Raw genomic sequence first — 134,625 nt, forward strand, 5'->3', positions numbered from 1 at the left:
CAGGAGGATGCCGGCGGCGCCGCCTGTTCGCGGGGAGTTACCTGGCGTCACCACGGCTTCCAGCGGGTGGTCACAGCGCTCGGCAGCCCCGGGGCGAGGCGCCCAGCCCTGGGCCGGCACAAGCCCGCGGGCACTCGCCATCCATCGCCCCGTGGCGCGGGGAGGTGCCCGCAGGCAGGAGCCCAGCTGCTGGAAATGTGGAACACATGCTGTGGCAGCCGCAGGGGATCCCTCACGGGCACCCTGCACCTGTAGAAAATTCACCTTCACCGGTGTAAAGCTTCAGAGATGCTTTTGTGTTGCTGGTATTTCAGAGATGAGCAGAACGAAAATACAGGATTTGTGAAGATAGGGATATGCTCTTTCTGGGGGCGATGAAAAGGATGGGATTTAGCACAGCCTGGAAGTCTGGAGGCTTGGGCTGTTCTTTGACAGGATGCAAAGGTGTGTGTTCTCTATGGAGGATGATGCATGGGTAGGATCAGCAGCAGCACTTTTGTTAGACCAGAGATACCTGCTGCAATGTGTTTACTCCCTGCCTCTCCAGGTTAGTTCCTGTCCCAACATTCTTGTGGAATATGTCAATGCTGTTGCCTTCCGGCTTACCTAATCCCCCCTCCAGTGTCTCAGGTCATCCCAGTGTACTTCATAGCTCCATTAATATTTCTTGTTTGGGTTTTGCTTATCTATTTAAATAGAATCTCATGCTTCTGAATATCACATAGGACACATTAAAGTACTTTATTCTTCTGAAAGCACAGAGCATCTCCTGTGCTGCAGGCTGGCAGTTTTCAGATGGAAGCACTACAAGTCACTAGCTACAGTTTTTTATTTAATACAATGGGCAGGTCTCAGCAAGGATGCAAAAAGTATACAAATGGGAATATTCATTCCAAGTTCTTGCCTATGCAGATCATCCACAAGCCATAAAATATATGGAGATTAACCCTACGCTGCATCAGATTATGCATTTTGAGTGGATCGGGATTCAGCTGCTATTGTGAAAAGAATATCACCTTTATTCAAGAATACAAACTTTTGTTGGTGCAGGAAGGGAGAGCGAGATCATCAAGAGAAGAGAAGACACATTCCAGGCTGCTGAACAGCTGCATGCAAAGCTGACATACCAATTTAGGTGACCAACAGATAATGAGTTTCTTTTGATGGTTCAGCTCAACAGAGGCAGAATGGAAGTATGACAGTTTGTATCAACTTACCACCCAAGTATTTTGAGATCTTGCAGAAAAACACATTTCTAGGACTGTCTTTTACTCTACAGCTGTCTGTGCCAGTAGGCTGTGACCACACTTTTTTTGACATAAAAAGCTCCTTATGCTGGTACTAAACTCTGAGCATCTGTACTGAACTCTTAACAAATATTTTGGGGAAAAACCCCAAGAAAAGCATTTTCAGCAAAACTACTGGCACAGGAACAAAAAACAAAACAAAACAAAAAAACCCCAAACTGTTATATATTAATTTAGCTAATTCTACTAAATGCAACTTAAGGCTGAAGCTGTACTGAAGTTTTCCCATAGATTCCCAGGCAGCCTGCATTAGTTTCAGGAATGGATGGGAATTGCTCGTAAAAGGAGTTACATAAGATGGCTCTTTGCAATACCAGGGATCTGAGTTCAGTGACTCAGGGGATCCTTCTGGATCTGAAGTATCTCTGTGAAGACTGTAAGGTTGCTGGCAATAGCCAAACACACAGTGACACTTCATTATTTTATCAGTGGCCTGCAGTGAGTGGTTCCATATTTCCCTGCCTGAGCCAGCAGCCTCCTCCTCTCAGTATGAACCCATGCTTCTGTCAACCTTCCTTTCCAGCTCCGTTCCTGTTTCTGCTATCTTCATCTTCTGGGCAAATCCCATGGAAGAAACAGAGAAGGATCTTGTTTCTGTACTGGCTTCTCTTTCCCACTTCCTCATCTTTATTACCAGAACAGGAAATGTTAACTTTATTTTACATATATTAACACCCCTGAGGAAGCTATATGTATAGGTGAAGGACAGGATATGGAGTAAGCTGACAGATGACTTCTGGAATCAACTCTGTGTCTGTGCTTGGGGAACATGATGCTGACAGATGCAGGAACCGGGAGTGGAACATCAAAAGGCTGCCTAGGTAAACAAGTGCACCAATTCCTTCAAAAGCCTTTAATTGACACAAGCACCACGAGAAAGTGGCTAGGGCAGACACATATGCAGGTATCTGGGAGAAAACTATAAGAGCAGAGGTATGCAAATGATGGATTGCACATGCACAGGGCAGGGGGCACCTTCCTTTTAGTTGGAAAGAAAAGTAACATGAATTGCAGCTGGTATGCTGTAACTGTAGACATTTCTGAAGCCAAGTTTTGTTGAAGATGAGCACAGTCGGCCTTAGATGATCTTCTCTTATTAAGGTCTGTGAAAGGAATTTTGCTCAGCCGAAGCTCTTTTCTTGTTTATAAAGTAGTGCAGTGACAGTGTTGCCAGAAGAGACCACTGGTTCACACTGGTCACTGGTCAGTCTGCAGGGAGAAAGGGAATTCACTCTCCTGGGTAGTATCAGCATATGTTGTTGAGAAGAACCACTGCTCCCAGGACTGCTGACCAGAATGCTCAGCCTGGGACACACTTGATGACTTGAGTTTGAGAAAAGGGCAAGCAGTCATCGATTTCCGAGCTTACACCAGATTTAGCTGGCTTTTGTTGTGTGTGGCTGGTACTAGTTACCAGAGGATTTGTACTGTGTGTTGGAAGAAGAGCCAGCCCTAAAAGCTATTATAGACAACAGACACAGAAAAGATCCATTCCAGACTGCATCTCAGCTGCCGAACAACTGGATGTGAAGCTGTCATATCCTTTTAGATGATCGACTGATAATGAGCTTCTTTTGATCTGCCTGGAGCACAGAGAATTACCTTCAGTGCCTGCCTCTGACTTGCAGGGGGAGGCTTGAAGAGTTTAAGTTTCCAATTCACCAGGAGTTCAGGGGAAAACTGTTTCCATTATTAGAACATAATTTTAGCAAGAAATTAGAACTTTGCTGTTAAGCATGCCAATATCTTTCTTAGTTCTTGAGCTATTTGCTGTTAAGCACGCCCATTTCTTTCTTAGTTCTTGAGATATTTCTTAGTTTATAAAATTTTATTGTCAAGTAGACAATGACAACGGGGCACCATCTGCAATGGTAAAGCATATGCACAGGTCAAGGAGCTCCCCAAAACTCAGGCTAGGGAAAGACAAAGGCTCTGCTGCAGTCAGCAGCAGAGAATTACTTTTGATTTGGATCTAACATGCTGTTTTTGTACTGACTGGGAGGTGGGGATAAGGACATGCACAACAAAGTTATTGGAAAAAATATGTGGTCACTGGAACCACCTCGGAGTTACCTGCCTCAGGAAACACAAAAATAAACAGGCAACCACAGTTAGGAGAACAGACAGCAGTTTTTTTTCCCCAGCAGTGAGATGAAAAGAGCAATGGGCAGCTCATGAGCTTGGAAGAATTTTTTGGAAGGTGAAACAAAGGCCTAAGTCCATTTGCTGGGTAGACAACAAAAATTTTGCTGTTGATTTTGAGACAGAAAGAATAAAGCCATATAGACTGCTTTTTTTAAAAAAAAAAACAACTTCAAAAATTCTCTTTATTAGCTCTGACCTAGGTTTGGAGAGTTTAACTGAGAGTTCTGGTGTTTTGGGATGTAGGTATGTTCATACGTAAGGAAGGCAGAGGGGCTGCATTTGCCTCCCACGTTCATATGGTGAGTTCTTAAATGATTGCAGAGAGGCAAAACTGAGTCATGCAGTCTTCACTACCTGAAAGCACAGAGTCTGACTGGGGCCACATATCCAGGGCAGAGTAAGATTGACAAAAGTAGATGTTCTTACTCTTGCATCTTTCTACCCCTTCCCAAAGAAAGGAACCCCTTTCCTCCACTGAAATTGGTGGGCCCATGCTGAGATAGAAGAATTTCATGAGAAAGATGGACTGAAGTCAGAATTCGATTCAAACACATTCAAGTTCCTAGCAGCATTTAGGTCCAAAACATGGGTCCATTTCTGGGCTTCTGAGCCTTAGACACAGAAACTGGAATCCAGATCCTCATCGTGCCTTGCACACGTTAAGCCTCCCAGCACTGGTCCAGATAATAGTAACGAGTCACCATCTGGCTGGATTTTACGGTTTGATGAAGTGCTCAGTTTTAAGGCAAGCACGTGTCTGGCACCTGGGGACTGTGGAGCCCTGATCCCAGTTCTGGCACAGTTTTTCTGTGGCCCTGGGCAAGTCACGTCCTCTTCAGAGGAGGGGATTCATCAAGTGCCCCATGGCCCTGCTGAAATGGCAAAGGGCTGTAAAACAATCCTCAGCTCCAATGGGAGGAGAGGCCGGCTGGAGGCACTCCCTGCCACAGCTCCAGAGGTGCTTGTGCTGAGACACGGCTGAGGAGGGCTCCTGTGGGAGGGCTGCAGGCCAGTGACCTTGTTTCAAGGCCTATGCTTCCACTCACTAGGGCCATCCTCATCCTCAACAGCCTTGGGGCAAAGTACAGTAGTATTTTTAGCCCTTCTAGTTTTGTTTTGCAGCTGTGTGACACTAGTTACTGTCAGGCCTTACAGGTGGTCTGAGCAGGGCTTGCAAATTCATTGTCAGGTGCACAGCACTTTTCATTAGTTAGCCATTTGTTACCACAAACCAGCGAAATATTCTTCAGTCTTTATAGGATTTTAATTATTATGTACTCCCATTTTGCTATAAACCACAGATATTTTCTTTATTTACCATTAGAAAACATGAGAAGAGACATAGTAATTTCTCATCATCATGAGTCTATGTTTTTCATTGGTTTTCCTCCCTGTTTAGGCAAGAAATAAGGAGTCCAAAGAATTAAAAAGCTCACTTTGCTGGACATTGAAGCTTCTTTGTAAGAAAAACTCTTAACGAGATATGGGCATTACAAACAAAACCAATTGTGCATAGTGGGGAGCCCTTCCTTTACTTTCATCTTAAAATTATTACATCTCAGTATGCCTTTATTTCAAAATATATCCTCTTTGAATGGTTTGAAAATTGGCCAGTCTGGTTTCATTTTCCTTTACAGTTTGTTTTTCTTATTTCAATGTTTGGATACATTTACCTTAAGAAAAAATAAACATTAAATACCTGTAAGAGTTACATAAATGATCTGAAGTGTAGCTGTTTCTCCCAACTCTGAACTAGTGCCCTGTGTTGCTCTCAGCTCCAGAACTGGCCAGAAGCCCTGTGCTTTGCTCTCTACCCCACAGCATTCTGCAGCTCAGCCCTAGCTTCATTTTGTTTCTCACAACCAAACAGTAGGGCTGGACATGTACAGTATTCATTAGGATACATAGCATCTAACCCTTTATCTTCAAAGCAAGTGATAACTTATACTACATGGAGCTAGGTATCTTTTCCAACAGCAGCACACAGCTCTAGCTCACATCAGAAAATGCATTGCATCTGGTATGGGCCTGATGCTGGGACTGATGCTCAAGACCTGGACACTATATACAGGGAATAAAGAAGTTGCAATGGAATGGAAACCTTGTGGTACTTTTCTAGCCACAGCTCTTAGAGCTAAAGCCTTCAGATTGTGTCAGGTGCTGTTCAGAATACGGTATCTAATCCAGTAGTTAGACAGTGATGGCAGGGTTGATCTGGGCAATACCAGCTCCAGCAATGCAGCTATGAGCTGACATAAGACTTACTTTCTGAAGGCATCCACAGTATAAAAAAGGGGGGGAGGGGAGGGTGTCTGGGAAGATAATTCAAACCGCTGCAAGGATGAGGCTCACCAGATGAAAGTAATGTGACAGCTCTGGGGTTCTGTATTTTACCTCATCAGTCCATGCATTATAATTTTTTCCTGACTATAATAGGATTCCTTCCATGAATTGCCACTTTGACCAACCATATTTCAGGAATCCATAGCCATTTGTTCTGTTTCTGCTGCTGGTTTTGCAATGCTTATTCCATTGCCAAGAGATTACTTGTAGGTGTCAATTATGATGGAACATAGAGAGATGCCTCCTAGAGAGACATAAGAAGTAAACATCAGTTTCAACCCAGATCTGCACTCAAATAAGCCTCCAGTGTAGGCACAGGCTTAGGTCAGGCAGCAGTGATGTATAAACACAGCTGATGTAGGTATCACCAGAGTAGCTGACAGTGGGTTACCCTTACTTACTGCCTGACATGTCCAGTTTCTATACTTTACTGGATCTATCAATCATTCTTATGGCTGGTCCTTTCTTTCTTCCTAAACCCCAGATATTACAGGATATCCTTCATCCCCAGGCTTCCATCAGCTTGAGGTGAATGAGCTGCAAGGCTCCTCCTCAGGGCTGCACACAGACCTTTTCTCTCAATGAGGTTACTCACGAGCACATTTTTTGTTCCTCCTCCATCTCTGCTGTAACTGCTTCAATTTCCACATATGCAATGTACACATTGCTTAGTCTTTCATGTCCTGCAGCTCTGACCACCCAACCTAGGGAGAGGACTAGGGAGCAAGGACCCTTATCCTCAGCGTGTTTCTGTGGCGCCCCCCAGCAGCCGCAGCCTTAGAGGCTCACTCCCTCTGCTGGTGCTCCCGAGCCGCAGCTGGGCATCTCAGGCACCAAAGCACAAGTTGCTCATTCAGTTGAGGCTTTTGGTTAACCTCTTCCTCCAGTGTGGAGGATGTCACTCTCTCATTCTCTTAAAACTCTTTTGTAAATAACCCTGAGCTGTTTGGATGCTGGAAGAGGTGCTTCAAGTGCTTTTCCAATCCAGTTTGTGCTGTGTTGACATCTGTGTTGTCACCAGTCCAATTGCAAGAAAAATGGGGGTGGGAGGGAGAGAAGGAAAGTAGATTGTATTTCTTCAGGCTTGGTGTTTAAGCCCCAACACAAAAGTTCAAGTTTAGGCATTTAGTTGAAGGCTAAAAAGAAATCTGCTCAGGCTAATACTCATCTAAGCTCAGAGCTAAGAGAACAGAAGCAACATTATTGCATGAGCAGTGTCAGGATCAGCAGGATCGTAAAGATCAGCACACAAAGTTCAGACACATGAGGAGCCAAAGAGCATCTCAGGACTTCTACAACATAGGCAGTGTTCCGTATCCTCGCTGACCCAGAGTGCTGCTTTTCACTGAAGGAAATCTGCATGTTGATGTCCTTTGCTTAAAAAGTTAACTGAGTAAGGGCTCATCAGTTTAGAGTACTAAATGATTCTTAGTTCATCCACTGCTTTAGTTCTAGGCTTAGACCTCATGAAAACAATCCAGCTGTTCCCCTTCTAAATCCTTTCAGGTCACTCAAACCTGCTTCAATGTCAGAGAAGGATTTGTTGTTCTTCCTAGGTTTGGTTTTGTTTTGTTCTTAAAATGTTTTAGCTATGTTCATATTTTTAAAAAAGTTCTAGAGTCCTATGACAGCACACTAGGTAATGATCATTACCTGGTGTTTGCAGCCTGTCTTTTCAGGACTTTGAGCCAGTGTATTATCAGATCTGCTACCATCAGTAGGAATGGAATGGGTATCTGTGTGCTGTATCATGCACTTGCTACATATGCAGTTACCTCCTCCCCTGAACTTCACGGAAGCGTACATTTAGTTGGCAACATACTACCAGTACAAGCACACCACTGCTGGCACACAAATGCACCTGCATGCTGAAATCTCACTCAAAATGTCTGATCTCAAGCCCTTGAGAAAGTAGTTCCATTTCTCTAACACTGACACTATTTTAGAAAATTTTAACACTTTAATGAACATACTTTAGGAACAGAAAATGGTTTAGACATTTTAACACCTTACCATCCTTACACAACTGTTAACATATTCAGCCAGTATTATTTAAAACATTTATTACAATGGTTTGGAAAACATTTTTAACCTCTATGAATAAGATGTGTATTTAGCTCTGCTTATGACTAGCCCAGCAAAGACCTTTTCAAACACAAGCATGGGATTTTTTGAAGTGATCCAAGTGCTTTGCTGGACCATGGCCTTATTCCTCAATTCCCACATGTCCTGTTCATGACTAATCAAGGCTTCTGAACTGCTCCTGGTGTATTTCACTGACAGACTCATCCATGTCAGCCTAAACACAAGGAGGATATGTAAGAAAGATTTCCTACTGTCTTGCACCTCCCTTCATTCAGATTTTAGAGTTTATTCCTGTTCACCAAAAAAACTCCCAGTGAGATATGCTGGATTTTCATATAATTCCTTAAGGTACTTTTTTGGGGTATTTTTCATCTTGTTCATTCATTGTACTTAGCAAGTTTTAGCCTAGGTATGATGTTCATGGATTGCAGCTCTTGGAATAAGAGTTTACAGGCATAAGGTATGCGCAGTGAAGACACATGACATGAAGATTTGCAGTAGTGGCACCTAGGGAAACAAACAAAAAGTTAAGAGTTGGTCAGTAACTTCTGCTGAAAAAACCCAATTTATAGCCACTAGCCACTGTTGTTTTATCCATCTACATTTAAACACTCACCACAGTCCTAGAAACACCAAATGCTTGAGACACATTTTAGTGCTTAAGTCATAGCTTTAAAGTCCTTAAATAATCAATAGGAGCTTAATGTTAAACCTGCACTTTTCTAGGGGGGCAATCACTCAGTGCTCCGGACCTAACAGGACTGACTTCTGCTTCTTTAGCACTCGCATAAATGTCAACAAATTCAGCACTGCACAGTGAGAGAAAGGAGGTGAACAAAGCCAAGTGCTTCTGAAAAAATGGTTAACGGTCCAATTTCCATGCTACATGTATGTCACAAAAAGAAGAGTCAGGAAGAAAGAAGGTTTCTAATATGCAATTTCACCCTATAATGTCTCAAATCATTACATTTTCCAGAAAAGAGGCCCTTCTCATCTTAGATCTTCAAACTTTAGTCAGGACAGAAACTCAGTAAAATTGCTTTAACACAATATCTTGGTGCTCTTTGCTCTAATGATCTTAAAATTCAGAGAGAAAGGGTTTTTAAGCCAAATAGATATAACCGTGACTATATAAGGAATAAATAGGCTAGTCAGCCATCTTTACAGTATTTGGACTCAAATTCAGTGGTGGTAGAAAATATTTCTTATAAAAACCCATTTCCAACCTCCCTATTTCTTCATTCTCCTATATATTAAATTTTCTGGTTTTGGACAGTTGAGAAAGCCACTCCTTTGGGAACAAAGAGTGACTAAGCACTTCCTAATGGTCTAACAAAGCTCCTTTTTTTTGTTCCTGTGTTTCAAATTTGTATTTCTGTCATAAAGTCATAACAGTCTGAAGATCCAATTAAGGAGGAATTAGCAAAACTCCTGCAAGCTTCCATGGTACAGAATAAGGCTCACAGTCAATGCAGGTTTATAACTACTCCCCTAGTCCCTATTTATAGGGACAGGTACATTCTATGGTGGGAGGAAGTGACCTCAGTGGGAGCCGTTCTCCAGCAATGGCAAGCAAGCAATTGCTTTCTATAGGAGAGACAGAATTCCTTGCAGGCCCTGGAAGCCTGATGAGACACAACTTCTCTGCTATAAGCACACGTCTGGCATCTGATTACACCTCCTAGGGACTGAGGAGCAGAGATTACTCACTGCACCCAGGCTCAAAATGACACCATTCTGGGCCTGCTTTGTACTTGATGGGGACCACCCAGAAAGGTGCAGTAAGCACAAAACTCCGTCAAACAGAGATCACAGAAACAAGTACATTAAGACCATTTAGTATTAGAATTGACACTAAACTGGTCAGAAAAAGGCAACTGTACCATTCAAGGCTGATCTGGACCAGAAATAAAATTTTTCTTCATGTATAGTTTAAAATACAAATACTTGAGAGATCAGAATAAATTATCACCAAAAAAGGACCAAATCTTGCTCATGGCATTCAGTGCAGTTCTGCTCCTAAACACCTTTCCAACAGCTCAGCTGGAAAATCTGCATAAACCCATGTAAATCATAGTAAGTTTCAACCACATTTTTAACAGGGACAAATTCTATCACTGCCACAAGAGTCCCCCACCCCTGTGAAAATACCAGTTCAGGCCCCAACACTGATCTGCTGTTACTGTCTTGCAGAAAAACATACCCAGGGGCTAGTCCTTATCTGAGAGGAAGGGCTCATCTCCCATAAGACAAGTGCCCTTAATGCCAGCTATACAAACAATGTTTCTAAAAGGTTTCTTGCAGCAATGTCTTATTAATGCCTGAGTCACTGAAAAGGCCCATTTGGAAGTTTCTCTTAATGACTTCGTCTCTACTGTGACGCTCATTATAGGGCCACTTACCTCAGATATTGGTAGACACAGTATAAAATTCAGCAGAAGCTCTCTTATTGATTACTCTCACACATCAGACAGCTTTTCACAGAATCAGATTGCAAGAATGTCTGGCTCTGTCTGAGACAGTAGCTTCTTTCACAATTATTTAAGGAGTTAGTTAACTTTGCTATGAACTTCAAAAACTTAATTGTATTAGCAACACCTTAAAAATAAAGTTCAAATGCCTGATTTTCTTCAAGGTACTTTCACTTTCTGTGGACTCTGAAAATCTTCAAGGACTGCTCTGAAAGTCAAGGTCTTATTGAAAAAATAATTGAGCTACATTTGCATGTGAGATTTTTTAAGGACAATGCTTTACACAGTTAGAAGTGGTTGTTTTTTTGATTTATGGCATGTTCTTCCTTTCACATTACTTCGTACAATTGTTATTTGCACTGCAGTAGTTTTGAGAGAGCTGGGTCAGAAAAAAGCCTCCCCTCTTACGCACACTGAACACACCCTCAAGAAAAATAGGACTTTCAAAAAGGGTTATGGCACAAGAGCCAGCAGGACCATGCCTAGCTGAAAATCACCGATTTCAGAATGCCCAGAGAAGGGCTCATCTCTCCTCTGGAATTCATGGGTTTACCCACCTCTGTCTGAACATCTGCTTCCCCAGGAGCAGAGCTGCTGCTGCTGTGAGCAGACAAAGGTGGTGCTTGGTTTCTGGCCAGAAGCCACATGCTTCAGAAAAAAGGTCTGACCAAGGGCAGAAACAGTAGCTGTCACCTTTACACATCTACAAACTGAGGATACACCTTACTTTCCTACTTCATTACATCATAGAAAAATCACACTTGAGACAGTGAAGTGAATAAAGTCCAATTTCCTGTCCCTCCCATTAAATTAATGCTGATATCCAAGATGTCTTAAGTTTCCAACTATGGCTTTTTGAGGTTTAGAAATGAATCTTTCTCCTCCTCCTTTTAATTCTCTATCTTTTCCCAACATAAATATTAGAGTACCTTTTATCTTGAATGTGCACCATGTATTTTTTCTTCCCTTAGTCATGGGATTTCAGGTCACCTGTTTTTGCAAAGCTTGCAAGAACATTGTATCTCAAACTCCTATTGGTCTCGCAAGTCTGTTTTCTGCTTGCCTAAAACCAAACCAGGTCAAAGCAAAACATCTCCCTCAGAGACCTCTAAGACTATAAAGAGAAGTTTGTTTATCTTCCAATAAGAGTGGGTATTTTCAGCATGCTACGGGACAATTTTAAATCTAACATCTCAAAATTGCTGGAGAGAAGAGACAGTTAAGCAAAACCCAGCTACAGGTGGTGAGTTACACATAGTTTTTCATTTAGTTTTATGCTTCCCCTACATTAAAAACCAGTTTGTTTTCAGGAGACCAGCTCAGTATTGTGTTAGTACTGGCCTCAGAGTAAACCAGCCAGTCTAGAGAGAAGTCTCCTAGAGACAAGGCATTCAGGCAGAAGCCAACTGGATTTCCAAACAGGCTTTCCACAAGGCAGCTGGTTGTCTCTCAAGCTCCAACATGGGATCAGTGCACTTGCCTGATGCTTTGAGAAGGAACTCCTTGTTTCACAAGATTACAAAGCAAAAGGCATTTAGGAGGGGAACAGCCAAAGAAACCCAAATGCATGGGATTATGAACACTGTAGCTAGAGAACAAGAAAGCAGTAGATACTGCTTTCTTCTCCTATTCTTCTGTGCCCACTCTCACTCTTCAGCCTTGTGAGGTTCAACATGGCATTGTAGCAGGAAGATGTGTGAGTGGCCCAGCCAGTATCCTCATTTCTGCTGGCAGAACCATCCAGTACATGGACACTGCTGTTCTCCCCATTTCAAAATACAGATCATATATGGGATTGGGTGCTTAGCAGTCCCTTGCAAGCGTGGGACAGAAGGTCAGCACTGGAATGGAAGGTCAGCAGACAGACTGAAGGGAACAGCCAAGCTGTGGAAGACAACACCTGTGCCCCCACAACAGGAGAGATCCCTGGCCCACTGACCACACACTCAATTCAGCCAATTTTGAACTTTTTGATTAAAGTGCATGAGATTTTTAATTGGTGCCTGTGAGCTCTTGAAAACTGAGAAGCACTGCAACCAAGAGCAAGGTTCTGTTACACAGAGGCACCTGACAACTTACCATCCAGAGTAGCCTAGCAAGCCACACTGGCCACAAACATCCACTTCGAAGGCATCACTTGAAATCATCAGCCTCTCCAACAAAAGCATGCTGGCTCCATAACCTATCAAACAATCCCGTTCCATCTCTCCAAGACGTAAACCACCGTCACGGGATCGACCTTCAGTGGGTTGCCTTTGAAATAAATATTTGAGAAATGCAGTAAGTACCCCAAAACATGCATTCTATGACTCCAGGCTATCTTCAAACTGTAGGAACAACACAGGGTTGACGGACATTACAAACCAGAGCTGCTGATCCCACAAATGTGTTGCTCCTGTACCTGCAATATGATGCAGTTCTGTAAATGGCAACTGCAGCACCAGGCCACAGCTCTTTACCTCTCAGAATGCAGCTGAATAAGTGAAAACAAAAAGATGTCTAAGAGTATCCAAGACAATCTGGACACAGATTTGGCATTTTTCTTGATGAGACATTATTGTTTGTAGCTAACAAAATGAAATGATATTCAGCAGTTAATGAATCAATCATCAACCTAATGCTTCAGCTGAACTACAGCTAAGACTAATTTCTAAAATAAAGGTGGTTCTGATCTGTGAGGGAACACCCAAATAAGTCAGCAAATGAGTAGTATATATATTGCTAACTCATTACTGAAATGCTATTTTTTTAAAGTAACATTTATCCAGTTTATTTTTTTCATGTATGATGGTTAATAGACCGATTTTTGTGTTCTATAGGTTGTTTTACACAAGTCAAACTTTTATTTATTGTCTGAGGAGACTTCCTGTCCTTATGGTGCTAGAGGAAAATTTTAATAAAGCAATCAAGTATACATTAAAGATTTTGAAGTAAAAAAATAAGGTACTATATATAATCTAACATTAAGACTGCGTAAGACAATCTTTTTGTTGGACACAATCAAAATTTTTAACCTCTTGTTTGTCATTCTGCAAGTTCATAGTATCAGTTCTACTCTCATATACCAGTACCATGATGTAGTACGTAGGATGCAAATATCAGAGCAAACTATGAAACAAAAACAATCCTGAATTCCTACAGCACTAATATACTGCATGCATTTTAATGAATATTTCTATCTTAGTATATTCCCTGAAACATGACAGCAAAGAGAAGGAATTTAAAAGAAGTTACTGAGCTTCACTGCTCCCTGAAACCTCATGTTTATGTGCTGTTTCTGACACTTGTAGCAGTGTAATCCACCTAAAATATTCAATGACAGATCTGGCCCATTACTTTTGGAGTTTATTTTGTTTCTATTATTTCTAACAACTGAATTTTTTAAGCTTACTAAAGACAATAAAAATATGATTTTGCCAACTTGCTGCAAATCACAGGAAAGAATTTATAAAAGCCTTCAACATCTAATAATCTTTTGTAACACGTAAAAACTAAGCCTAATTACCAGATCAAAACACCTTGTAAAGATACAAGTTGTATTTGTTTTTAGGGGCAAGTAGTTTCTCTTACTCTGACCGCAGTGGAACCTTAAAACGAATCTGCTTGTAATTCAAATTGTCTTTTTCATTCATATAACCTTCTGTTTTTCCCACTGTTGGGAGAATGGATAGAAGTTGTTTACATCCTGATTAAACTCCCCAGGGCCCCCTCCCCAGATGATAGCACCATCACTGTTCAGATGCTGTTTTAAAGGCTAACCCTGTGGTGAATGCAGCTTCTCTTGTGAAGTGCCAAGAGGCAGATTTTAAAAGCAGTTTGGACCTCCAAGGAATCACATATTTGCTATGGTGCTAGAAGGGCCCAAGCTGTTTTTATGAACTGACTTCTATAATATTATTTAATACACTAGTCTGCTTTCAGAGGTTTCACCTGGTGCTGCTGTTCAGGATAAAATAGTTTTACAAATGTAAGCCAAAATAAAGTCTCACACCAATTATGGCAAGATAAAACCTCTGGAAGTAGTATGGGGCCTCAACACCATGCCTAGATATGCCATAGGTCTTCCAACAGATCCAGGAGGAACATTTTCAAGGCAGATGAAATTCCATTAAAAAAATTAAAAAAGCTCCCCAAATAAAAAAAGTCCAACCTGAACCTTTAGCTGTCAAATTTCACTCCTACTGGCTCTGACCTCATTGAAAGAAAAGAAAACAAAATTCCACCTACCTAAAAAGTAGTCTTCTCTAAAGTACCAAAAATTTCAATATTGAGAGTGAATATTAAACTTTGAAATAAGTCTATCTTCTGCTTCCTAAGATTATCAGATTATTTTTCTAGTTCACACAAGTTATAAAATTCTTCATATAAAAAGTTGTTTAAAATGTTAAAACAGTACTTATAAAGCATCTGTGCTTCCCCTTTCCCACTATGCACATGTACACTGCAGCTGTTGCCCTGGGCGACTAACTTCTGGGCGAAAACTTCTTTATTCTAAATATAACATCAGAAAACAAATCAGACTCTTGAAAACAAGATTTGGAATATCAAGAAGAAGAGATATTTTTAGTATTAAGGAAATATGTAAGTTCCTAAAATCCTCAAATGCTAAATAAAATGCAGTGATACTTCAAATAAAAAAAAAGAAGTGATCTTCATTCAATACAACTGTTATTTTTAGAACAAAAAAGCATAAAACAATTAACTTCAGTGTTTTAAAGCACATTAAGAATTTATTGACATTAATTCTGCATTTTCTGCAAGAACAGCGGGTTCAGCTGAACGGTCTTGTACTTTGTTTCACTGGCCAGTGGGGGAAATAAGTCTGCCTCCATGGTCTCAGGAGATCTCCTTTGTGCCTGCTAGGGAGAACAAGTGACTAGTTTGAATGGAGTTGTTTGCTGAAACACTGATCTCCAAGAAGTGGAACATTACCTAAAAACCCTGCGTGAAGGAGGAGGGCATCCCATGCTTGCAGAGCCCCAGAAGAGGGGAGCCCTGAGCGCTGTTGGTCCCATTGCTCCCCTGTCGCACAACAGGACCTGGCACATCTGACATGTCCAAAGACACAGAGGTGGCAGCTCTGACCATGTCCATCAAAACAACTCTGCATGCAGAAAGCTCACATTGCTCTCTTGTAAGAAAAATTAAAAGCAGGTTTTCTATTAAAAAGATTGAGCAGGACTGGGTATCTGTGCAACACCACATATAGAACTGTTTTATACATTGTCAACTACCCATGGCATTGAAATTAAGGATTGCATTTCACTTCCAGTACTAGTCCAGAGGGCAACATCCTGGTGGGTTTGACCATGGTTGACAAAGAGTGCTGCTTAGCAATTTTGCAGTCTTGTTTTAATCAGAACAATAGCTAGAATCAGTGATGATCAAGAAGCTAAAGTATTCTGCCTTATTCCAGATGGAAATACAGCTTTGCTCTGTCACTTAAGGTACATTTGATATATAATAAAATGCACTTAAGACAATGACAGCCAAACTCCACGTTGGAAGCTGTTACAGGATTACTTTTAAAATCAAAAAAGAATGTTAGATGCAATCTACTCTCCAGGAAGTGCAATGGATGATAAAACAATAGCGAATATGAAAGCTGGCAATGCCGACTCTCTCAGCAGAGACAATGGCAGTAACAAATGTTTTATTATTTCAGGAGAAAAAAGAAAATTCCTGAAAGACTAGTCAAGAGGCAGCATAAATTGAACATCCACTAGCTTTCCTGAAAGTCAAATAAGGAGCCCTAGTTAAGTAGTATGATGCTACTGACTAAACAACAAATTTGCAGAAAGGAAATGATGGGGGAAATCACACAAACTTCATCTTTACATATAAACATTACATTGACTTGGTACTAAGGTTTCATTTAAATTCAGTGTCTCTGAACAGCTGAGAAGTTGGGGAGGCAATACAAAGGCAGATGAAGGGATTTGGGTAAGCCAGGAGTTCCAGTAAATCCTGTGTACTGTTAGCTAAGATAGAGTTATCACTTTCATGTGAAAGACCAATATAATGCTTAACACTGAAGAACAGAAAGTAGGACAGACAGCCTATTATTTGGGAATATCATTTATGTTCATATAGGCAAGCAGCTGTGATTGTGCAACACCTCCTTTTCTCAATGTGGTTGATGAAAAAGTTCAGACAAGAGTTACAAAATCTTTTCACGATTTCTTTCCCAGTTCAACCACTGGCATTTATTTTCACAGAAAGCACAAGTTTGTCCTAGAGACAGCGTGAGGTTGGAAAGCAAAAAGGCATAGAAAATAAGCAATGAAAAGCCAAAGAGGAAGACACCTCTGTATCCAGTACAGCAGAGACCTGCCCCTCCTTTCTCTAACAGCACATCAATAGGTAGACACTGCACTTTACTAAGAGCTGTTGTGCAGCCAGGCAAAGCAAGAGTGGTGGATCCACATGACCAGAGGCATAAAAATAAATGAAGAATTAAAGAATACAAATCATACTTGTTATAGGGAAGAGTAAGGGATAAACACGTCTGTGCTTACATCTTACAAACAGTACAAAGATTGCTACAGTAAGAATCAGAAGTTTTGACAGGTCAAAAAAAAGGTGCCACCATGCAGGAGGTGAGGTATAAGGGTCTACTTAATAGCCTAGAGAGACTGGCAAAAGACATTTGGAATAATCTTCTACGATTAGCTGGAATTTAATTTTCTGGCAAGTTTCAGTAAATAATCCTATTGTGATGGAGAGAGGTGAACTAAATGATACCTTAGAAACATACCCAAAGCAAAGCCTGTGCCACTAAACTCTTTTTCGTGAGCAAAGAATATCAGAAACTTTGAACATGAGTGCAAGGAGACACAGACCTTGGCTTTAAGGAGAAAAAGTAAGTAGCACCAGTAAAACCAGGAGGCTTCAATTTCCCCAAAGGTTTTCTCAAAGTATGTTGAAATATTAGATCATACTTTAAAATGTCTTCCTTCTACTCATAACTGATTTTGTTAAAGAAAAATACTTACAATACGAGCTAAAATACCTAACAAACCTCTTAAAATACCTATGACATGAGCAATTTGACAGGAAGGGGCCCACAGTGTGTATGGTCAATCAGAGATGATGTTTTTACCAGCAGCTAGCAGTAGTTTGAGAAGCAAACTCAAGTTTTCAACCACATAGAGCACACCTGACCCTTCAGAACAACCTCTTGCCACAGTCCACTGTCAAGAGTTTTTAGTCTGCAACAATATAGTAACAGTTCAAAGCATTTCATGCGAAGGACCACAAGGTAAAAAGGCTCAGTTTTAGAGCAATCAGTCAGCTGGGCATACTTCTGCACATACATAAGAATTTTGTACTCAGCTTGTAATAATACCTGGTGAGCACTGCTCTGGGACCTCGAGCTCTTGCATGCATTTTATCCAACACCATGTGCTTCAGTTTCTGGTAATACACGGGACCAAAATAGATATATGCTTCCAAAGGCTCCCTGAAAGAATAAAAAGCAAAGCAAAACTGACAACCACAGTTAGCACACATCTACCTTAAGAGAGGCAAGGGTGCCATGTACAGGAGAAATGTGATAATGAATCCTAGAAAAATGTGTTTGGGCTTTCTGGGCAACCAGTCTGAAACCTCTTTCAGGGCAATCTTCTGAACACAGAGGCAGTACACTGCCAACACCACACGCTGCTGTCCCCAGTGCAGCAAGAAACAAGCTCCTGAACTCTGGTCATATGTTGTGCAGACACGCTGCTACAGCGTGCTCTGCAGGTACCTGTGTCAGCTGTAACATGGTAAGCCCCTCCTCTGTATCTGTACAGGAGTGTTTCAACAGTGTCATCAATAGCCAGGAAGGATGGTAAATGTCTCAGACTCTGAAGAGTGACTTAGGGTATTTCTGTTTACATTCCTTCATAAAGGTAAGCATATATGTAAGCAAATATATCCAGCATAAATGCTCAAAATATCCTTTTTGTAGGAGCATTTTAAGAATTTGCATTTGCATGAATCGCTTAGCACTGGCACACTGTGAGCCTGACAGTGTCCTCATCCCCTAATTCTCCCTGCACAACACCCTGAGGCACAACCCAAAGCCCAGATGGGTGAAAGCCCTCCTGGCTGTGCATCAGCGCAGCTGCCCTGGCAGCACTGCCCAGCAGCTGCATCCAAGGGACAAAGACTGCTGCCCTGGCTAGTCCTGGGGCTCAGATGAGCTGGGTGAAGGGCTCTTGAGAACTGTATTTAGGCACTTTCATCAGCTTGAGAACGTCTGCGAGCAGTACAGAGGGTGTTACTCCATTCTGTGAGCTGGAGTATGGCTAAAGATTTTTGTGTTTAAAACACCCCTAACTGTAAGAGGAGTGTAAGCACCTAAGGATCAGAAAGCAACCAGTGAAAAGCACTCAGTTATTTCCCACCTACCACCTTCACCCAGCTACCACCTACAGCACTAAGAATGACCAGAGTTAACACCGACAGACTCAACATGGCCACAATTTGTTTGAGGGAAAAGAAAAAAGGTAAAATGCAATGTAAAAACAAGCAGAAGACAACAGTATTATACCCTTTCAGAGTCATTACTGATATTATGCAGTGTTATTCCAAAAGTTGCTATTGAAGAAAATAATAAAACTTCATTAGACATTTGAAATCCGCAAACTTTCACATTCTTATGAAATATGCCTTCACGTTTCATAACAAACAGATTAAGCCTCTGTAATTTGCTTGGAAAAAAGTATTAGTATCCTTAAACAAAGTCTCTAAAAAGGGCCCTTCAAAGCTGAAGTTTGGGGACAGGGGATTTTTACAGCTAGATGATTTTATTCTCCCTAGGAAACATGATTAGTCAGATTTTTTTTACAAGCTACCATGATATACAAAGAGGAAGTGTTTCAAGCACCAGGATACTTGATATACAATTTATGGAATACGGAGTGAATAAGGAAAATAAAATTGTATTTCTGAAACAAAAAGAGAAGCAACATATGGAATAAATTGGCAGGAAAGGCAATTAAAATAAAAAGTATATTAAAAAAACTTGCAAGAGAGACCTAAACTTGCTTCTTGAGAAGAAGGGGACTGGAAGGATAATAAAAATAGCAGGAAGGTAGGATTAAGATACATTTTGGAAGGGCAGACATGTGAAGCCATATGGCCTTTTCCTGTTCCTAAACTATCTTATGTTCTTTGAACTCTGTGTCTCAGAAGCCAGTCTGATCAACACAGCAGGAAGTTTGCAGATTAGAGTATTATGCCAGACCGAAACATTGTGTAATCGAAAGAAAAAAAAAAAGGAAAAAGGAAGAAAAGAGCACACACAAAATATTCCCAAGAACAGATGCTTGCCTCCAAATCCATATTTGCAGTACTATTAAAGTCAACATGAAAATGCTTATCTGATTCCAAGCATATGCAAGACTTTCTGTTGACAGAAATCTGACATTTTTTCTATCTCTCAAAAAGAAAGCCTTGTTTTTAGCTTTTTTTTTTTTTTGCCAGGCAGCAAAACTTGCGAAATTTTCATATGTACCACGAGGGCCATTCCTATTACAGCCACACATACACTAGCAATTTTTAAAATGTGGAACCACAAAATGTTTCTAAGAAAAAAACCCCAAAATGCACACTACTTTTCAGCCTCTTTTCTCAATCTCACAGAGCAGTTTTCAAACAAGAGAAAGTTCCTGAGCTCTGAGACATGAGAAGATTTTTCAGATGTGCCTCAACAGAATTTCTCCACTCTCCTGAAACACCTAAATCTAAAGAGCAGATTCTTACCCAGTGATCCCAGATGTTACATAGTCCTTCCCTAGGTAGTTATAACCATGGCGAATAAGATCTTCACACACATCCTTAACTTTACTGCCGCCAAAAGCCGTTCCATAGTGAAATCTGCCATCGAGCACCCCAGCCTTTCCAGCCAGGAGTTCAATCAACTTTCCTACCTGTCAAAGAAAAGCAGAGTTAGCAGCCTGGTCACTGGGACAAGCAAATTGCTGGATTGCTCACAGCACAAGTTAGTCAGCGAAAGTGTCCCAGATGGCAGCCTGGGCTACTGCATGCAACAGGAGGAGTGGAAGCAGCCCAAGAGCCAGGAGTACTCCTGTGTGAAGGGGAAAACTGGACTCATCACAGGGTCTGGGAACACCCTTAAGGTACCAAGTCAGGCAGTTCCACTTCTTCCAGTTATCTGAAAAATGGGCAGGATCTGTGTGGCCTTCTGCTGTAGGAAACAGCCATGGAGACTTGATTTGCTGCAGTGCAGCAGGGGGAATAGAAGGGAAGATGCTAACAAAGGAAGGAAGATCAGAGGCTGTATGAAGGAAGCACTGAGGTCCCACAAAAAGGCCAGGCAGCGAGGTGTTTAGCAGGCAGTGACTCTGCAGCACAGGTGCAAGACTCGCTTAAGTTCCAGGGAGATGTGTATAATTTAAGAAGTTTTACAGGTCTGCATCTCTAATTGAAGCTCCTCTCCAACCTTCACCTCACAGTCTGCCCCAGCCAGATTAGTAGGCACAGGCAATAGGGAAGGAAGAACAAGAAATTTTCAAACACAAAAGGCGCAAGTGAAGTATTCAGTAGCATCCCTCTTAGCTCGACACAGAACAAAATGGGTATGATGCACAAAGAGCCTGCAACCCTGCTCCTTTTACAGTAGGATGTTTCAAAACAGTGAAACAGAGGGCTGACTACTAAGAGCAGAGCAAGTGCTGGCATGATGACTGGAGAATATTCTCAGTGAAATCACACTTAAAGCTTTTTTGTCTTTAGTGGCTGATTCCCTTCTCTTTCCCTCTTGGGGGACAGCGTCGTGTGAATGGAGCAGCCCCACTCACCGTCATACGCGATGGGAAGCCATGCGGGTTCATTATGATATCTGGGCAGATCCCTGTATCACAAAATGGCATGTCTTCCTGAGGAACAATCAGTCCACACACCCCTGCAGAAGAGAAAACATTTCAATTCACAAAACAGCAAACCACCAGCAGGGCTGACGCTCATCACCAGATTTTCTTTAGTGTTTTCCTCCTCCTCTCTTTCTTATGGATCACTTTTCTCCCAGACTCATTACCATGACCAGTACTCCCAACCTGCAGAGGAAAAGAGAGCCCTAGTGACAGGATTGTAAAATTAGCATACCTTTATATAATGCTCACAGTCAATCGTGAGTTAGCAAATTTGGGAAGAAAGCTTTGGATCCTATTTTCAGAAGCAACTAAAAGCTTCTGTCCAATCAGACTGGAATATCCCAAGAGAGACACAGTTTTTAAAGCTGATGCTATAATTTCATGAAAGGAAAAAAACATCAGTAATTTGGCCTCTTAGGTTATGCCTTTAGACATACAGAATTATTATTGATTTTAATTTTATTTATCATATGTATCTTTGCAAAATACTGTCAATAAAAACACATCAAATGGGACTTTGACAGGGATAAGTAGGGGAAAATAAATAAAAAATAACAAAGATTTTTTTTCAGGTAACATCTGTTTGCAGAGTAAAGACTGCTATCAATGAATTACAAAGTGCAATCCACTCCACAGGCTGCTTTTATTTTGTCAGTCCATGAACACAACCTGTCCCTTGAAAAGCTTTGGAAGCTTTTTTCAGTCTCTATCAGTATTGGATATAAAACAAAGAAAACCCTCCAAACTCTAAAAATATTGCAGACAGAATTAGCAGAAACATGAAAATCCATTTTAAATATGCATCATGCATCTCAACATTTTCCTTCCAAACCTTATAACTTTCTATAGTGAATTTTGCAGTTCAACATACTGCAGCTATAAACCATTAAGAGATCTAACATTCAAATTCAGGTGTTAAAATGCAGCTGCTTAAGCCCATACTCCTTTGAACCAAAGCTACTGTTTCAGCTGGACAATTTCTTCCAGAACCCCTTAGAGCTGAAAAAGTCTGCAAGCTATTTGAGACCAGCCTGCTGCAACTGTGGCAGAGCAGGCTTTGGGAACAGTCCTGGAGTGGAGAGGGCTCCTGGAAGACCGAGAGTACTGGTTACATCCCTAAAAAGGCATCCCCCGACCAGCCAGCTCACAGGGGGATATCGGCGTCTGCTCAGGAGGGAGCTCCTCTTCCACTGTCCAAGCAAGACAGGGATAGGTGTATGGGACAGTAGTTAATAGAATGAGAATGGTAAGTATGGGGGAAGGGAGGAGAAAAAAACCATCTGGGGCAAGGGTGTGTGTGCTGCTGTATTTCGTTTTTAAACCTATTGAAACTAATTTTCATTGTTCTACTGTGATAAATCAATAACATCCTTCTAGCTCTTCTCTGCCAAGGAGCAATCTTTTGCTGAAAATAAAAAAAAAAATCAACAACAAAACAAAACAAACCCTCAAACCAACCCACTATCTCTTCCTTGCACTATCTCTTCTTTTTTTTTTGCCTTAAATTTTACACATAAATACTCTGTTATATGTGTATTATCGTGCATATATTCTGCCTTATTTGCATTAACATCTAAGAAAGTATTAGGTTGCATCTGGACTTCACGGCACCTGTAAGCCAAGAATTAAATCTCAGCTAACTTAAAATTACTTTAGGCTCTGAAAACCTTTTATATGCCAAGCTGGTTCCCATAGCAGACAGCCACTGTGTTGTTTGTTTTGTGTGAAAGTGAATGATAAAAGATCCATGAAATCGACACAGAAAGGCAGAACAGCAGAAAGAACTGAGGGCTCTCCATCATAGCGGCTTCTACCCTCCGCTGACTTGTGTAACAATAGGACCTACACACCCAACTGCAGATCTAACACAGCTGTGCATTTCATTAGATGAAGAGCACTAGTGACACAAGTAAATAATTAACTTATTCTGGTCCGCTGACTGTGGTTATGAGACCAGTCATAGCTGACAGATTTTAATACAAGTTAACACAAAGACAGCATAATGAGCTTAGAAGTTAAAAACAAAATATTTAGACAGAATCCAGAAATGTGAAGCTTACTAGGCCATTTATAAAGTTTCTATGTTACAGAGGGAAAAAAAAGGGAAAAAAGAAAAAAGGGAAAGCTATAAAGCCTTAGTTCTAAGCTTCTGTATTTTAATAAGTTGCTGAGCCTGTAGCAGATCTATAGCATGTCTGTGTGTATTTAGAGGACAGAGAAGCTTCTTCCTACCCTATGTTTTAAGAAAGTTCATTCAAATGTTGAAAAAGCTGAAAGATACCTTTCCTATATACAATCCTACTTCTAAAAGTAAGTAACTGCAATTAATTCAAAATGTAAACTTGATTTTATTCTGCAATTGCTTGCTTTCAGAAGCTCTTTAGGAGAATAATGCTCACAGGTCTGCACTTTAAGCTCCTCAATTTACTACTCTCTCTTTTTTTTTTTGCAGCAGAGCAGTAGCAGACAAGCAAACAGCTGCAAAAAAGTGACCAAGTGAATTAATCCATGTAAGTGGAATTACCACGTGCAACTGGCCAATAAAACAGTAAAGGAGAGGAATTTAAAACAGCCTCAAGTTCCAAATTCTGTTCAAGTATGAACTGCATTTCTCAACTGAGCTGCTCAACTACACCCCATACAATATTCATAAATAAGGCACACTCAAACTAGGAGGCTGTTTTGCTCTGTGGCTCTTACTAGAGGTGAGTATTTCTTAACTGTCACTGATTTAGACATCACATGAAAATTGATCCTCAGCATTCATAGAGGACACATGGAATAATTTGGTTTCATTCACTTCCCTTTCTCTCACAATTTTTATATGCTGCATCTGGAATTGAGTAATATAACTTGAGACTAAATTCTATATTGCAGTGGGACTGAATAGCTCTCACCTATACATTCTGGTGTCTCATCTGGGACCAGAATCAAGTACTAACAGCCAGAAAAAGCTGCAGACAAAACAAAAACCAAAATCTGTTATTTAATGTGGATTAACAAGATGGTTACGTGCTTGAACAAGAAAGCACCTAGCAACTTGCTACATCTAATTTCTTTTCATTTGAAAAACAAATTAAATTCTAGAAAAGAAACTTCTGTGTATCTATTTTAGAATGTCGCCTTAGAAAGAAAATCAGTGAAAATGCTAAGAAATTCTTTTACAATATCAAAAAGGGAAAAAAAACCTGGATTAATAAGCATGGCAGCTTAATGCAAGGGTAACAGTTTAAATTACAGTAACCTTAAATCAGACATCCACAGTGGTTTAACAGTGGTTTATATGCAAGTATAAAACAGCCATGGGCAGTGTTTTTCAATGCTATTGTATGGCAGCCAATAAATGACAATCCCCTGACTATGCACAATGGCCCCCAGCCCCACACACGCTATCAGCATCGATGCTGACAGCATCTCAAACCCATGTACCTCCACAAGGCACTGACAGCATAAAGAGCCCCTCATCCCTGTACTTTTGTCTGAGTTTCTTTTCCTAATCAGGAGAAACTCAGGTTTCCAGAGCTGGCACCTTTCGTGCGGCTGCTTTTACAGTTTGCTGACAAACACGAGCCCAGCCAGACTAAGAGCGCGGTTCGGCGCAGAGGGGGAAGGGGGGCGGCTGGGAGGGGGCAGGGACAGAACGCAACACTATGGGAAAGTTTTTCACCAGGCTACGATAAGGTGCCTTCTATACACACACATGCCAAATGAAAAAAAATCATCAAATAAGTCAAAACAACCTAATATAGAAAACTAATTACTACCAGCAGGAGGGACATTAGAGAGCAAAGAAGATGACGTGAATAGAAGCAGCAGCAATACCAGTTTCTATCAGCAAGATAAAAAGAAGTGTGTTACTAAATGTGCTTGTTTACTCGCTCTAATGATACAGTGGTAAAAGCGCTAAAACTGACTTGAAAGGCGTCTATTTTAGCTTTGCCAGATTTGCCAGAATTTGGAAATACTCTTGAGAAATAAGACAACATCACATAATTAAGCAAAGTTGCAGCAGTAACACAGCGCTGTATGTTACGGACAAGTGACAGATTTGAAAAAATTAGTAAGGCTGAACAACGAATTCACAGCTGCTTCAAAACTCTCTAATTACATACTGCGTTGGCTAACTAAGCATAAAAGAAGTCTAGAAGAAAAAAGTGCTGTATCACATAACCTTTGTTCAATACTGAATCATTCACTGATCTATCATATCACTTGCTACATCCCATTTGACATAAGAGGTAAAGAACAGAATTAAAATTAACAGATAAATAATGCATAAGTAAACTTGATTAGTTTTCTTATTAAAAACATCACTCTAAATGAGAGGAGGTGCTAGAAGACAATACAGTTTGTACACTGCTTTCCCATGAGCTGCTGAATGGTCTGATGTGATAAATTTGCATAGTCTGAAGCACACAAAGAGCTGATTAATTGAAACCCTTACAATGTTTCTGGAAGCAGCTATTGTAAAACAATAACCATAGGAACTTTACAAAATACACATGGCTGAATGAGTCAAGAGCTTAATAAAATGTGTGTTCAGGATACACTATTTGGAAACAGAGATTTTTATTCTGTGCCATAAAATGCTAAATCACGCTAATTTCAGAAGGTCAGTTGAGGATTTACTGAAAAGGTCAGAAGGTTACCTGTTTGCTGCTTGAGATAAAAAATGCTCTAATTTTCTTCTTAAGATTGCAAGCTAAACAGTGGTTTTGTTAAAAATACATAGAAAAAAAACAGTCTGGGAAGTTTTAATGGCATTCTGACATTTTCTCAAATACAACCCCTGAAGATAAAAACACGGTAAGAAATCCCTACCTTCCTTGATGCCTAATAACTACTAATCATCTGACATTCCTGCAGTCGATTAAGAGCAAATTCTTTTTAATGCCACTTGAACCATTTAATTACTATAAACCCACTGACATTCTATTAGAGATAAAGTACTCATTCTGACTTATAACATGGGGGGAAATTACACAAGTAGCCATTTAAAACTAACATTTTATTTTAAATGTTCTGCTTATCTGTACTGTACAAGTACCTATTACAAGGAAAAGGTAGGTTGATCTCCACTATGAAGTTAAGAAAGCAGATGTTCAAACTATTAAAAATTTCAAAAAGTAAGCAAGCTAGATGAGAGGGATTGTCATGAAGTTTATGTAGTTTATAATGCAGTGAATGGATTTTGTTGTGACACTAAAGAACATAGTTCATTTAGGAAAACAAAAACCATCTTTCATGAATTTAAACTTGCTTCCTTGTCTTTAGAGTTAAGTGCAGATACTTCAGAAAGGTTTAATCCTTTATCTTAGATCTTCAGCTATTAAAAAGCTTCTGTTTGCAAGTTCAAACAATCTCTTGCTTAAATACAGTTTTTCCACTCCTCAGGAATACTGTTCAGTATTGCTGCTTAGTTCTGTGATCTACAGGACCTTTGTTAGAGGTGTTAATCCTTTTTCACATGAGAGACTGAGAAATGTTCTTTCAGAGAAGTGTTATATTGCTTTTTTTCACATCAAAGGAGCCCAACTTTTTCCTCATTGTGACTTGTAGCAAAGCAAGAGGAAATCTGGAAATATAATAATTTACTTTGTATGGAACTCAGATGAAGCTTCTTTAGCTTAACAATCCTTTTGCCTTCTGTGCTTTGAAAAGTGACTTTTCTTGAAGAATACAAGATTAAAACAACAAAATAATTAACCAAAAGAAGGTTTTTTTATCCTTCTGGAAAATATATGATGCAACATAGTGAGAACGAAGCCCTGCAGTTCAGGATAAACATAGAACTACCAGAGAGGATTTATTTGTGAGACACTAGAAGCTTAATAACTTTACAGACTATAGAGACAGTTCCAGTCCCAAAGATCTTACTGCAACATCCAATTTGAAGATGAATATGAAAAAAAAGCAAAATATTTGCCTTTCAGAACACAACTTGGCAGCCTCATTTGTTTGGGTTTTTTTTCCTTCTCCCTATTTACTCCTTTCTGAGAAGCCTTGAAGGACAGGCAACCTTTTACAGGCAGCTTGGAAGGAGTGTACTTAAAACACACACTCACGTGAAAAGAGCGTGTGGTGGACCGGCCAGAAGCGGTGACCTTTGCCAATACCATGTTGACATGTGAGAGGACACAAACAAGGCAGCAAATACAGAGGCAGTGACATAGATCTGTGTTATTATAGAGGCCTACAAAATCTACCTGCATATTTAATGGAAGCCTTTTCTGTAACAAAAGGCTAAAGCTGGTTTGTGAGATTTAATCTGTTGTATCCCAGACACTTTCTAATTCCTTTACTCTGCTTCCTTCTGCTCCAGTGACAAAGCAGAGCTTTGAAATACAAATCAATTTGGAATATAGGAAAAAGACCATCAAAAAGTTTGAGACATGGCTTGTGCAATCTCTTATTTTGCACATATTTAATTATTTAAAACCCACTCCTACTACGATTCCATGAAATCAGATGTCATCTCCATCCATGCCTTCTAGAAAATAAATATATTCCACAAAAAAAGACTGACAATACAGACAGACATATGCTTTTTCTTCTTACTGAACCAAGGTACTTGCTCGTTTAAGATCATTATCTGTTCGAATGGCTCTATGGCAGGCTTAAAGCTAGCAGTCACAAATTACACTTGAAGTTGTAATTGCGTACATTCAGACCAAGATGAGAGAATTAAAAATTCTGTCTCAGTAGAAAAAGTTGAACTGTTAGTATTATGATTTCTGTTTCATGATTGTCTACATTTTTCTGATAAGACTGATCCTTCCCCAGTTTGATATCAGAGGATGATACTAGAAGTTATGTTAAGAAGCTGTCAAAGGAGGTTTTCCCTTTCCTTTTCATGCCTTTTCTCCAGTTCTGCTATTGTCAGTATTGGTTTCTTCGTTGTACTGTTAAACTGCAAAACAGTGAACTGTACTGTTCTTGTCAGTTATTTTTCTTAGTATCTATCAAATGTATCCTCTCCATATTCCTCCTTTCTCCTGTTTACTGTAACATCTTTTTCTATAATGCACTACAGGGCAGTGAACTGAGAGGTTTACTGCCAGGAAGGCTATGAGTCTTAGTAAAATGTAGTAATTTGGAATATGATCACCCCCTTGATCACAAGGGATTATTAGTAGAGACTGATGTATGGGACAGCTACAGACACATGCCTACAAACTCTGTAACACAACTGTTGCAATGTTCCCACACTCGTATCTCCAAAACCAAGCTGAAAGTGACATTCTAAATAATTGATGGGTTTGGATTTTTATTAGTATTATTATTATTATAGTCCCAAGCACAGATAGAGGGTGATCAGCCATTGTTAACCTGATGCAGTGCCAGGCGTAATTATGGGTGCCCTAAAAGTTTACTACAGCATTTAAGGATAATGCTTTTCATTACCATGGGATTTCCACAGGTAGTTGCTTGCTCTATATTGTGAGATGTCCTACGTGCATTTTGTCATATGGAAGGTCTTCAGCACCCTGAAGCCATACTGCAGCCTGCCTGACAGAATTCTGTTTCATTCTGTCATTCTTCCTTTTGCACCCATGGTTCTACATTTGTGGAGCACTCATTTTATTATTTTTTGGAGAGATATGAAAAAAAGTTCATTTACATTCTGTTCAACTATTCCAATTGGTGCACATTAATAGCCCAAACTAGGAGAAAAAACTAACCTACTTAATTTTTTGAAGTAAATCCCCATAAATATTTATCATGATTAATCAAGCAGCTTCTTTAACATAATTTGGAGGCTTTTAAAAAAATTCTAATAAGAAAATTTGTCCTGCACAGTACTGATTGCATTATTATAAAATAACTTGCTGCTAAAATACTGCATACCACTTAGGAGAAGGGTTTAATTAGACAAAGCTGAAACTTTATCAAGAAATAGTCATTGCTCCAACAGTGCTCCTAAGTTTTTAAGCACTGTACAACTACATTGTGTATAAGATTGAAAAAGTATTAGAAAGAGAACCTACACAAAATCTTCCTGAAGGAGGATCTTCCCTCAGAAAAGGAAGAATGGTGCAGTTGAACATTCCAATTGCTCAACTCCTCCTGGTTGCCTCTGAAGCTCTTCCTCCCCTCACTTATCTTAACTCTCCTATAAGGCTGCAGTGCAAGAACTAGACTCAGTTTTATAAGGAAAGTCAAGATTGTAATGCTGCTTCTTTACTTTTTTGAAACCTTCAACAGTATTGATTTCCAAATCACTTGGGAACTCAGTGGGGATAGCTTTCTATTTTTAGATCAAAAACCATCTTGAAAATACAATCAGGAAAAGCATTTCAACGCTTAGCAGAAGAGTTTCTCTTCCTTAATAACAACAGAAACAATGGAAGTATTTCCTGAGAATACAGAGTAATTATAATAATAATAAATAAATAATAAATAAAATTAAAAAACAGTTTTGTGGGTGTGTGGAAAGACACAGTGGAATTACAGGGGATCTTTCAGAGAGCTGGATGTACTGAGAAAGGCTGGCTGACTATTCTTATCGATAACACAAACTTGAGGCAGTATCTGGTAATAGCTGTCACTGTGATCAACTACTGCCTTGTGCACCCATTTTACCTCTTCTGATTGACAGGTCTGCTGTAGGTAGATATCCTGATCCCCTAACCTGGACTCCACAGAAATGTGGATTACAGTGGTTAGCTCTGCATCTCACGACAGGGATGCAGTATTTCACTTCAGTTATAACTGGCCAGGAGTTATTAGGACAGGACTGTAAGGGGTGTATGGGCTGCAATGGAAAGGATTTGGTAACATCAACATCTTTACCTTTCCATCACATCTGACAAGAGATGTTCTCAAGCCAAAATAAGACCTAAAGTTGTAACAAGATTACAAAACTCAGGTAATTGCACGGCACATACACTAACACAGAAGGTCATGCTTCAAATACTACAAATCTTGATTTTCCAAGTGTACAGAATGATGAGAACATATCAAAACCTGTCCCATACTGACACCAATGGGAACAAAGCATGCTTTTAAGTTGGTTACAGTCAGGCTGTTTTCAGTTACTTCTTTCTTAACACCCTTTGCATACCTTCTAGCTCTTTGAGATTCAGAGGATGATCTGATATTCATATTTTTTTATATTCAGGTCAAGGGAGTTCACTGCTGCTTTTCAGCAGATAGAAAAGTAGGTCCCTGATTTTCATTTTCCAAGTAACACTAAAACTTGAGAACTACACGACACCAAGCAGCTTCCAAGTGGGCACTCATTTTCAAGTTTTGGTCTGAAGATCCAGAGCTGCCCCAGATCATGTCCCGGGTGTATTTTTAAAAACATTTCCTTTCTTTCTGCTCTTGGCTGGTGCACCCCTAGCTGTGTTCCTGATTTGCTTCCCTTTTACACCATGGCTCTGAGTTATCTACCTGCAGTCTTGTCTTCAGAGCAGAATGCCTGCACAGACCCGCAAATTTCCCATTTCATCTCTCTTCTTTTCTGTCTGTTCAGAACCTTCCCAGTTTATGACAACCCACTGACAAATCTATCACCTAAATACAAATTGTGACTTAAACAAAAAACCCAACCAAACCTCAAAAGCCCTGTACTTGTTTGAATTGGGGGAAACTACTGTATTTTTCAGATTCATAGATCAACAAAGAGTAGTTTTTGCTAACACGTTTTTGTTTCAGAAACATAACTGCTAAATTAGTTGAACTTAACAAAAAAAAGGCATATGGCCTTCTACCACTGTATTCATAAAAGATCTGAACCAATCAATGGAAACATACATTATGTATGTATAGTAGGCATATACAACAATAATTTATTTTTATTAAATGGGTCCTTTACCTTTCTGCCCATGACGACTGCTAAATTTATCTCCAATTTCTGGACGTCTGGTTTGCCTCAGCAACATTTTGATCAAGAAAGCATCCTCAGCATTTGATGAAATCATTACTTTTTCAATGTAAGAATCAGTGGCGCCTTTATACCTAGTAAAAGAAGCCAAAACATTGGTTTTACTTCTATGAACAAAACAAAAGTTACAGACAACTATCTGTGTCATGGCAAGCTCCTGACCAAACTGTAATCTTTATGGAACTTACATATGAGGAAAAAGGATTTTATACTTATATACATATATATTTACATACAAGTTCCAGAATACAGCATGTTTCTGGAAAAGAAGTGTTTTAAGATTTGCAATAGAAACTAATAGAGAATTAAGCTGAACTTGTAAAGGACAAGGTATGGGGTTTTATTCACATGGGCTCTTCTTGACAGCAAAAGTTTCCTCACATATTACCAATCCGTTGATCTTCAATTAAAGAAACAACAGCCAAATATAGTTATATTTGAAGAAGAGAGTTTTCTAGAACCGAGTCTATTTTTTCAGACAACTTTCCTTCACGTAATTTTCCCAGCTCTGAAATTATATTGCAACATACGTTACTGGCACATCTTTGTACTGTGGTTGCTGAGGCACACTGCTTCCTTCCAGAGGTGTCTGGGTCACAGTGGGCATAGATTTGTTCACAAGAACTTGCTTATTTTCTACTTTTTCACCTACAGAGAACAAGAAAAAAAAGCACTATGAAAATGTATCTGACTGTGTCAGAAATACATTTTAAGCTTTAAAAAAAAAGGTGGAAGACAAACTGGAAGGAACATGCCCAAGAAGTATGCTCTGTTGTTTTACTAAATATTGAATGGTAAGGGAATCACTAAACCAGTTTTCTTTGGTAAACCAAAGCAGAACTGCTTGCATGCTGGGTGCACTATGAGAACAGTTATTCAACATACCCTGGGTCAAAAGTCTGCACAAAAGCATCTGAAGTCATATGCTCTAAGTATGGAGAAAATTAACAGAGAATACTTTGTCATGACTGAACTGACAAATTTTAGAAATTCACACCTGAATTTGGGGCAGCCTATCATTTCACAATGAGCTGTGCAAAACTACTGTCAGTCTCCTTGTATCCTCGTATTTCTATTGATACTGATGTCATATATAGCTTCTCCCTGGTCCATTCGCTTATCCTCCTCTTTACATTGAAAACCAGATCAGGAGGATGTCCAATGATACAACTGCACACCAAGTATCTACCTCCCACCTCCTCCACTAAATTACACTGATCTTCATCCTGTGTCTCTTCTGTCCACATGAACTATCTCAAATAGGTTTTTACCTACATGCTGAGAACAGTCTCAGTCTGGAGTCCAGCCCAGTCCTATCTATCCTAATACTTCAGAAGATTCTTGCCTTTTTTTCCTTAATTAACTTTGAAAGCTCCATTGTAATGTGTTAAGGAGCAAGACTGACCCAATTGTGTACTATAATGGAATTAAGTTTAATGCCCTTTAAAACACCTTTCTTACTAGATCTTAGTAGGTCTATTAAGTCATTTTCTAACTAAAGGATGACAGTATGGGAGGATTCTTCCTCAAATCTATTATCATTGGAAAGTTATACACCTCTCTTTACATTCCTATTTATTTTTCTTATCTCTCTTCAAACATATTTCTAAAGTGTTAAAACCATAAGGTTTTACTTCCTCAAATAACTGCACTAACTGACATCTTGTTAGGAGATTTTGACACATGTTATCAAAATAATAAGGGGCCTATCTCTATCCTTAAGAAAACAACAGCATATGACAGAGAAACAGAGAAAAACTTCAGTATTAAAAGCTTGGGAACATAAGAATACAAATTCTAATCTTCAGTAGATTCACATTATTAAAATCTTACTCTTCTACTTAAATATAAAGCTACTTTTTTCATGTACAAAAGTCCCCCCAATGATTGGTAACATGCTGCTTTCAGGAAATATTTTTTTTAAATTTCCCATCACAATACTGTTGTCTTCAAGACAAAAATACTCCCAAGAGGCTAAGTATAACACAAGATGCACAAGAAATACTGACAGAATATTAATTTCCACTTTGACTATGAACATGCCCTGAGTGAACATGCAGTTTGACCTACCTGGAGAGCAGATACCATCAGCATCTAAAATCTCATGGCGCCAGATGGGTTTACGGGTAGCTGCATCCAGCATCGGCCCCATCACTTTATCAAACGTCTGATTTGTGTATCGCTTCAGCGTGCACTTGGCATTCTTGTACACAAGGCACCTTCCAAAGCCTACAATGAAATGCAAACTCATCTGCCTAGGGATTCAAAGATCCCTTATAACACATGACCAGGATAAAATCTGAGCTATGGAATATAAAATATTCTTTATTAGTTAGATTATTCATTGGCTTGAATATGCATAACGCTGTACACAGATACCTAGTGGTGCACAACTTGAACATCGGATCATGTACACTTTATTTAGATGCTGGACCACAGTCCAATTCTGAACTGTGCTAATCTGCTTCTGTATCTCTGCACACATCATTTCTCTTGGAATCACTAAATCTCTTGAATAATTTTGGTGGTCTCCAAGAAGATGTAACATAGGACTGTAGTAACGTGAGAGGAGCACTTCTTCCTTTCATGATTTCTAAGAAACCTGAACTTCTACTCATGTTTGTGGCTGGCATAAGTTGGTCTCCCAGGAAAGTACTGAGTGATTAGTATAATCAGCCCATTATTCTTTTTTTCCTCACCTGAAATTACATGTACTGTTATAAAATTAGTGGGTTTTAGATGAGAAAAGTAGCACCTGTGGAATTTCTCTCTAAGTACAGCAACTAACCATGACACTAAAGACTCTAATCACATTTAGAATTACAGAGAGCCAAGAACAAGGCTTGCTAATAATCCTGGGTTGTTTTAGCTCATTTGAAAGATGGTTGTGGCCACATACAGTACATCTATATCTTCAGATTATGTCAAGTAATTCCTGACATGCACCACAGCTCTCCCTGTAAATGTTACCAGTCTACCAGAAAAGAAAACATTCACTTTTAAATCATGCCTGTTGCTGTTTTAGAAAAGGAGGCATAAATTAAATGCAGCAGACATTAAAGCCAAAGATACATGCCTAGGAATACTATTAGTGCTGCCTAGCAACTAGGAGGAAGGGCGTTTGGGGGCGGGGGGGGAATAAAGTGATGGAAGAATCTGACTTTGGCCACCCAAAACTAAAACCAGTTTGAACACTGCACTATGCGCCTACTCTTCAAGGAATTTATGGAGAAAAGTGAGAGAAGAGAGGCTAAGTTTTCAGGCAACTCCCCTCCAGCACTCAGCAGCATTGACAAGAAGTGCTGAAGTAATGTGGAGAGAGTGAGACAAGCTAGATCTACACAAACATGGGTCTCTGTTAGTTCACCTTCCCTTTGGTACTTATGTACTTTTACTTAAAATACACTGCACCACAGAGCTGGTATATTTTTTTAAGGAAGCAGGTAATTAATTTAGCTCTGGATAAACACTAAATTATTTTGCTTTAGACAACACTATTATTTTCTCTCAGAAAGTAGGCAATACTGCTACTGCTCCCTCAAAACACCAAGCTCACAAAGACACAAACTGCCTCGGGTTCTATTCCTTTCCTAAATACATTCATAAATCTAATTTAATCTACTGCTTTTGTTACTGGTGGAAATAATGAGATCTCTTTGTTAGTAACAAACAAATGGTCAGGTAAACATCTAAAAAGCAAGCCCAACAGAACAGATTAACTCATGTCTTATGTTTTCTCTAAGCGAAGTGTTTACACCTTTTTTATTTGAGATCAGAAGTTAGCCATTTTTTCTTATAATATCCAAACTCAGAATTTTATATGCATGCTGGCATCTTCACCACACTATTGTATGCATGGAGTTATGATCACTAATCATACAGAAAACCAACAAAAGCATTCAAAGCAGTTTGGGAATTCAGTTTCTTAACTGACGATCTAATGCTCATAACTGCAATAAAATTTACTACAGGATAACACTACGAGAAAACAAGTTTATTAGAATATATATTGGAACACACACTGGAGAAGTGGGAAAGAGTTGATGGATCTTACCTCTGTCCAAAGAGGCTTTATTTAAGACAAGAGCATCTTCAATATCATAGCCACTGTAGCTCATCACAGCAACTGTGGCATTCTGTCCAGCAGGGAGCTTCTCAAAATCTATCAGTTCTATTGTTTTTGTTTTTACCATTGGCTTTTGTGGATAGGCGAGGAGATACATCAGAGTATCTATCCTGTTTCTTTGATTGTATCCAATAGTACCTGCATGTAAAAGAAAAAAAAAAGCAGTGAACATTAGTGAGTTTTCCAGGAATGTTTTGGATAAAAAGTTACCAAAATGCCAATTAACTAAAATCACACAGAAATTCTTCAAGAAAAGAAGGGGAAAAATAATTACTCAAACCAAAAGAATTTTATATTATTAATATATAAGTAGTTTCTTAATTTAAGCTCCCAGAAAGATTTATTTTCTCTTGAGCAGAAAAAATCTAAGCATCAATAGAAAAACAACAAAAGAAATAAAAGCCACTTGAATAAATACAGATAAGATAATTTTTTCTAATTACAACACTGAATCATGCAAGTATGAAGTGTTTGCTTTTATTTTTCTTATAGCCACTGGGTTTGGGTTTTTTTGTGGAGTTCAACTGGTGTTTCAGAGACCTGATCCAAAATTTCATGAAAACCAACAGAAAGACTATCACTGAGTTCAAGAGAAACTGTGGATCAAGCTCTTCATCTTCAACAACATATTTCCTTCCTTTTTTGGGCAATAATTAGTTCAACAGCAGCCTGTGTTAGAATGGGACAAAGTATAAACAAAGCATACCACTAGCAGCAGCCAAAAGTGATTTACTTTCTAGAATTAGAAGCACCACTGATAGATAGACTACAGTAGAAGTCCACTTCTGTATTTGTCTTTCTACATGAAATTAATTTTAAATTTACAGTTCAGAATTCAACCCTTTGTAAAGACCTCCCAGCTTGAGACTGAAATTTTTGGCCCTGTCCCATCAGAATGCCAAAGTGTCTTCTGAAACCTGAGGAAAAAATAATTAAGACCCAGCAGGGAAACATAAACCGTTGTGTAGCAGAACAAAAGTTAAGGCAATCATATATTATTGGAGTTTGCTGTATCAGGACTATGCTAGGTCTCTAAGCAATTAAGAAATTACAGTCTGAAAAGTTAAAATTTTAAAGTGCTAAACATTCTGCACTACTTTGTCCTTAGGATGTAAGTCTTTCAAAAGCTTTCCATTTTGTCCTGCAGTTTCAGAGCCTGGCTGCATTATTGGAAAGGTCAAAGCAGTCCGTGTACCAGGAAGATTTCACATGGCCAAGAAGCACATGTGAACACAAACCTGCTCACTGGGGAGGTCAGCATCACATTTTACATGCATCTACTTGCAACTCCCATTTACATGAAGTGTCTAGAAAACCAAACTCTAAAACGAGGCATTTCCAAAGACCTATCCTGTGCTTGGCACTAGACTTACCTTCCTAAACCCCAACAGGTCTACTCTTCCCAAGGACAAGAAGAGAGAGACAACTCAACAGCTACTGTCTGAAAATTAACTGTTACAGCTGGCCTGGACTTCCTCAGGTTCTAGAAAGCAGATTCAATGACACAGGCACAGAATTTTCAAATTACAAGAAAAATCTGGCAGAGTTGACAGGCTTGTCTCTTGCTTTAAAGCAGTTGTTTTTCTGTCTTTTCTTGTATAACGCAACAAATCATCTTCTAACAGTATTTTTTGTCTCCAGTAAGACACAAGCTGGTAAAGCCTGGATTCCTCAAGACTGAAGACCTTTGCAGTCCCACCCTGCAAGGCCCCAGTATTTCTGAAATACCCTGAGATTTCACTTGGACTTTGTTCCCATTGTACTTTTGACTCAACTCCCCTGATTTTCCCAGTATACAGATCAGAAAATATACTTCCAAATAAGAGGTTTAGACCATTATTCCCCTCTGCATCTAGAATTTGTATGCTTTCCAGGTAGGTTGCAGTGAAGCTCAGCTTAAATGTTTCACAGATAGGGACATTTTCCTGATGCTGAGAGAAATCTTTCCAAGAGAAAGTCATGCCAAACTTATCTTTCAAACTGCTTGCATTTTTTTTCTCCTCTGATATGCTTACACGCTACACCTGGTATGGTTCACTGGTTAAAGGTGCTAAGATAAAACTGGTGGTTCAGACTTCATCCTATCTTTTACACTTAAGGGTGTCCTTTACATGCCAGTAACAATCTGTGGAAGTCCCTATATATCAAAGATTTCAGATGACACTTTAACATATTTCAGGTAGCACAAATTATTTCTCTTCAGGTGTTTCATGTATTTCAAAACTGGCATTTTTATCAGCGGTTCAGATAACAGAACTGCTACTGTCTGGGAGCCAGAAGCAACAGATATTACTGAGATTCTGAGCCTCAATAATAAACTATATTCAGGCTACTCTTCAGGAGATGAATGCTGTATCAAATCGAAAACCTATACATACATGTCAATGACAGATATCCTAGCAGGAAAGAAACTGGTTAGAGTAATTACTCCAGAGTACAAATGAAATAAATTAGCCAAAAACCACGGCATGTATCAGCAATATTATTCCTAATTCCTGGGATTTAATGGTTATACAAATAATCCTTTCTCTAAACTGGGCTAACAAACCACAGCCTGAAACCACAATCTGCTTATTTAAAATAAAGCAGCATCTCTCTTCAGAGGACTGGGGTGCTGGGATGAGCCCTCTGTGTGGGTGCTGAAATGAAGGAAGTCACTAGCTTTATTTCTGCTCTCCCTCTGAAAGAACAGAGCCCTTGTTTGCTCCAGCCAAACAACCAAGCAAAAGTAAAGTATAATGAAGGTTCACCATAACAAACCTTGCTCACAATGACTCACATTTATAATTATCTCACCAGCAAGAACCAATTTTTTTCATTGGTAATTAGCCCTGGTTAAAGCAAAATACACAAGGTTGACCTGGAGATGACAAAGATTATTTTCTTGCTTTTCTCAGTACTTGATATATTGTGAATGCATGTGTGCATTCTTCCCTTCTTTTTTCAATTTCCTGACAGTTTTTTTTTTCTTTTTAAGTGTCATTTGAGTATCCTTTAGTGTGAAATAATAACTACAAAAACACTTTCTACTGATATTTAGCATAAATGAGGCATTGCTATTCTGATGTTGAAAGTTTTGAGAACTCACCAGAACAAACAGCCAGCTAAAATAAGCATTAATCCAATTCTCTGGTGTATCACTTCCAACAACATTAAACTGTACAATCAAAATTAACAAGGATACAGAAATCAATCCACTTGAGCCAAAAGGGTTATTACTGCCCATGTCAAGAAAAGAACTGCTGTAATTCTGTATTTCCCCTGTTTTCACCACGGATTTTCTATGTTTCTGTCCTTTTATATGAGCACAAAGCAAGAGAGGAAGTTTTTAAATGCTGCAATAAACCTTGCAGAGGGGACTCCGACTCTGCTCAGACAGATTGTCACAGTACATGCATTAGGTGATGTGGATGTTAAGTGTTAGAAATATTCTTTTCACAGTAGAAAGATTAAGGAGTGGGTTAAAAAGATTATGGGTAAAATGTGTGTTGGGGGGAGCTCATTTCTGCAATAGCACTTCTGTGCCTACTACGAAGGAGAGGTGTCAAAATGAGGTCATGTCATAGAGCACAAACAATCCTCAAAGAGCAGTGTCAGAACAGAACTGCGGCCACAGTGCTCCTAGATCCAGCTGTGATGACCAGTAACAGCTGGTTTTGCTTTGAGGTTTGTTTAGATTCTGTGCTCCTATGCTAGCTGTACAAAATTTGGGAGGACTCTGGTTCTCAGTCCACCAAAGAACTTTCATAACTCTCACAACTCCCCAGCACTGAGTTCCCTGAAGCATATTTATCTTCTCAACTCAATTTTAACACATTCAGCTGGCTACAGTACAAGGCAGAACAGTATATAAAGGGCTTTGCTACTTCACAGAAGCAAAGCAGAAAGTCCATGATACAGTAGCAGACTTTTTTTGCAATATTAAAGTTTTTTCTTCATTATAAGCTTCTACAACAAAGCTCTCACCCACCTATGTCTGTCCCTCAAATACTTCCTTTTCTTTCAGAGATCACAGTAATAATCAACACCCAAATCCTCCTCTTCTTAGTCAAGACTTGTTATGTCATATGGGTTGAAGCTGCAGGGCACAGTTGTGCTGTGAGTGTACAGCTTGCTTTGTGTACCCACACCATCACTTAGGATTACTGGCAGGAAAACTGTAGTTTTTCATTCTTCAAATTAGGCTTTTAGACAGTCACAGATGTACAATGTGTAAAACTGATTAGGTTTTCATGTCTTAATGGAATTAAAAAGTCCAGTTTAGAACTATTTCTTAACTGTAGAAGCCTTTGACCCTCTGAAGTATTATTTTACCCACAGATTAAATGCAAACAGTACAGACTCTTGTATTTTCATCTTAAGTACTTCTGAGATTTGAAGCTACAACTGTTAACTTTGCACTGAAATGTCAACATTCAACTGAGGTCTTTGCAGCTGCTGTTGTATTTACTACCTAACTTTCTCTCAGTCTTACAGTTTAACCTGCAACATATGGTAAATAATCTATACCAAAAGTGAGGGGTTTTATTTCAATTTAATTTTACTGAAATCCAGTTTGGTCACTAAGTGCAGTCCTCTACCAAGATGACTCATCTACCCGTGAAAGGGAGATTTCAGGACATGTAATGCTCTCCAGAATAAACATTACTATTTCAGGACCTAATACTTGTCAGGAACACTGTATTACAGACCTCATTCCAATATCTGATGTCCACTCTCCACTTACTTGTGCTTTCACACCTTTCCTTAGCTTGATGTTGCTTAAAAAAGAGACTTCAAAAAGAAAAGACTGTCCAAAGCTGCTGGCACAGCCCTGTGATGTGATCAGAGGGGGTGGATCAGTGTTGACAAGTACAAGGCTCTCCTTTCCCAGTCTGAACCCTGGGCTCCCTTCACTGCTCCAGGTTTTGACAGTCAAGGAGTGACACGGAGGACTTGGACATGAGACTTTCCCCATAGCAGTGTTGGATGAGGAGCTGCTCTGCAATTTCATTATGGAGAAAGAAAGCAATAAAGGTGGATGGTAACTTAAAGGTTGGGATTTGGAGCTACACTACATCACATCTCTTCACAAAAATAAACAGAAAAAAGTATGTGCAATGTTTCAGGAATACCCTCTAGGTCTCATCTGATCAGTAAGGGTAGAGAAAAATCATCTCTGCCCCTACATCTTGCCACTTACGGTGGCTTTTTGAAGCAGTTATTACAAAAAGCTTCTGCTGTTTGCAGGTACTTCAGACAGAGCAAAATAAAGCTCAAGTAATCTGCCAATTTGTAAAATTTACTTTTATCTAGCTGCTTATTCTTTGAGTCAGGTGTTTTGTCATAATAAACTGAAACAAAGGCTTTTTTTATTGCTCAAGATATTCAATGGCTTTTGTGTTCCTAGCGTCAGCAGGAACGTCAGAGGATTGTATCCAAGGAGCTAAATGTGCAAGACCTAGGGTCAAAGCAGCTGAATACACCAACCTCAGAAAACACAGACAATGAATTGCAAATGACACTCAAAACAAAACGGGGAAAAAAACCTTCACACAGAAAACTACAAAAGAACTCCACAGATACTGAATTGGCTTTCTGTACACACTGATCCTGCTTAACTGTGTGTGGTAACTTACCAAACCTTCTGAGACTAATAGTCATAAAATAGAGACTCAGGGGTGGGGAAAAGATAATGGGATGGGGGAGAACTGTAAGGAAAAAAGATTTCATTGCTCCTCTTTCCACCCACCCACCTTTTTTTTTAAAAATTTAAATAGATGCATTTAAATTCATCTTGCTATTTTCAGTTTTCATGTGCTCGACATGATGTTTCAGCATAAGGAAGTTACTTTGCTATTAATTCTGCTGGAGAAGTCTCACAAAAGACATAGTGTTTAAGCTTTGAACACACAGCACAAAATACATGGTTTAGTAAACCTAACTGAAGTGGCAGTTCCTTCATGAAACAGAGTTGTGCTACTGTAGCTCCCAGCTTGCAATCAAGCCATCAATACAAGCCACGAAACCAGCCTGTAGAGCACCAGTCTGAATGCAGCTGCCTGAATTGATGCATGACTGCTCAGGCTCCTCTGCCTTGATCACAGCCCATAGACTTGGACACTGTAATGCTGATTTCACTGAGTATTAAGAAAGGATTAGAACTTAACTGCTGTTAATTACCTCCACCAGCAAATTTACAAAACGTTTCGGTTTTAATGACCAGATATGACACTGTCAAATTAAATAATAAGTAATCAGAAAATTAATTTTGTTTCAGTGCTCACCCTCTTCATCCAAAACAGCAAAAGCAAAAATATCTAAACTATGGCTGTGGAAAAGTGTTCAAATTATTAAGAACTCTTTGACACTTGAGTTTTCTTATTCTCTGATGTCAATGTTAACTATTGATATATTTATTTTTAGGACATTTACTCAACCAGTCAAAGAAATGCTCCTCAATCTGTGCTCTGTCTCTCTTTGTGAGAACAATTTTTAACTCTTTTTTGTCTGGAAACCCACAGCACATTGCAGCATAAAGAGAAGAAAACCCCACTCTGCCAATCCTGCAGATATGCTGAAAACTTGAAGGTCATGATAATTTCCAATAAAACACAACAGAAAACACAGAAGTGTTCCAGTTCATTAAAATTTTCTTTTAAGTGTTAAGAATTGCAAATATAGTCTTCATTAAGTAAAACAAACTGATACTTTTCTCACATTAATCTTTCCGAGTTTCAGAGGTAAACTCTTTTTTTTCTCAAAGCTAAAGAGGTGCTCTTTTACTTTTCCCAGCAAAGCCTTTATGTGAATCAGGAAAAAAAGAATTTTTGTTTGTCACTTTTGCTACATAGCTTCAAAAATACGTAACACTTCAAAGAGGAATAAAAAGTGAAGTCTTACCCATTGCTTGTTTCCCCATGGCACACTGGTAAGTGTTTCTTGGGGACTGGTTGTGGTGAGGATATGGAATCAGCCCAGCACAGACACCCAGAAGCGTGAAAGGCTCAATCTCCAAATGGGTTGTATCTCTTAAAAGAAAGAGTACCAATTATGGCAGGCTTGTGAACAAACAACTTCAGTGGAATTCATTTAATTTAGCATTATCTCATAACACTTCATATTCAATTCTGTTCAGGAGAATGTAAGCCAAATGTAAACCTCAAAACACAGATTCACTACAGGATTTTTATTTTTATTACAAAAACCCAACAACTTTCTTTTGGTTATAAGTGTTTCCACATGAAAAGAAATGAAGGAGAAATAAATCAGGGTTTATGAAATTCCATAACGGAGGAAAAGCCTCCAGATAATGACAACCTGAGGGAGCTCAGTAAAACAATAAACCATCAGTTTATACAGTAAGACCCAAAATGCCTTAAGGAATGTCTTCTCATGTAATGAGAATGAGCCCTTCACATCAAATTACTAATCTCAGAGATCCAGAAATCCACTGGGGAGATGGAAGAAGGAAGAGCACAACAGATTGAGGTATTAAAAAAACTGTTTTAGTTTTCCAAGGTCAGCTATATCAGTTAAGGAGAAAACATCTGTCTCCAAACCAGATTCACTGCCATAGGTACATGATATAATACAACACTATTTGAAAAGATCTGCAAATATTTTGGAAATGATTATGTTGTAAAAAGACAGTACTGATGAGAAGTAAAAAGATAGAGAAAAGGAGTAAAGACAGAGAGACAATTTCTTTTATCTGGCATGAGCTTCAGAAGAGAAAGTCTATGCTCAGCAAAGACAAATCACAGCATGCATTGGGATGCAAGTGGAGAGACTAATAACTAAGAATGAAGTGTACAATAAAGCTTGGCTGGAGCAGACATGAATTTAAATCAAGATATGTAATTAGGATGTGAGGAATTACAAAATACAGATGATTATAACTAAACCTAGTCAAAGCCTATCTTTCATGTCCTGGATCTATTATAGACCTTGGGTTTATGCACACATTGCTTCTCCCAGACATCTAAACCCAATGCCTTCTCAAAATCTCATCTTTAATGTTTGACTTCTCTTGGAAGTCTTTTGGAAGACTTTAATTATTTAAATAAATTAATTTGATTACTTGACTTCAGGATCTTGCCAAGGAAGTGACAGAGAAGTCTATTATAGCAACACTCAAAAGACAGCCAAGCATTGTAAGCTAAAAAAGGCTAAGGAATTACGCACAAGCACATAGAGACTGAAGACAAGTGCAGCAGTAACTTTACAGATAAACAATATATGTACTACTGGAAGAATAATGAAATCTGAAAGCTGAAAAAAATAGACCTGGAAATCCTGAGGATTAAGCCAATGAAACTACCTATCAGTCCCAGAAATCTTTATAAATCACAAACACAACTGAATAACCTAAAAATCACCTGCTGGCCAGAGAACAGCCACTGTTTTTTCTCCACTTGATAAAAAGTAGCTGTTATCTAAAGCCTATCATAAGAAAATACTAATGGGAGAATTCCAACTGCAGTCAAGTAATTGCAAAATGGTTTCAAGAGCCAGAAGCAAACTGGAAGCAGAGACTGCTTCCCCATTCTGCAGAACTTCACAGAACTTTTTCAAACGCTTTTCAAACAATAAAACCAGAAGCTTGACACTTACTGATAGTGAAGTTTGCAAATTTCTCCACAGGATACAAGTGCATGGAAACAGATACACATTTGCATATAGGGTATTCAACAGATGTCTTCTTCCAGTGAGGTCAATCCTATTTCAACCAAAGATGATCCTACTACCTGATGAAGTATTCCAGAGAGCTAAGGGAGACATTCAGACTTTACAGGGCAGTCCAATTTCTGCAGGTCAAAAATGCCACTGCCAGAATCAGGCCCAAGAAAGGAAAGGCAACCTCATGAGTTCAAAAAGCAGAGTTACAAATGTGTAAGGAAGAAATGGAATGCATTAGAGTCAAATACTCCAACGAAAACCCCTCTAATTGGATTGGAAAGATAAAGAGAGGATACTGTAGCTAAAAGAAGCCTATGTTACAAAAGCAGGAATGCTACTGGGATACTTCAGATAGTGGGTTGTATCAATGGCATTACCAGAACAAGCCGTACCAACACGGTCACACCATTTAAAATGCAGGATGGTCATCTGGGGAAAGGGGGTACTCAATTCAGCTATTCAGGATGTAGGGAGTATCATCACCTAACACAAGGAGCAAAGTGCTCATACGATGCAAGCTCAGATACTTATGGCACAGTTAGCCACTGTTAGCATTGAAGTCAAACTCAAAACAATTGATGGACAATACAAGAATCTTCTGAGCTTCCTGGGAGTTGCTGAGGAGTCCTTTCCTCACACTGGTCCACTGGAAGTGTCCTTTCTCCTCCACTTTTAGACTAAACAACGATTTCATGTGATACATTCCCATTAACCTTTCTGAGTCAGTTGTCCTGTAACTTAAATTTTCAGCTCTGGTGCTTTGTGGAAGTTATTTAATTTCAGCACAAATGACAGCAACTGTGTGCACTCTTCTTTGCTCATGTATATAGAACTCAGTCAAGAGCATGCAAGAGTAATCTCTTAAAGTGATAAAGTCTTCAAAAGCCTGGGTAGGAGCAAGGCAATTAAATTAGCAGAGTTAATGCATTACATTTAGCAAAGGTTAAAGATAATTGAAGAGCTCACCCAGCTCCACTGAAATCAATGATGTATTTCTATTAGCTTGCAGGAGTACTTGACCAGGACAGATTATTTAGAAAAAGAATTTTCTGCATAAATCTACTCATCAAACATTCACAGAGATAACGTCTAGCAATTCATATTCAGGCTTCAGTTTACAGGATGTTGCCAGAAAAACATTAAAAACCTGTTAAAACCATTAAAAAGATAGGAGGACTTAAAAATTTAAAAGAATCCTTCCTTTAATGTGGGCTCTTTAATCACAGCCAGAAGACAACAGTAAAAAAAATTGCAGGAGGTGCTTCAAATATGTGGAAAACATAACAGATCTGGAAATCTCTCTGAATTAAAATCACATATCAAAATTGGTTTTAAGATGTGTGGTAAAGAATACACAGAATGATGCTGACATTTTTATTGGGGCCTATTGTACATCCAAAAGTCAAAGGGAAGGTCTCATTCAAGCATTTCACTTAATGTAAGGTGGGTGTCTAGGGTCCTTTTACGGCCAGAAAAGAAATTTCCAAACAATCATGATATGCTAAGATAATCAAATAACATGTGGAACCATTTGCCTTCTGGATACCTATTGGATAAGATTATTTATGATGAGCAGCCCAATGAGCAGAACACAGAGCCACATCCAGAGAAAGAAAGGATATACCTTCAAATATTTAATATTTTTGAGAGTTAGTAGCAGAAACAGCTCTCTCAAAATCTGAACCACTTTTTGTAACTTCCCATGGATAATTTAGGATGTGTGCAGACAGATTTCTCTCTTTAGCTTTCACCTGGAGTAGTTTCAACCATTATCAAGGGAGCAGTGTGTACATGTGAAAACAGCAACATTATTTATATGTCTGCATTTCAGAGAGTTACCCTATAAAAGTTTTTCCCGTACCAGTTACTGAATGGATACATACTTATTGATTGTATTTTCATACAGGGCAATGTTACAGTCATTTTCTTCATTCACATCCAAATATTCCACGAGGCCTTCATGCAAGAAGTCTTCAAAATTCCTACAGATAAATTAAAAATTACACTGGAAGTACTGACCTTATATTTCTATAAATTTAAAATATTTAGTACATATATTAAAGGAATGTAATATGTAAAGCTAAACGAGATAAATACTTCTACATGTAGAGTTCTGTGCATATTACACATTGAAGAAAAATGTGGTTTTTTTAATTAATCCTGCCCATTCACTGCATCACAGTCTGACAGACGAATGTTACTTACTTGAACAACTACATAGAATCGTCCTGTAAGTACTCATCATCACTGTATATCCAGGCGAATATAAGGATAATCACGTACATTTTTGTGATTTGTGGAATTTAATTAGACCTAAATTTAAATGCCTTTGTATTAGTGTGGTTTTTAAAAAAAATACATTAAGTAAGAATTTGCAAGGACTTTCAAAAACTCTGAATGTGCCCAGTTTAGGGTGGTTATGTTGGATACTCCTGTGAGGTGTGTGATTTTTCAATCAGGAGGATGATGGAAAGGTTTGACTGCCTCAAACCTTCCACTTGCAGAAAGATGAGGCTAAGATGTATTTATTCTGTATACTCACCAAATCTCACAGCAGTAACAAAGTAAGAACACCAGCCCTAATTTGACTTTAAACAGAAAACCTCCAGTACAAAGATTATGAATTTATACAGGAGAGCAGACTTCTCTAATGAGCTAACCCTAAGACTGTGAAATACCGACTGACTGAAGTATCTCCACACAGTATTTACTTGGTGAAGATCAATATGGCCTACTTGAATTGTGTACCTGTAGCCCTGAGCCAGTTCTTCCATATGCTTGTTTGTAACTGCAGGTTTTTGCTTCTTGACAATTATGTAAGGCCTGAAATTAAAAAAAAAAAAAAAAAAGAAAGAAGATGGTCATAGCAAATACTTAGGCAGGTAACTTAATTTATTCTAACACTAAGAATCCTGCCTATGCACAACCTATTCTATAAACTGTTCTTAAAATTTATTGGCCTTTAACTGATAAAGCCACATAAATAAAATCCATAACTATTCAGACATTATTTTGATATAACTTAAAATGTGTAATAGAGAAATCAAGACTTAAATTTTGAGGTGAAAGCCATTTTTTCCCCTTTAAATCATTCAACTAAAATTTTGTAAGTTTTACCTACAGATTTTGATGATGACTTTAAAAGATTTGAGATTTCCCAAACTACAAAGCTAAGAACAGCATTTAGTACTGTGGGTTTTACGGAACACTAAGTTCACAGTTTGTGCTCAAGTGTCCACATGTAATGCTGCATTTTGCAATTGCCTACACGCTGTAAAGTACAGGCATTTACTGTGGGTAATCTCTGATGAATCCATAAATTTCAGTAGCACATGGATCTCTGAAGGCTTCCCTACCACACAAAAACACTGACACAAAGGATGGCATGCAAGAAGGCAATGTCGAGGACTGCTGCTATGTGGACAAGTGCTTTTATAAAGAGCAGCAAATAGCTACAAGATACTTGTGGAGTCACCTCTGAAGTCTAAATAACTGTTAGAAGACTAATAAGCACTTTTAAATAGTTAATAGGGATATCTGAACAATTACATGGTGAGGGGTGCCACAAAGCAAACTTGGTAAAGCCCTGCAAATCCACATGCACATCCCTTGCTTTTATTTTAAAAATGGTCAGCTTTACTGCCATTTCCCAAATGACACATATTAGCCCTGACTGGAAAACTGATTTCTCTGCCACTGAATATGGCCCTACTCAGGACCTTTTGACCAGGTATGATTAATTGACAGTTTGTGCATTTACTATTTTGGAGCCTCTGACAAGCCTCAAACTGCATTCAACATGCTCTGAGATTCAATTAATGAACCAAGTAGAATGCCACCAGTAGTTGTGACTGCTGCTTTGCTGAAGTGAGCACAGAATATGCACACAGCCAGTCAATGCTAAAATATGTATATATTCATTAACCCATTCTGTCTCTTCCAACCTCTGCCTATTTTGAATGAGGGCTTATTTAAGGAGAAAAGAGATGTTCAAGTCTTACTGAATTTGCTTAAAACTGTTCCTGTGAAAGTCTTAGCCCAGTGCATAGAAATTTATAGCCAGTTCAGTAGAGAGGTGATTCTGATGAGAAGTTTACCTGCACAATCTCCCTCCATCAGAGGAAATGTAGACACATCTGTCAGACAGATTTGTAGAGATGGAAACAAATTCATTGATATAACCTGCTCGACGCAAGATCCGAAAGGTGTTGACTAATTTCTGGTGATCACGGATGACACCTAGGATGTTACCTGGTCAGAGAGAGAATAAATACCTGATGCATCCTTTGCACATCCAAAAATATTTACAAATTCTGATCATGTGTGGCATGCACAGAATTACTTCTGCTTCTTGTCAATAATGAGTTGTTGTAAAATACGCCTTCTCTAACATGAATAGGAACCAGCTCTTTTCACCTCTCAATTCAAAATTGTCAGAATTTCGCAAGTCATCTACCTGTATGCTTCCAAACAGCCCGAGAAACCAAATGGTGTGGTTCTTCCAGCTTTCTTCTAGTATGTTTTGCTCAGGTGCCCATTAAGCAGTTGGTACACAACATAACAACTCTCAAGCCTGCAACTTCACCTATACTGCAATGGATTCACGGTTTCCAAGAACAGACTAAGGAACAGCCCTGCTGCCTTGTCAGAAATTTTGAAGTCCTGATATTTTGATGTATTTGATCACTCACAACAGCACTAGAATTTCTCTTTTAGGTACTTAGCTCAACTCAGCTACCTTAGCAGGGCTCATACTTAAATATTCTGATGCATGAGGAGCAAACAAAAAGAGTAAAATTCATTTAAAGAGTCACCTGACCAAAGCAATCTTACCATATAAAATAAACATCTATGCTTACATTTTAAAAACTTTAAAGGAGAAGACAAAGGATGATAGTTTAGGGAGTTTATAACACAACAGAAGGGTCTTTACAGCTTTAAGAATTTGTACTTAACACAGTATCTACCTTCTTAAGTCATAAGTTTAAATCAGGATCAAGTCAGCTATCCACAAGTTTGAATTTTTTATGGAACCCCAAATCAGTGGATTGAACAGTAACTTGGCTTGTCCCACTTAGTACTAGTTCATCTACATCTGGGAACAGACTATCTTGTTCTGTACTCCAAACTGTGCTTGTCAAGGAAGAGTCTAATATTTTGACTCTGCACTCCCCTTTGGACCACAAGACAGAAGAGAGTGCATGTGGTTTCACTGAACCTTATCTTTAACACACTGCTAGAGAAAAGCAGAGCAAAAGAACATAGTTTGGTCAAGTATTGCTTTTATGTTACCAGGAAAAGGCAGGGTTGAAGAACAACCACTGTTTAATTCAAGGGTAAACGGAGAACTTACTCATGGTGACAAACATTACACACTTGTCCCTACTGACAAAAGGCTAATTTGAAATCACAGCTACAGTTTTTAAATGTCAGTATTTGGAAATCTGATACCATAGTACCTGTTGGTTTAGAAATGCTAGAAGATCAGTTGTAAAAGAAATATGAATGTGCAGATGCAAAGCACATGTACCAAAACATCCCTTTAAAAAGACAGGCCTGTTTTCCATGGTCTAATTTTTCTCATCACACACAAAGCAAGATGCCCCTTCAAAAGTATTTTTAAAGAGAACAGCATTGCTAAACTTCAAAAATAATATTCAGATGTTTCCTTTCTGTTTTTAAAGGCTCTTTAAAATGCACGAATATATATAAAACATATAAAGATTACAGAAAACAAAATGCTTTCTGTAAAGGAAGATATGAATTTGTGAACTAATTACAATATTACATATTACAAATCCAAGTTATTTTCTTCTAAAAGTACTCTATGAATGGAACCTCCTTTGGCCAATATCTAAAAAACAAATAAACAAACCCCTAGATTAAATGTACATATTTTTGTGCCTATTTATTCAAGTGGGCTTAAAAACAGGGCTGAAATTTGAGAAAGCTTCTATTTCCCAGCTACACACATCTGTAGAGTTCTGATGACACAACTTGACAAAACTAAGTGCCACCATCTGGCCCATCTACTTTGCCCAACACTATCAAAATATTTACAGAGGAAATTATTTGCACGTGGAAAGCAGCATCTGCTGTTGACTGTGATCCAAGAACTACTGGAGGGTTTCTGAAGCCTAACTCTCCATCAGTAACAAATCAAAGTCAAGACTGGTGAAAAGTAACATACCATTAAGGAAAACCAGGAACACGTTTGGGTATGAAAGTTCTTCACCACAGAGCAAGTTGACATCTTCTACTCCAAGATTACTGGCTAATTTAATAATTGGGCCATCTTCCATATCCGTAGTAATGTGAGTCATGAGGGCAAGGTTTTTGACCAAACCACAGGCCTAGGAAAAAACAAAATCAAAACCCACTAATTTTATCCCTTCTCTTTCTATGTGTTAATACCATACTTGCATTTTTCTCCCCAAACTGTACTTATGATTGACAAAAACAGAAAGATGACAAAGTGAAAGAAATTAAATTAATTACTCTGAAGTTATGGAGGAAAAAAAAAGTAGAATTTTCTATATCACACTGAAATGTAATGTTTTAGCATTTGCAAGCCAGTAAAAAACACAGGCACTGAAACAGATTTTAAGTTAACCACCCTATGTTTCTCTCCTCAGCTACTCAGCAGCATAATGGAAATACAAGATCAGTCCATTGATCAATTTTTCATGTATCCTGTATGTTCTAGCACAAACTTTAGCATCTTTAAATGAAAAAGTATCTTATACAGTGTAACTTTATTTCAGCTGCCTAGTAAGACTAGCTTATATTGACTTATTCAGAAAGTTCAGAGTTCCTCCCCTCAGAGTATCTTCTATTCAGAAAAATAAAAAAAGAAAGAAATGGAAAGCCAAATAAAACAAGACTGTCAGAATCAATTCCTTGACTGAAATAGGTACAAAGATGTTTTTTTTCCTCAAGCTGACCGCTAAAGAAATACTGGTACATGTTTCCAGAAACACTGCAGGTTGATGCTGCAACTTGAAAACAGAATGTTTATTACAGAACAAAGGGAGAGGGGTTTAGGACTCCTCTCTTTCTGCTCTCACCAAAAGAGAACAAGCAGTTCCACTGCAAAAATGGGACTTGTTCATGTCATTCTCATGTAGCCAAATGATTTCAGAACTGTTTCCAGACAGTCTATGCAGGAGAATAAAAGACAATATAGTAAGGAGGTCCAGGATGTAAATAGGTAGGATGTAAGATGTCACACAAGTTGTGTTATCCGGCTGAGGATAATTTATCTCTGCAGATACTTCTTCATCAGAATTATTCCTCTGATGGAGGACTACCTACTTCAAAGTAAACAGTGTCTCCATTTGTCAGGACAAGAAACCCAGAAAGCAAAATAGAAATTCCTCACCTCTCCTTCAGGAGTGTCAGAAGGGCAGAGCATCCCCCACTGAGATGGCTGTAGCGATCGAGGACCACTCACTTTCCTTGTCTTTTCAAACTGAGAAGAGATCCTGGTCATCATTCCCAGAGCAGATATGTAAGACAAGCGGGACAAGACCTGTGTCACGCCTTGGCGGTCCATCTTGAATCTCTTTAGAGACCAATTTCCCTGTAGAATAAAATTAATGTTAAAAATAATTGAGCCGTTTGTCCTTGACTTTTTCCAGAGTCTAGATAGAATGATATCTGAGGAGCTTTGCAAAACAAATGTTGCCCGTTTATATTAATCAAATTTCTAACTACCTATCTGTCTATAACCTCCTAGTTATAGCATATCTGTATTAGGCATTAAAGAGAAGTTGAAACAAAAGGACTGCTCTTTCAGATGCGAGGGTACTTTTGCTATTACTTATTCCATCACATGAAGTCTTTTTCACCTGTCCATCACAGGTAAATTAATACTCAAATTTAGCTAAATTAAATTATTTCGTTTTGTTTTACAGATTTGTTTTTTTACTATTTAAGAAAGGAAAAAAGGTCTTTGGAGTGATATAACACTTTTACAATAGATCCCACAAGCTTTCAGTTTTGTCTTTTTCATGATTTGTTTTGTAGGAAACACAGACATTTATGCTGGAGAAGTCCGACATCAAAGCCCTCTGTACTTCTTTGAAGCCTTTTGTTTTTGGAATCCAGAGGAAAAAGACTCATTCATGTGTCTTCCCAGAGAAGAGTGTGTGAGTGTGTGTGGAGCAGGTCCTCCCAACTTCTGTTTGGATTACACCACATATGAAATTTAAGGTACATGAACATCTCAGAGGTTTTGTGTTTCAGTACTGTCACAGGCACTCTCACTTGTGGTTTTAATCACAACAACAAAGGAGTTCAGAGCATGTTCTAAGACACAAATATGCTTCCATGCAAGATGTAATAAACTCTACTGCAATCTTGAGATTTGGTGTTAAAAGTTTTGCCTTTGTGACATTTACTCCATATCCAGTTCTCAGCACCTGAGTCAGTAGATACAGCAAGTTTCTGTCTGAAATACTATTTACCACAGGCACCATGTTACTGTTCAGTCCAAAGATAACATTTTCCCAAGGACTGCCTTCTGCTAATCCTTGAACCCTTTTTGGCAAACTCAGCTCACCGATATTAACAAATAACTTGAAGCTTCCTTGCTGTACTACACCAAAACCCTTTTATAGGGTGATTTGCTTGGCTTTTTTATTTCCACTTTTAACAGCACAATCCCCTTCAGTGATCAACAGAAGAAAACACCATCCACAAGAATGGTTTTGTTATTTTGATAGTCTCCAGTCTTCTACCAGAGACTATCAAATAGTCTCAAATTTGTAAAAGCAAGTGGGAAGACATCATGCCCAATGGCAAGTCAGTCAAATGAAACCTGTTCATTTGTTCAGCATCTTTGGGAATGGTTGACTCACTGACCATTTCGTTCTGTAAGGACTGAGAGTTATGGAGATGTAAGTGGAAGAATACAATAAGCCAGTAGTTTTTCTTCACACTAGAAAGTATTGCATCTGTAGGCTAAATGAATATGAGGTTTCTCCTTTGCTGCCCAGAAGAGTCTAAAATCAGAAAGACTGGGAAAAAGGGGAAGTAAAAATGCTGCCTGAAGACATTATCTAAAATATTCTTTGGGCTTTGAAAGGGACAGAGTGGATCCTTCAAAAGTTGTCCACAAAAAAGAAAATCAAAAGAGGCCAGGGCAGTTGTGAGACCACTCCCATTGAGAACATCCTGTTGAGAACTCTTATGAATGGGAAGTTGCCCCCTCAGTGGCATCAGGTGATTCTTCAGATGCTGAAATGCCCATCAGGCTTGTGGCACTACTGCCTGCCCTACCTTCTCTTCTGGGGTTTTTCAGGGTAAGGAGAGGGAGGACCTGTAGTAAACATCACTGAGCACCACTGTACAGATGATGCAGTAGGGCTATGAATTCTTGTGCATGTTACTGGTGTAATTATGAATCTGCTTCGTTATTTCATGCTCTTTGAGACTATTATTGAAGCATTCTGGTGAGATTGGAGATTGTAATTTCCAAGAATCATTTTTATGGTATTTGCTTAATCTCTTGAATGGTGTGAACTGGGCATTGTTCCTGAGAAATTATTTTTCAATGCTTAAGAGCAGATGGTGTTTAACTGCTTATGTGGCAGTAAAAAAAAGTCCAAAGACACAGGAAGAACAAGACTTTACTGAATATGGACGGAATACTTGCAGATTTATCTCTGTCAGTCCAAATGGAAAAACTGGCACAAGCTAGAAGAAAACACTAGCATTTAGAAAAACAAATCTGTCAATTGTTTTGGTTATGTGCACTGTGGAGATTTAACTACATTTGGGGCACTCATAAAATTAAACAGTGATAAGCTTTAACACTTGGATTTGTAAGTTACAGACTGTTGGTGGTTTTGAACGGAATATGTGGAATTAATTTGTCTACAAGAACCAAAGAAAAACCTCAGTTTCATACTAGGCAGAAAAGCCCTCTCAAGAGCACCAAAGATTAAAAATCAGGTTCCACAATTTTTACCAGCTCCTAAAATACTTAAGTCTAATCTAATTTCTTTTAAAAATCATGCATTTCAAAGTCTTTTACAAGCTACTAGCTGGATTTCAGGAGCAATTTCACAAATTGCTCTTGTAGATATCTGAGGTGAAAGACAAAGTTAGTAGCTATTATTTTTCTTGTCCACTGGCATGAAGGAAAGGATCTGTTCCAGCAGAAGACAGAAACAGGCTAAAATCCAAGGCAAATATTTAAAGGGTAATTATCAGGGTTTTTTAATATTATGGCATGCAGCAGATTTCCCTGTTAAATAGATCAGTACCACTAGCAGAGAAGTACAAACTTCTATGCTGCAAATTTGTTCATTTCATCAACTTCAAAATAAAAAGGCACTGCCCTCAAAGACCTCCAAAAATTGAGGTTGAGGGGATTTTTTTTCCTCCTGCTCATGATGTTTTCCTGCTGTTTTTCAAAAATCTTTTGTACAAATGATGTAACCTGACCCCAGCTAAATCCAGATAATAAAAAACTACATAGTAAAGTAGAATCTAGAAGACAGTCAGCTGGATAAATACAACCATGACCACTATTATAGATTTGCCTGCTTCTACTATTCCTTCTCAAAAAGTAAAACATCCATTTGCAACAAAAAATGCTTGATGATTACTGATTCTTCAGTGAATTCCAAATGCCCTGCCCCTGACAGAGTTTTCCAATTTTAACCTATAAAAATCATTAAATAGATCTGCTTTCAGATTCATCAAAAATAAATGTACACGTTTCCATCATTAATTACGGTGGAAAAGCTCTGCATCCTAGAATCAGAACAGAAGTACTTACTGTGGATATGGCATTAACCATACCATTGGAGATCTGGTCCTGCCGCATGTGCTTCACGACATCAAACTGAGCTGCACGCTGCTTGGGGATCACCTGGTCAGCAATCTTTTTCAGCTCAGAATTAAATTTTTTGAACAAATCTTCAAACAGAAGAGAAAGAAGCTGGAAATACAAAATGGTTAAGGGAAAAATTATACTTCTTCAAGTCTAGGAAATGAGGAAAGAGACTACTTGTCAGTTAAAATGTAACTTTTCTGTTTCACAAATGATAGTTTTACCACAAGTTTTTGCCTTTTTACAGTATTAGAGAACTTTTAATAGAAATTAACTAGAATGGTCTAAGTTCATGCACTTATCCCCTTTTGCTTTGCTTTAATCTTTCCTTCACAATATTTTAGCACAGCCATACTTCTCTATGCTATCCTGCTACATTACTGTCCTAGGTTGACAACTTTTATCCCCAGTTGTCTTGTTCTGTTTATGCTGAATAATAAGCATTGCACTTTAGGACTTGTTCCAGAGAGTGAAGGGGGAGAGAAGAAGCGTGCAGTCTGTTTTCAGACACTGCACTCACTCCTCCACATTCCTGCTCCTGGACTGTGTTGTCTGTGGATGGACAGACAGCAGGACAGAGCTCTCCTTTGCTTTTAGTTAGTTTAGCTAGCTGAGGCAAAGACGTTCCCTGGACTGTGGTTTTTCCCTTTTTCCCTTTTCTTTGGACCTGTTTAAACCTGCTTTGGACTGAACACCCAGAAGAGCACCGGCAGCTCGCACCTGTGGCCCACCGGGTTGGGCCTGGCCTGTGATATTTCCAGCACTGGAGGGACTGATAAGAGCCTGAGTGAGCTGAGCTTCAGCCCGGGGAGGGACTTTCTGAGTTTGTCATCTCTTTTGGAGCAGCAAGGTGTTTTTTTGTTTAACATTGTTTAGGTTTTGTTGTTTAATAAACAGTTTTTTCTCCACTTTTCTCTAAGGAGGTATTTTCTCCCGGACCGGTTGGGAGGAGGGGCCGATTGAATCTGCTTACCTAGAGAAGCCCCTCTGGGGGAGTGTCTCCAAAATCTGCCCTGAACCAGGACAAATACAATCCAGCTGATTTACTTCCTCCCTAAAGTTAGAAACACTTTTAAGGATTTAATACCCTGAATTACACACAAAATTTGGAGGCAAGACTGGTTTTTACTCTAATACATATCTCAGGTTTCACAGGCAGCTTCCTTACTCATACAGACTTTTATCCTGCTACCTTCTGCCAATCACAATCTGTGGAAAACTAATTACACCCCACAGAGAGTTCACCTGTGGATGTTCAACATCTGTCACTGTTTTATAGAACTGCTACTATCTGGAAAGTGCAATACTCTTCATATGTCTCTCTTAAAAAGACAAATCAACAACCCAAAAAGTCTACAGTTTAGGAAGTAAAGCTACATATCTCAGATGAATAGGAAAAAAAACCCAAACAATCAACCTAAAATGAACCCAGCAACAGAATCTTTCAAAAGTGTGGCATTTTAACACAATTATTTCCTGTATATTAATTACTTCTTAAACTAGCCATAAAAGGAAAAGTCTGCCAAAGTTGTGATCTGACTTTTTTTGCTCTCCAATCTGCTTTGCTTCTGCAGTTTGCTCAGCCTCTCCTTGCAACAACAACAGTTTTCCAAAACACTTAAATCTGCACCTCATGATACATTTTGAGTACTCACAACAATTAGCTTTGCAAGCAAGCAGTGTAAACTCTAAAGCCTGGCATTCCTGTCCTGGGACCTGAGTCCACAACAGCTCCAAGTGTCAGAAGAACCAAAAATGCAACTGCTCTCAGTGCCAGGAATGGTAGCTCGCAGTGTACAAAGCACCCAGTTAGAACAAGCTATGTGTTCATCCATCACAAGCTAGGACATTCTGGAGTAATTTTTGTGTATGCAGAATGAAACTGTATTTTACCTGTCTCCATGAGACATAGTCCCCACCTCTCCTTACTTTCTGGAAACAAGAAAGTAAACCACTCACTCTTCTCTCCCTAGGATGGGCCACTAGCTTTTATTTCCTTTCCTCTACCTACATGCTCCAGCTAGGCTGACCAAAGCATTTGGCCAATGACACTGTAAAGCTGGTGACAACACACAGAGCGTGTTTAACCCCATGAAAAAAGGGGAATCCTATTGCCACTCTGGACAGACAGGTTGTTTAGATCTGACCTTGGAATGAGAGGAAGGTGCTGTAGAGCCTCTTTTCCTTCCTGAAGTTTGTAATACCATTAACAGTTGCAAAATGTTACTCTCTCACCCCTGTCACAAGAAATCCAGTCACCTGCAACTCACCTGTGATATAACACTTAATTTAAATTAGATTTCTACCAGAAATAAAAGCTTTTATGAAGCATTGTATTAGGAAGGATAATACACTGGAGTTACCAAAAATAAGATTATGAGGGAAGAGCTTCAAAAGTAGGGAAAAAGTAAGAGGAGGAAAGGTGTCATTTTAAGATGGCTGATAGTCTTGTTAAATAAGAACTAAACTCTTGAAATTAACTACAGTAAACATTTGATCTAAACAGGTTCAAGCAGGACTGAAACATTTTAACTAAACACTTGAAAAAATTACTCAGAATATGTTTTCATATTTGATTTCTTGATCAAAAAACTGCAAGAATCTTGTCATTCCATATGTCATGGGGATTATAAAGCCACATCACCCTTCCTCTCCTATAACTAATAAAGTCAGTTACACCCCAAGTACACCAAATTCTTACTACTTGCCAGTCTGGAAAGCCTCATACTTTGCTAATTTCACTCACACACTCTCTAAGAGCTCTGACTATCTGGCAAAGAAGAATTTCACAATAACCACATTATTTAGGTCAAGAGCAAGAGATTAAAGAAGAAGGATGGAATGCCACTGATAATATTCAATGGATTTCATAGTTAGTCCAGGGCCTTTCAGCTTTCTTCAGAGAGGAGCACTAAAGAGCAAATTATATGTAAGGAAAAAAAATACCGACAGCTCACCAATTGATTTTCATTGAAAATCCTAAGAAAAATTAATAAAGAAGTTAAGCTGCTGAAATACAGTTTCAGCAATTAGCTTAATGTCAGAGAATTCTAATTAGGTGTCTTGAGATTGCTATTTAGCGTTTAAGCCTTTAGAGTGCCAAATTCTCCCTTTCACACAAACTGGTTGCAAAATTAAAGACATTAGGCAGGCCTTAATTATATTATCAGAACAGCTGGGATTAGGCAATCTCTGAAGTCAAGGCAGGATTCTTTTGTCACAGGGTAGAAATCCCTTGCTTTCCAGGGTGCCGGATTTTGGTGCTGTTCCATATCTCACACATACAAAGCAAGCTGCATTAGAAACAAAAAAAAAAAAAAAAAAGAGGACAAAGAACAGAGTAATGCTTAGCAAATAATGAACACATTAAGGGAAGAGAAAAGGTAGGTGAAAAGATTAAGCCTGAAATCAGTAGGCTTTGCTAACACCTCAGCTGGCACCTGGCCTACCGAGCCTCTAGTGGCAGACAGACTAAGAGAAAGCTCTGTAAACCAGCTTGGCTAGTGGATACAACTCTGTTATCTAAAGCTAAAGCACATTTCGTACTCTCTTGTCCCATGGGGTGTGAAATTAGCAGCTATTGTTTTCACACATTTTTATAAACACAATGCCATTTATGTCTTTACACTGTTTAGACCGCTGTGTTTCTCTCCTCGCATGGGAATCTTTTCTTTTTTTATAATTTATTCAGATTTTAAATCAACAGGATTTTTATTCCAGGAACATGCTGGCATAAAAAAAAAAAAAAAAAAAAAAAAAAAAAAAAAAAAAAAAAAAAACACAAAAAACCCAAAACCAAAACAAACCACCAACAGCCATTTTATACACACAAACTTTAGTGAAACACAAACATCTAGAAACTGTCAAAACTTGACGCTATTTAGTCTGCAATCTAACAAAATTAGTATTTCACCAAAAAAATAGCAGAGGGAAATAAAACCACTCAGCTTGAAATGAGCATTTACCACAAGAGAGAAAGAACTATCCTTAATCAAATGTTAATACCTTCCCCACTCCCCAATAGGTCTTCTTGATATAGAGAAAAATATGCATTGGCTTTGTTGTGATGATCCTCTACATTTAAAACCTTTTCCCACATAATTTAAAACAACTTTGGTTGTTAACATCTGAGTGAGCAGAGGGCTTTTTCTTACAGCTTGTAGAAAATTCTTTACCTGCTCTACTTTCTGCTTCTAAAAGTATTAGGAAAAAACAAACTACTCCTTTGATCCAGTTAAATAAGAACAATCTGATGCCAAAGCAACAACTAATTTACTGATTACAATCATATTGAACTACAGTGGTTACAGCAGAAACCCAAGAAACACATCACAGCTTAAAATATTTATTCCACTGAAATGCTGCACTAATGGCAATTAACTACTCCTTACACTTTACAAACATTTTCTGCCTCAGCACTGGTGCAAAAATTTGATGAACAGTAAAGACATTAATTTCAAGAAAGAATTTTCTTATCCTAAGAAGTTGCGTTTTTTCATTGCATTTGTGCTTTGAATGTGTTCAAGAGTGCCATCTTAGTTTCTTCCAAAAACTAGGAAGCAAAGCATGTGGTTTTTACTCTAAAATAACTGCACGGTGTGTGCTTGCATATGGGCACAGACGGCAGGGCAGGGTGGAAAGGAGGAGTAGGAGACAATATGCAAGCACAAATCATAAAAAGTGTAATAAAATGAGAATTTCCACTGGATAGGAACAAAAATGAACAAATATTGTTATGTGTGCAGAAACAGAAATCCCAATACAAACGCCATGAGCAGCAGAGATGCAGTTTCTGCAATCCAGAAATAAGTGCATTTTGTGTACTTATCTGAATTTCTGATGCATGATCAATAACCACAGGCGATACCAACTACTAAAATGCCAACTTGCACTAGTACTTAGCACAGCAAAGAAGTCTAATCCTAATATAAACTGTTTAACCAAATAAGCACACATGGCAAGGAAAAATACATTACACATTAGCTAAGCAGTTCCTTTTCCTGACAGACAAATTCCTCCAGCATTAGGAAAATGCAGTTTGAGTCGTGAACTGCCACCCTCTCTGCAAAAAGACGATGCCAGACACCTCAAACCATTCCCTTCTTTGCAGCCCTTGGATACTGCTTCTGCCTCCAGTGCCAAAATTCTTCAAGCAGAGAACTCCACAAATCCACTTCCATGAGCTGCACAAGTTAACTTTGAATATTTTGTTAATTCATGCCATGCTACAGGCCAGAGAGGCAGCTGACAACAAATGAGCAATCTTATGGGCACCAAATTACAGGAGGCTTGAGTGGCTGTTCTCTGAGCTGGTACACAAGCTGGGTTCTCCACAATGGGACAGCCTGGACATGACATGCAGGCACCTCCTTTGTCCAGTTTATTCCCTTACCCAGCTGCTTAGACGGGAGGACTGGGGAATGGCTCTTACTGCTGCCTTCTCAACACTAGCAGTGCTATGCCAAAACTAGGACTGATGCTCTATTTGCACTGCTCTGTCCTTTCATCTGGTATAAACAGGCAATACAAAAGTGAAGATACAATGTATTAGTCTCAATCATGAAAGCAGATCTATGAGTCAACACAGAAAAGCCAACAAAAATAAAATGAGAGGGGAAATGCTTCAGTTGAGAAGACAGGGATATTCTTTATTCCTTATTCTGCATCTTTTAAGAGGAGACAGTAACAAAACCCTGAAACACTTGGCTCTGAAGTAAAAACTCACCTGCCCTGCCAGCTCCAAACGTTTATTTCCATAATAGTCTCTGTCATCTACTTTATTTTCTCCTTGAGCCAAAATTACTCTCCGTACCATCACTGCTGTATATATACACTTGGCACGAAAATTGAATTCCTTCACCTGAAAAAAAATTTAAAAAAACTAAACAAAACAAACACACATCAACGCTTCAGGATCAGCTCCTTAGTTCTTATTCAGACAAATACATCCATTTAAATCACTGGTAATCTGGGCTGACTGAGTTACAAAAGGGATTCAGTGCTTTACTTTCTTTTAAAACGCAAAAAATAAATGCTAGTGATTTTGAAACAGATAGCAAATGAAAGTTAATCAGAATAAAGATATAGGTCATGAAAGATGAAAGTCCTGAATTCACACCTGATACTGTCTGGCTATGTAGAAAAATTGCATAGTTTGATTAGTTCAATGGTACAGCATTTCACAAAGATTTCTTTTGACTCAATCCAAGTCTTCCCCTTTATTTTGAGCACGATTTACTTTATCTCAGCTACAAAGCCATCAAAGACATTTTTCCCTGCCAACAAAGCTCGCAGCATAAATAACCATACAAGCTTACTCCTATTTAAAAAACTCCCAGAATGTTACATACGAGCACATGGGTCAGAATGGTTGATGCCAGCAGCTCTCGGGCTTCTTCCATCTTTGTTTTCTTTGGGCCTCCCCACATCCTTTGCCTTCGTACTTTGTTTCCAATGTACTTCAAGGCCTGTGAAGTGAGGAAGTAACCTGAGTCAATATCAGAACTGCAACCTATATATAAACACACACACACGTCAAGTTAAGTGTGCATTCCTCAACCAGTGCAATCTCACCACCAATGGATGATACAAACCTCAACATCAAACAAACTGCAAAATAACGAAGATGTAAGTGATACTAATTTACAACCAAAACTTAACTAACAAAAAAATTCCTGAAAATTGACACAATTGTCTATGCATGCAATGTGTTTGTCACAGGTTGGTAACATTTGGAACGGAAAGTGGAAATTCATGATTACTATGATACTAAAAGAAAGGATATGGCAGAGATGTAGAAAAAAAGATTCTATAAGTTCCAAAAATATCCAGTTTATTTAATTAGACTTTTCACCTTCAGTTCTTTTGTTTACTTGCTAAATTTCATCCAGATATTAAACCATTAAACCTCTCTCTTTAATATCCCCAAAAGCTACTGTATGGCATCCGTGTCTGTCTCCAGGAGTGCCTTGCAGTGAATTCTACCTCTCCTACCAGCTGTCAATCAATCTGCAGAATTCCTAGTTAGATGAGTCAAGAAGCTATCCAAGCCCACACAGGAAGTTTCTGCCTGGAAGTCATGAAGCTATGTGAAAGAGTCACCCTCTCCACTAAATGACAGATTATTCTTTCCATCTGTTACACTCTTCCACAAAGAGCCATCTCTCTATTAACTTCATTTGACATTTCTTGCACAGAATAACTTCTGTATTTCTGTCTGTTTTTCTAACTTTCTGAATACTTCACATTCCTCTGTGTTGCTCCAGCTCATTTACTCATCTGACTCTGAATTAGGAGCTCTTCAAGCTAACTGGAACCCTCAAAAGCCCCCAAATATGAAAACCAGAAAGATGTTCACTTTAAAACATTAAACATCACACATGGAATGGTTTGACAAATTTACAATGAAATAGCAGAAATAAGATTAATCTTCAAAAGCTTCTTCTAGCAGATTAATATATATACCCATTTGCTCCCAGGAAAATGGCCCATGTTGTGGCTAACTAAAAAAGGTGCATGAGCTAAGAGAATTCTGCTGAGTCTCTAGCAGGACAAAGGGTAGCTGCTACGCAGGCTTCATACAGGAGACTAAAACAGAAGAACATCTACTCATGATTAAATGGTCACAGCCACATCAACAGGGCTTCAGCAAAATGGGGCTTGTAATTCTCTTTTAAAAAATATCTTCAACAAACCCCCCTAATTTTATGGACATTGCTATTTTTTATATACAGGGTTATGCTATTAAAACACAACCTTGGGCTTCTGAAAACAAAGCACTGCTTGACTTCAATTTTTTTTCTTCTCCAGTTAGGTCATGAGAGTCAAGTCTCACGATTGGCAAGTCCTGACCCTTTAAAAAGCCTCAGCTTGAAAGAAACCCTCAAAACAAATTTTAAAACAGAAAGTCTATGTCCATTGCTGACACAGCAACGTGGTCAATATCCACTGTCTTGATTTTTATGGTCTCTGGCCATGTGAAAAGGCACACCTGCATCTGTGTAAAAATCTGAGCTTTTTGGCATTCTTCCAGACTAGGAGCAAATGCAGCCATCACATGTTCCTCTGTGCCAATCATCTGTACAATCTCCTGGTCACTCTCAACACCCATGGCCTAGGAAAAGAAGAAAAGGCAGAAATAACACAGGCTTTATGTTAACTCACTGACATTTGCTTATGCTAATTTGGTATTGTTTGTCTGTATTACTACTAAGCAAGAGCTAGTTCTTCTCTAAGAATCTGTGCCATCTGGCACTGGCAGCACATATTCCAGCTATGGAAGAACGTTAAATGGAAATCTTGATAAGCAGCAGGAACACACACACTTTTTGGAGAGCCTATATGGGGTTTTCTTTCTTTTCTTCACTGACAGGAGTTAAATTCTGTTGTTTTTTTCTTAAGGAAAAAAAATACTGAGCAAAAACAAACCAAAGTGTTTAACAAGGAAAGCCAAGTCAGAATCTACAATAAAGAAAGGAAGGCAAAATTTCTTAAAGGAGTACTCACAGTCTCTTACCACAAGCAATTTTGCGAACTCCGCTGTGATGTAGCTCATCACATTCGAGAAATGGTTACACTTTACCCCCTTTGCAGCTCTTTGGATTTAGAAGATGACTTCACTACACAACTCCACTTGAAAGACGTTCTATTATTTCACTGGTTCATGGACACCTTGTTAAGACTTTATACCGTGGAAAAAACTTAATAAACTAAGAAAGCGCTTAACAGGTTTAGAAAAATCTCTCTATTAGTAAGTGTTTCAAGGTGGCAGCCAGCAGTGAAGGATTTTGTGGATTCCAGATGGTGCTAAAGCTCCCCCCTCTTCACACATTTGCCTGGAGCTCAGCCATATCAAGAAATGGAATAATCTCACTAAACCTCTTCTGGCTGAGTTATAATATGTTTCTCAGAACTCTGTGAGGAAGTTACGTTTGCATTCACATTATTCTCCAAAGTGCCTGCCACAAAGACCATTGTAAATAACGGCCTATGTAGACTCTAGTATTCTGGTTCTCATTAAAAACTGGCAGTACCCCAAAACCTCACATTTTCCTCAAAAATGCAGAAATACCTTTCCTTCTTATTGCCTTCCTGGAGAGTCACTTTGCTTAACACCTAGCTAAAACTGTTCCCTTGCAAAACTGTTCCACTAATTGTGAAGTATTCAGCATTTTTTCTTTAATTTCCTTCTTTTTGAACAAAGAAGTGGTCGAAGTTCCTTTAAATTCAAACACTGTCTTTTCGCCTTGTGGTTTATTAGAAATTAAAAGTGCTGCAGAAGTATCACACACCCAGAACAGTGTGAGGACTCTCCTCTTTTAATGCAAAGCCCAGATCACAATTCCAGGATCTCAGACAGACTTGAATGCCAACTCAAGATACAGTTACTTCACCAGGTATCAGTGTTTCATCTTAGTTTGATCCCATTAAATAGTTACCTCTCTGATCTCAAGGCTTTTTTAGGAACCAGAAGTTGGCTGTGTGATATTATTGTGGTTGAGATCTCTGTTTTTCGAATATTATTACACTTTCTCACCCTTTTAAATAAGGTCACACAGTAGTTAAAAAATCTCAGCAGAGAAGTTAGCAAAATTCCCTTCTCACCAGACTCAAAAGACAAGTCTACAAAAGCATGAAAGCTTCACAACAGTAAGGTTCCATGTGTCTAGAATTTAACAGCTAAGCAGTGAACTAGTTTAGGAACAACAACTAGATTAATACAATTATTGCATTCAGTCTAGAAGTTTTTAGAAGAACAAAATTTTTGTGCCATTCTAGGGACATATAATACAAATACACTTATCTAAAGCACACCAACTGCAAGCTGGTATCACCTTATTTCTGTCCATCAGGTTAATTTTTGGACGGCAACAAAATCTTAAGTGTCATATAAAATATGGGGGGGGGGGGAAAAGTCAATCAGAATTGTTATTACATTTTTTCATCCATTAAAAACTGAGAGCCACACTAAATTAAAGAGGGTTGATAATTTCTTCTGCTTGATGAATTCTCTGATCAAGTGTTACAGCAAAACGATGAGAGTAAGACAGATCTTCATGCCTGCATAGACTTTCTAGCTGGAGTTTGTAGCAGCAAAATTATCTGAGAATTCTAAATTTCTGAGGGGAAAGGCTAGGATCTGTCAGCAAACAACATATGTCACATTGTTAAATATGCGCAAATTGAACGAAACAAATTTATGAGTAATGAATAAAACTCAGGCAAATGACTGAAAAAGATGCGCTAATACAACAGCCTAAAAATAAACCTGTTCTCCTTTATACTTTCAACCATCCTCAGCATAGTTGTATACACAAAACCACCTACATGCAACACTGAAAGGACAAGCAGCAGGCCCACGCTCCCATCAGACAGATTTGTAATCTTAACACTTTGGTTTTCCCAATACAAGAGAAGTACTCCAGAATTAGCCTGTAACATCATGAGGTCAGTAACGAAATACTCCTTGGTTGTTGCTTGTGTTACAGAAACACAGAGGACATACAATATAAGAATAGGCCCTATGCTTAAAACACTCACAGTCCTGGGACAAAGCTGAGGGAAAGGGAATTAACATAGAAGCAAAGCAGTAGGCAAGATGTCTTGTTTCTTTTTGACTGGAAGGCAATGTCACAAAGGGATAATTTTACAGGGGAGGAGGGAAGGAGACGTTGTAAAACCATAATTTAACAGTGGCTTTGAAAGGATGAGGAAGGAGACAGGAGCAGCTGCTGAAGACCACAGCTGAAGGCTAGCAGTCAACGTACATAAAACAGACAAGGCAAAGCAAGCATTCAGAATATTCAGATCATTCTGAAGTCAAGTGCGAGAAAGTGATCCAAGTGGGCTCAACTCCCTCCTAGGACTGGCGACCTTCCCTCTGCCCAAATGTGTGTGTCCACCTTAGTGTGTGCACACACACAGGTACATATGAGAGTGTGAGCCAAGCTCTTCCTCCCCCAGCTCATGTCTTAATGACGATGTCTAGGCGTTTCCATGGCACTTCCCTAGAATGGAGTTCTGCACTCCATCAGGCTAAATTACAGCACAGAGACAGGCAGATGACTGGATTAAAAAGATGTCAGGGAAGTTCAAGGTTGACATCACAGACAGAACTGGTCTGGAGCTTTCATAATTCAAAAGATACGAGCTATGAAACAACAGCCATGGGAACCCATAATCTTGCACATTCAGTCAGACCACCACCCAGTTGTTCCTCTACAGCTGCACCTTATAACAGCTCCAAGGCTAAAGCAGGTTTGAAAAAATGAAACTCAACTTGCTGTTCAAATCTTTTGCCACAGGTCCTAGAGCGGTTTCTTACAGCTCCCACATAAACAAAAGATACTTCATCTAGTGATTCAGGTCATAAAATTCAAGTTTTAAGTCCCTGTAGGTTATTTATAATCCTCTTCCTTCCCTAACCAGTTTGGATACAGCATGCAACCTTCACTTACTTCAGCTGCCAGGGTTCACTCAAACCTACCAAATCAAGATCACAAACTCAAAAGAAAAATAGCCCTTACCTTTGAGCAGCTCTAACTCCTTTCAGTGTAGGGAGCTTCCTGCAAAAGCAGCAGCACCATCTTACCTTCAACTCGAATGATTTTCAGGATAGAAACACCCTTACATACCACACAAATATTCCACATCTCCTCCAATGCTCACTGCTATGTGAAACTGTCCAAGCTCCCCAGGTAAAGCGTGTGTACTTCCTAGCCCGACATATTTAAAAGAGCACTGTGCACAGTTCACACAGCCCTAGGAGATGTGGACAACTGACAAAGGCAAAACAAAGGTCTCTTGGGGTTGCAAAGTAGCTCGAAATACCCCAAATACCCCTGTGGTCACATATGTATATTAACTAATGAAGAAGTGTCACAAAGTAAGCAGGAAGCAAATTAGCTGTGTTTATTTCCCATTACAAGGCAGCTAACAGAACTTTAAAAACTGCAACAGACACATACTTAAAGGGCAAAATTGTCTGCTTCATGCCACTACTTCAAAAGTAAAGTTGCCTTTCCACATACAGGGACTGCACAAATGCTTCTGTCACCAATAAGAAGAAAGGTTAGGGAGAACTGTTTAAGCTAGCACAGCTACAAAGCTCTAACTCCCACACATCTAAAGAGCAGATACCCCAAGTCTGCCCTAGAATAGTGCCAGGCACATGCCTTCTGCAGCCTATGAAATTTCAGTTAGTTGTGGTCAATGTGGTAATTTCACAAAACTACAACTTACATGTGCTTGGCACAACTGGCTGTAAAACGTCTGAACACACCCATCCCCAAGATCCCTACAGGTCTGGATGGCAAGGAAAAAAAAAGCAACAGGACAAGGTCATTCTGCCTTGCAGTTATGGAGGAGGATGAATTGAATGCAGATGCCTCCTTTAGGGTGCCCCCACACAATCCAGTCCCTGTCCAGATCAACGGACCTTTAGATCTACCCCATTTCCATGGCTCCCCACAGCCCAAGTGCCTCATTCCTCACTAAAGCCCCTCATTCCTCACTAAAAGCAAGGTTGAGAACACTACGTTCAGGTCTTCCCCTGGCATGAAGCTCTGTCCATGACTTCACACCTGAAACACAGAGATGACCTTAGATTCTAGTCTAGGGAGCTCTAAGAATTTTAGGCCTCAGTTCTGTCAGCTGGTAGTGTTTGTAATGTTTTCTATTTCCCAGTCCTTGCTTTTGACAAAGATATCTAGAGGATATACTAGTACACCTCCACCTTGCAGTAGCTTTAAATACACATTGGATTATAGATCCGGAATACTTGCTTTCTCTTCTGATTTTCTGCACCTGATCTACTTCTTAAGTCACATACAGAATGTCAATTAAAGCTATAGGAACTAGAAACACAATCAAAAATTGCTCACTGTCTCTCAGATAGTCCCTGACAAACTGTCCCCTCTAGCTGGCCAATGCACTGCATGGCAATCAATTACTATTTGTTTTCTTAGTCAAAACACAGAGGTCTGTGGAATTTAGCTGGTTTGGGAGGAAATGCAGAGCAATAGATTTTTGCCACTGCTTTCTCATTTCAGTTTTTAATTAGAAATTAAACATGTAGCTGTTTCAGTACAAGTTAAGGATCCAAAGGCAGTCATGACTTCAGATCTTAGATTGTCTATATAGCTTTATTTTGTCCCTTGCAGTTGTGGATCTCTACATCACAAGCAGAACAGCTACCAGTAACAAAGAAGACACATGCTTCATGCCCAAGGTTTGTGTGTTGGCATAAAGGAATTATTCTCCTTTCTTTTCCAACAAATATCCAGTGTATAATACTGCCATGTGAGAGAGCAGAAGTTAGACAGGCATCTCTCGGTTTGGGATTCTCTAGGCTGAGGGCTATTGCGTTCGTAATCTTGCTTACAATAGTTAAATAGAATGAAGCAATAGCACATTACAGCAATGCCCAAGAAAGGAGAACTGGAGACTGGTGACCGCTTTCATTTCCAGCTGGAGACTCACCAGAAGTAGACAGAAGATCCCTGAATTTCATGTCATTAAAGGAAGGGTAAAAAAGATGACCACTCATGAGAACTGCTGGAATGGAACATTCAGAATAGTTAAAGTGGGTTTAGCTAATTGGATACTGTATTAAATCAATATAAATAACTGAAAAGCAGTACAGCCAAGAGCTTATAACAACTGTAACCCCTTATTCAATTAATAAATGAAAAATAAGGGAATATTATCTAAAATATAAAAGATACTTATGAAGAGGGGGATAATTACAGCAAGCATTGTCAGAAGGCAATAAAATAGTCAGTACAATTCTGTTTAGATAAACAAGCCAACAACAATCTCCTCAGACAACAACCCAGAGCAGTTACTCTATGTGAGCAGGTATTTATCTGTACCAGCACAGGGTGACAAAATGTAATAGAAGTCTATAAGGTAAGGTGGAATCAGCAGTTTTGTATTGGAGTAGAGGGATTAAGAGCCACATTAACACTTTCCTTCAACACAAGAATTGTGAACTTAATTCTGGTACTTTTATGTACGTTTCTGTCCATAAATACCTTCTCAAACTCCTTTAATCCAGGTAACTAAAACCAGATGATCTCCTCTCTTATTTGAAGAGATTTGCTTAATCAGAGGCAACAGCCATTTACTTCTCAAGTCTAAATCCAACGATTAAACTATTTGCTACTACCAAGGCACACCAAGCGCTGTGGTAATTCAGAAAAACCCGTAAATAATAACTGCACTGCAGGCACGACCAGCTCGGATGCTGCAACCTCATGCTGCCCCCTCCTGGCACATCATTTCCTGTGACCACCTCTCCGAACCTTCTGGGCTGTAACCCACTACAGAGAACACAAAAAGAGAGTTTTGCCTAGATCCCTCCAGCCACAGACTTTTTTGTGCTTTCAAGGATGCAGCCCAATTTCCTCCCGCACACGCAACGCACCAGGCTGTAAGCCCACAGGCAGCAGCAAAGTAGGACAGGACAGGAAGGAGCTCCAGCTGTTGGCAGGACAGCTCTCAGCCTAAGGCCTGCCCATGCCCTACTGCCTTCTCCAGCAGCTGGACACACTGTGTCCACCCACCACCTCTCCTGGCCCTAGTCCATGCATTGGATTCCACAGACAAAAACCAGAAACAACGACCCTTAGCACAACTTGCAACACAGCTCATAACAAACCAGAATGCTTCTTACCTGTAGCAACAGACGCACCTCACAAGGCAGAGTAAGGGGGTGGCAGGTATTTGTCTTGGCTCAGCAATGTTCTCCTTACAAAAAATACAGCACTTATTCTCCTTTTTGCTGTACAATAAAGATTACTTCCCAGGGGAAAAAAACATGCAGTTTCTAAGCTCTGCCAAGTCCTTCTGTACATATTAACCTGAGAGCTGCTGTCAATCTTCATTCTTGAGCTACAGCATAGCATCTTTCCCCTTTTCTTTTTTTTTTTTTTTCCAAACAAACAACTGTGTTACCTTAAATATGACAGCAATGGGAATATCTTCTGACAGAGTGTTGTGCCTCAGATAAAATCTTCCTTGTTTCACAACCATATTTGTTCTGCTCTTCTTCTCATGAGTGGAACTGAAGTTAAAATAAAAATAATACTATGTCTAACAGAGTGTTTGCACTGACTCCTAAAATCTTTTGTATAAAACTTAGCAAGCTTGAACAATCTTTCAGCTGAATTAATCCCACTTTTTCCTCTTTTAAAAATTACATCAAACCAGTCAGGAATCAGCCTGTAACTACAAGGGTATTATCACCTGTGCTGAGGACAATTTGGAATGTTTGACTTAAGCAAGTAGAAGTCTGTACTTTTCAAAATGATCTTCATATGCTTTGCTAATCAGTTTTGATGTAACCAGCAAGGTCAAACTGAACAAGTACTGCAGCAACAGTGGTCATGATGTAACAGCACTTGGTGGCCCATTAACCTCATCCAGATTTACAGAGAGACAGCAGAGTGTCTGGGAGAGGTGGGACGCCTCTGGAGTAGGAAAAACAGCTCTCACAACTGATTAGTGACAAGCACAATAGAACAGACTAGAATGCAGCTTAAGAAAGAAAAAACAATGAACCAAAGGCTGAATAAAATAGAAACAAAACTTGATCAAGGAGGAAAGGCCAAATTTAGACAGCTTTGCCATTTTCAGTAATTTGTGTTGTACAAAAACATTTGTTTCCTCCTCAGCTGTCCTCGCCTTAGAAGTTTTTATGCCAATTTTATGTAGAGAGGCAGGCAAAAGGTTACATCCAATTTCCACTGCAGTAACTTCATGTTACTTGCTGCAAACTGAGACCAAACATCATCAATTATAAAGTGCGCTTTGTTACAGTAAAAATTAGAACTTGCTTTTCCTAATCTGAGATGAATCCTGAAACACATGAACAACTCCCATTGATTTTTGTAGGAATACTGTACTGTTTAGGGGCTAAAGTTGTAGCATACAAAATGACAGTAGCAAGACAGGAGCATTGAATATCTACAGCTTTTTCCTGGTTCAACTATAATAGGAAGAAACCTCCACAGCTATTTCAACAATGAAGTTCCAAATCTTTGGGTTAATCTCCTTTATGTAATGGTAGGAATTTACCATACCTGGTAACAGAAGCGCCAACTGTGCCTTTTCTATCAGCTTCAACAATGATTCTGTTTTTAGATAACTGCTCTTGAATAAGAATGACTTTCTCTACACCTTTAACAATGAAATAGCCACCTAGTTAACAGAAAAAATATTTTGCATGTCAGTACCCTTGCACCTTACTTGCCTCCTCCAATATGCCTTTAAACATAAATTATTAGAAAGTAAACCATAAGTACACAATGGGAGAGTAAATTCTCCCTTAAAAGAATGAGTAATGAACAAACTTGACAAATAAAAACCAAAGAAGTTGTTTGGTTTTTAACCAAACCCTCCGACTCTAGATATCAAATAATACTATGTAACACTTTATTCTTGCTTTAAAAAAAGGCAATGACAAAGGTGAATTTCCACTCTGGAGGACATCATACTCCTCTCTTTCCTAATCTGTTTCATTTCAATGAATGAATTCCATCTTTTTCCTCCCATAGCACATCACTGCAGAACACTATACACAAAGTTCAAAATAAAATACTCAACATTTTGGTGTGTTGCTTTTTGGGGTTGAAAACTTTGTCTGCAAATATCAACTATTCATGTTCTCAACCAAAACTCCAACAATTTCTTTTAGTCGCAAGCAGACACTTGAGAAGTTTCCCCAAAGACTTCATGATGGCAGGAAACATACCAAAGGGGTATTTCTTTGCTGAAAAAGATTTAAAACTCAAAGCATAGATGGGGGGGAAAAAAGAACATGAGTGAAAATGTACCTGGATCTAACGGACACTCATTTAGTTTGGCAAATTCTGCTGGAGTTTTCCCAGTAAGTACACAATTGGAGCTACGCAGCATTATAGGCATTCTGCAAGAAAACCAGTTACAATTTTACTTCAGACTCAGACAGAAAAATATGAATAGTCAAATTCAAAACAAAAACCAGGCTGAACAAACTGGAGATACACATTTAAGGTGATCAGAACTCATCCATGCTGTAACCAACAGGTTTTCATTTAAGCCCACCTTATTTCATTGAACATGTAATTGATAGGAAACCTGAAACTGGGTATCTGCAAGCAGAAAACACAGACTTCCTATTTAATTGTTCTGCAGCTACTCAGGCATTGTGACAAGCAGGGTCACCAAAGGCAATGAAAATAAGTGCAAAGACTCCTGGTTCCCAAAACAGTCTGCAGAGAAGAACACACCACTGCAGATCCACTGTTACCAGTTTTTATAAGAAAGTTAGTTCATATCTAATTTCCCACACAGGAATGACACCTTCTGGCTGCAGAGAGATAGTGCCTCTAATTCATAAGCATGAAGTTTCCCCAGCAGTAACTCTGATTTCCCTGGTGTCCTGGTAGTGAAGCCTGCAAGTAAGCATTTTGTGAAGCAACATGTGGTGAAGGGAGATTCCAAGAAATTTTAAGAAATTCAATGCTCAGGGAAGTAGATAAAAGAGAAACTAAAGATTCACAGACTGCATATAAGGCAAAACCTCTTCACCACGAGGGCAGCCAAACAGTGCAAAAGCTGCACAGGGAAGTTGGGCAGTCTGCATTCATGGAGGTCTTCAGGATCTGACAGGATGAAGTAACGACAAAAATTATTTGTGAGTTCTACCGCACAAATATTTTCAACCTCTGAAATTTTTCATTCAAATTTACTTCAATAAAAAGCAAGATTTGGCTATGCTTCTTGTATTCAAATCTCATAAATTATTTTAAATCTTTGCTGTTTTCACATTCTTAAAACTTAAAAGTAAACTGATGAACTCAAATTCTGTACTTCTGCAGAGGAAGAAAAGGCAATCTTGTCACTATATTTCACTGAGAAAGTGCTTCCTAGAGATAAGAAGCTTCATATGACAAGCAAAACCTATCACACACAATTTAAGCTTAATGCATTGGCTGTTTATATCAGAAACAGGAAGCAGTTGGCGTAAGGTAAAATGGAATACTTAAATGCCATTACTGAAAACTCCAGTGAAACATCTGTCCCAGTCCAAACTGCATGTCAAACAAGAGCACTAGCCAAAGGAAACAAGCATAATCCTAGGGACAGATGAGTAAAATTATCTCCCATGGAAATAATTACTAGATATTAACAGTTTTTAACAGCAAAAAACTTTTTTTGCATGTATGCCCTTAAAGCCAGTCTAGTAACGTAACTTAAGCAATTTTCAATGAAAGCTTAACTTGTGCAGCAGAACTAACGCTTGCTTTACTAGTTTTATCATCCACCTTCCACAGATGCTAGTCTACATACTATGTATGAAAGACTGAGTAATTCGGCTACAAAGCAAACATGTTTCATTTCATTTTACAATAATGCAGCTTGCAGCTCCAGGCATGCATTTTCCTCTGTGGTTTTATATCAACAGAATTAGAGACAACATTCATGCTTGTATCCATCCTTCTCTGGAAGGAGACATTATCAGAAGCTTTTGCAAAACATTATCTTAGACCCAAAAAATCCTGTACAGCTGTTTACAGAGATTTGCCTGCTCACTGTTTCTTTTAACAAGGAAGCAAGGGTGGCCTACATCTGTTTTGCAGTAAAAACACTTCCCAGCATGGCACCAAATAGCAGCAGGTCAGTACATGGCGTCTCACCTGCCAATGGGTAACGCATTGCGGATGATCCTCTGGCTGCCTCGGGTGTATTCAATATCCACGGTAATTGGTGCAGAATAGGTCATGTCCCTCAGGCGGCACTGAAAGGACAAAAGCCACGCAACAGCTCAGGTGCTGACTTCAAGCTCAAGAATCTCTTAAAACAGCCTGTATTTGCTCTGTCCTGTAAATCCTCACAAAGAAATCAAGCAAAACAAAGCTTCAGCAAGATCTTCATCATACCTGAAGAATACTTGACAAACTGTCCGTTTTGTTTTTGTTTAAAACAAAACCCAAGAAAATCCAAATACAAATGCTCTGATTTTCAAAAGCAGCTCTGTGCCTTCAAAAAACAGCACTGCACAGCTTAACTTCTAAACTCTCTAATTAAACCAACAGGTCTAATTAAACAAACAGGTCTAATCAGCAGAGCTGGCACAAAGACCACAGTGTGTCTGAGCAGTGCTCAGCTCAGGGACATTTCTGCATGCAGACTCCCAACAGCTGAAAACTTGTGCTGCCATATTAAAGTCTGACAAAATGGAAAGGCACAAGATTGAGAGAGACACCATTACCTTACTACCAGAATGAGCAAACCTCACCATATGGTACCCTTTCTAATGATGACTTACAGAAGGTTCACTACAGAATCACTTCCTGCAAAGATTCTCAGAATTTGCAGGAATCTGCAAATTCCCTGGAGACCAAGAGAAGCAGAAGAAACATATCTAGGGCATTAGATACCTCAAGGCTCAATCATTTCTAATTCAACCTTTCTGGTCTGCTCTCCCCAGCCTCACTCTAAGATGTTGCCAGACCTTAAGGTATTGTGTCTCTTCATGCAAGACACGCCTTACTGCATCTGCTGAACACAACAGAGCAACTCACAGCAGGACATTTGTGACCTCATTGAGTACACTTTACCTTTCAGCTCCAGGATTACAGGTTTAGCAGTAGTCAGACTTGCACATTTATACTTCTGCAGTCTTTCAGTGTATTGATTATGTACTAATAAAAGGCAATTAAGATCATGCTGTTTATTGAAAATGCAGCTCGATGGAAAAATACGCCTCAAGAATCATCACAAACTGGATGCTTCTCCTCTCTGCACTACACAGTAAACCTCTTCTCCAATAATAAAATACTAATATATCCCAGCAGCTTTCAAGCCATGCCTTGCAGGAAACTAGGTGCCATTCTGCTCCCAGCAACTACATCCAGTTAAAAAGTAACTGAGAATATTTCCATATTCTAATTACTTTAAATTTGTCTGTATGAATAGTTCATGAAACTTCCATAAGGACTGGGGGAAAAAGAAAGTTAGACAGCCTCTTTAGTACTGCTTGGGGGAAAAATGCCTTGGGATTCTCTATGTGTGCTTTTTTAACACAGGACACATATAAAATACAAATCACAGTGTAATATTCCAGCATGTGTATTTTTGTATCAACTTCCTTAAAGTAATGTCTTACTACAGACACCTGAAAGTAAAAGACAAGCGTGACTTGATATACACTCAGACCCTCATGAAAATCTAATGATTTTAGGTGGTTTGGGGAAGGAATTTTATGAGCTTTCAACAGAGAAATACAACAGCAGACTCCTGACTGACTAATATTTTTTTTAGGCACCCAGGCCTGACCTGAGCAGCACCCTATTTAAGAAAGAAACTGAGGCCTGCGTTTGTGTACAGCACACTGAAAATAAAGAGAAATTATGCACTAGCATTAAGCATCAATCAGAACACATGAGAGACAAGAGTATCTTGTTCTGAACTCAACATCAGTATGCTCTATAAGCATTTATTTTGCCTTCATCTGTATGTACAGTCGCTTTAGCTATACAGTAAGCAAGCATTATTAAAACCTAAATTCTTGAATATGAGTTGTTTGCCACAAACAGTTTTTTGCATGCAATTTCATTCATATGGTAGAAAGGTTTCCTACTGCATTTTTCACATGTTCACATCTACTGACCGAACATTAGCTACACATTTGTGAGATACATCAGCTATCATGTATTACACCTGGCTGAGTTATTGGCTTTATTCCAAAGCTTTCCATCAAACCAAATGAGATTTGAGTCAGGTCACTGGAAACAGAAAGGGGCTATGCCTAAGGGGCACAGCTGATTCTTACAGAATTTCTCCTAAGCACAGAATGTATTTCATTACAGTCTAGACTGGATGACAAAAAAGACATTTCAAGTATTAAGTGGATACAGCAAGGAAAAAAGCATCTGATACATGAACTCAGTTATGAGGTTGACAATAGGCTGCATGCAGGTAAATAAGTGCAAGTTCTAAGCTCAGTTCCCCCTCCAGAGGCCAAAAAGCAGTGGTCACTACCTCTGCGGCAGTGGTATAAATCTCAAAGCACAGTGTGTTCCTGAGCACTTTGAAGGGAACCGGATGGCTCTAGATACAAGAAAACAATCCTAAGAAGTTCAAAGCTTATGTTAGCTTATGGCTTTTTCAGAAGCTATCTTATATCCTGCTGGTCAAAACCAAGAGGGTTTCTGATTTCAGTCACAGCAGCATGTCCTCCAACACACATCTTTATTCCAGAAGTACACAATCCATTTGTTAACCTACATGCCTACAGCAACGAAATTAAATAGACTCTCCAGAAGGATAATGTTCTTCTGCAGCTTCTTGTAATTTCAACAATTTCCATCTGTTTCTGCTTAAAAGGTCTACATTTGCTTTCTGAATCAGACTTTAAAAATAAATCAGATACAAGTTCCCAAAGACTGGAAGGGAAACAGAGACTGAAGTGACCTATGGTGCAGACAGTAGCAAGGCTAATATTAAAAAGATGTAAATAAGAATATCAAACAACCCTACATTATGGCATGAGGACTTCAGCTCTGTCATGAGGAGAGCCACAAGTTGAAGCAAGAGAACTACTTTTCACTACTTTCATGGAAAGCCGCTCAAATTCAGCTAACACAAAACACTGAATACAGCAAAAAACCTCAACAATTTAAAATAAAATTTAAAAGCTTTATCCAATGATGTTTAAGTCTCTGGAGCTTCTTTTTATAGTGATGGTGGAATGCAATGCACTACCAAATGTAACATGCACATACTCAAAATTACATGCAGCTATTATCCCAGACATTCCCAAGATAAAAAAACTCAACAAGATAGATGCAAACATTAATACCTCATGAGGTGATACAGGTCGTGTCACATTGAAGCTTTCTTCCACATCTGGAGTACCCACATAGATATTGAGGTATCTGTAATACAGTTTCAAAATAAGCAATGAGTCAAACATTTCTCAGGCAACCTAAAGGAAGCAAAATTTTACATACACTGAAAAATGAAATTACTTGATGAACACAAATTGATTAATAATGAGCAATGGTTCTTCCCAAAGTAATGGTTTTTCCCAAAGTAACTCATTGTATTTGAGCTGTGGTCAAATAATAAAAATTTAGCCTGCATGTGCAATAAACCTTTAAATCTTCCCATCTTTCACTGCATAAAGTAAGAGGTAAGTCATGGAAAAGATCCTCTTGATTTATACCAACACAAGTACTTATAAACTCTTTATAGCTGATAACAAACCCATGAGATAGTACTCATGCTGCTACTGATATGGAAATCATTTCATGCTTACTTCAGGTACCACATTGGGTCAGCATCACTTGTCACTTTTTCATTGGCCTTCATGATTTTCTTTATCTGGAGGAGAAAAATAAATGGAATCATGGCCTTTTCTGAGTACTACGAGCCACTCTGCCCCCATCCCAGGAAAGCCTACCTCGACATTGATGAAATAGTTGAATGAGTCTATGTGCTGCTTCACCAGTCCTTTCACCTGAAAAATTATGCAAGCAGCACATAAAATCAGCTTCAGTAACGTTAATCACAGAAGCCAGAAATTAAGATACAAGCATTTATAACTGGTTTCAGATATTAGATAACTCTGCTAAATTCTTTCAGCTGACAAACTTCTGGGAAGGGGCTGGTTGCTCACTCTGGTTCTACACTACATTTCAAAGCTTACACTGGAGCTGTCATATAAAGAGCATGGATAGGGTCTCTGAGAGCCAGTAAAACAGGAAAATAATCTGGAAACATTACATATATACAGTATGGATTGAGAATAACCACACCAATATGCAAACCTCTACGAGGATGTCTCCACAAAATAATCTGTAAATTAATCAAGAAAACAATCTATGGAACAAGACTATTGATAACTGCAAGAAACTAAAACAAAAGGCAAAATCCACAGGAAAGTGAGGACAAGTATCCTGGGAAACAGTCAAAGCCAGAAGAAGGTAATGTAAAGTTAGGAAGGAGATGAAATATTCACACCATGAAATGAGTGCGTAGCACTAACCTTTAGAAATGCTGGAAGAAGTCTCCATTTTTCCTGAAAACATAAAACAGTTTGAAACATCTTTCTAAGGAGTAGCCAAATGTCTAACATGCAGAGCCTTCTTGTCTGCATGTTTTCTTGTTATTGTTGTTTTTTGAACAGTAACATTATTTTAAATCAGATCCATTTAGAAAAAAAACTCAACTGTCTAAAGCCCACAGAGAATGGATAAAAACTACCTGGATCATCTCAGTGAACCACACGTGCAGCATTTTCTCAGGATGCAATGGCACTGCCTCTTTCCTAAGAGCAGCTTATGTGAAAATATATTTTTCTGAGAAAATTCTTTAACACCATGTCCTCATTTAAGATCAACTAACATTGTTTTGGCTTTGTTCTGTTAACACTGTAAATTATATTCCTAGAAAGGGAAGATTTCCTACAACTTTGTCTTTAAAAAATACATGCAAGAAGCTGGGAGCAGCACTTGTTCTCTGTAACACTTACCAGGACTCTAAATCCTACAAAGATTTAGCAAAAATACTGACAAGTGCTAAGTATATCAAGATTCCTACGCTTTCCCGGATTTCTAATCTCCGATAAGCACAGGGAACACCTCCTTATGTCAACCCCACTTTCTCCCACCACGGCAGTGCAAAAACTTGCAATTATCTTTGGTTGGAGACAAAGTCCTTTTATTCAAGAGGAGTGCTTCCAGCCCTCATATGCTTCTCTTTCTACTACCATTTAAAAATACTACAAAATTAAATGATAAAAAAAAAATGTAGAAAGTTGTTAGCCTTCTTCTATCCACAGAAATACTAATGGTGCTCTTGACTTTCAGCCTCCACTGCTGCTGTTTGTTAATCTACTAATCTTGCTTGTGATCCCAATTTAACATCTAATAATGGCAAAGCTAATGAAGTAAAAAGAAACACGCAGTATGGTGCGGCTTTTAATATTGGTCCTTCGTGGTTCATGTGCAGTAGCGTTTGCAGTCTGCAAAGCTGAAGCGCGGTCGATTTCAGGTTTTCATGATGTAAATGTTATGTCTTTAAAAAAGGGGTTTAATCTGTTAAATAGTCATGAAATTAAAATGATGACCTATGGATGAGACTAATGATTTTAATCTGAAGTAAATACTGCAAGGGCAGGCTGGAAGGGGCACGGGGCAGCCTGGTGCAGCGGGAGGCGGCCGTGCCATGGCGGGGGATGGAAGGACACGAGCTGTGAGGTCCCTTCCAGCCCGGATCGCTCTGCGCGGGGGACACAAGCGGGGCAGACGCTGGGGACGGGACGGCACCTCAGGAGGCCGAGCCCGGCTTCATGAGGGGCTGCCCAGGGGCAGCTCGGACCAGACACCCCCCCACACACACACACACTCACAAACACACACCGAGCGGCGCAGCACGGGTAGGGGGTACTCCACGTGTGAGCCTGCAGAAGACTCCTTCCACCCCACCCCAGCTCAGCTCAGCCCGGCCACGCTCCGGGAGAGCCCGAGGCACGCCCGGCCGCTTGCCCCTTGCCCCGCTGACCTCCACCGTGTTGACCGGGGCCGCCGCCTGCTCCGGGGTGAGCGCGCCGAGCCCCAGCGCCTCCATGGCCACCCGCGCACTGCGGCGCTGCAGCACAGCGCTTCCCCCCGCGCTCCAGCGCGGCGCCCAAAGGTTCCGGCCCCGAGCAGCCCGGGCGCCGCCGAGCGCAGCCAGGCCCCGGCTGCCGCCCTTGCCTCTGCCCTGCGGCCCGCCCCGCCGGGGTACTGGGGAGCTGGCAGCGCCCAGGGTCCCCCCTGAATCCCCGAGCCGGTCACCGCCCCCCGCCGGCGCAGCCGGGGGTCGGGAGGCGGCAGGGACACGGAGCAGTTGAGCTTCAAACGGGTTTCCTGCAGTTTTTAGTATTTAAAGCAACGCGGGGAACCAGCTTTTAGCGTTATTATTATTATTGTTGTTATTATTGAATGCTGTAGCTGAATCACCTAGAAATTTACTTGTTCTCCTTTACAAGGGTCAGCGGTACAGAGACACCAAAATCGTTGACAGATAGGGAGCTACTCATCTGCCCCAGTTCAAGATTAAACGAGAAGCACTAGTGATCTCTGTAGCTTCCTGTGGCAGTGAGATTTTGAGATATATATATGTAAATATAATAATTGGTAAGTAAGTTCTAAAAGAGTGTCAAAACAGCACATGCAGACGTCTGCTCTGGCACAGGTTCCACATGAGTAACATTCACGAGGTTGGGTCTGGGCTCCACCCATCCTCGACACTAAGGCCGCTACCCTAAAGAGGAGTAACATTTCAGACTCCTCCATTTGGTTTGCTGCCTAACGCCCACAGTCAACGGAGAATTTGTTTAATACGTGGCAATCCATGTTTAATCCGTGCAAGGCCTCTGTCAGGCACAGGGGGAAGCTTGGAATAGTTTCTCACAGAAGCCACTGTGAGATGCAAAGCTGTGTTTCGTGTCAGGTACAAACAGGCGAAGTGTAGTTGTGAATGAGAAATGTGTGGACACCGACAATGGGAGAGCTGTGAATTCTAATAATAACAGAGGAAAATAAAGTATGGAAAAAGGCCTTTGAACCTATCTTTTGTTTGCAATTAACCCTGGTTGATTTAGGAGCATTGCAATTAAGGTGTTAAAGATACTGCTTTTTGCTTGCATTTAATCCATAAAAAGCTCTGCAATAACAACCTTTTGAAGTAAAATTTTAGAATGTTACTTGCATCCTTGAAACTATAGCTTTGGAATATACATAAAGGAAATATGCTTATCTCATGCCTTATTGAAGCAGAGAAAAACAGCTTGAGAAAGGAAGATGAACATCACCTCAAGGATTTATGGTTTTGACCAAAGGGAAGCTGGACATCACTGTTATGAGATTTATAGTCTCTGCAATTAAAAGGTGGACACACATCTGGGGAGCTGGACCCCACCAAATGGGATTCGTCTTTCTTCTTTCGGAAACTGGACCGTCACTATCTGGGGATACTCCTTTGAGATACATCCTGAGAAATTAAAATCACAATAGTGTACAGAATTGTGATGTAATAATTTGGAATAAAAATTGCTGATGAGTAAAAGATTGGAAATAGAAACTGCTGAAAAAAAAAAAAAAAACTGATGAGTACCCCTATAAATACCTGTAATCATCAATTATCGGTGTGCAGTTGGAGGGAAAACTTCCCTCACTGTACCCAGCGCTGTATTGCTCATACTTTACCATCTTAAATAATAAATTGATTGCTGCTTGAATATTGGCTCAGTCAAGCTTCTTATTTATAACACCACCTCTGCCGTCCACTCCCCCTCCAACTCTGCCAAACAAACCCAACACATCCTTCATCCAAGTAGTCAGATATAAGCAGGCAACTGTTTTGAATATTATTTGTACAGCTGATTTAAAGTCACTACTCTACACTGGAGCTGCTTCTGAGAAGTAACAGAAAAACAGTCACAACAGAATATTAGTGAAGTAATTTATCTTTGCCATTTAACAATCTGTTGCATTTAATAACATTTGTGTAAATGACTTTTCACCACTGATGTTATCACAAACAAAATTTAATAAATTTAATGCATACAAACCCTCAAATACTTGGTTTTAAACAGCTGCTACAGAATGGCATCTTGTTTCACAAGGACAACTTCTGAGTAGAGTCAAGTGCATTTCAGCCACAGTAGCATAAACAGCATGCAACACATGACATTAAACAGATGCAATGTCCCTGTTTGAAACATTAAATTAAAACACATTAAACAATTGCTTAAAACACAGGCCATGCTATAAAATGCCCTTTGCAAGTCACCTTAATCACCAACCCCCACCCCCCGCAAATAAATGCTATGCTTTGAGTATTTACTGGTAAAAACTAGTATGAGAGTTTTCCCAGCTCATTAAAGAGCTGAAGATTGATATCTATTTGTACAATAGAATGGATATAAAATATTACAATTAAAAGTTCATAATCATATTAGCAATCACCTTCAAATGTTCATAAAATCCTCTTTTGGCTGAAGCTCAAAATCATGTAGGTATTTCTAAAATTGTAGCAAATCACTAAGACTCATTCCCTCTAGCTGTTTTTTTAATTCATTCTTCTCTTAATGATTTTGGATTGCCTACCAAAATTTCATATTTATCTGAGCAAGCCTGGCTTACTTAGTGGCACAGTTATGATAGTCTAAGAGTTCCTTTCTCCTAGGTTTTCCAGGAAACAGTTCCCTTTAAAACATGTATTCATCTTTATTTTGTGCAATGTTTTCACAGAGGATAGAAGAGAAGTGCACTAGAGAAATTTCTCTAAAAAGGCATTTTGAAGAAAGTTTTCCTTAACATTTACATGTGACCAAAGTCCTTGGACACTGAAGAACAACTGAATACATGTAATTTCCTTTGCTATAAAGGGTACACATTCCTGTAGAAATGGACTACAAAACCACAGTGCTAATAATGCCCAGGTTTTTTTAGACCTTTATGATAGACAGAGTAATGTACATAAACAATTTGTGTGACACATTATGCTTTTACAGGTTATTTTTGTCTCTTCATAAAAAATAAACTGTAATATAAAATATTAAAAACAAGTGTACCACACCGAGGTTTTCTATATATGACATCTTAAAAGGAGTATCATATGGTAATATATTAAAATATCATTTTCAAGTAAATTATTCAATTTCATAGATAAGAACAAGTCTATAATATGTATTCCAGCATTATCTAATCCCACTAATCTGAAATACACAAGATAAAGCCTGTGTAAACTTAAAGGAGTTCACTTCCACATTTCTCTATTTCAATCCTATTCATTTGCTGTATGCAAGATTCCCAATGCCTTAAATGTAAGTATTCTTAAATCTAAGTATTGGGGCACAGTCCAAAGAAATTTGAGGAAAATAGGAGCATTTCTCACACACTCCGTAAAAAAGTGAATATAATAATATTTTCAAAAATTACTAATTACTCAGGCTCTTGCTTTCAGATCTAAGAATATCTTGTGAAAATTTACATCCTGTTGGATAAGGGCATGAAAGGGGCAGTTCTTCTGTGGTACACTCTGAGGTCAGGGTTAAGTGCTTTTGGGAACAAAGGTTAGAACGACCCAAGTTAAAAATACTTAATACCCATCCATTACAATCAAAGATCAATACATACACATCTTAAAAGTTCTGTTTGACCTCCAGCGAATAAACAAAATGCTTATAAACACATTTATATACAGAAATTTACTCCACCCCCAACATCATGTTTCTCAGGTGTTTATCATTAATCTCAGAGATGAGAAGTTCTGAATCATTCATAATTGAAGTTGTGAACGCTGCTTCTGTAACTGCTGTCCTGCAAACAGCTTGTAACACTGGCATTCCTTAATGTAACAGAGGCAAAGTTCTAGGTCCAGTAATTACAAGAGTACCTGAACTTGGCCTGGTATCAACCTGGGTTTGGTTACTAAAGCAGTTATGCTATACTTTCTTCTTCAAAGTATTCTCAGAAACATAACTGTTGTCTGAGATGTTACTCTACAAAAATACTATGTAAGCATAGTACATTTTATCTACAGTTGTTTTCTCATTTCCTAATATGCATTGCTATATGTAAATATATTTGAGCTGAAAAATAACATTGTTTTGATGGTGGCAAAACAGTAAATACATTGCCAGTTCTTTCCCACTGCAAGTCATAATAAATGCTTGCTATGGAAATTAATAATTCACTGGCTATTACAAGTGACAATCCATTAAACAAATATTTTTCTATTAAAATATATATATGACCTTGACATTAATTTCTTTACAGTGAATTTCAGAAACTATCTGTATACATTTTACAAGATCTTTCCCCATCAACAGTCACTGGAGCAGGCTGTTTTAGAGATGTGACTTCCCCACTGTCTTGGAAGATTAAAAAAAGGGTACATTTTTTAATTGCTAGATGTTTCTGCTTCTGTTTTCTCCATTGCTGCCTCAGGAAAAAGCAGTTTTCTAAGTATGTTTGCATAGAATGGTCCATACACTTTTTTATTGAAGTTTACAATGCTTGCATACTGAGATCCCAGAAACTCTATCTCTCTCTGAATCACAGAAAGGCCTCCTGGCATAGTAGGCATACACTTCTGAAAACTCGGAAGGGCAAGCAAGCTTCTCATGAAGAGCTGGATTCGTTTGTCTGAAATGGAATATAAAGTATGCTCAGAACAAATGTAAACCCAAGATGATGCCACAGTCACTTTGTAAGTACCCTGCACATCAGCACAGCAAAAAATCCAACATTTAAGCAGCAACTCTTTCCCAAGATTGTTTTGGAGTGGGAAACAATACTGTAAGTTTCTTAAACAGTATGTTTAAACCCAGAATGGACAGAAAGAAGACTAAACACTCATTTTATCTAAATTCTTCTCCAAAATATTAGGTTGCCTAGGTTTGTCTCTACATGCACTTTTACAATTATTTCCAGCTGTGACTAACCATGCTCTGCAGCATACCCAGAACACCATTTCCAAGTAAACACCATATCCTTAGTCTTAGTTGAGCCAGTATTTTACTGCAGTAAGAAAATACTTTTAGAAGATAATGAGACAGCTGATTAAGTAAGTTTATAAACAGACACATACAATACAACAATTAGGTAGTCTCTTACTAACCAATCAAGGAACAGACAGGATTATTCTTCTCAACAATATGAGCGATTTGACCCATTAAATTACTCTGCATTTCTTCACTAAGAGTGGGAAGACCTCTTTCACTTAGAGACTTGTTCACTATGCTGCAAATCTGGATGCCAATAGCATTCAGAGCCTCCTTCAAGTCAAAACTTCTGGAAGAAAGGGAAAAGCATTAAATTCTTAAGTTTCTGTAGCATAGGTTGTAAATTTTCCTCACTCGTCTCCTTTCCCTTTTATTTTCAACGTGGTCTCTGCAATGAGGATTTTGAAAAGTTTTCATCTTTTGCTGCATATTTATGTAAATCTACATATACAGGAAAATTCCTATGTGGAAGATAAAATCGGGACCTAGCTGTGATACAAATGGGAAAAGTAATTTCATGTGTGCAGCAGTGACACCAGTTCACTTTATCCTTGTGCCTAGCTGTTTTTCTGGGCCATGTGCACAGCATTTCATGAGAAAAAACAGAGTGGAAAACTCTTTTAAAAGACAGTCACATACATCAGACTTGCCTGTAGCACAAGAAGCCAAAGAAATACGGAGCCAAGTAACTTGAACTACCTACAACAAGTCTGAAGCAACTCCCAAGAGGATTTAGTGAATGTACTGCCACAGTCTCCCCAGTATTAGGGTGTATGAATGAACTTTACTACTAGGTTCCAAAATTTGTACACTAACACCAAGACTAAGATTACATTAAAATCTATCTTTGAAAACACTTGTCTAACATATAGTGGCCTTGTATCATAAAGGGAATATATAAATGATCCATATCTTCCTATTAATAACAAGCACCAGCTATGACACTAGAATTGTTTCCAATTATTTACCATCAAAAAAGTGTAAAAAAAGGCCTTACTTCTTATTCATGCCTTCAAGAAGAGGAAGGGAGATCCTTTTCAGATGATCAGTGAAATCAGGCACATCTACAACTGCTGCACCCACCATGTTGTTTGTTATGAGAGAAACACAAGCTATGACTTTTAATTGATTGAGCTTTTCTCTCAACTCCTGAAGACGAACTTCATCTGTTATTAGAGTCTAGAATTGAAACAATAATACTAATTTAGGAACAAGGAGAAGATCTAGGAAAGAGATCTAGGATGTAGTCATGAAGCACTATTTTTAATCACAAATACGCAAACCCAGAGCAGACAGCAACTGTAATACCCTAAATATGTAGTGTAGTATAGTATAAAGTGGCATTTTGTACAAGTACCAGAAGTAAACCTGTGGCTGGAACAAAAGTAATGAGGAAACTGAGGACATTGCACCTTATTCCATATCACTGCTGACAAGTCTGTAACCAACAATTCAGCCCACGACATGGAATGCTCAGAGGATCCAGAAGACATTGTAATGACCAAGTTACAGATAGAACAGTCTTCTGGATTTGGGTGTCTTTTGAAAAAATGCCAAGATTTGTAACTGATGGATAATAATGAACAACTGTGCTTGACAACCACCAATTCAACCACCTGAGCTGGTTCTGCAAGTGATACATAACCCACTCCAGGCAAAAAGCCAGCTGATCATACCAAGAGCATAAGTAATCCCCACAGCAAGATGTAGCTGGAGTTCATTTTAGGTTACAAAGAATTCATCCTGAGCAGCACAGGGGCATTAACATCCAACTGCAGTTAGTAGCAATTTCATAGCATGGCAAGCTAGATCTACAAGAGGACATCTGTATTGTAGATCTTACTCAAAACTGCTCACAGAAAGGTAAGGAAGTGCTTTCACTTCTGTCCACTGACTGAGAACATCAAGAGCATCCCCATGTATTTAACAAGTTCTCTGCCAGGCCATCCTACATGTAGCTAAGGCCCTCTCTGGAAATGCAAATGTTAGCCCTGACTGCTGACAAATTTCCCACTGGCTTTATGGAAAGTTGCAGAGGTCAGTAATCAGGAATTGGAGGGAAAAACTGAACACTGAGTCTTGAAGCAATAGTTTACACTGAAAGGAAAAATACCTACCTACTTTTAGAGAACTCAAGTTTTTTACTGATTCTGTTCTGAAGAGCAATCCCACTAATTCCTGCTGCTGTTAGAAAAATGGAGTGCTACAATCAGTTCTTTTAAAGACAGAGAAAGCAAAGTACTGTCAATACAAGGCCCAGCCTTTGACCACAGCCAAGACTGCTCTAAGGGTGGAGCTGGTGAGCTATGATTGGAAAGAGCGAGAACAACCTTTACCTTGTTCTTTTCTGGTTGTTGATTTGCCCATCTCAAATTTCAGAATCTGGACTAGAATATAATCTCCTAATTTCAGATTTACTGTGCAGAAATTAAAGGAGTGCAAAAGAGTATTCACTTACTGTCATCAATAGCAAGTTTATTGTATCACACTAATGATTTCATATAGCTGGTAATCTGAAGACACCAAAATACATTTCTTACCTCTGGAATTGTTTTGCAATAATCCCACTGTAACAGTTTCAAGTAGCCATTGTTTAGCACCAGTGTAGGACTAATAATTGGTTTTGAACTACTATCAGCACCAGGGCACGATGAAGACTCATCAGAAATAGATGACAATTCATCCTCTATTGATTCCTTTATCCATTCTGTTGTGAGATTCAGGGCACCTAAGCATTGTAAATAGCACAGATTTACTGCATGCCTTCATCAAAATAAGCATTACCTTGAGAAAAAAAAGATTTGTATACAGAAGAGAATTCAATTTCTGAAGACTTAAACATAGTGGACAGCTGAGTCTTCACAAATGGTAATTCTCTCCCTTTCTTCCACTGATCATATTCCACTGGTCACCTTTAAATTCTACTTGGTTTGTACAAACTCAGCCACAAATTGTTAAGACTTCAGACAAGATTTTTAGGTAATAGAAGTCTCAAAGTTTGAGTTCCCAAAGGATTGCTTTCCCTTTTTTGGAGAAACCACTTATCAGATAGGACATAACACTAAAAGATACAGGTGAAGGAAGATTAAAACGTTTGATTTGTTCTGGTACAGTTCTTCTCAGGCTGCATAAATGAACACTGCAGGCCTTATCAGTGGCTCAGAGCTCTTGTTTTAGAAGCCCCTGCTCCAGATGTTAGCATGCTTACTTATTCTTCTTGGAGGATGTGTTTCTGAACACTGTTTAACCAAATCACACAAAACATGTAATAGTGGATCAAGTTGACTTTGCATCATCTAAGAAATTTTGGTCAGAGCCTGCCTTTTGTTTATTAAAAAATAGATCTTAGCCCTTCCAGCTTTCAGGTGCACTAACTGCTTTTACATGCTTACTTCACGCTAACAATTGAACAGTTGAACACAAAAGAGAAAAGGCTCATCTTATGGAGGGCTTCTGCATCCAAACAACACAAGTCACCACTTGTTTGTTTTTCAGACACCATCCAATTCAGGAAATATAAGTTTGTCTGAAAGTGCCTCAGATTACAGACAGACAAACTTGATGGCAAGTTAAGCAACCATCCAGTGATAGCTTGCTTGTTAAAAAAATTTTCCATTACTTACATACAGACAAGAAATTGAAGTTTTCATCTAAGTTAATTGCAACTTGTAGAGTTTTCACTGCATGTATTTAAATAGGCTTCTTTTCAGAGAAAAGTTTAAATTTAATATAGCATGGTACATACTTGGTGTTTCTTCAAGAATTTCCTGGAATTTTGTTCTTTCATAGTCCACCAAGTTATGCCAGAGGTATGGTCTAAGGCTTTTAATTGTGTAATTTGCCATATCCACCTTCATCAGGTCCAAAACATGGAATATTTGTCTGAAAAGAAGAATTCAAAATTTCACATTTTAATTTAATCTATTGATTTTCATCAGCACATGTGAAGCACATGTACATTATCACTTTAATTTCAATTCTGGAGAAGTGAAGGCCTTCACTTGCACTTCACAGTAACAGATATATTACCTATCATCTGGAATTCTTGAAGATAAGGCTTGGCCTAAGTTAAAAAGAACAGAACTGATGTAGCATCACTAAATGCTACAGCCCTGTAAGTTTTTCAAAAACTACATGAATTGGTATATTTCAGCTAAAATGAACAGCTTTTAACTTTTTGGTCACTGACTGCATTAAGAGAAACAATCCTTCTGACGCAATTGTTTTGTTCCCCATATACACACACAGTAGAACAACTACCATTTAGTCTTAATATTTCAGCATACCTCAGGAACACTGTTTTCTGCCCTGTTATGCAAATGTTTTACCCAAGTTCAAGTGATAAGATCTTAACTCAAGAGCCTGTAAATCCAAAGTTTGGCCTTCCAGAAGAAGCATGCAATTAACTCTTCAAGAAGAAACAGTACAAGTGTGCTGTTTACGTTTTGTAAGAATGAACAAGACAGAAAAAGAGTTTCTGAAACAGAGATTATTGCAAGAGTTGTTGGTTTAGATATTCAGAGCTGCCTAGTTTCATCTAGGTATCCTACTCATTTCATTACAAAGTGAGATACACAATCCGGTCAGCATGTCAGAGCTCTTCCTCTTTAATGCTTCAGGAAGTTCTCCTATAGTTTAAGAACAGTTGTTATGCAAACTGACACAACTTTAGACTTCCTTTACCCAGCCCTCCACCTTCCACTGTCTACTACCCTTTCAGACAGCAATTTTTTTCTCCAAAAATCACACTCAAATACCAACCTCAGTAACTCTACGATATTGTCAGTTGCTTTTAACTGTTTTATGTCATTGTCTCTTATTGGAGCACATAACTTTCCCATAGTGTTGATGACATAGTTAGCTAGCCCAGGAATATCAACAGCATTGTGTTCTGCCTGCTGTCTTATAAGATCCGTGTCAAGAACTTCACAAATTTGATTGTGAATCCTGTTTGCTCCAGGAGTCAGGAAAGAAAGAAGAATCTAAAATAGAGGGAGCAAAAAAGAAAAAAGCTTATCAATAAAGACCAAACCACTTAGTAAGCACACTTGAGTGAAATTTTAATAATAATCAGGTGTATATAGCTGACAGATTATAACAAGACATACATTTTAAGACTGAACATTATCAAAGGTTGTGGGGATAAAAGAACTGTTTGGAAAAAAAAACCAAACCAGTATAGTTCTGCAAAAATGCTCAAACCAATAAAACAAAAAGCAAGTCAACAATTAGACCTGTTCAAAAGCTGGGGGGCTACCCTGCAAAACAAACATAACTTAAAACAGAACAGAACTTAAAGTTCTGAATGACTTAGTATTGTGCCAGGATTGAAGGTTTGTATGCTCACCTGTGCGATAATCAAAGAATGAAGTTTAAGTGGGCAGGTCCAATCATGTTTATACTGTCGTTCATGCCCTAAGCTCACAGTATGGCTCTGGAAACAGGCTAGTAGAGATGTGAAGCTTTGGGAAAAGAGATGACTGATCACTGTGCAGTGAAAGCTGACTGAACATGCCACTGTTTGTTTGCGACCATATTCCTGGTTAATATAAATATACTACAAATAGACATCTATTTTCAGTTCTGAATAATCATGGCTTTATATTATAAAAGGAAAATCTGAAGGTGTTGACTCAGCTAAGTTAAGCAGACCCTTCAGTAAACTAAGGGACTCTTAAAGCTAAGCTGACAAATCAATACAGAGAAAGAAGAACATTACCTCCTTAATTTCCTCAAAAAGCTTGATAGCATGTTTGTATTCTGGAGGATCTTCATTCAGTTCCGATTCCAAATGATCCCAAAATGCCTTGTGTACAATTTGTTTCACTGTGCCTGCAAAGCTGTGGAGCAAGTCAATTAGATATGGAGAAGACTCGCAACTAGCTTCCATCCTTGTAACTGTTTCAGATGAGACTGATCACTTGTTGGGAAACACACCTCCCCAAATACTATGCCCTGCAACCACATCTTTCTTGGATGATAGATCATCAGATCCCAAAACACAGTCTAAATTGCTCCATTCGTTTCTCCTCCCTTTCCAATACTTTTGCTACTTTTGCAAGATTCAAGCTCTTACCTGTTTTGTGGGTAGTCTTCCTGTTTTATGCAAAAATTTGCATTTACAGCAATTTCATGAGCTAGAGTCCAGTTTGACAGATTTCTTGTAGCTGCCATCAGTTCATCAAATGTGATAACCTTGGGAGGGCTAGCTGCTGGAACAAACAAGATCAATTAAAGCTAAATATCTACAGCTGATAAGTGCAATTGAATATACTAAAACCTAGAAATTTTACTACTTGCTAGTTGAACTCCAGTACTCTAGAAGAAGCGACCCAAGATTACCAAGTCTTTATATCTTTCTAAAACACTAACTCAGGAAACTCCCAGCTTATCAGGGGTGTGTGTGTTTGTGGGGAAATACCACACAAGCCTCAAAATATTTTGAGGAGCATTTTTATATTTCCACGTCTGAACTAAGATTTTTTTTTTTCCTTTAAAACAGGATCTTGCATTTCACAGATTTCGTACTAACTGTTCTGTCAAAGCCACCCAACCAAAAGCATGGGCAGTAAGAGATACTAAATGTCCACTATAATTCCAAGCACAATGGCTATATTGTCTGTTGAAGAGGTTCCTAAGTTACTGACTCACAAACCTCCCCCCCCCCCCACTTAAAATCAGCAGATCTTCAGTCTGCTGTGGAATTAAGTTATACTCATTTTTTTAGGAGCTAGCAGCAATGACAAAACAAACTCCACACTGGAAAACAAGAGCAAATTCCTGAAGTTTCTAAATCAATAAATTCTATAATTTAATTTAGTATTTGGAAGGCTGGTAACAAAGAAAGACAGAGTCAGCTGCCAAGTGCAGCTCCACTAATAAGCTTGTTTTAATATAAGACTTAATTTACAGATATGTAAGAAGTAAGCATGGTCTGCAAATGCTTACAGATACAGAGAAACCATATTATAACCAAGGTTTTATTTACCATTACTCAAATCATCCTCCTTGTGCAAATGTTTGTTTTCTGTTTGATTCTAGTATTTATGAAAGAAGAATGTGAGTTCAAGATAATTACATGTAACTTGGTATGGTATTACAAATCTGTAAGTTACAGAAATAATTTTTAAGTCAGGGATCAAACAGAAGAAACCCACCCTTTGCACAAAAGCATATCTGGTGGAGTGGGAGGCTGCTACCAATGTCAAGGTTAGGAAGACCACGGTGACACACTTTTCTTACACTTTCTGAAGGGAAGGAGTGCACAGGGAGACCCCCATGGATACAGCTGCTGCTGGTGTTCCACACACAGGAGATGCACCGCTTCACAGCAAAGAGAAAGCCATGCCTCTCTGTTAATACTCTTATAAAGATTCAGAATCCCAGGTTCTACCCATGACAGCAAGGAGAAACAAGGTAAGTTAGCCTTATTGGTCCATGCACAATGCAGGTGAGGCTGAAATAGGCTTACATGCTGGGGAGCTGGGCTTGCTTGAAGAATCACTGTTAAAGCTCTGCCTGGAATATTCTGTGTCACTGGAAGAAACTGTGCTTTCTGAGAGCCGTGAAGAATCTGAGTCACTGCTCTGGTCATCATTGAGAGGCATTCTGAATCCCTTCACCTTGTTTACACAGTAAACAAGACCTGGAAAGACAAACACAGTTCCCATAAAACCAGCACTTACTTTTGTTTGTTTCTCAAAAGTCAGCTACTGATCATTATATTGCGAATGAAGATCAAGTAGTTGCCCTTCCTAAACAGGAAAAGCAAAGGAAAGGATTTGGCTTGATGAAAACAGAATCATATAGTTATCAACAAACTACACCTTTTCTGTAAGAAAGCTTTGTACCTTCAGCTTCATACCTTAATCAATCTGTGGGAGACAGTCCCTAAATTGGTCATATTTAAAAAAATGTAAGACTACCCACAGGAACACCTGAAGCTACTTGTTGCAAGAATTTTGGTAGTTTTCAATGTCCATAAAGGCATTTGGTGATGTCACCATCCCCCACCTGACCTCAAGAAGAAGTGGTGTGCAGCAATGAGCTTCCTTCCACAAACAGACTCACTGAGTGTAACGACCGTGAAGCAAACACAGAAGCTGCAGGCAGAGAACAGGCAAGTAATTCAGAATATTACATTTCTGACAGGGTGTAGCTGAAAGTCTGGCCTTTAGGTGTGTCTGTGCTCAGAATCAGATCAACAATGGCACAGACCCAAAATCCAATCCTCCTAGAGGTGAAGGTGGGTGGATAGGTTTTCTGGTTTAAGTCAAATGGCAACTCTGAGCCTCTAACATTCTATTTAGCAGAGACAACAACCTCCACTGAAAAGTGTTGTGCTTCATAGTGTTTCTGTCTTTGTAAAGAAACTGCCTCCCAGGCAGATAATCTGCAATTGCAGAAAATGTGGACAGCTGCACAGTGTGATACAGATGATTAACAACTGCATGACAGGAAGTGAAAAATATGTTAATAATAATATTAAAATGAGAATCTGGAAGTCAGCTGTAATTACTACCAAAGGAATTTGGCCCAGATACCAAAAGTAGCAGTCCATCTCCAATTATGACCATGAAGTATTCCGTAGTGGACTTCAGGAAGTGACATAGGCAGCAATGATTTCTATCAGCAAATTTAACAGATAACTTCATTTACTATTAAATCACATCACCTTCAGTAGGCAGGGAATACCACACTTTGCAACTGCTGAATTTGGAAAAAATACACTTTTAGCAATAAAAGGATGATCTTTGTCTGTACTCATGTGAATCAACATATTGTGGTGTCCTGGGATAGACAAAAGGTAGTGAAAATTAAGATTTCTTTATACTGGCACCTAGCTACACCCTAAAGCATTTGACTGAATAGGCCTTTATAATTTGATCAGCTACTACACTGATGAGCACCCCCCTGTTAATTGAAATTATTAACATTTTTGAAGTGTGTGTTTACTCTTCCCCCTCTCCCAAGAGGAAAGAGGATACACTTGAGCACCCCACTTATGTTATATTTTACACTGGCTGTTTTTTGTGAAAAGAATTGGTCCCATTAGCAGGAACACAGCTAACAGTTTATCACAGTACTGGAGGAGCCAGTGAGAGACACTTGACTAGAACTCAGAGGTTATGCATTCAGAACTCACAACATTACCAGGGATCCTAAGCATCATAACTCTTATTAGAACAGCAATTTTGTAATTTCTAACAAGCAAATATTTAAAACAGTATTGGCTAAACAAGACAGGGTTGCAAGAGAACCTAAAAAACGCTACACACAGATATTTTTGCTTGGAAATTGTATTTAAGTTACAATTAGAAATGGGTCACTAGTTAATGCTAGAGAAGAAACAAAATATTTCTTCAATTAAAATCTGTGTTATAGATTGCAAAGTTAGTGAAGATCAGAAACTAGTTGCGACAAACTAGTTATAGAACATACTTGAGGTTCTTCATGTCAAACTGCTCATTTAAATACAGTACACTGTACAGAGTATGCAAAGTTTTTATTACCCTCCAACTAATTTTTTTAAATCAATATAAGAACACTGTATTTCCAGGCTTTAATCTTGTATATCACCCCTTTACTTCCATACAAATAACTAACCTCCAAAATATTAATGTTGCAGGATGTGGTCCATCAAAAGATTTGATTAATGTTGTTTGCAGTGTAGTGGCCCAAAGTCTTGCAAATCACTTGTGGAGTGTGAGCAATTCACAGTGTGTCTACTGCTTCAGTTCAGGTGTTAAGAACATGGAAGAAGGTAAATGACCATTAAAACCCCAAATACTCTCACACAATTTACACATTATCATTTCATCAATCTCCTCTTACCTCTAGGCATGACAATGTTAATAAACATTTAGCTTTGCATGGTTCTTCTGACAGAAGTACTAAACCAGCCATGAATGCAAGTCAGCAGTGCCATTTTCCACCCCACCTTGATTTCTAAGAAGATGAAGTGGTTAAGGCAGAATTAGAAGTCCATATACATTAAGTCCTTAAGCACTAGTCCCAGCAAAGGATCAATGCACATAGTTGCATTTCAAAGATCCACGTGCATTTTGACGTATCAAGACCATACCTGCTCCCACAATATATGCACATATACAGACAGCAGAGCTGTCAGTAGGGTGCTTCAGAAGGCTTAAGTAAGAAGTTTCAACACTGCAACAGGAGGTGACACAAAAAACCACTGCAATCTTTTGCCACACTAAATACATTTCCTAGTAGAATGCTTCAAGCACAATAGGAAGTAAGAGTGGGTGTAGACTGCAGATTCAGAACATTATTGCTAAATTCTACATTTAAAATATAAACACATCAAACTGAACGTACATGAATATACAAGCAGAACCTGCACAGGCCATCTAAAACACTTAGGCAAAAATACAGTCATTGAGCATATGAAAGGTATGTACAAACCAAAATTGGCATTTCTAATTCGTTACAACAATAGACAACTGAGTCACTCAGTCTTTGCTTTATAGCATACACTGGAAGAGCTGATTTTCCTTATGTTTTTGTAGACAGCACAGAAGTTCTCATTAATAACTAATGGCCAAGTTCATTTAGAACTTTAAATTAGTATATAACAGTCACATAAAAATATGTCAAAATTCAGCCTCGCAAGATCTCTTTGTAACTCACCATCTTGGATAAACAATACCATCCTGGGTTTTTTAAAATTTGCTTATAAAGTATTACATATTAGGCTGTTGTTTTAATACACATATTAATATCCCAACAGTTCTATTAAAGGATCAGCCTGAGGTTACAACCTGCTTTATTCTGCTACATTAAAGACTACCCACATTTATATTTATATTAGGTTGGACACCATCACAGTGGGCTTCATCACACCATTTGCTTTCTTTCAATCAGTCCATACTGTAGAGTTTTTTAAGGATAAACTCTTTGGAAGACAAGTTAAAAGTATCTTCTACATGTACCAACCCCAAGATTACAACTAATTTAACAATAAGGAAATAAATTCTCACATTTCTGCTATTTAGACAGGTGAGGATTATTCTTTTTAGTAAAAAGAAAATTAATACAAAACTGCAGATGCTTAAAGGCATCTTGTTCTTAATTGGTTACTGCATCACCCAACTAGATTCTTCATTTAGAACTTACCAAGACTGCAAGATCAGGTTAGTTTTAGAAGACACAAACACACTTTTTATTTCTGTTGCTTTGCTTTAGAAGTTATTTTATGAAGCACCTGGGGGAAGGAGGGAGGAAGACAGTTTCACAGTTGGGTATTTTCTTCAGATACCATCTTCAAGCAAAGGTTTTCCACAGCCCTGCTTTGTTCAAAGGCAGTGTGCATGGACACAGAGACTTATGAGTGCTCTGTCCAGTTTTACCACTATGAAAGTCTTAACTTTGTTTATTCTGCTGGGTTCACATTCTTACTATCTTCAACTGGCACCGACTGAATCTCATTTGGTCTAGAGTTTCCCTTTCACTGACTCCACCTCTGTCAGCACTCACCACACAAGAACAGAGTCTTTGTTAGGAGTTACTTGCATTTCCTCCCGCCTCATTTTTCACAGTTTACAGCCGGCATTTCTCCCCTTTAGCTTTCTAGTTTCACAGCTCTTGGAAGAGATACTTCTCTCCGTGAAGGCTTAAAAAACTGTATTGGCGATAGTGAGCCGCGGCCGAGCGCCCCGAGCGCGGCCCGCGGGAGTGACCTCCGGCCGGACAGGTCGGCGATGGGACCGGGGCCGTCCTGCCGGCTGCCCTCCCCCGCGGGGGGAGAGACACCGAGGGGAGCCGGCGGCTCCTCCTCTTCCTCCATCTGTTTCGCTGCCTGTCTCCTCCCCCGGCCCCATGTTTTTAACACTTAGCAAAGGCAGGAGTTTGGCACCCTCCGACCAAAACAAACAGCGTTTCCAAGGACAGGTCCGGGCGGAGGGAGTCCGGGGGAGAGGCAAGGAGAAAACACTCCCTGTCAGCCCCAGAGAAGGCGAGCCCGGGCACCCACCCCTAAGCGCCCCAGCCCCCGTCCGCCGGGGAGGTGTCGGGGTGCCCCTGCCCTGCTCACCAGGGCTGCACGGGGGGACCCTGCGGCTGCGCCCGTCGGGGCGTATCGTCCCGGAGGACACTAAGGGAAGGCGAAAGCCCAGGAGACACGGGGCAAGGAGAGAACTACGGACCCAGCGCAGGAACTGCGAAACCCACTTGCTGCAGCGGGTTCCCCACCGGGGCAGCAGAGCGACGGGCCAGTCCACTACCTCCCTGCCACGCATAGCGCACAGGAGGGTGGCAGCCCCGAGCCAGCACTGTCCCGGACTCACCCCGCGACTCATGGCCCAGCGTGCCCGGACACCCCGCCGCGTGTCAGCTCCGCCGGCCGGCCGGAGCAGCCCTGCCCTGCTGTCCCCAGCCGGTCACTCACCGCTGCCCCTCGCCGTCCCACACAACGCTCGCGAGGGCCGCACACAACTCCCCCCTCCAGATTTAAAGACCCAGCCCGGACTATTAGTGTCTTCCTCGGGCACGTCCATCTCTGACGGTGGAAGCGGGGAGGTGCGTCATCTTTTCCTGCCTGCCAGCGGCGAGTTATCCACGGCGCTTGGGCCAGCCTCCGCTTATGCCAGTAGAAACTAACCGTGTCTCCTCATTCTGCCTGCGACCGGGCACTAAGCTTGGGGAAATATGCGGCGACACGGGAAGATGCTTCGACGGACTCCCCCGCGCTGGCAGTGGGCCGTGCCGGCGTGCCAGGGGTAGGCCGGGGGATGGGCCGGGTGGTGTTTACGGAAGGGCCCCGTCCGTCCGGGCCGGCGCCGCCCCGGTCCCGCCCCCGGGCCGCGTCGGGGACGGGAACACCGACCCCGCCGAGCCCGGGCGTGCGGGGGAAAGGGGCTATGCTCCGCAGGGAGCGGGGCAGCGTCCCAGGCCGTGTGTGCCCGCCTTTGTGCACTGCTCTGCAAAGGGAGCTATAACTACGTTCTGCCCTCGTTTCCTTACCCTGTCGATGGGGGAGCAGTGTGGCGCCCCTCCGCGCGCCATCTTGGCTCCCCACTGCACTGCCACCCCCGCCACCGCGGCTTCAGGGGAGCCACTCGGCCCCGTGCTGAGTTTAGTCACCCGTCTCGCTCACGGCTGTGGTGTCCGGAGGCTTGCTGAGCGCCCACTGAGGAACGCAGCACGGGGCAGTGCAGCACTATCATTATAAATGCTTTGCTTATTGCTGTATTGACCTCGTGCACTGGCAGCCTCACGCACCCACTGGGCTAGCAGTACCTGCCAGGGTCATCACCTCTTCCTGTCACAGGAGCTACGTGCCACCACTGCCTCACCCACCAGGAAGCACGGAGGGCAAAACACCGGCAGTCATCTCTGAGGCAAGAGCTCACTAACACGCTAGCCTTGCCCATCATGAAGACAAGAGCTCCCCTTCCTGCAGGTAACCTTTAGCACACATGGTGAACTGCACAGAACAAACAGATGTTATATTCGGGTAGAATACATCCCACTGTAGGTCCCAGTAACCTCTGCTATAATATCTAGGGCTTGAAGCAGGGAACAGTGTTTGGCTACACAAGTGCCAAGTGCCCAGCTGGAGAGGGAGCGCTTGCGGGCAGCGATGCAGAGCACCTGTCAGCCTGGCCTTCAGAGACATTAAATGAGATTAAGTCAAACAGCCTAATCAGGTAGCTTCTATAAAGAAGACAATGTTTTAAATAACTGCATTTGCACTGCTTTGCCCCGCTTTGGGTGTGTTACACGGCAATGACCGTCTGAAAGAGGTTCAAAAGGCCTTTGTAAAAAACTGTGATAATGTACAGACAGGCTACTTTGTACAGAACTGTTATGACTTCCAAGGATGTAATTTATCCTTGGAAGGATAAAGGTCAGCAATAAGAGAAGGTTGGTGCAGGGGCACAGCTTGAGGACTGGCTGGCCATCAGTCAGTTGCTGGTGAGAACTTGTTTTCATTTGCTTCACTTGTCTTTCTTGGCTTTTGTTTACCCCTTTTTTATTTTCATTTTGATTACAATTTGATAAAATTTTCATTTTTTTCAATTATTAAACTTACTTTATCTCAACCCACAAGTTTTCTCACTTTTACCCTTCTGATTCTCCCTCTCATCCCACTGGGGACATGTGGGGTGAGAGAGAGTAACTGTGGTGCTTATTTCCTGGATGTTGAACCATACAAAGGTACACATTTGGAATTTTGACTAGTGTCTCAAGTCGACTTTAACTCTTGGCCTTTCACTACAGAAACACCGTTAATTGAAATTAAGGACTAGTTTGTGCTCACTCTTTGCAGCAAGTTGGCTCATAACCTTCCTTACTCTTACCAGTAAAACTGTCAAAGACAGTAAAGCCTATAATTAATGCTCTGCTTTATCCAGCAAACAGCAAGGCAGCTACTGAGTGGATAAGATGTGCAGCTGCATTTGGCCCCGTGGGTCAGAAATTTCCCAATATGTGGCTAACTCATGGTTAGTGTGGGAGGAGAGGGAAAGGGCAAGGCATGCTATAGTTTATGCCAGGGCTTATGACAACTAAATTAAGAACATAACTTAAAGTCACAAGACATTTTTCCCTAATTCTAATAACTGAGCCAGGCAGATTTGCTTTAGTGCTAACAGATGGATGTTAAAACTCTGGGTTGACTGAGATCGTCAGGCCCAGATATGAAAATCAAGACAGAAAGAATACAAGGCAGGTGTAAGCATGTTTTCTCAGTTTGTTCTTCTGTGGAGTTTTCCTATATTCCAAGGAGAAGTAAGTCTTGTGAGAGGCAAATAGGGTTGCTACTTCTCCCCACTGAAGTATTTGTCTTCAAATTCAAAGGCAAAGCAGAATTGACATTTCTGAGAGAAAATGTTACGTCAGTAGCTTCCCCAAACACACCAGTCTGCAGTGTCTAGCTACTTTACCAACTTGGCAAATTCCTAATGCATACTCCCCTCAGAACTAGTAATTGGTCTTTCTGTACAAAGGTAATAAGAGTTTGACCCACAGTGTCAAATACAACAAAAAGCTATTTGTGAAATGGTACTCTTGGTCAGAAATAGTTTGAATTGGTTCCATGGTGAGAAAAATCTTTAGGTAGTACATTGCTAACGCTTTCCTTGACACTGCCAAGCAAGAGAAGCAGAAATAGTGACAGTTACCTATGCTACCTTACTCCCTGAAACATTTACATCCCTTGATACTTAACATTGATGATCCTCTTGATTATTCTCTTTGGCGAAGTCCATATGGCTCAGTTCTTGTAGTAAACTCTGAACTAAACGGTTTCAGAGCTAAAATCCTGGGTCTTAGGGTACTGCTACAAATCCTAGCTTTTCTGGGCCTTTACTAAATGGAAACCTGATATCCCCTTCTCATAAAGTGTGAGAGAACTAAGGCTGTGGATAGATGTTCACGGTGGAAATTGCTGTTGTAGCTTTCCCAGGGTGCTTTGTTTGCTGCTGAAGATTTCTACTCTCATTGTATTGAGGAAGAGATTATTCAGAGGGTTCCTCACCTGCCACCTCTGATATATATTTAAGACAACCTCCTGACCCCATAGAAGCTCTCTGTTACTTGCAGTAACTTCTGTTGTGGTGCTCATAACTTGCAGTCACACCAACATCCTCTCAGGTCTGTGCATTTGACAGAATTGTGATAACAAAATGCCTGAGACAATTCACTAAAAATTTTCCTCTTATCACCCATTCTAGTAGTTACTAGAACATCATTATTGACTAAACAGTTCAGTTCATCGTAAGCCTTGGCAGAGGTGGAACTGTATTTGACAGATTGACATCAGGGGCTGTGATCGAGATGACTTTATGGTCCACTGTTTCTAACTAATACTCAACATAAAATTTATTTTTTATATATGTGTAAAGGAAGAATATATTGTAATCAAAGGAAAGACCAAGAAAAGAAAACTAGTTTCAAGACAAAATTTGATTTAATTTCTTGCTGTAATCAAATAGAGAAACAGATACATTCAGTGCCTCAAGCTCCAGCTGGAGCCCGTGGCACAGGGAAGGCCTGCTCAGCATTTCCTTAACTGTCCTGTGCTGAGACTCGCTCCGTGAGGAAGATGAAGGCAGCAGGCTCGTGTTGGCGTGGGGAGGCAAAGAAGCATGCTCGGAGCGGAAAAGCTCAGCGGGCAGACTCGGTGCTGAGCTCTCGGTCTGTCCATCTCGGACAACGCCGTCCGTGACCTGAGAGGGGCTTGTCTGGGGCCTGGAGCACTTCTGCCAGCCAGGGCAGCAGCTGTTGGGTCTCCCGGGACCAGCCCGATGTCAAGTCTAAGCTCTATAGGCACTAGAAACGGGTTGGGGAGAGGGGTTGCAGATGGAGAAAATAACTTTCTCTCCACACCTTTCTCTCAGTCATTCCGGAGCTTGCTGCGGGTATTCCAGCCAAAATCACAAGCAATTAAAGCAGCAGTTGCATAAGGCAGAATTCCGCTGCGTTCTACCAAAACTACGAGGGGGGCCAAAAACTGGCAGAAGGACCGGTCTGGGTTGGGGGACGCCCGGCGCGGGGGGCTACGGGGATGGAAAGCGCTCCGAGCGCTCCCTCCGCTCCACACCGGCTCGGGAGAGGGTCTGTCATCGCGAGGCTGGGCCGGCGCTTCCTCTCCGCCCCGCCCGTCGCTTCCCGGTCCCATTGCTCCCCTGGGGATGGGGCTGGGCCCTATACGCCACGTCTGCCTCCCGGCAGGGACGGAGCCCATCCCCGTGTGCGTGGCGGCTCCCCGGGGCGGGGCGGGGAGCCTGGCGCGGCCCGGGCCGGCGCCTCCGCCTTCCCTCCATCCTCCCTCCCTCTCTCCTTCGCCCACTCCCGCTCCTCCTGCTCTGCGTACGACGGCGGCGGCGTTCCGCTATGTCGGCCGCCAAGCACCGGGGCTCTAAGGGGGTCAGCCCGCCCGCCGCTAACGAGAAGAGCGTGCAGCTCGGCGCCGGCGAGGAGCCGCCAGCGAAGAAGCCGGCGGCGGCGGGGCACGGCCGGGGCGGCAGGGCCGGCGGCGGGGGCCGCTCTGGTGCCGGCCCCCGCCGCGGCTGGGTGATGCTGCTGGGTGCCGTGGTGGTGCTGGGCGCCGCGCTGCCCGCCGGCTGGTACGTGCTGCAACTGCAGGAGGAGGTCGGGCGGAGCGCCCGGGAGGTTGAGGCCTCCGGCCGGCAGCGGCAGGAGCTGGCCGCCACCCTGGACACCGTGGTGCAGAAGGTAGCAGGGCACCGGCACCGCCGGGGGCGGGTGGGCTGGGCACCGCCGGGCGCTCGGTGCTGCTCGGCGGGGCGGGAAGCAGCAGCCGCCCATGCAGGGGGACGGGCGCCGGGATTCGCCCCTTAAATAAGGAGCTGGGTAGCTGTCGGGTGGCCTGTCTTGCGGGAAAGCGAACGTATCCCGTTGCCTTCCCCTCCTCTTCCGTGCTCCCTCAAAGATGCTTTCATGGCATTAGAGAGGCAGATGGAGTCAGGGCCGCGGTATTCCCCGTGCCTGCAAACGTGGCCCTGGAGCAGCGAGAAATCCCTGCCAGGCAGCGTAGAGCTGGGCGGGACGGGACCCCGCGGCGGTGGCCCCAGTCCCCCGCTCGCCTTTCCAGGGCCTGTGCCTGAAGCCATTTTATGGAATGCAGCACACACGCTGCATTAGGTGTTGACAGCGGTGCGGACCCGCCGTTCCGAAAGAGCTTGCTGCCCGTAATTCTGTATCTCCGAGGCCTGCAAATCACTTAACCTAGCGGGGCGAACGAACTGCTCGTCGCTGCCTGTCGAGTAGGCAGATGTGCACGCCGAGGGACACTGGGTGGCAGCGCGGGCAGGACCCTGCCTCAGTGTCCCCACACTCTAGAAAACAAAACCCATGTGAGCTTCACCGAACAACAGAGGCTGTGCCAGAAACAGTGCTGCAGTACCCTGCCTCCCACGTTCCTGCTGCAGTCTCTGGTCAAGGGAGTGAGACTCGCAGTGGCAGTCCAGGACCAAAAGCTGTGAAGTTGCTGGCACAGAATGTGGCTCAAGTGAAGTGAAATAAATGCTTATTTCCCTATTTTTTTTCACTCAGGCCCTTATTAGCCTCCCAGCTATAGCTTCACAAATAGCACTGTCCACTTGGATACATCCTAGGGTGCCTATACCCTTTAAAAATGGCATCTGTGATTGCATATCATCAACATACAATTAAACTTGTTTCCCAGGGGTAGGTTTAGTGGTTGGAAGACAGTGTGTAAAGTTATGACTGACTCAGATCAAGGAAAAGGAAATTCTTGTCTCAGCTTGACTGCTTTCTGCATAGCAGAGCATTCAGATTCCCTATATTCCTTGCAAGCTTGGGCCTGGGCTGGCAAAGGGGGGACAGGCACTGGCAGAGATCTTCTGGCTGTTCAGTGCTTCCAGAAACACAGTGGCCTTCACATGTGGAGATTATATCATCAGTCTTGGAGTTTCCTGTCCCATACAACAAGAAGGAAAAGGAAAATTCATGTCAGCAGGAGAGAGGAGTTGTAAACCTCAGGGCTATAGGGCTGCGTCTGAAGCTAGTTTTAAATCTAGGGGGCTTGACTCACTGGTGACAGGACAATGATTTGAACTAGCAAAGGGTGTTGCTTTTTACTGGTTTTTAAGCCATTTTTGTAGACTGTAAGAAGGAAGAAACTGAAATGGAAAGATGTAAAACTATAATATATGAGTGTAGAATGTAGATGTACATGCAGTGTGTAAGCCCCTCTAATCAAAGGAATATGGACAATTTGCAGTTTCCCATCTCCATGTCATTGCAGAAAAGCATAAGTACGTGTCACATATTCTAGGAGATGAGCATATAACAGAAGTTTATAAATAGTTGGTTTCAAAGACAACTGAAACTTACTTGCCTTTGTATAGCAGATGGCTGTTGAAGGTGGTAGAAAGAGATCACAGGGTTTCGATGTAACCCATGGAAGCTTTGGTTGCTGTGGTTTGGTGACACGGGAATTTGCTGTATTTCACTGCTTCACAAAGGTGTAGGATCCTGTGTTGTATTTGCAGAGTGCCAAAGCTGTGTAGCTTTGCCCTTCATCTGACTGCAGGAGTAAGCATTATATAAACTCATCTGCATTGAGGATTTATTGCCAGCCGGGGGTATCTCTACAAACAGGATGGGACTGCTGTGGAACGTGCCTTGAGCTGTTTTATTTTTCAGCATCAGTCTCATTACATGGTTATGACAATGGGAAGATGCCATCAGCTCGCATCCCAGGCAGCAGACCAAGAACTTAATGTTACAACTTACTTTATAAGTTTTTTGACCAATCACACAAAGCAAAAGCATATTGACAGTAGTTCTATCCAATCACTATAAGCACACGTACCTTTGGTTAAAACAATGCCTGCTTATTTCGAATACAATACCTACTTTTAAGCCTTAAAACACAATGCACGGAGCTCCATTATTAAGCTTCAAACTTCTAATATCTTGCTAGATAAACTTTTCTATAGGTTAGAGAGTTATTCTACACAAGCGTTCATACACAGGAGTAAGCATTATATAAAGTCATCTGCATCGAGGAGAAAGGAAATGATGAGAACGTTTAGTCTTTAACATAGTACCATTCTCAGAGAGGCCAAGGTCATTTGGTGTTTAAACACAGGCTCGAATGATCAGTTAGAGAAAACAGTAGTCATTGGCTGAAGATACATTTTTATGTACTATTTATGATGTTAAATCTTTCAAAGGTTATGGCTTCAAATCTTAACAGCCATGTACGCCAAAAAACCAAACTCACATGAAGGTTCACACACAGACCAACTGCTTTGAAGCTGTGAGTTTCTACCCCTCTTGTGCAAGGGTATTGTTTTGAGCCCTGGTGGCTCTCGGTTAGGACCAGTCTGATTAGAAGCTGATATATTTTGAAGACCCCAGTCCATGTTATTATACCAGAGCTCTCTGTTCTTCAAGTGGCTGGCCCAGATGGTGAATAGCTTCAACTTACACCATGAACATTGCCTGAATGCAGTGGAGGAGCAGCTATAAAGTACTTCACTGTGTGAGGTGGGTTCCATCTTTGTAAGTCATAGAATGGCAGAGACCCAGCCCTCTGGAGAGTTCTGGCTATTTCTGATTTCTTAGACTAAAAAGACAGTTACTTGCAAATATGAATTTGGTGATTTGGTTTAAATGTGTCACTGTAATAGGAGAGGGAGGAGAACTTTCCTGTGTTATCCTGTTAGATTTCTGACCTCCATTTATAGTGATACAGAAAAAGCTCTCTGCTCTCTATGGAAATAATCAGAATGAATGACAGCTAAGACGAATGAAAATGAGGTTGGTAAGTCAGTCAAATGACTGGTGCTCAGCTGCAGTGTGTATGGCAGTATTACTTTTTCCACCCCTTCTCCTTAGCTCATTTCTAATTTTCTATGGAAGCACTAGAGAATACAGGTGTATTCCCCTACAGGGATTGTAGGGGCATTAGAAACCGTTTTACTGAAGAGGGAGAAAAGAAGTCATCTTAGTGGGTATTGTTCAAACAGTAGTGATCTGTCAAAGCAAAGGCAAGTCTCATGGCCAAACTCTACAATCAATGCACAGTATAGACTTTCATGAAAACTAAGGAGGATTTGGCCAGGGATCTGCAAAAATACATAGAAATAACTTAATTTCTAATGAAGATGTCTGTTAGGTCTTTAGAAAATAACAAAATAACAAAATAACATCTAGGTTCTGAGTCAGGGAACTGCTGGAGCCTGCTTCACTTGAAAAGAAAAAAAAAAGGCAGCTCTGTGTTTTTCTTTCTAAAACCATATAAAATATACTTCTTTTTTATTTATAGAATAAAACCACCCCTCCAGCTGTGTATCTAATCAGTAAACATGGCAGCCCATGTGGCATGGCTGATTAATATACCCCTCAGACACAGGGAGTAGTGTAAGGCAGGGCAACGTGCATTACTCAGCACTTGCCATCCTGCCAAAGCCTTGAGGTATTTTCTGTGTGATGGATTCTTCTTGCAGACAGTAGGAGTTCTTACATTGCTTTACTAAGTTTAAGAAAGTACAGCCCCCACATGCACAAAAAGATTTCTCTGCAGTCTTAAGACCGATGCTCTGCTTGGCCTCAAAATTAAATAACATGTGCTTCCCTGGCCTGGATCTTACCTTTAAATGTGAGAGTAAACAAATGTGGCGGCCACTTGCCCCTTGACCTTTTCCCTCTGGCTGCTACTAAAACCAGCTGTAAAGGTAATTTTTGTAATTGGGAAGTTTAATAGTGTGCCTGATGTAGTTGTAGGAACTTTCTGTTAACCTGAGCTAGATGCAAGGCAGGCTCTTGGCAGCTGCTCTGCTTTTGTTCTTTGTGTGTACATACATGAGCCCTGCTCACTGCATGCTGTTGTGTGGGTGTATGCAGGAGTGGGAAAAACAAGCTGCTAACTATTTAGAACATTAAAGACTTCCTAATTTTTTTTCTAATCTTAAAAAATGGTCAACAAAAAATCTCTTGTGTTTCCATCGGTGTCTAAGAGCAGTGAAATGTCATTACTTCTTCCATTCCTTGGCCCATCCCAGCTCCCCTCTCCCTCTAATTTTTCCTTGTCTACTGCAAAACTTCTTTTTCATGATCAGGAATTGTTCTTTGGTATTCATACCTGATAAAATATAATTCCAGCTTTTCTGTATTGAGAAGTTGTTGCCAGTTATTCTTTTGGTTCGAGTCCCTCCCCCCCCCCCCCCTTCTTTTTCTAAAGACTTGTGGTCTTTAGAACCAGGAATCCTATATGGGAGGGATGGTTCAGGGGTCTGCATGGAGACTCTGGAGACCTGGGTTCCTTTTTCACTGCCACATATTTCCTGGGTCATGCATGGCAGGTCATTGAGGCCAAGGACCCTAAACAGATGGTGTATGTACAACAGAGCTGTAAGGCTGAAGATGCTGTTTGGTGCCTCCCATATCTGTATGCCACGAGGTGACATGAGGTATGGGGCATGAAGGATTGCAATGCAATCATTTTGTCTAGTAACAAGGACTATAAGGATTTTGGACAAAAAGGGTGAAATTACTGGTATTAACCATGTGTATTTCTGGCCTAGGTACGTTCTCTTCAAACTACATTTGGAGAATTTGAATCCATGATGAAAATTGTTCAGCAGAAGCAGGAGGTGAGCGAGAAGTCTGTTAAACAAGGGGAGAGTGAAATAAACCGGATCAGTGAAGTGCTTGAGAAGCTGCAGAATGAAATTTTGAAAGACTTGTCTGATGGCATTCACATGGTGAAAGATGCAAGGGAACGAGACTTCACATCTCTGGAAAACACAGTGGAAGAGAGACTAACAGAGCTGACCAAGTCTATAAATGATAACATTGCTGTATTCACTGAAGTCCAGCAACGGAGCCAAGATGAAATCAACAATATGAAAGCAAAGGTTGGTTCACTAGAACAGGCAGATGTGTATAAACATGAAATTAAGGTGCTAAAAGATGCTTTTGATGAGATGCAAGCATCCATGAAAATAAAAGAAAAGGACATAGAGACCTTGAAGAGTACAATAGACTCCATGGAGTCTGATGTGTACACTGAAGTGAAAGAGTTAGTCAACCTCAAACAGCAACATGAGAAGTTCAAAGAGGCTGCGGACACTGAACACCTTTCATTAAAAGCTTTACAAGAGAAAGTTCTGAGAGCTGAGGATTCTATTAGGCAGCTCCCTAGTGACATTAAAAGACTTGATGAAGATTTACTACAAGTTAAAGCCAACCTCAACAAATGGGAAGATAATGAACTCTTCAGAAAAGCATTAGAAACTTTTGGGAAGAACAGTGAAGGACTGGAGTCTCGATTGAGGCACATAGAAGACAGCCTAGAGTCTCTAGCATCTGTTGCTGCTCAAAACAGTGAAAAGTTGGAATCTTTCCTTTCTAAGGAGGCAGAGTATGAGAATAAGCTCAGTGCCCTAGAACAAAGCATTACCACTCTTCAGGGACTCTCAAATACAGATGTAACTTCAGTCACAGATGTTCTGAAAAATCTTGGTGAGGCACAGACTTCACTGTACAACGACATGGAAGACTTAAAGAGAAGCATCAGTGACTTGCCATCCTCTGGTGCTCTCCAGGATGTCCAGAAGCAAATTAGTACTTTGTTGGATCAAGGAAATCTTCAGGCAGATCAAACACATTCTCAAGGTTACCTTGAAAAGTTTTCTTCTATGGAAGGCTCTGTAGATGAACTGAGATCTTCTGTTAGCCAGGTCGATTCTGATTTGAAAATGCTAAGAACTGCAGTGGATAGTTTAGTCGCCTATTCAGTGAAAATTGAAAAGAATGAGAACAGCTTGGAGTCTGTGAAGAGCTCAGTAGATGACCTGAGGAATGATCTGGAAAGGTTGTTTGTGAAAGTAGAAAAAATACATGAAAATATTTAGGCAGTGGTGCTCCTTGGGCAAATAATGGGTTGAGGAGAATAGCTTTTGTATGCCCTGTTTTTTACTCTTTTAAAAATAAATTTGATACCTCCAAAGAGAATAAGAATACTTTAATAATAGAGACAGTTATGCTTATTTCCTTCATTTCTTTTCCGTGTAGTGTTTTTGGAGTTTTTTATTGTTTTTTTTTTCCCCCTAAATTTTGTTTTAAGAAAATACAAGTTTAGTTGGGGGTTGAGTTTCTTAAGGGCTCATCTTCTCTATGAAGTTGTACCACTGTTAAGTGCAGTGGTGTAACTACAGCCTCGTTAGCATGGGCACATATTTAATGGCATGAAGGTATTTCACACTGACACTAGATATCCCACACAGAAGGGCTACGGCTGTTCTGGTACCCAAAACATACTGCTGCACTCGCAGAGGATTTTACTGGGATGTTTTGGTTCAAGAAACAAAGATACACGCTATCTTAAACTGTTCACTGTGGTGAACTGAAGAGTGGAGCAGGTGTGCAGCATCTCATCTGTTTCTGCAGTTTGGGACTCAGACATGTGGTCAGGTCACCAAGGGTCAGCTGAGCTGTAGTGTATTTCTGTGAGACCTTAGTCTGCACCAAGGAACTAACAAGGTCTGAGATCAGTGGCACTGCCTGGGGCTAAGGCCTAGGAGATTCATTCTTTATGATCACAGGCTTAATTGCCAGCATCTTCAGCTGTTGGTGCAGAAGATCAGTACTTAAGTGCAGAAGATCCCATCTGAAGGATGGGATTAATTTCAAGAGGGTACAGTAATATTTTTGTCATGTTTTTAGGCTGTTTAAATGATTAGGGTGTCTTCCTCGGAAAGATCTATTTTGGTCTTTGATAAGGGATTTTTCTATAAAAATCATCACAAATTTGAGGGAAGAGGAGAACCAAAATTGCACCTGTTGTGTTCCATATATAACAAGCATGCTAACAACAGCAGTAATACACTCCAAAACACACAAGAGGGAAAATCACCATGAAATCAGCAGAATTGCTTCTATGGAATATACATTTCCAGGTTTTCACACAGCTGACTGTGACCTGAACTCTTGTTATGTATTCAGGACTTGGTGCCTGATTCTTGTTACTATTTTTGTCACCAGGTGTCTGGCTGAGGCATTGGTAGCAAAGGATCCTTGTAAGAGACCTGGTCTAGGAGAGTGAGGAAAAAGTGTCATAATTCTATAGATGATCTTTTAAAACCCATTTTCTTGTGGAGCTTCTTTGGTTTTCTCTCTTTTTGGAAAGGATTTCTAATATCCCTCCTTTTCAAGTTTCCTTTTGAACTTTATCCAAATAATTGGTAAAGAAGTCTGCCATGTAGTTACCTTGGAAATAGGCCATGGGCATCATGTTCAACTCAGCTTGGATCAGACAGATCCTTGACTGTGTTAGATGAAAAATTCCTTGAAATAGCATCTCCCAGAAGTGGGAACAGCACAGGAGAAAAGGAGTTCTCCTAGGTAAATAGGATACTGAACCATATCCAGTGTTGTTCCCACTGTAAACAGGAAAGAATTGCTGTCAGAGAAAGAGGGAGCCACGGCATTAAGGTAACTGTTGTCACTGTTGGAAGTGCACTGTTCTTTGTTGACTTCTCAAGTTCTTGAACAATGTTGTTTAGGTTACTGTGAAATGAACTGTATGGCTTATTTTCAGTATTTTTAATACATAATAAACATTTGGAATATTCTTTGCACCTTTTTTTTGATTGCTGCTTGCTTATTGTTGTGTTTCCCAGGGTGCTTCCAGTGTGATAGAAGGAAGGGCTTGGGGAAGCACCAGATGTGCTGCATCCCTGTACCTGTTCTCAGCTCCCACAGGGAAATGTTGAGGCACTTTTGCTTGCTGTGGTTAAAAGCCAGCTCTTGGAAGTAGGGTTTGAGTCACATCAAGGTGTTGCTGCTGACAAGCAGACTCAGGAGCCCAAGAAGGTGATCATAAAGTGTGAAATACCCCATCTGTGCCTTGAATGAGTTCTGTGCCAGACACTGCCAGCAAGGCCTCTCTAAGACTTCCTTAATGCCCAAAGCTTGTAGGACAGAAATAATGTTCAGAAAGAACCTGTGGGATACTTCCACAGTGGCTGCTCCTTTTGCTTAGCTCGGAATGCTGGATTGTAAGGCTCATCAACTGATACCATTCTCATGATGGATGTCTGCCTTTCAAAATTTTGGGAAAGGGTAATTTCAGGAGTCTAGGCATCATGATATCCCAGCAATTCTTGAGGCCAAAGTCACCGAAATAGGTAATAAGTCTTTAATTAAACTACGTGTGCTTGACAAAGCAGGTGAGCACCCAAGCCCTTCTGTGTGAAGATATTTGAGATAACCCCAAGTTGGCAGCAAGCTGGCTGACAGCATGCAGTGACTGTACAGTAGCTGCATGATGTTGGAACTTAAGCTGCTAAAGCCAGCAGTGCAGCTGGGCTGTATTTGATCTCAAAGATTAAAGAAAGAATTACTAATTACACTTCTAGTACTGAATTTTTATGGCAAGCTATTGAAATTATCTCACTAAATGAAAATAATAATTCTCTGAAAATAATAAAATGAAGGCAGGCACAGAGACAAGGATCCCTTGGCAGATTGGTGGCTCAACTTTTACGTCTGGTTTGACATTTTCATCCAATATAAACATTTCCTAATTTCCTTATAAATGCTTATAGACCACATACAGACCTAATTCTGCTTTTTACTGTCATTCTTCAACTTTGTGATAAAGCAGTAAAGAAGGTCTTAAGCAAGACAGACTGTGTTGTCAGTGTTCCTTATGCTACTGGGAGTTCATCAGTAAAATGCTGTTATAGTAACAAATTTCAATTTGTCTTACCTGATTGATGGCGTATTGATCGAGCCTGTTTATTAACACTTGCCTTCATTTTTGGCTCTCATAAATGGAGAAACCATTACACTGAGGCATTGTGGACTTGATCACTCTTGCAAGGGCTTGCCCAAATAGCTACGCTGGCAAATGTGATGGAGCTAAATCTGCAGGGACTTCTTCCAGTGGGAATTCAACAACTGCCTTGAGCTAAATTACTGAGAAGGTCATCTGGTGGTCTAAATACGTGCATTGGAAGTTTCATTAAAGCATGGATTAGTGATTTGGTGACATAGCTTAACTGGTACAGTAAACAAAGCTGCAGAGAGGTGAAATAACTTCGGGGAAAAAAAGTCTGTCTGAGATGTACAAACACCCCAGCAGCCAAAAAACATCCAGCGTGGGCTTTCTGCTTGGCTGGGCACTGCCAAGGGTGCTCTGTGTCCAGTTTGGAGCACTGCAGGACGGGAGTGGCTGGGCTGGAGCGACTCCCCTAGAGTACAATGGCGATGACGGGAGGCGAGATGTTGCAGGAGAAGAGCAGGAACAGACGGGGCTGTTTAGCCATTGGCAAGCGGTGGGGAAGGCAGGATGGCAGGGGAAGGAAGAAGGGAAGAACGAGCCCTCCCGCTCCCCGAGGCTGAGGGCGCGGAGCTGGGCCGTGGCGCCGGGCGCCCCCTGGTGGTGGCGGCGCGGCAGCGGCGCGGGCCGGGCTCTGCGCCAGCCCGTCCGTCCGTGCCGCTGGAATTCCCTCCCTGGACCGGAGTCGGGAACGTGTCCGGCCTGGCGCATCCAGCTGGCAAAGGACAGGCTCCAGGTGCCCCCCGCCTCCTCTCCCCAGGTCCCGCCGCGACACCGGCCCGTGTGCCCTGTTTAATGCTCTCCTGCGCTACCACCGCCTCACAAAATCCTTCATCCACCGCGGGGCTCATTTTAAAAGCAACTGCCACTTATTCTGTCCAGTTTTGCCATTTTGCTAATACCTGGTCCCTGGCGCATTTGTCGTCATCACCTGCTTGGGTTATAGATGTTTAGGGAGAGGGAAGCTGTGGCTCCTTTGGGTTTAATATCAGCTCTCTGTGATACTTAGCAGTGTGAGATGCTACACTGTTGGTCCTCTGAGTATTCACTGGTACATTACTGCTACCCTGGCCTTCCTGGGTATGCATTTTAGTCATTGTCATCTTCCACCAGCCAAGAGCAGATATTCACCAATGTCAGACATGCTAGTTCAGAATATTTACACTCAGGACTTTCTGAACACCTATTTGTAAATCTTGGCATGAGGTCAAACAGCAAAAAAAAAAAATTATTCCCTTGCCAAGAACCCACTTAGTCTAGGGATGCTCAAAGGGCAATTCTTCTTTGGACACCAAAACAAAAAGTGTATTTTGTCCTTGCTCTCATAGGAAAACCTCTCCAGAATCCCTCATATAAAATCCATTGCAAGCTCCCAATATAATGTAATTTCTCCAGAGACATTCTTCTATGCTTGTTCATACCCTCACAAAGTGAAAGAACTTGGAAATCTCTTTATGTGAGCAGAGCTCGATAATTCCTGCATTTATAATGCAAGTACTAAACCCCGGAGGTATTCAGAGTTAATACAGCATCATAGTTGTAGCTTGCTAGATCTCAGACAAAGAGAGATCCCTGAACTCTGCTTTTTTTTTTTTTTTTTTTTTTTGCTTATGGAGCAGGTGTTTCCTTGGCTGCCACAGATTGGCAAGTAGTACATCTCAAAATATTTTCCAAGATGATGCTACTAGATGCTGTGCTTAGCATCATGGGGACAAGTCTTTTCTCAAGTGATTCCTATTTCACTGTGAGAGGAAAAAAGCCAAAGAAGCAATTTCTTATTTTACTGCATATCCTGTTTGGAAAAAAAAAAGGTTTTGAGGAAAAACTAATTACACAATTAACTCCCATGTCTCACCCTGGTGTTCATCTGCTATTCTAGAGGAAGAAGCTAGTTCAAATAAGGGCGGCTTTGTTCCACTCAGAAAGACTTTGCTTTGGCACTCTTTAGATGTAAATATGTCAAATTCCAGTGGATAATCCTTTCCTGTCAATACTGCTTAGGTTGGGGTTGGGACGGAATCCTAGAGTTATGAGTAAGGATGGAAAACATAACAAGTGGAGAAAAAATCAGAATACCTTGAAACTTTTGAATTTTTTTTTACTGCTCTGACTTTCAAAATTCTGACATTTGTTTCTTTTTCTCTCGTTTCTCCCTTTTCACCAAACTTCTCACAACTGTATATACATAGGGGGATACGGAATATTATGCTTAGCTTTTAATTGATTTACAGTAAAAATCTGAAGTCACAAGCAAAATCATGCCTTACGATGAGAGCCACTGAAGAGCTACTTGTTTAGAGAGAGGACTGCAAGAGATGTGATCTCAACATAGGAATTTATAACCTTGTCCATGGCAAGTAAAACAAAAACTTTGCAGTTCCCAGAGTGTGTTTGAATAGTTCACACTTTGCTGTCACTCAGGCCAAAAAAACCTTGCTGACAAGTAGTTCCCTGCCCTGGAAACTCAAAATGCTTTTGCAAGAAGTGAGATCCAACCTGCAAGGTGGTGTTGCTGTGAGCCAGAGACCTGGGAAGGGCAGCAGACTACCTCTAGTCTGCTCAGCTTGGGAAGCTTTTCTTGGACAACTTCTGCTGAGTATGCAAAGTCTGTAAATTGAAACAGTATGGTCAAAAGAAAATTTCCACCCAGATGGAAAACTTACACAGAGTGACAAGGGTCCTAATCCAGATCTCACTCAAGTCAGTAGCTACATTCCCCTTTGCCTTCCTGGTACAAAATTTAGCCCAAAGTACTTCACACATAGCCACAGAGAAAATGTGTAATATACCTAATAATGGTTTCCAACACCTCAAGTTCAAATAATCCTCTCCTTTCCTATGAGTGCATCAGAGTTGCTTACCAGAATACCTAACAGCTAACAAATCTTCCCATCCTGAGTGAGGCTCACCTTTTTCAAGATCCCTTCTCAGGGTCTGGACACAGCAGCATAAGAACATTATCAGGGAAGGTAGTACTGGCTTATGTGGTTTATGGATTAAACAAATATGGTCTGTGGTGTTGGGGAGGCAGGCTGGGCCTCGGGGCATATTTATTAGCTATTTCTGTTCAAAACATTAATAATGTAGATAGCCCAGTGCTCACCATTAGGCTCTTCAGTGAGGGACAGCCTTCTCCATGCTGTTGTTTCCAGCTGCCTAGAATTTTAGACAGAGCAGCTACCTGGTACATATTCAGCTGATGCCTTCAGAGATGCCATCACAGCCCTCAGAGCTAGAAACAAAAGGGACTTTGATTGATCTGAATGTGTGCCCTGAGTGAATGAAGCTGTTGTTATTCCTACAGCGTGCATATAACACCAGTGCCCAGAGGTTCAAACAGGTGCTGGATGAGGAGATTTATTTAGGCACCTGTGCACTGGAATGCTCTGAGCACCAAACCACTCTCCCAATGGTATATATTTTAGGATTAAATGTGGGCTTCAAGTACCCCATTCTGATAATTTTTGCCTCATCCCCATATCAGATTTCTAACATCATACATTCATATCTGAAGATGGTATTGGTCTTAGCACATACATTGAGGATTCCACATTCTCAAGGTGGTTTCTTGGTTCTAATGTGTTAAGCATTTAAAAATCAGATATACACGAAAAAGAACAGCCTTTCCATTCAGAAAGGAGATATTTGTATTGCTAATAATAGCCCTACTAAGCTTTTGTGACCTTGAGATTGATAGAAGGATAATTAAGGTTTGCCAGAGTCTGAATCCTTACATATAATTAACTGAGGTGATAATGACCTCTTAAAGCCATGCAAAATACCTCTGTAGTTGAATGCATTCAGTGATCAAAGTGCATTACAGCATCCTAAAAGAATGTCACGGCGTCTCAGTGACTGCAGTTTGGAGACACTGCTGGAAAAAGCCCTGTACCCCCTAAGTCACTGTGGTTTTAAAGCCACAGCAGCTGTAGAGAAAGCAGGGTGACTCCTCCTGGCCTCCTTTGGGTTCAGAAAAATGTCTTTTGATTAAGTCAGGCTGGGAGATGAAATAAACAGGGCCAGGAGACTTCTTCTCCTTTTTAATGCCTTTATTAAAAGCAATCATTAAAAGCAATCAGCTCAGGATTGGGCGGCTCGACGGGTCTGCAGCGTCGGTCGTCTCTCCCAAGGCGACTCAGAGGAGGAGGATATGCACAGCTCTGTCCACCAGGGCAGGGCTGGGGGAATCCAGTCCTCGTGGGAGCCTTTAGGGCGTGATGTCCCCGTCAGACGGTAGTTGATGTTATGAACAAAAATTCGGTTAATATTTTTTTTGTGAGAAAAGGTTACAAAAAGGCAGCCAGATCACTGTCGCTGCCGAAGTTCTGCGTGTTTTGTTATTGTAATCACGGGTCGTTGTCGTTGATGATTGTTTTTGTATTAGTAAAAGCCCTGGCTGGGGCGAGTTAATGGCCCTTCTCCTGAGACTGTAACGGGTGGGGACCTTCCCGAGGCTAAGTTGTACCTTTCTCATAGTGAAGACACCTGAGAAGGTGTGGGGGGGGGTTATGCAAAGTGACTCCAAGACCACAATGCAGCATGGGTCCCCCACTGCACGGAGAAAACCCCAAAAACAACGAGCCAAATAAGAGTTGAGAGACTGGAGTGATGTCTGGATGTGAGGAGCAGGGCGCTGGGCCTGCAGAGATGCGGGAAACCTTCGTCGTTCCTCACCCTGTTCTCGAGATCCCCCGGGCCAGGACTGGGAGGTCTGGAGACCCGGACCGAGCTAACACCTGACGGGGACATCCCTAAAGGCTCCCACGAGGACCGAATTCCCCTAGCTCTGCCCCTGGTGGACAGAGCTACGCATATCCTCCTCCTCCGTGTCGCCCTGGGAGACGACGGGACGCTGCCGAGCCGCCCAATCCTGAGCTGATCACTTTTAATAAAGGCATTAAAAAGGAGAAGAAGTTTCCTGGCCCTTGTTTATTTCAGCTGGGTCCGCCTCTCCCTCCCCTCCCAGACCTGGCCCTGGGGATCTCTAGGACAGGGTGAGGAACGATGAAGGTTTCCAGCATCTCTTGCAGGCCCAGCACTCCGCTCCTCACATCCAGACCACTCCAGTCTCTCAACTCTTATTTGGCTCGTTGTTTTTGGGGTTTCTCCGTGAGTTTGGAGTCGGGGGTCCCACAAAGCATTCTGGTCTTGGGAGTCACTTTGCATAACGCCTCCCCTCCAGGTCTCTTCTCACTGTTCGGGGAGGTCCCCACCCGTTACAGTCTCAGGAGAAGGGCCATTAACTCACCCCAGCCAGGGCTTTTACCAATACAAAAACAACCATTAACGACAACGACCTGTAATTACCATAACACAGGCAGCAGCCCAGCAGTAGTGGTAACTTTTTCTCACACAAAAAAAATATTAACCGAATTTTTGTTCATAACAGGAGACATTGTAGACCTTTCAGAGTATATTACCACACAAGCACATTGGGGTTATCCAGTAACAACATGGGGTAAAACTAAGCTGTGGGGCTGTAGGAAGTGAGGGTGCAGACTACAGTTGTCTTTGTGTCACTGCGCCTTCCATCCACTGTGCAGTCAGACCCCAGACCACTTGCCCAAAGGAGCTGAGCAACCAAAGAACAGAGTGGGACGGAGAGGGACAGAGAGGAGGCGTGCTAAAGCAGTGAGCAACACAGCAGAGACAGCCACCATGGGGTTGGTGGCAACCATGGCACCTGTGACATTTTTATAGTGTTAACTCTCAGGTGTTTCTGCATACTCTCCTGTCTCTTGCAGAATCACATCTTTCAAGGAACATGATCCAAGGCCTACGGACATAGATCCTTCTCTGTTGACTTCCATGGTCATTGGAGTAGTGTGTGTGTGGCACAAGGAGAGGGGAAGGTGAAGAAGTACCAAATAGAAGATACCTGCTGCTTTCCAGCCTCCAGCCCCATTATATATTTTCCAGTGTTTGGGGAGCTTTATTAGTTTATGAATCTTCCCAAGGCAAAGAATCTCCTCTTTCTTTTCTCAATTCTTTTAGTATGGGTAAGGAATACTTATAATGAAGTTGGCAATAGAGAGTGGTGTTATTTAGTGGTGTTAAATATAGCCCTTAAAAATAGTTTTTGGTTCAGGTCAACGAGTAAGATCAAGGACTCTAAGCATTGCAACTAAGTGCTCCAGAAGTGCTGGTAGCTCCATAAATGCAAGACAGGAATCACATGTTTGAACTGCCTAGAATTAGTGTGTTTTCATGAAGTCCACATGAACCACCAAGGTAGGGTGAGGAGTGCATTCTCATGTGGTTCAGGGGATTACTACTGATCTATAATCTTGCTGTTGTCATGGATAATCTGCAAGTACTTTTAGCAGAGAATTGTGTGTCTCATATGACATCTTTGGGACCTGCCCCTTGGAGCACACATGCTGGCTCATGAGCCAGGTCTGCCCCAAACCTCAAACAGCTGGAGCAAAGGCTGAATCTATCCAAGAGCCCTACTACTTTATCCTTTGTTCAGATCCTGATTTCCTTTCACTTGGATTCACAAAGCTCTTCAGTTTCCTCAGATTTAATGTTTCACATTCATTAGAACTGGTATAATTTACTACTTTATAAATAAAATTAATTCAGCAACAGAGCTTCTGTTTCAAATGGTTACACAGAGCTAAATCCCTGTTTGTGAAAGTATTTGAACTATAAAAAGAAGCACATCTATTAAAAAGAGTTTTTGGAGTGCTGTTTATTGTTCCTTTCAATTTTTTTCATGTCACCTAAACAAGAAGTACTCCTCCTCCTGAAGAGCAATGAAATAAATCTAAGTTCTTACAGACTTCACAGCACAACCCACGTTCAGGACTGGGTTTTTTTGCCAATGCTTTCTTGCATTGGCAAAAGAGATTTGAGAAAATATGTACTGTAGTGAGTGAAGTTCAATATTTGCATTTTTGCCTGAACTATTTAGAGGCAGCCCTGATTTCAACATTTCCTGGACAGAATCTGGAGATAAATTTGTATTGGGATGATGGCTGAGTCTAGAGATCAGAACTTGATTCCTGCAAAAAGGAACCAAGAGCGCAACATGGAAATGTCCATTACCAGGTGAATCGTGCTCACCTCAGTACTCCTGCCTGCCAAAGGGAAGAGAGTTTTGGAGGGTGCAGCCACACTGTACCTTGAGTGTGAGCCCAAACTTCCTTTATACCTAAAGCATTTGGGCAAAAGCTTTGGGCATGGGGTTAACTACAGATTTGGGCAGAGGAACCCAGAGGAGCCTCTTTCTTTCCCTCTCTCCCAGCCTGCATTCCAGAAAGCAGAAGCAGGGAATTACTATGGGTTTATACAGGCAAAGAGAGGCTTGAGGACTCAGACTGGCAGCTAAATCTCACAGCAGCAAGTCAAAACTCCTAGCCAAAGTGCTGACTCCCAATTCAAAGTGCTAAGGTCCCTCTGAAGTTTGTACTGAGCAAAGATAAACACATCCTGAAGTGCTTTGCTAATACCACAGGGACGGGCTTGACACAGGGACCAGGTCTGAGAGAGGAGCTCTTCACTACAAATGAAAAAATCTAGTCACCGGGTGATTTATTAGTCTCTCTTCAATGATACTTTTTTAAAGAGTGCTTCAGTTACCCTCTGCTGACTGGAATTTTTCATTTATGTTGGAGAAGTATTGCTCCTTGACTTGAAAAATTATTTCCAGTGAGCAATAAATGCTGTGGGCCTCATCCTGTGGCTTTGGGCATGACAGCTCACCACCGGTCACTTTGCCATGGGAATCCTTGCCATTTTTTCTCTGTTTTCTTTTTCTTGCCTTATGCTTTACACATGTTGTAATTAACTCTTTCCTCTTGCCTTACATGTTTGTAATTAACTCTCTTTTTTTTCTTTTTTATTTCTTTTTTTTTTTCCCTTAAGTTGCCTTGTTACATCGCCCTCTGTTCCAGGCTGTCAGCTATGGGTTTCCCTGTATTTAAATCCCAGACATTCCTCATCAATGTGCTTGCTGAAATGCTTTTATCGCTGCAAGAAATCCTTTTCTCACATTGTTTCCAGTACATGTGGTAGAGTGAGTCTTTGCAGTTAAAGAAAATTTCCTTCAGGGAAAGATCCTAAGGGCGGTGAAAGGCTCAAGACCTCCAATTAACCTGCTTTCAAAAATAACAGCAACACTTTAGTGTTGCTAAGTTAGCTAAGTTCTTCTAATACATTGTAGCTGATTCTTCTTGTACATTTTGATCTTATTCGCACATTTCTGACAATGAAACCTCTGTCCGGCTGTATTTTTGAGTCTTCCATACAGTTATCAAGGAAAAGGTTGGGTGTTTTGGCAGATCTCTAATGTAGGTTCTATCACTAAGTTTATTTAAAATGTTTTCTTTAATATGATACCTGCACTTGTGGAGAATCTTAATATTGCTCTTCCTTATAATAACCATTGGTAGGGCTCTGTGGGGTCTGTTTGTTCTTGACCAGCCTTCTCTAGCTCCTTTTTGCATTTGGCAAAAACAAATACGCATTTCAAGGCAGTTCAACTCCACTTATTCTTTTCAAAGTTGAAATGAAGCCATTTGAAAGTATGGTGTTTACTTATCAAAGCAACTCTTTGATACTTACAAACAAGCAGAAAACAGCACATTGCAACGATGCTGTTATTGTGTCAGGATGTCAAATGTCTGTGAGCTGTGTGGGACACCTTCCCCGGGCACTTGGAGACAGCAGGGTGCAGAGCTCCCCCACTGCCTGCTCACCCCCCTGCACTGCCTTTGCAGCAGATGGCAAAGGAAAACTGTGGCATCCTTAGGACAAGGTGTGTTGCTGAAGTCCCTTGTTCTGCAGCTTGTTTTGTTGAGATCAGAGCCCTTTCTCATCACTCTGACACTGTAAATGGACTTTAAAGGTAAAAAAAATCCATAATAAGTCAACAACTATTGCTGAAGATGTTGGGTAGAACAGATCTGGCAGTGCCTGTCTTTGAGCTAGACATGTTGATTAACTGCCTTTTGCTTCCTAAATGCCACAGTGTTCTCAAAGTGGGGCAGAATTTCCTGTTTGCTGTCCTAGCAATACATAGGGAAGCCAGTTCTGTTCAACCAAGCTTTCTGTATAAACATGTACAAGTCTTCCCAAGTCCAGTTAACCTTTCTAACTGATTTGTCTATACACATTTGGACAGATCTTCAACAATTTGATAACATCTTGTTACAATGCCTAAAATTCTCCTAATTTTTCCTTATATGCCCTTATATCCTTATATAGGAAAATGAGAGCTACTGCAATAGCAAGGAGCAGAACTCACTCCTGTGGGAGTGACCCTGTCTCTTGCTTCATGCAAGATTTAGGCTGCACCTTTCTGCTGAGCCTTCTTCAAAGGCTCAGGAAGCGCAAGGTTGCCAAACCTCACTGTAATCTTAATGGGATTCAGTCACTCAATTCCTCACAGCAGCTGTGAAATCCCACTCTCAGCTCCATATCTTGTTATTTGCATAATGTTCACACCCCCATGCTGCAGCCTGGCTAGTGAGTCCCAAGGCAGCACCTTATCTTTGGTTGTCTTAAAGGGTTGCAATTTAGGTTGATGTGCCCAAAGGAAACACATCAGATTAAAGAAGGAAATAAAGAGAAAACCAGATAATAACACTGATCCTCATTACCCTGAAAGAAATGAGACATAGAGAACAGAAGGAAGTGAGATGTAGAGAACAGAAGGAGCAGCCACCAACTAAATAGGTCAAGTTGCCAGCATGAGGCTATTTAGACAGAGATAGCAGGAATGGTGATCAGATATGCAAAGCTTTTGAGATGTAGATTTAAATTCCCCATGTCAATGTCTCCAGAGTTCTCTAGTATAGCAGGGCAGATGTTTTTCCACAGTAATCTGCTTTCTCCTCCAGGTTTCACTGAACATAAACTTTTCATGAGTGCCCTTAACATGAAGCACAGAATTCTTCAAACTAACATCTATTGTATCTATTTTTATAAGCTGAGAGACTGATCAATATAATATATATATATATATATATATATATATATATATATATATATATATATACTTCACTCAATATAAGTTTTAAAGGTTGTTGCAAGCTGGTGAGAATTCACTGTGAAATTTCTTATTTTATTAACTTTCCCAATAGCTTTAAGCATTTTTTCAGTATAATTTTATGGCTAATAAATTAGCATTATTTTCAATTGTCTGAAAATCATTAATCAATTTAGTCACAAAGCAGATCTGTTTGATTAAATGTTCTTGTTCCTTACTGCCTCAGTCTTGCAATTTTCCCCATTTGCTTCCTTTATTTCTTTGCCTCTCCTCACATCACCCTGTAGTACTGCCTTTAATATAAAAGATGGCCTTCATTCTCATGAAGGGGATTCAAGAATAAAACATATTTAGTAACCACAAAGGTTTTCTATTACCATTATGTTACTTTTCCTTTCAGAACTTGCGACTATACAGCCTATATGTGCCACCTGCTGCTGTTCCTGTTTGGCACAAACATCTTTTATTTTTTGCTCCTTCTAACTTGGTGCCAGATTCTGCTTGTGCTTGTGCCCTTGTAGATCCAAAATAACTCCCTGGGCACTAATGGTGCAATTACATGTTCTCTCTAGGGTAAGTAAGAATAGGAGCTGGCCTTTTCAAATTCAGCCTTGATGCAACTTCACTGAGGGTGAAGGAGCTGCCATGGTGGTATTTTGGCTCACTGCTCCATGACACTGTGTTTCCTGCAAGCAGCAAATGGAGTGCTGTCCAGCCAAACGTGGCGAGCGCAGCAGGTCACATACCTCTCATAAAGCTCTGGAGCTAAACTGGGTCAGCAGAGGCATGACAGCCCACACCAGCTACAGAGGGGCTATGTTCTCCTCATGAAGCAAGAAAAATATGTGTGAACGCATCCATGCAAACCTGCAACTGGAACTGACAGAGGCAAAGGGAGTTCCCTGCTCCGCTCTCTCATCAGATATCCTCGGTAATAACCTCTGACAGAGAAAGCCTCTTCCTGGGCAGCTGCGGATTTAATTTTGGTCTTTGTCCAGCCCAAGCAGCTCAGATCTCTAAGGGAGTGGATTTTCTATACAATAGGGGTGGGATGCACCGAAGCATGAGGAGGAGGCGGGACACCAGGAGCCTGAAATGCCTCCGGAGCCGCCCCTGCCCCTTGTTCTGCCCTTGGACTGTAGCACGGAGCAGCACAATGAATGAGTATTAGCCCTGGTGCAGCTGCGAGAGGTCAGGCCCTGCACTTTTGTACCAGCATCTTTAGGCACCTCAGGGACTCGTTTTGTAAACGGAGAAGAGGGCTAATGCTCGAGCTATCAGGGGAAATTACATCAGGTGGTGAGAGCACAGGCTTTTAGGACAGGCAGCTTGTACTTTTAACATCTCCTACCACACCCTCGGTGTGATGCTTAGGTAGCCTTTTCTGCACTGATCTCTTTAAAGTAGCTTGTATAAAGTTAACAGTGCAGATCTGTTCACCTATTCTGCCACTGATCTTCAGGAATGCAAAAGCTAAAAAGCTTAAGAAAAGGGAATTGCATTTGGTGGTGCTTAGTGCAAATTTAAGTCCAGAGACACAAAGTCTGACAGTAAAAGAGGCAGGGATAGATGCGTACTTCTGCTAAATGCATCAAAGGGAGAGTTCAGATTATCTTCATTCTGGTCTGCAGTCCTAGCTGCTAAATATTAAGCCCTTTACTTTGGCTCTGATGCTCTACAATGCTGCCTGCTACCTGCGCTCTACTCTTTTGTACCTAGTTTTATTGACACGGCCCATGTTATTAACTGCAAGCTGTTTCTCCAGGGAAAATCAGGTTATCCAGCCAACCCACAAGGAAGAGAAGGGATGCCTCATGCATGTGAAACCCCTCTGTCTCCAGTCTTCAGGCAATTAACAAGCAGCGTTAATTAACTTCTGGGGGAGACAGCCCTTCCTGTCTGGAATGGTGGTGGTTTTCACAGTGGCAGGAGGGAAATGCTGGTGAAGGAAATGTGGCAATCATTAGCATCAGGAATGGGATATGCACTGGGGAAAACCATTCACACAGGTACTGGATGTGGGCACTGAACACCTGGTTGCCTTCTGTTTAAGACTATGCAAATCTGAAAAACATGTAAAAAATCAGGGAACAGCACTTGCAGAAAAATTACAGTAAGTTAGGAAACAGGCTATGAAAGTTGTCATCCATCCTCTGTGCTGAAAAGCAAAAATAAAAATTTTCACCACTTATATAAATTAGTATTATTCCTAACAAAGTGGAATTACTGGCATAACAACAAAAAAAAGTGAGGTCTCATAAAGAACAACAGTCTCTGGATTAAATCCATTACTGGTGTAAACAAATGCATTCCACGGACCTCAAAGGATCATGCCTGCTTGTACACACGGTAAATTTGGTTTGTTTTCCCCAGAGGCTTTTTTCCATTTTAAATGTAGTGTGCATGCAGATGGCCAGAGCTGCAATAGGGTGTCCAGCTCTGTACCAAAACTGTCAGCTTGACTTCAGCTTGAATGTAGTGCTGTGCTCTGCTGTGATTATAAAGTTATACAGGAATAATATTTCAACTTCTTGTGAACTTTAACTTTTAGATCCTCAAGCATCAAGATAAACATAAATGGCTTTTAATACTGATAGTTAGTGTTGACAGGATTCCTACTATAGCTGTTAAAACAATGTGAACTTGCATATGTACATACAGATGAGTACGTAGATATTACTGTTTTCATATGAATATATGGTATATATGGTATATCACGGACATACACACACAAATACAAAGAGCTATTAATGATTATAATATTACCTTGTAAATTAGACTCTGCCGTGTGTTTTGCCTCAATTTATCTATCTTCCCTCAGGATCAATCTGCCCTTCTTTTCAGGAGTGTTGAATAGCCACTGCTCCTGAATACTGGGAGCTATGCATTATCACCTCCTCTGAAAACCACACTGAGCTCTCACAAGCCTGCTTATGGTGGGTCCTGGTGTGTTGGTGCTTCTCTTCAAATAAAAATATTCCCAATATTTATCTTGCAGTATTGTACTGGAGGATGAGTCCAATAATCATACCACTGGCAGCTGCTGTTTTTGAAATGGGGCTGTGCGAAGCTTCCCCTCAGGACTCTTTCATCTTTGCCTGCCATGCTAAGAAATGTATTTTTGAAAACATATCTCTGTCATTAGGAATGTTGAGTCCTTCTGCTGCTTTTCCAAACAGAGGCACCTCAGACATCTCTGGCTGTGTTGCAAGTTTTCAGGCAGGCAAACAGAATGGCCACTGAGCACCTGCTTTTTTAATTACAGAAGCATTAGCTGGTACAGAAGAAGGTGGCCTTTTATTCCTCCTAGGGCTCTTTTCACTTGGGCAGCCCCTATAAAGGGCAGATACCTCTGGTCCCTGCTATTCCAGGAGGTAGAAAGGAGCTAATGCTGCTGTGGCACTGCACAAGGTCAGTGACGAACACAAGCCTCAGTGTGCTGCTTTTTGGCCAGAAAATGAGTGGGGATCATCAGCTGAGACCTAATGATACCTACAACTGATGAATGCAGCAATTAAAGGAAGACATGATAGCTGAGAGGAGAATTACACCACGTGCCTTTCTATGGCTAATCACCACAGACACAAAGGCTTTGCTCCTGCATGCAAACCTGCTGAAATCCATTTACACAGATGCAGCCTGATGATCTGGTCCCAGGAGCAGTACTTTTAGTCTTTCCCTGAGTCAGATTTGTGGGTTCAAAAAAAACCTGTGACCAGGACAATGCCAGTGGCTTGGGCTCCTAAGGCAGATGCTTCTTTGCTCCTGAGGACCGTGTTGGGAGCCAGACTTTTCAAGCCACCTCCCAGCAATCCCTTTGCCTGGAAGTCTCTTTGTAGTGGGGGTGAGCCTGAGCAACCAAGCTGTTATAGGCCTCTCTCCATCATTAGAAGACTCAAAGGAACCCTCCTTGAGTAGCAACCCTGAAGGTAGAGCAGCAACAACTAATGACATATGATAGAATTTAATTGATCACTTATCATTGGCAAAGGGCAATTTTACACCAGGAGTCTTTCATGGCACCAGGAATCAGCCCCCATATTTATTTGTGATCATACACCCTTCACCCTTCACCCTTCTGATTTATAAAGTCACATAGATTTTTTTTTTTCAGGAGAAGAATAGTAAATTCTGCTAAAAAATGCATTACAGCATCTTGTGTACCACTGATTCTTGATACCATTTCCCAGTGAAAAAAGCTTTTAAAGAAAGACCTGTCTCTCATTCTGTGCCTAATACATCCCAGCTCTGGTTTTCACAGCTCAAGACATCTGTTCACCCACACGAAAAGACAGCATTAAGGTTTTGTCAGTCTTCTCCTGACAACTTTGAGTGCAACACACCTAATACTGTCTTCACCCACACTGGTCAGCTTCAGTGATGCCAATCCCAATTTACATCCAGGTTTACTGACAAAATAATATTTACCACTTACAAGACTGTAAAGTAGTTGAAAAATGTTGCTGCGAGGCACTGCTGAGGCTGGTTTTGCAGACAGATATTTCCAGTGATACTCAGCCGCTTGGTGGTGCTACAGAAAGGTTCTGCTTTGCTTTCTAAAGCAAAGCAGGCTTCTTCTCTTTCATCAGCAGTAACCAGAGATCACATGAGATAAAGCTTTGGCAAGAAGCATTTTTCTTCCTTTCTCTTTTCTCATTTGAGTATCATCATTGCAGAGATCAGGTTGAAATCTTAGAAATTTAGCTATTGTATTTCTCCAAAGAATGTGTGTGTAAAGTTACAACCTCAGCCAATTCATTTCCCTTTGTTGGACATTTGATCTATTTAGTTCCAATGGAGCTGAAAATTGGAGGACAGATGATGTCCTGGGAAAATTCACCCATTTAAAAATGACTGTGCCCCACACTATGCTTGCTTTTTCTGATGATACAGCTCTTAATTTTTCCTTTTCTCTGTCACTACCACTGGCAAGAATCAAGCAGATTCAAGAGTTCATGCCACAGTGACACGGAGAAGAGGATGTGTGTCACTTAGTGTAAAACCAGTGAGAGCGGGGCAATGACACCCCTTCATCTCCTTGGAATACTCCAGGCATACTTGTAGGTGCCAGCTGGTACACAGGGATGAAAGGTGAAACCCTTCTGTTTCATCAAGCCAGGGCAGAAAGGTGATGAAAACCCTGATGAGACAAAGGTATTGAGCTTCATGTGTAGGTTCTAAGGGAGGGAAATGTCCTCAACAAGCCTGCTGCATCTGTCCCTACAAGTGAGAGTGGGCTGGGGACTGAGGGAAGGGAACAGAAGGATGAGAGGCAAGACTTCAGACAGTATAATGATGAGGGGGGGATGCATATGGAGGGAGAAGATAAGTAATTTCCATCTGTTTTACAGCAGCATCTGGTTTATTCTAGGCAGCATAACTGGTCTCATCTTCATAAGCTTCAGTGCTGGCAAAGGCTCCTGTGTGTGGAGCCCTCACAGAGATTAGCAAAAGCGGAGGTAAAGTGAGAAGGATTTGGTCTTGCTAAAGCAATGGTAAGTATGCTGAGGTCATGTTGCTGTTCTTATTAAATTTGAGTTCTTTTTTCATCTTAGTAACAGACCTTCAAAAATGTTCTTTGAAAATAACTGTCCTGTTCCATTAAAAATGAATCTGTTTCTTTCTTATAATACAATTAGTGTCAGCAAAGCATTCTGCAGACCCAAGAAGATTTATTTCTGCATAATTCTTGGGAGGCAGGAAAGAGTATTCTAGTTCTTTAGGAGAGATAAGGAGACACAAGTTTAAAAGTGTTTTTAGGCCCTGGGCCAGATTTTCTGATTGGCCATAGATCACGGGGGAGATGGAGGCATCTTCTCAAACCCCTGTGGACTTGCTGGAGAGAGTGGCTGTTTCCTACAGCAAACATTGCCCAAAATGTTGGGCACTTTGCATTGACACAGGCAAGCTGGTGGCATCAATGTGTTGCCTTGCTTCTCCCTGGGGGGTTGGGACTGAATCTTAAGATCTGTGTGGTCTTCTTGGGGTTGTTGAACTGTGACTGACTCTGGTTTAATGCAGGCTGGAAAAGCCTGGGTGTGGTTGTCATGCAGACCAGCTAGCATCAGCTCCAAGGAAAATGACCCGTCAGCATAGCAAAAACATGTTTTCCCACCCTTAAAGCCCTCCATCCCAGGCCTGACACTCACCCTCCTGTGGGTCCAGCAGTGAGGACAGTGCTGGAGTGAGAGGAGCTGTTACTCTTGGATGACAATGCACGAGGGGCTGGCATCCTCTGCTCCCCTACACCCACTATGGGATTTTAGAAATTTGCAATTCCCCTTATGCTGCATGACAAGCACCAAGGAAACACAGAGAGTCACAAAACCTTCCCTCTCACAATTTCCTAGTCAGCAAAATGAAATTTTCATGCATAAAGAGGTTTTGATCAAGCTGGTCACTTAGCCAATTTGCTATTGATTTAAAGAGTCCTCTCTGCCAGCAAACAGACATAAAGAACAGGATTTTTAAAAGATCTAATAGAAAATTATATTTGGTCCTTGGGCATCTATACACAAACAGATTCATTTTCCATTTAACTGCTCTTTGTAGTTTGCTGCCTGAGAATTTTGGGTATGTCTTTTTCCTATGAAAGTCATTCTGAATCGTTGGTACATATCCTAAAGCCATAATATTCTCTTTATATCTGTCTAATCACTTGCCATAAAATTACGTTGCCATTAACATTTTTTTATTATTTGACCTAATTTTTTTACAATTCATAGAAAACACTATTTTCTAAAGCCAGGAAGTGGCTGCAGACAAATGAAAAGTAAACAAAATAAAGCTAAAGGAAGCTGGCAGTCTCTGTGCTGAATCTGTTTCCTAATTTAGTATTGTTTTGACTTTGACAAATTAATGATCAGTAAAGGAAAAATACAACCAGTCTTACAGCTATGAATTCCAGTATTTGAGTGGGAATTTAAAGGGAAGTGAGGAGGATGAGATGATTTCTCCATGTCAGGTTGTATCCCTAGCGTGGAGACTGTGGCAAGGGCATCAAGTTGTCCAACTGCCCCCTAGAACACCTCCAGGAGGGGAAAGCACTGCCTTTTGAGAAGGCATAATTCAGTCCTTTCTACCCTTTGTCTGTGGAGGGCAAGGAGATTACTAGCCAGCCTGCAGCACCTGTGGACAAGGAGGGAATACAGCCATGCTGTCATCTATTCTCTACACATTTGTGTCCCAACAAAGTCAGACGGCACAAAGTGCCCATTTGCCCACTCAATTTGAATTGCATACTCACACTACCAAGGGAAGCGATGCATGTTATCAGTCAAATATAACAAGTGCTGTTCTGTCTAAAGGGGTACATTGTATGTCATGACATGGTAATGTCATGGGGTCCATTTTTGGTACCTGGGCAAGATGTTCTGTCATTATTCCTGATATCTGCCAGTCAGTGTCAGTCTTGCGGAAAGGTTCGCTCAGTTTGCTCAGATTAAGTGTATCCCAAAGGTATGAACATCTGGTAACTCACTGGTGTCACATGCAATGTGACTTTTAGCAAAACATCTTGCACTTAATCTTCTTTGCTCTAAAAATTATGTATATTTAAGAAAAACATATATACTTTTACCTGTGTCTTTTTTATTTCCTATATTATTAGAGCAGCTTTAATCTTACATTTCGAAGAAAAACTGGTTATGCATGCAACAGCAGCATGAAAAGAGCGATACAATCTAGACACGGATCCACAGACCTCAACATCAAAATAAAAGTCATGTGCAAAACATACTCTTGGTTTTCTACACAAAAGCCACAACTAAGGCTAATACCTCTCTCCTTGGAGGATCTACCCAGTGGCTGTGATATCTCCATTCAATCGGACTGGGCAGGAAATCCCAGAATCCTGGAGGGATGTATCTGCCCCATCTCATCCGTGAGTCATCCAGGATGAAGGGGTCACAATGGCAAAAGTTCATGTGTTCCCATTATGTTCCCACACAAACACCTCTGAGTGAAGGCCCTGAGGCACGCGGCTCTCTGGCACAGCCCGCAGCAGGATAACACCTGTTCCATCACCACCGCGGCTGCATTTCCCTCCCCCCTCTCTGCCCTGGCTGCCTCCCAGCCCCAAGCCACCCTAAACCAACCCAAAACTGCACAGCACCATCCTTTTCTGCCACAGCCCACAAGCACCACTGAACACCACCCATGTTTACAGGATAAGAGCCTGTGGCTTCACCACCAAACCCCAACAGGAAGACACCTCACTTTCCTGCACCATTGCACCGGGTGAGCTGGGGAGGAACTGAGCAATGGTGGCTGGGGATGGCCACTTGTGGTGATGCCTTGGAGGAGCTGGTGTGTGTGAGCTGTGCCCAGAGCAGCTGTTCCAGGTGTGCAGGAACACCACCTGGCTGGCGGTGGGCAAAACAGGCGGGGTGCAGATCTGGCTGCCTGCACACGGCCTCACGGGCTGATGGTGGAAAGCGATGCCCTCAGTCAGGCTCTCAAAATAAGGGCAAAAAACCAGAAACAGCAGAAGGGATGGAACTGAGGGCAACAAAGGGAAGTAATGAGAGGAGGGGAGCGTGCTGCTGAATGACTCAGTTATGCTTTAAATGTCTTTTTTTTTGCAGTTTACATTGTTGGAATGTGCAATCCATTCACCATTACTGAATGCAATTCTGTGCTCACGGTGTTGCAACTTGTATGTGAATTTTACTCTTGAAAGGATTCATGTGCAGGGAGAGGGAGGGAGCTGGTAGTTTGGATTGTATTGCTAATATATTTAATAAAACTAATATAAAGTAACATCACAGAGTTTTACTGAAAGAACATCTAAACTGAATGACAAATAGGAAAGCAACAGGAGAAGGAATTGTGTGTGCTCAGTTCTTCTCAAAGTTGTGCAACAGAAAGATGCTGAGCTTCAACCACTGTATTTCAGTTTTGTCTTCTGTGCAGTGCAGGTTGTTTCTTCTCACTTCTCTGGTTATGAGGGTCCCAGTTTTTCAATAACAGTGGTGAGTTTTGAGGAAATGTTGACTGTAGAAAAGCATATTTTTTATGGATAAAATCATGTGACATAAGCATACAGGCACGCGTGCACATATAAACAAATTTTCAGATCTGGAGATGTAAATTGAGCAGGTGACTGCTATCTTCTGTGCTATGGATATCCCAATAAAACATATCAAGCAGCAGAAGAAATGGAACAGTATTACAGGTAAAAATTATAACACATTAATGGTCTAAATTCTCAGGAAAATCCACAGAAGCAAAAGCTTGAGGCTTGGAAATTTTAAAAGGTATTTTATGGACATACAGCTCCTCTCCTATTCAAAGTCTCATAGTCTTAGGAAGAACCCCAGTCTCAATTCCAGGGTCCTCTCCAAAAAGGCATTACAAGTATTCCTCAGTTTCTTCACTGCTCATAAAGCTCTATAATGGGTCTGGGATCCAGATTCAGAGGGCTTAATATCACATAGGTCTTTATTCTTCCTACTGCATGGACATCTCAAGAGTCCTAGCATGAGTCAAAGAACAAGAGGAGACACATGAATTTAGATGGACATTATAACTTCTGAATGTGGGCCCTGTCAGTGATCTCTGACATCTCTGGATACAAATGACACATCTCAAAAGACCACTACTTGTCAAGGCAAAGTTTTTTTACACGGCTCACTAAAGAGAAAATCAGCATTACAGTCTTAATCCTGAACTTTTTGACTCCTGCAATTTTCATAAAGCTTGTGATTACAAGGATTGGATGTGATCTGCCAGGGTAGATAATATACAGATACCTGCCACAGTAACCAGATGGATGCCAGCTGTCTCTGCCAGCACTGCTTTATAAAGGATAATCCCTATCCTTGAGTGGAACACATTAACATGCTTTCACTTCATCAGATCAAAAAGCTGTCTCTCAGCAGGTACTTAATGCAGAAGAGACAATTCCATTGAGAGAATGTCCTCCAGTTTCACCTGCCAGTATCTTCCAATGATTTGAAAGTCATGTCATCTTTAGATTTGCAGTCTGGACAGTGCTGAACACTAAAGCTTGGTCCAGTTAATGCATACAGCCACACTGATCTTGATCATCAAACATGAGCAGTCAAGGCAACTCAATTGACTTAACTATGGTTATGTTTTTCTTGATGTACAGATTATAGAGCTCAGCAGAGAGGACTGAAACCTAAGGGAGCAGAATATTAGTATCCAAGAACACATATCCACTGCATCCAGGAATCCCTTTAGTACTCATTTCTCCTCTTTCCTCTATATTACAGTGTAGAGAACAGCCAAGGAACATATTCCAGCTCTTTGACAGGTCCTGGAAGCCAATCTGTGTAAGGGTGGTAACAACACTGTTAAACAATTCATAAACACTGGAGAATGCTGAAGAGCAAAAGGTCTGAGTACAGATGATACCATCTCACCAGGATGCCATATGCGTAATACTTGCACAGAGAGTACTTGGTCTCAGTTGGTAAATTAAGTATTTCAGAAAGTATCTTTGAAATCCTGTTTTGTTTTGTTTTTATTTAGCTCAATACATGGAATAAATTAACATCAGCTCTATGAAACTCATGATTCATAGAAGCTGTCAATTTTTTGAGGAGCCCTAAATATTTGATTGAGTTCTATTAAAGCCAGTGGGCTTTTTTACCCTGAGTATCTCTATGCCAGACAGAAAATAAGTTGTGCTGTTTTGAAAGTTCATGGTAAAATTGATCCTAAAAAATGCACCAAATTTTATAATAATTTTTTGCTGCTTGCATGTTGCAATCTTTTAAGATAATTTTCCAACCCAGATTGCCTTCAGGAAGGTAAACCTCCTGAAATTACTGGCTTTTTGTTGTTATTGTGATAATCTGTATAGTTTAGATTTGGTACAACATATCCTCCAATATTGTTTTGCAAATTAGAGCCTTGTCCTATTTCCTTTGAAGCTGGCTAGCAGAAGTCTGCTGGTTTCAATGGGAGGATAATTCCCTTTTGTGAACAAGGAAAAGCAGTTATGTAAAATAACACTGTCAGAAATTAAGAATTCCCCAGTGGTGTCTATAAACTCAAAGAATTGAAATTATTACCAAATGTTTATCTCAGAAACAATGAAACATTACATGTTTTACACAGACTTGCTAAAAATTGCAAGGAAACATCTCTGTGTGTTGGTGATAGTCAAATATATGTATACTTTATGTTTATCATTATTTTCAATTATCATTGCTATTACACACAAGCACAGAAAGTTTCTTTTGTCCAGTTCCAATTTACATATCTAATTTTTCAATGCCCACTGGCTTCACATTTAAGAGCATGGAAATTTAAAAGGAAAAGTGGTATTTCTTATGTTACATAGTAGCTGTGCTTATTGCATTACAAAATCAGCAGTTTTAATTTTGGAGTTTCTCATAATTTCTATAAATCATTGCTGTATATTGGGTTGTGATTGGATATCTCTCCAATCACAATCCAATGCATAGCAATGATTTATGACATATTTCCTTGAAACTGATGACTTCCATGAAAATGATTATGTATGCTTCCAAGCAGCTAGAAGGGACCACTCCTGGGGGTATTAACAATGCTCATGAGTACAACATAATGAAACCTCTTTTCATCGTGGGCATTCATGCTTTTCTGCTATTCAAGAGGTATAAAGGACCTAAATGCAGGCTATATGAGTTACAGCCCGAAGGGAGCTTCCAGACTGTCTGACAATCACAGCTGGACACCTCCCGCCCTGCTGCCTCTGGGAGGCCCCAGCCAGTCCTGAGCTGCTCCTGCAGCACCCTCAGCTGGCACAGGTCAGAGCAGGGCCCAGGCCGCTCCCCTCTTTGGTGGGACCAGGGCTTGCACTGGACATGCAAACACTAGGCAGTTGTCACTGTCATCCTGACAGACTGCTGCACCCCTGGCACCCAGTAAGACCGGGACTCTGATTTAATCTACTTAAGTGAAGTTGCGCAGAGGTGAACACACGCCAGGACAATCTCTCACCTCTCCTGGCAGGCAGTCACGGGCACCCTTCATGTGCCCTGTGCTGCCAAGCCCCTCTCCTAGGCCCCTTCTGCCTCTTGCTGCTGCTGCATTCCCATCCCTGTGCCAGTCCTTACTTGCAGCAGGTCTGTCCTGCATTCCAACACATGGATGTCTCTTGAGGCATCCTCTCAAATGCGAGAAGAGCTATGTAAGTGGGTTTCAAACTGGGGGCATGGAAGTCAGCCAGGGCAGTAGCAGATGTCCCTCTGTCCCTGTCCTGCATGTTCAGGTAGCCCAGGCATTGCATTTTCTGTGCCAGCTGGGGGAAATGCCACAGCACTTCAGAGCATAAAAACAACAAAAACCTTCAAGCTACAAATGTCATCTTGCTTCTTACAAAGAGAACACCACAGAATTTTGTGCTTTCCACATTTAAGATAAAGGAAGGGGTTACAGGAAGAAAACATTTGTGTTTTTTTTTTTTTTAAATGGTAACAGAGTGAAACTTCCTTTACCTTTCCTGCTTTGGAACAGCCACTTTCTGATGCATTCTGTGAAAGAGATGTTAGATTCCATGCTCCCAGACTTCGATCAATATCGGGCTTCCAAAGATCAAGAAGCCAGTATAGATGTTTCCTCTGAACGCTGCAGGATTCTTTCTGTCTTTTCCAACTCTTCTGGCATGGTGCTGGCTCCTGCCAGGAACGGGGCACTGCACTAGGCAGACTTGCCTTGAGACAGCTGGACACTTTTGCTGATCCTAAAATGAAGGTGTAGTGATGTAATTAGAGAGAAACTTCTGTTTTTAAATTCAAGTCAGAGAAGCTAAGGCTGCAACCTCAGGGCAGAGTGTTCACAGTCTCAGGAAGAAACCTTGCAGAAATCCAGCTTTACACACAGGCCCAGTGAGTTAGAGAAACCAAACAAGCATCCTCACCAAAGCTGGTGCCTGGGTATCCCCCCATCACCTTGACACTCCAGAATTAGTTGCCTTTGACAGACCTGAGCCTTTGCAGGAGCCAGCCAGTAAAACTGTATGAGCACATGGATCAGCTTCTGTGCTAGCACTCCCCCAGAGGGATGGGGCTATTGGCTCCTGAAATTCTGTGCCTTGATATTGCTGTGACCACAGAGTGGAAGCCAAGATTTCCAAAGGTCTGTGTGTTATCTTTGCAGAACAGACAACCGCTACTGTAATCTGCACTTTAAGAACATTCGGTGGGGAGGAGACACTGAACCAGGGCTCTCACTTGAAAGCCTTTGTGTTGTTCCAGAAAACTGGCCATAGTGGAGAATTCCAGAATTATTCCACCCCATGTAAATTTCCCATTTCTGCTACAAGTGACCATCTGCCTTCTCTGGCCATGAACTTGGGGATGGCTTCTTTTCTAAAGGGAACAGATGATTCATCTTAACCTCAGTAAAATTTGTATATCTGTGTTGGTTTAAGCATTCAAGCTGTCTTTGAAAGAAATAACCCTTAGTTTAAAATGAAGAAAGCATAAAACCGATGCATTCGTTGTATTTCAAAGATCCCGAAAGCAGACATGAGGTGTTCCTCAGCTCTTGGCGCAGATTTGCAAGTAAACCACAGCAGGACTGGGCCCAGGAAGGTTCCTCACCTTCAAAAACTTTGTGGAGCAGGCAAACAGTGCCTGCCCATGCCAAGGACAGGCGGCACCTGGGTGTGACTGAGTTTTTCTGCCAGCTCCACCAACATGGAAACCCGACAGGAAACCCTCGCCCGCTTCGTGAATGAGGAAAATTAGAGGTTTTCTGGAAAAACTTTCCAGATCTGTATTTGGTGTAGGCTTTCTCGAGTCCCTGCCCGTCGTCCCTGCAGGTGCACACACCAGACCCGCGGGGCCGGGGCCGGTGCTTCGCCTCGCCTCAGCCCGGGGCCGCGGGGCCCAGGGGCTCAGCCCAGGGCCGCGGAGGCGCGGCGCTCGGCCCCGCTGAGGCGCCTTCCAGCGGCCCGGGAGAGCCGCGGCGGAACCTGCACGTCCCCGGCAGACAAAGCAATGCCCCTACCAGCAATCCCCGCCGCTGCCACCCCCGCCCCATCCACGGCTCTCGGGGCGGGGCGGAGCG

The 134,625-nt window shown here is 40.6% G+C and overlaps 3 protein-coding genes across 15 annotated transcripts; 1 reads left to right on the top strand and 2 right to left on the bottom strand.

Annotated features, from left to right (window-relative positions):
- Window positions 1-4,735: 4,735 nt before the first annotated feature.
- Window positions 4,736-79,371, bottom strand: POLR3B (RNA polymerase III subunit B). Of its 2 annotated transcripts, XM_059472845.1 has the most exons (28): window positions 79,306-79,371; window positions 77,789-77,821; window positions 77,204-77,260; window positions 77,060-77,124; window positions 76,601-76,676; window positions 73,434-73,534; window positions 71,589-71,680; window positions 70,836-70,953; window positions 69,709-69,817; window positions 62,744-62,866; window positions 61,104-61,220; window positions 60,479-60,613; window positions 54,700-54,861; window positions 51,292-51,492; window positions 50,101-50,263; window positions 48,008-48,161; window positions 46,659-46,733; window positions 45,794-45,892; window positions 42,132-42,259; window positions 35,178-35,387; window positions 33,194-33,352; window positions 31,654-31,771; window positions 31,055-31,197; window positions 21,163-21,266; window positions 20,105-20,271; window positions 17,700-17,813; window positions 12,431-12,604; window positions 4,736-8,387 (listed from the first exon to the last, which is right to left on the bottom strand). In XM_059472845.1, exons 1-28 carry the CDS (start codon window positions 79,369-79,371, stop codon window positions 8,258-8,260), a joined length of 3,393 nt encoding a protein of 1,130 aa, XP_059328828.1. In that variant the 3' UTR covers window positions 4,736-8,257. The 2 variants fall into 2 exon arrangements, with proteins under 2 accessions (XP_059328828.1, XP_059328829.1); XM_059472846.1 differs by lacking the exons at window positions 77,060-77,124; window positions 79,306-79,371 and having other exon boundaries at window positions 77,789-77,801.
- A 1,864-nt stretch (window positions 79,372-81,235) lies between these two features.
- Window positions 81,236-97,037, bottom strand: TCP11L2 (t-complex 11 like 2). Of its 12 annotated transcripts, none has more exons than XM_059472878.1 (12): window positions 96,705-97,035; window positions 91,770-91,943; window positions 91,541-91,621; window positions 90,375-90,507; window positions 90,018-90,138; window positions 89,060-89,280; window positions 88,044-88,180; window positions 86,839-87,026; window positions 85,296-85,477; window positions 84,415-84,587; window positions 83,786-83,939; window positions 81,236-81,498 (listed from the first exon to the last, which is right to left on the bottom strand). In XM_059472878.1, the coding sequence occupies exons 1-12, from the start codon at window positions 96,811-96,813 to the stop codon at window positions 81,480-81,482; spliced, it is 1,692 nt and encodes a 563-aa protein (XP_059328861.1). In that variant the 5' UTR covers window positions 96,814-97,035; the 3' UTR covers window positions 81,236-81,479. The 12 variants fall into 12 exon arrangements, with proteins under 12 accessions (XP_059328861.1, XP_059328860.1, XP_059328859.1 ...); XM_059472877.1 differs by adding an exon at window positions 93,905-94,026 and having other exon boundaries at window positions 81,236-83,939; window positions 91,456-91,621; window positions 96,705-97,031; XM_059472876.1 differs by adding an exon at window positions 93,905-94,026 and having other exon boundaries at window positions 81,236-83,939; window positions 90,375-90,510; window positions 91,456-91,621; window positions 96,705-97,031.
- Window positions 97,038-100,621: 3,584 nt separating this feature from the next.
- CKAP4 (cytoskeleton associated protein 4) lies at window positions 100,622-109,398 on the top strand. The gene is made up of 2 exons (XM_059472872.1): window positions 100,622-101,497; window positions 106,342-109,398. The coding sequence occupies exons 1-2, from the start codon at window positions 100,622-100,624 to the stop codon at window positions 107,671-107,673; spliced, it is 2,208 nt and encodes a 735-aa protein (XP_059328855.1). The 3' UTR covers window positions 107,674-109,398.
- Window positions 109,399-134,625: the final 25,227 nt, after the last annotated feature.

This window comes from Ammospiza nelsoni, chromosome 5 (assembly GCF_027579445.1).
Source record: "Ammospiza nelsoni isolate bAmmNel1 chromosome 5, bAmmNel1.pri, whole genome shotgun sequence".
In the NCBI taxonomy this organism is placed as follows: Eukaryota; Metazoa; Chordata; class Aves; order Passeriformes; family Passerellidae; genus Ammospiza; species Ammospiza nelsoni.

Bases quoted from the DNA above. Each gene is read 5' to 3' on its own strand.
- POLR3B (XM_059472845.1), bottom strand. From the start codon at position 79,371: ATGGAGGCGCTGGGGCTCGGCGCGCTCACCCCGGAGCAGGCGGCGGCC. The intron at 77,261-77,788 runs GTTAGTGCTACG...ATAATTTTTCAG, and splicing joins TTCTTCCAGCATTTCTAAAG to GTGAAAGGACTGGTGAAGCA. The intron at 46,734-48,007 runs GTAAACTTCTCA...TTTTAATTTCAG, and splicing joins GATGGAGGGAGATTGTGCAG to GCCTTACATAATTGTCAAGA.
- TCP11L2 (XM_059472873.1), bottom strand. From the start codon at position 96,813: ATGGACGTGCCCGAGGAAGACACTAATAGTCCGGGCTGGGTCTTTAAA. The intron at 91,622-91,769 runs GTAAGCCTATTT...TTTGCTGTGAAG, and splicing joins CAAGCCCAGCTCCCCAGCAT to CGGTGCATCTCCTGTGTGTG. The intron at 85,478-86,838 runs GTAAGAAATGTA...TTTCAATTCTAG, and splicing joins ATTGCAAAACAATTCCAGAG to ACTCTAATAACAGATGAAGT.
- CKAP4 (XM_059472872.1), top strand. From the start codon at position 100,622: ATGGAGAAAATAACTTTCTCTCCACACCTTTCTCTCAGTCATTCCGGA. The intron at 101,498-106,341 runs GTAGCAGGGCAC...TTTCTGGCCTAG, and splicing joins TGGACACCGTGGTGCAGAAG to GTACGTTCTCTTCAAACTAC.